This window comes from Lemur catta, chromosome 14 (genome assembly GCF_020740605.2).
Source record: "Lemur catta isolate mLemCat1 chromosome 14, mLemCat1.pri, whole genome shotgun sequence".
Lineage (NCBI taxonomy): Eukaryota > Metazoa > Chordata > Mammalia > Primates > Lemuridae > Lemur > Lemur catta.
The window spans coordinates 47,055,079-47,179,430 of record NC_059141.1 but is presented as its reverse complement, the minus strand read 5'-3'; the positions used below and the strand labels follow the sequence as shown (position 1 = coordinate 47,179,430).

The 124,352-nt window shown below is 38.3% G+C and overlaps 1 protein-coding gene and 1 long non-coding RNA gene across 2 annotated transcripts; one reads left to right on the top strand and one right to left on the bottom strand.

Moving 5' to 3' along the window:
• Positions 1-5,185: 5,185 nt before the first annotated feature.
• Positions 5,186-115,507, bottom strand: TET1 (tet methylcytosine dioxygenase 1). The gene is made up of 12 exons (XM_045569296.1): positions 115,278-115,507; positions 105,771-107,800; positions 81,661-81,714; positions 46,026-48,306; positions 41,905-41,995; positions 41,244-41,337; positions 28,654-28,865; positions 24,263-24,413; positions 18,245-18,334; positions 15,931-16,068; positions 12,400-12,754; positions 5,186-8,410 (listed from the first exon to the last, which is right to left on the bottom strand). Exons 2-12 carry the CDS (start codon positions 107,676-107,678, stop codon positions 7,398-7,400), a joined length of 6,387 nt encoding a protein of 2,128 aa, XP_045425252.1. The 5' UTR covers positions 107,679-107,800; positions 115,278-115,507; the 3' UTR covers positions 5,186-7,397.
• LOC123650421 lies at positions 38,463-77,922 on the top strand. The gene is made up of 3 exons (XR_006739340.1): positions 38,463-38,501; positions 76,541-76,656; positions 77,905-77,922. It is a non-coding gene; the product is annotated as an uncharacterized LOC123650421 (long non-coding RNA).
• Positions 115,508-124,352: the final 8,845 nt, after the last annotated feature.

The following is a 124,352-nucleotide window of genomic DNA, read 5'->3' as shown; positions in this document are numbered from 1 at the left end:
CTAATACATGAAACTTTGATTGTGATGTGCTGACCTTAGTCTTTTTAAAGCAATATTTTTAAAAAAGATATTATTTAGGAGATTTCCCCCATTTCAATCATGCAGGGATAATCTGTCTAAAAAGAGCTTTTTTTAAGGAGGAAAAAATATAAAACTTCATAAATCTAAACCCTAATGCAGAAATTAGGGAATTTGGGGAGACCTTCCTTAGCATGCATGAAAAGAATAGCTGGCTAAATTAATAATGGAAACAAAATACTTAAGCATGTTTTACAAATAATATTTTCCATCATGCTCAGATCAGGTCTGACAAATTTTCTACTCAGTCACACTCAGTCTTTGCTCATGGAAGAGAAATGCATCTAGCGGTCTGCAGATAGTAAATGTTTGTCTCAGATTGGTTGACTTGCTGTGTGACTTGGAGCAAGCCATTTGCTATTCTTGCCATTTACAGGTTCTTCGCCTGTAGGAATGATGTTCTCTGTCTAACCCTAGGTATTGGGGAGAAAAAGTTGCATCATAGTAAAGCAGCTTGATAACCTAAAACATCATAAAGTACAAAGATTATACTTTTTATTACTACCATATTTGCTTTCAAAATGGTTCCTCATTTTTTAGCAATTTTTCCAGATAAAATTATTGTGGAGTAGACAGAAGAAATATTAAAAGTATTTCTTGCTTTTGAGTTGGTAGAGTGACCCCTCAGATTACTGACAGGAGCACAATTCTCCCTCCTTTCTGCCCCTTAATTTCCCCTTATTATGCTCAAGACACAGCTTCTGATGGCTTTCTTATTCCCTCTTCCAATTACTCTCAGTTCATTTTTTAATCTTTCTCATCTAGATTATAGAATAGCTCCTATTATTGCCAACAACCAAAGAATTCCAAAGGGGTATATTTATTTACATTAGAAATAGCAAAGCCATACAGAAATAGACTTAGAATATTTAACTTCTTATACAATTTTTTATAAAACACTCAAACACTAATAAAAAGAGTTAAACATTATTGGGATTGGTAGAGGGAGAGCACTCAGATGATTAACCTGTGATCTTCTGACTACTTACCTACTCCTAAAAACTGAATTTGCCTATACCTGAAAAGAGTTGAATGAAAGCTCTTGATTCCTTATGGCATTATACCTAAAAGGACTTCTGAGACATTATTTTAAAAGACAGGAAAAGACAACTGGACCAAGATCACTGCTATTCTTAAAATGAACCATGTATATTCAGGTAGAGGATTGGGGTAATGGAGAACAGATGAGAGAAATGGGGAAGCAATAGATAATTTTAAAGAAAATCAGAGGAAAAAATTAAAACTTTAAAAAGAATGAAAGTGCACCTAGTGACACTGCAGCTTCAGTAAAATGAGAAAATAAAAATAACAAGTAGGCTGGGCACGGTGGCTTACGCCTGTAATCCTAGCACTCTGGGAGGCCGAGGCCTGTGGATTGTTTGAGCTCAGGAGTTCAAGACCAGCCTGAGCAAGAGTGAGACCCTGTCTCTACTAAAAATAGAAAGAAATTAGCTGGCCAACTAAAAATATATATAGAAAAAATTAGCCGGGCATGGTGGTGCACGCCTGTAGTCTCAGTTACTTGGGAGGCTAAGGCAGAAGGATTGCTTGAGCCCAGGAGTCTGAGGTTGCTGTGAGCTAGGCTGACGCCATGGCACTCTAGCCTAGGCAACAGAGCAAGCCTCTGTCTCAAAAAAAAAAAGAAAGAAAAGAAAAGAAGAGAAAAAAGAAAAAACATAACAAGCAGAGTTGCTGGTCAGGGATTATAAGGTTCATATTTCGCTAAATGAGGAAGAAACCAAATTACTTTCCAATATTGTTTCCCCTAAAAAGAAAATCTTTCTGACAGCTGCAAGATTTCTTTCTTAAGAACAAGATAAGAGAGAATGCCTTACATAACAGTTGCTAGGGACAAAATTTCTATTTTTAGGAAAACTAGGTTTATATTGTTAACCAAGTGTTTTCAAAGTTGTACTAAACATAAATGGGTTACATCAGCTAATGTTTTATACTTGATAATAGTATCCCTACCTCAGACGAAGTTTTGCTTTAACATAGGGGACATCTACAGCTGAACAAACCAGAAAACTTATGACCCAGGCAGGATCAGGGTTTTGCAGTAAGAGTGGGAAAGGAGTACAGCCATCAAGGAAAAGATTAATGATGGAATTTCAGAGCTAAAAATATTAAATATTATGAAAAAAGAAATATTAAATATTGCATATTACCAAAAGAGAAATTTGAACACACTACAAGGCCCTTAAAATAAGTGAAAATGAGGCATGGCAAAATAAGGAATACCTTTGGATTGCTTGAGGGAATAAAATTATGCCTTTTGAAGCAAACAGTGGTATTTGATCATGAGCCCAAAAGAAATAGGGATCAAAATAAAGTCATCCAGATACTGGAAGGCAGCGAATACAAGTTTGTAGAGTTCAACCAGGACAAAAATAGTGATGTCCTGCAGAAAAGCCAGCTCTAAAGTCTCAGAAATTAACAAAGGAATTCAGTTTCCATTTTACACACATAAGAGAAGCAAAAACATGCCAATGAATCTCAATACATTCAAAAATACACAAATGTCGCTTCCAATGAAAGACATACTGATTCTGAGTGCTGTGGCGTCAGCCTAGCTCACAGCAACCTCAAACTCCTGGGCTCAAGCAATCCTACTGCCTCAGCCTCCCGGGTAGCTGGGACTACAGGCATGTGCCACCATGCCCGACTAATTTTTTCTATATATATTTTAGTTGGCCAGATAATTTCTTTCTACTTTTTTAGTAGAGACAGGGTCTCGCTCTTGCTCAGGCTGGTCTCGAACTCCTGAGCTCAAACAATCCACCCGCCTCGGCCTCCCAGAGTGCTAGGATTACAGATGTGAGCCACCGCGCCTGGCCATGATTCTGACTTTCTGAATTGCATTCCAGAGGCATGGATGACATCATTTTCTAAAGCTGTTAGCAAAAAGCTCAACATGGAGCACAATTTAATTTGGATAAATCCAGACCCCGTCAGCAATCAGGTACTGATTACATCACTCAAGTGTGTCATATGACTGGTGTTACAAGTTCAGCACGCTTATTGGGGAAGTTTAGGAGCTATGCACAATAAAATAGTATTCCAATACATGTAGACAACCACATCAAAATAAACTATGTGGAGACTTACTTGTGAGGCCAACTAGGTAAGGGGTGTGAATGGACTGTACAATCATGGCTAGGTAGTATATACAGTGGAAATATGCTGTCCTTAATTGCTTCAAAAATCCAATCTTTATAACTCCTTATACGTGCTTAATACAAGTTCCAGGGGAATTGAAAGCTTATACTGTATAAGCATTTGGTATTTGTTTTTTCCCAGTGATAAAATACCCTCTGAGTGAGCGAATTGAGTTTTTCTTCAGTTCTCCTAAACACAAAGTGGCCTTCATCTGTTTAAAGTCTAATTACAATCATAATTACAAACTGACATTAACATCTGCTCTATGGACCCCAGTTATTGAACTATGAGACGTCTGAGATGGCTTTCACTGTTGGGAGAGGCCACTACCATATTACCTTATTTCACAATTCTTTTGTCATAAATTTCTACAAAAGATCAAAACTCACCGTTGTATTAGACTGAGACAAAAAAAGATTTTCATGCATTAAGGTGTGAAATTGAAGGTAACTATATCTTAAAAGTCGCATACAGCTACTGATTTAGTTGGCACGTGCAAACTAAATGCTGTGCCCAATGTTGGTGGAAGTTGTCATGCAATAATGTCATAACTTTGTCTCAGATAAAAAGTCAATATAATTTTTGTTTTAAAAAGAGTAGTTTAGGGTCATTCTCATACATGCTATTGTGAAATGATAATCAGTAGGAGTCCACTGGAGTAATAATGTTAGAAAGTAGGTTACTTCATGTAAATTAAGACAGTAGCTCATTTACACAAGGGTATGTATTCAATTAAGTATGTATTGGGGTTATGTCTTAAGTTTCTTATGGATTTCATCTAGTTGATGTTCTATATTTAAAAAAATTTTATCCACATGCAGATTGAATAACAAAGATGTTGGAAAGTTATATAAGAGATAAACATGTTGCAATAATTTACCTACAGCTATACATTTGCATACAGCTTCACTTTCCAATAATATATTTCAATTATGTTTATGACATGGAACATTTGGTACTTTGTGGATGAATTGGAAACAAGATGTAGGTGAAGCTGACAAATGCAAGAAAAAAATTTCAACAATGGCCTAAGAGTCATTAGAAATAGAATTTCAAGGGGCAGCATGGTATTTTGTAGGATTCTATAATAGGCAGGAGTTATTCTCTTATTATAGTCAGTAAGTTTGTAGCATATTATGAATTGGATGGGCTACCTTGGAGGTCATGTATCAATGAATTTAATGATCATACCATGGACAAAGGCATAAGATTTAAAACCCAATCTGAATGCTATACAAGAGATATAAGAGAAGGTGATTATCACAGTAAAACAAAATAGAGGGGAAGAAATAATGTTAGATGACCAGTTTTATGAGTGAAATTGTCATTTCAAACAAATTTATTTCCTTGTTTCAATAAGAAAGAGCATTCTAAAAGCAATGTAGCCAGCATACAATCACAATGTGGCAGAACATTGAAAAAGCATAAGCTGTTTTGAAATCAGAGAATGGGATGGTAAACTGTTAAAATTAGGAAATATAGTCCAACAAAGTAGGAATCCAATGTGGTTCCCACAAAGGGATAATCAGTTTAGGCAGTCCATTCAGGATGTTAATTACAACAAAGGAATGGAAACATTTTAGTTGAGACTAGATATTTTCATATACTTGTTTTGGCAAGCTGCAACAAGTTTGACAAATCCCAATAGTCCCAAAAATTAACATTGGTGTTTAAAGTTTAGATTATTGAGACATTTCTTTAGCGTTAGAGACAAATTTATTTGAATTATGGCAGATATATTACCACGGATTATTTTGAAGGTAATTTGCTATTTCTTTTAAAAATGTTTGTAAGGGCATCTTTTAGAATTTTAATTATTCAAGTTCACTATATCATAGGTGGTGATTCAAAGAAAAACAAAAGTGGCTGGTACGAGTGCAGTGGTGTTTACAACTCATTGATCATAAACAGAGATTTCTTTATTCCTTCCCCACTCCCACTGCTTTACTTGACTAGCCTTTAAAAACAAAACAAAACAAAACCAAAAAGAGCAAATAAAAAATGCAAGGAAAAACAAAAGTGATACTTCAAAATTTTCAGGTATTCAATAAGTATAGACTGGAAGAATGAACAGATGGGTGGATAGATAAAGGGCCATAAAACTTTATCCATTAAATCTGGTGAGGAAATAATTTCTAGTGGGCACTAAGGCCTAAAATCTAAAACATATCACAAGGGTGTATTCCTGATAGTCTAATACTAGTAAATATCTTATTGAAGTAGCTGAAGCAATAAACGATCACTTATTTATATACTTATATGTATAAGAAACCTTAGGCTCACAAAAATATACATGTTTTAAAACGGAAATCTAAGGCACACAAAATACTAAAACAAGTCAATGAATTACCCTATTTTACATATTCAAGAAGCAGAAATCTACTTGTACAAGATGATGGTCTATCAATGGACATTTTGTTATTTACAATCCCTTCATATTCCTTTACTTGGATTAGTCAAAAGCTTGAAACTGATACTTTGCACAATATATATTTTTTAAAATTAATAAGTTACAACATGTTTTTCTTTAGAGAACTTGCTGGAACTGTTTGCTTTTGCACCAAAATTGTGAGTGTTAGCGGTTGTCGGGTTCCTATGGCATTTCCAAGGGAGAAGCACCATTAGGTTTTCCATACTCCCAAGGAATCTGACACTTTGAATGTTATAGCACCTCTGCATTTTAACAGAATCAAGTATTTCATTGAACGTTCTCTTGTTCTAAACATGTTGTTTGGGTAATCCTTTTTGTTTTACCTTAATTGAGTCAATAAAGTAATGGGAAAAAATAATGGGCAGACTAAAATAAATAGAATGTCTATTTTCCTGTTACCTAGAACTTAGGCAATTATCAGAGAAGATGAGTAACGGTTTTTCCAAACATAATATGCTATAATAAGATAAACAAATGGATTAGCTCTTAATGGACAAAGCCATTTCTACTGTTTAACTGGAGTCTGGGTCGAGGATACGTGATAATAGGAAATTTGTTTTAAAAAGATTTCTACAGGAATTTTTTTCCTTATTCTATACCAGACTTTCAGAACAAATAAGGCAGTTTGGGATGGGTAAGGTTCTGGCTACTTAATTTTTACATTTTGTCACCTTGAAACATTAGAAGCATTTGATTCTTCTTAAACCTATTCTGTCCCATCATCTCCTTTTGTAAACACCTTTCATGGGTCGTACTGAGAAAGCTGGGATGAAAGTAAATTGAGGCCATTGTTGCTCAATAAGCCAGAAGAGACCCCCCCCTTTAGTTTCAAAGAAAATATTAATCAATATTGGCGATACGTTTCCTAATTCCAATTTTAGACGTAATTTACAATTTTTGCATTAGCTAACTATTTTATATACTGTAAGTTGCTCATATTTGAATGTGAAAGGACACAAACCATATATATGATTGGAATACATACTGCAGTTAACAAGATGGAACTCTACACAGCAAGGATAAATGATTTCTCTTGTATGCAAATATGCACAAACAATAGACAATAGGATTCTTATACTCTATTATTTCAAGTTACTTTTAAAAATAGAAAGTGCTTTTAAAATATATATTTACAATTTATGAACAGCCTCCAACCATTACTAACAATAATGAGTTATTTTATATAGGAGAAATATTTTAAGAGAGAAAACATTTCATACATTTATTTCAAAGGAATATGCCGATTTTCTAGCAATGATTGGAAGATGTTGGAACAATGGCACCATGAAATAATAATTCAGCTTATTTTTAACTGTGTCGATGTGGTTAAGCACCAGGAGCTGTGTAGAGTTAACACTGTTTGTCTTGATTTTACATCATAGAACATGAACCTGTTAAAATCCTCTAAAAATGACTCTTGTTTCATAGTAAACAGACTTAATTTAAAGCACCAAACTGAGTGATTCTATCAAGGTTAACACCTAACCAAAACATTTCTTTTATGTATTTAAAACTATAAAACATTTATTTTTGCTTAAAATGTGCACCTTCTACCAATTGTCAAAATATAGTCACAGTTAAGAATACCCACCCCATTTTTTTTTTTTTTTACCTCGGACTTGAAATGGGTGAGATGAAGATATAGTAAACCACAACATGACTTTCTTTCAAAAGCACCTTGTAAAAATACACTACATCAGCAAAGGCATTAAGAAGGGGAGAAAAGCTTTCAGACCCAATGGTTATAGGGCCCTGCAACATGTGTGAGAGCGTAGGGGGATACGGTGACGACATTGTCATGGGTTAATGTTAATGCTTTATGAGAAGGAATTTGGTTCAATTCATTTGCTTCAGAGGACAGTTCAGGGACCTCATTAGCTGCCTGGTGTTTTTGCTCTGAGGCTTTCATCTTCTTATTCTTAGCTTCTTTAGCCTCAAATTTAATCTTGTTCAGTTCAAAACCATGTTGGGGCTTATTCAAGTTTTTGTGCTGGTAAAAAACAAGGGAGAGGCGAGTAGGATGATTACGGTTTGGATGCTCAACAGGAGTTGTAGCATGAAGCTCCCGCCGGGCACACTCAATTAAAACTGAGCCATGCGCAGGGGCTATTGCCACCCCGCCAATATTGGCATCCAAGAAGATGTGCTCACTGTCTGACCAATACTCATCAATGTGGGGCAATTTCTCTTCAGCAGGCGACAGGAGGTCATCAGAGAGGGGCTCATCTGACAGGGGCTCATCTACTTCAGAATGCTGCTCATCTTCTTCTATCAGAGAGGAAGCAAGTTCATGAGGGGTGAGGAGGAATGAGGGCTGCTGGTTTGGCTGGTTAGAAGTTAGCTGCTCAGGTGGACCAGTGGGAGGCTCAGAATACACCAAGGAATCTGTCACAGGTGTAGATAGGGCGGGAAGAGGAGCCACTTCACCAGGCTGTGCAATTCCAGTGCATTCCCCAGCAGTTGCATTGGCACCGCTGTGGCTTCCATAAGGCGTTGTGTAGTGGGGTACGCTACTTCCTTCTGAAAACCCCTGCGAGGCTGTTGCTTCACTCTTCAATGGAGCTGTGGTGGCTGGAGCAGTCTTCGAGGAGCAGGAGAAACCTGGAGATAGGTTTGCCTCCTTTGCCGGGTGAGGAGTGGATGACATCAGGGAACAGGTTTTAGTGTTTTCTGAAACTTTAAAGATAAAATGGGGTTCCGTTTCACTTTTTATTTCAGGTTGCACCGTCTCGGTTTTATTCCCTAAACAGAGAAAAGGACACCCAATGTGAAGATAAATACAAACTTCTTTTGGTAGCTGTTGTCTTTAAAAGATATTTTTATAAAGAGAAGTACAGAGAAAATAATAAAACATTGATGTTGGCCAGTTTTGTTCTATTTGTTGGTAATCATACTCAAATGCACACAGAATTAAATATTATATGTAGTTTGGTATGCTTTTTCACCCAACAAATTTCCTTAAAGAATTCTTCTCTTGGCATGTAATCATAAGTACAAAGATTCAGCCAAAAGAATGGATATTCATTCTTTAAAATAGTAAAATATTAGAAATGACCTAATTGGCTATGAAATAAAAAATACAACTATACATTGGAATATTGTGCAGGTCTTATAATATTATGACACAGAAAAATATTTAACTATTTAAAGAGATGTTTAGATATATTTTAAGCATTGCATGACTTCATTTTCCAAAAAGTAAAAATAAGTAATAGTTTATAAATATTTCTGGGACAAAAGCATCATAATTGGCAAAGCCAATTATTAGGCAGAAGGAAGTCATACAAAAAATTTTTAGTTAAAATAAAACTCTGTGACCCTCAACAGCAAGAGCATTTCAGCTCCCTTTCTTTCTCACTAATTAGGTAGATCATTATTATCATACTGGCACATGTGAGTTATTTACTAAGATCCACACAAACCTCCTATCAAATGGCAACATTTTTCTTGGGGACATTCTCTCTGTCCTTAAAAAAAAATTGGCCATGAAAAAGAAGGAAATTTTGTCATTTGCAGAAACATGGATGGATCTGGAGGACATTATTTTAAGTGATGCAAATTTTAGGACCAAGAAAAAGAAAAAGTAAAGTAGCCATATTTTAAAATAACTAATAATATAATAATACTAAAGATTGACTAACTTCAAAGATCTGCAATTGTCCTCTCAGATGATACAACCTGGAGACATGACACTTCTCATTACTTAAAACCCAAGCAATGATACATCAGGAAACCTGTGCTACTATCTATGGTGGTCTCTAGAGGTTGTCAGTAGAAAGAAAATAATAGGAAGGAAAGATTAAAAATAGGGATGGGTAGAATTACAAAGGAACAGAAGGTTGTTGGCCATTGTACTTATGGCCATTAGTATCAGGAAATACATTGTAAGAAAATAGCCAAAAGATGACATACAAAAATGATTCACATTTTAACCAGCATCCTATTGGGGAATGACATAAAAGATGAAAATGATATGGTTGCTCTTTATAAGCAACATAGAACCACATGTGTGAATCATAAAATAAACCTAAATTAAATATCTGTAAAATGGAGCTATAAGGGAGAAGGAATAATAATTCTCCCCACTTTGCCTCTTTAGTATTTCTCTGTATTGAATCCTTTCCAGCATTATATAAATGCCTGTACTGTCATTTCTCTCATCTGACAAAAACAAACAACCTCTGTTATCAATGTAACAATAAAGGAAGCTAAGGAATATCCTGTAATTCTAAGTTTGAATATCAGTGTAAGTTCAGGATGTATTTTTTTCTGTAGCTCCTTAGAGAAATGGCTGATTTTAGATATAGGGCAGAACTATTTAAGATGAACCTGGCACATCTTGTTACAGAAGCAAAGAAAGCTATCAAAGACAACTAGGATTGTGACAAAAGAACTCAGAAGCCAGCTTAAGAGGTTTCTATAGACCAAAGATGAGACAAGTTGAACATTTTTCTTCCCTCCCTTCCTTCCCTCTTTCTCTCTCTTTCTTTTTATTTATTTGAGACAGAGTCTTGACCTGTTGCCCAGGCTAGAGTGCAGTGGCATCATCATAACTTAATGTAGCCTTTAACTCCTGGGCTCAAGTCATTCTCCTGCCTCAGTCCCTCATGTAGCCAGAACCATACATGCACACTGCCACACCCAGAGAATTTTTTCTATTTTTTGTAGAGACAGGGTCTCACTTTTGCTCAAGTTGGTTTTTTTTTTTTTTTTTCTTTCTTGATCTTGGAATTCAGATTGGTCTTGAGCTCCTGGCCACAAGTGATCCTCCTGCCTAGGCCTCCCCAAAGTGCTAGGATTACAGGCATGAGCCACTGTGCCTGGCCTACTTTTGTACATTTTTTAACATTTTCATTAAACTCTTCTCAACTCGATAACCTTCACTGCATTCCACTGATCCCCTTTGTAGCCAACCAAAAGAATTTCTCCGGTTCCTCTTCCTCTTCCATTTCCTCATAAATCCACTTTCATTCATTCTCTGTTCCACCATTCTACTGAATCTGCTCTCACAGGGCCTCTAATGGCCTTTGCATAGAATGGGGAAATTTTAGTCTCCACATCACTGGACAAAGGAGGAGCATTTGACAAGTCAGTCATTCCTTCTTTAAAATACTAGCCTTTGGTTTCACTCTTATCTCACCACACCTTCTAAATTTTCCATGCTGTTTCCTTCTCATCTCTGAATCCTCTAAAAATTGAGAATTCCCAGGTTTTGTTCTTGAGTTGCTTTTATCCTTCTTTCAGTTTCTTGGCTTTCATACTCTCCCTATGCTGCTGACCTGCCTGAACTTACATCTCCTGCCTGAACTTCTTCTCTGCCTACCTAACACAATCATTGGAATGCCTGATAAGTTCCTTGAAATTGATACATCCAAAAGTGAGCTTCGGATCTCTCACCATCTATCTTTCCGAACCTGTTCTTCTCTCCCTGTTCCTCTTGCTGACTGCATCCTTCCAGTTCCCTCAGGCCTCTAACATCAGGGTAACCCTTGACACTTCTTTTTGTCTTATACTCTATGTTTAATCTATCAAATTCTGTTGACTCTAACTTCAAAACATCATCAGAATCAAGACATTGCTCATGTCCTCCTCATTAGCTACTCTGGTCCATTCTCCATCCTCTCTCTCTTGAAGTGTTAGGATAGACTCTGTGATCTCCCTACTTTTCTGTCCTCTGCCCCCTTTTATTATAGTTTCAACCCACTAACTGCAGGGTTACGTTTGAGTCAGATCATAGCTCTGCTTTATTCTGATATCTGCAGTAACCTTCTCCTTACTCACAATAAAGGTCAGCGTCTTTACAGAAGTCTACAAAGCCTGGGGGGAGTTGCTCACACACCCCCCTCTTGGACTCTGATCTTAGCTGTTATTATTCTGCTCATTTCACACTCTGCGCTCCAGTCACGCTGGCCTCTATACACACCTCAAATAGTCAAGGTAAAGTCCTGCCTCTGAACCTGTGTACTTGCCATTTCCTCTGCCGAGAATATTATTTTCCAAATATTGACATTGCTGACCCTCTCATTTCCTTTTGGACTTTGCTCAAATGCCATATTCTCAGTGAATCCTTTTTTTAGCAGCCATATTTAAGTAGAAAATCTCTTACAGCAGTGTCTCCCTTCTCCCTCACTAGAACATTTCTAACACCTAAAGCAGTTCAAAGATGTTCATTGACAGTTTTCATAAGATACTAAAAAAAAAAAAAAAAAAATCAAAGGGCTTCAAAGTGGTGTTTAGTAATATCTGTTGACTGGATAACCAAAAACAAAAACAAAAACAAAAAACAAAAAACTGATGCTAAAGGTGATCAAGGAAGGCTTCCAGGAAGTCATGTCATTCATCAATACCAAGAAAAATGAGTAGGGCTTCAAATTATATGGGAAAGTCACAGGAACGATGATAAGAATATTAAAATATAAAAAAGGATAAGTAGAAAAAATTACCAAGAAATACTTAAGGGTCACTTTTTTATTGACTTTTAGTTCAGGCACATATGTAGAAATATATTCAGTGTCTGAGTTGTAACTCCTAACAAACTATAATAATGACAAATTAGATTCAAGAACAATGAGTTAATTAATATTTGCTCTAAAATTTCTCTTTTCACAATGTCTCATCACTAAGACAATAAGTAAGATAGAAGAGAGGAAAAATAACATGAAAGGGAAAGTCCAAACTCTTTTGTCAATGAAAGTTGTAGAGAGAAAATTAGCAGGTTGCATAGGACTCACCTAAGAGTGGCAGTGAGGAAGCCTTATTGTTGTTTGTTGTCGTGGTGCTGTTATTTTTCCGCTTGATTTTAGGAATGAGTTTCTTCTCAACTGCCCTTATCTTATGTGCCAGAACCTCTGTCATCATTGCAGCCCTCTTTTTCCCAGAACGAGGAACAGGCTGAGTGAAACGTGTTCTTTTTTTGCGGCGGGGTGCGAGGACCTCGATAGCCCCAGATTTGATCTTGGCATCCATTCCTTCCCTTGAGCCAAACTCATCTGTGTCTGAAAGTTTATAAAGAGGTAGCACATGGAGCTGCTCATCTTGAGGAATAACACCCAATGAGCGGTTATCTTCTCGTGTTAAAGTACAAACCTAATAGGAAGGAAACATGAAATGGGAAATATAGGTTGTGCACATTCAATATAGTTATTCCTACATTCCTTTTGTTGCCATTGAGAAAGTAATATGTATTCCCAATTTATTAATTGATTACTGATGGTCTATTAATTTTGGATAATTATCTTATATCAAGGAACCTAACTGTACTCGATTCTAGTAACTTATCATTTGTTTATAAGCAGATAAGTAATTTTGAGTTGATTTTATAAATAATATTATACTATTATACAATACTTTTTTTTTTATATTAAAGCTTCCTGTTACATCCATCTTACTGCATTGCCTAAGTTAAGCAATGGCTCTTAAATTGTGTTTACTGAGTTCATATTAAGTGTTAATTATTAAGATATGTCTGGAAGCAGACCTGGTGAAAAAAGAAAAACAACAGAAAAATAAAATAAGTAAATAAATGGTATGATTTTAGCTTATATAGGACCCTATTTCTGAATATTTCAATAATATCACATTCCTTGGGTAGAGGGGGCTTAATTATAATGAATTATCCTAATTTCCTGGGTTTTCCTTTAGGACTTTTCTCACTTTTGCTTAAAAGTGGGATTTATTTATAGATATGTTCTCTGTCTTCTTTGTCAGGATAATTTTTTTTTCTTCATGAAATTAATTGAGAATATCAGAAGCAAAAAAAAGAGGTATAAGAGGTTTCTCTTTCTTAAAAGGACTTACAGTTTCAGTTTCGAAAATTTAACTAAAATATTTAACATCAACAAATTTTCTCTTTCTGCTCCATTTTGATTCTATTCCAGTGAGAAGCCACAAAAAAAACCACTAGCCTATCTTTTGAATATAAAATACTATATCTTAGGCTGGGCACGGTGGCTCACGCCTGTAATCCTAGCACTTTGGGAGGCCGAGGCTGGAGGATAGCTCGAGGTCAGGAGTTGGAGACCAGCTTGAGCAAGAGCGAGACCCCGTCTCTACTAAAAATAGAAAGAAATTATATGGACAACTAAAAATATTTATAGAAAAAATTAGCCAGGCATGGTGGCACATGCCTGTAATCCCAGCTACTCGGGAGGCTGAGGCAGGAGGATTGCTTGAGCCCAGGAGTTTGAGGTTGCTGTGGGCTAGGCCGACGCCAGGGCACTCTAGCCTGGGCAACAGAGTGAGACTCTGTCTCCAAAAAAAAAAAACAACAAAAAACAAACAAAGATACTATTATCTTAAAAAAAATTTTCTTTTAAATGCAATCGATCTAAGCCTTCATTTTAAAAGTTGTACTTATTTTAGAGAAATGAAAATACAGAACTATATTAATAGATAAAAAGATTCCTGACCTTTGATAACTATTAATATTGTTTTATAAAGTAATATTTTAATTATAATTCCCCAGTGTTAATAGAAATCGAAGAGAAACATATAAAATCATTTCTTTATTTTTCAGTAAAAATATCTTTCCAGAGCTCAAAGCTGTTTCTAAGATAACAAAAACTGAAAATAGATTTGATTTTCAAAGGATTTTTGGTTTCATGATAGATATCTACAGTTACATTTATCAGCAAGGCCTGAAATATGCAGCTGTCAGGGTAGTAATATGTTAATAATTAAAAACAGTCATGTTGAAAATCAGAATCTTTCATTAATAAATGTTACTGCAACCAATTTAATTATCTACAGGAGACTAAGAAGGAGACTGGAGTAGACATGAGCATAATTAGAAAGACTGGGAAAACAGAAAGGATGAGAAGATAGGTAATGGCAGAATTTCAAGAGTTTAAGTTTTTGAAGATGGAGAAATTTGGAGAGTTGTCAAATTCCAGGTAAGAGCCACATTGCATGAGTAATCAGAGCAATGGAGGTCAAAGAACACAGAAAAGAAACGGTAACTTAATTTGATTCTGAACCTAATCCAGTCTGATCAGAGATATTCAGTAATTTAGGTAAGATGTACTGACCAAGTGATGATGAACCACTGCCTGGCTAATATTCACCAGGCTAGATTTACATAATTTCAACATTGCTAAACAACATTAGTCTCAAAGACTACACTCAACATTAGTGGAGAGGAATGATGTGCAAAAAAAAGTTATTTTGGCTTCTTAATCTATCACAGATACACATCTGTTGCCCAAGCAAGGATGGTGGCCTTTTGATAGATCTCGTTGTTACACTTCCAATCACACTGTAAGAGCCTGTAGCTTAAGTCTTAATGAAGGTTTCCAAATCACCAGGCAAACCTAACAAACTGGTGCAGTGGAAAAACAGAAGCAATCATTCTCTATTGATCTCTGTTTTACTAGGTGACAAGGAGACAATTAGTTGAAGCAAACAAAGGACTGTTGCATGATTTTGCACTGGGTCTTCTGCCTCTTGACTGAGATACTTAATGGGTATGTGATTATTTCCATGACTACAAACATAGTAGGCACATCTGAATGCATATATTGCTGATAACTTTGGAATATTTATTACTTTGTGCACACTGGTATTAAGAACCAATAAGCATTTAAATGATGGTGAGTTTGGCACAAATCCCTCACAAAAACCCTGAGATACAGATGGAAAAATGAAATATTAAGTAACCTGCTCAACTTCATACCTACAAGTTTTTGATAGCACAGAATGGACACTTTAAATAATCGTGTCTTACTATCTCCCAGCAAACATACCTGAATTTTTTTTTTTTTGTAGAGACAGCATCTGGTTCTGTCCCCCAGGCTGGAGTACAGTGGCACGATCATAGCCCACTGCTGCTTTGAAACTGATCCTCCACCTCAGCCTCTCAAGGAGCTGGGATTATAGACACCTGCCACCACAACTCACTAACTTTTTTATTTTTTGTACAGATGGGGTCTCACTATGTTGCCTAGGCTGGTCTCCAACTCCTGGGCTCAAAGATCCTCCCACTTGGGCCTCCAAAAATTGCTGGGATTACAGGGATTACAGGCATAAACCACCCGTGCCCAGCTCACAATTAACCTAAGCCTATCAACAAAAGTATTTGTTTAAGGTTGGTTCTGTAACTTTTCAAAGCACATTGATAATAAATTTAACAAATACTACCTATAAATATGCTTATATTTAACAGCACATAAAATGCGATTTGTAACAGTAACAATCGGAGTTTAAGGACTGCAGCCTAAGTATACAGTGATGGAGCCTTGAGAATTGAAAGCTACCCAGGTACATACCACAGTGCTTCCATTGTTCATGTTGTGAATGTCCCTGTGGGGATGGGCACAGAAGTCCAGGCAAGCAGTGACCCCAGAGAAAGGACGACCTTCCTTGCTGCCAAGCCGACATTCTCGGGCAACATTTTCATATTCTACCTGAAGAAGAAAGCGTGAAACACAGCTTTAAAAGACAGGAAAAAAAAAATCGCCTTTAGTAAAGTCTACAAATCATTTCCTGGCAAGTTCTCACGTTAATTACACTTTGTCATTTCTGAGACTACAGTGTATTATGGTTGTGAATGTGTAGTTTAGCAATACTGTGGATATAAAGTGCTTGAGAATACATGAAGAACAATGACAATGCCCAACTTTACATCTGAAGGCAGAGTGAGGATACTAATTGCTGCTAAAGGTGGGTAAACAAGTAAAGTAGCCTATATTATTCCATTAGAAAGACCAATAAACATACATATGCATAGTTTTCCATTTCTACAAAAAGTACATATCTATACAATTCCATGAACCATGACAGAAAGTGAATTTATAATTCCTTTTAAAATGAAAAGTTGGAACTTAACAGAGAGCATGTTATTAATGTTAATACAAATAAACTAAATGTTTTTAAAAATATGGACCTCTGCCTTGATGTGGTAGCTCACGCCTGTAATCTCACCATTTTGGAAGGCCACGGTGGGAGGGTCATTTGAGGCCAGGAGTTCCAGATCAGGTTGGGCAATAGCAAGACCCTACCTCTACAGAAAACTTTAAAAAATTAGCTGGGCCTGGTGGTGTGTAGTCCCAGCTACTCGAGAGGCTGGGGCAGGAAGATCACTTGAGCCCAGGAGTTTGAGGTTGCAGTGAGCTATGATGACACCATTGCAAAATATAGCCTGGGTGACAGAGAGAGACTCTGTCTCAAAAAAAAAAAAAAAAGATACAGACCTCTGGTCATGTTTTAAAAAAAAAAAGATTACACTTCTTTTCTAATTTGACATATGATTTAAAATTATTTTTCACAAAATGATTTATATTTTCACTTTCTTGATGGTGTCCTTTGAAGCACAAAAGTTTTAATTTTGATGAAGTCCAATTATCTATTTTTTCTTTTTATAAAGAAATTTTTTGTAGATATGGAGTCTCACTCGATATGTTGCCCAGGATGGTCTCAAACTCCTGGCCTCTAGTGATCCTCCCTCCTTGGGCTTCCAAAGTGCTGGAACTACAGGCATGAGCCACCACACTTGGCCCAATCATCAATTTTCTCTTACTTTCATTTTTGAATTGTTCATGCTAGTGTACAGAAATACCGTGGCTTTTACATTATTAATCTTCTGTCCCGAAACCTTGCTGAACTTGCCTATTACCTCTAATAGTTTTTATATGGATTCCTTACATTTTCTGTATACAGGATCATATAGAGTTTTACCTTTCCTTTTTCAATCTGGATTTCTTTTACTTGCCTAATTGCCATGGCTAGAACTTCCAATATAATGTTTAATATAAATGGTGAGGGTGGACATCTTTATCTAGTTCCAGATCTTAGGCAAAAAGCTTTTAGTCTTTTACCATTAATTATGATGTTAACTGTGTGTTTTGTGTAGTTAGTTGCCCTTGTTTAGGCAGGGGTAAGTCCTTTCTGTTCCTATTGATAGTTTATTAGAGTGTTTATTTTTTATCATGCAAGAATGTTGGTTTTATCAAATGCCTTTTCTGAATCTATAATGTATTACATTTATTGATTTTCATATGTTGAACCAACCACGCATTCCTGCTTCTATAATTTTTATTAATACAAATAATATACTTCTACCACCTTGGAGTTTTAATTCAACTGTCATAATTGGAAGATTATCAAAAAAGACTAATCATTTAAAACACAATTTTATATATTTATATAAATATATTATCTATGTATATATAAATATTATGTTCTAATTTGAAAAGTTTTCTATTAATAATGATTTTTTAATATATATAAAAAGTTTGAGGCTGAGTACAAAGCATGTAATCCTGGCACTTTAGGAGGCTGAAGTGGGAGGATCCCTTGAGCCCAGGAGTTCAAGACCAGCCTGAGCAACATAGTGAGCATAGTGAGAACTTCTCTCTACAAAAAAAAAAAAAAAAAAAAAATTAGCTGGGTGTGGTGGTGCACACCACCTGTAGTCCCAGCTACTCAGGAGGCTGAGGCAGGAGGACAGCTTGAGCTCAGAAATTTGAGATTGCAATGAGCTATGATGATGCCACTGAACTCTACCCAGAGAGAGTGAGACCTTGTCTCAAAAAAACAAGTACAACCATGCTTAAGAGCAGTGTATAAGGTTCCAAAACATACCTGATTTTGGTAAGCAACCGGAGCATACTGCTTATAAATAGGAGCTAATTGTGTAGCCAAACTCTGTAGGTTATCTTCAAGGTTTTTTTCCTACAGGAAAAGACAGTCTATATCAGTTATTTTATGATATAAAGTGAGTTTAAGGTATGAATTGAATCAATAATCATTGCTGATAGTCGTTGATGCACAATTCATACTTACCCTGATAAAAGAGATACCATAGAAAATATAACGTTTTCTTAATCTACACTATTAGAAATTGTTATGCTTTAAGTCTTTTGAAATGACTATTTTGTTATAAGTTAATTAGAAATTTAGTGTTAGAGGTAAGTTACAAAACTGTTCATATTGTTAAGAATGAGAATCATTATTTTATATTTATTCAATAGTACTCAGCACTTGGAATAAATGAAGACAAGTTTCCTGCTGCTAAGCGGAGATGCCAAGGTATACAATTCAGATTCAATTCGACAACTTTATGTAACAGAGAAGGGAGAGAACATATATAAAGCACATACTATGTATCAGATCCTATCTCATGTATAATCAGTATGTTCTTAAACTATCACAAGAAGAGTCTCTATTAAAAATGTCAGTGATGCCAAGTATGAGAAATGAAACAGAGAAGAGATACTTTGCAAATAAGAATAGTTGAAAGGCCACTGAAAGTTTTTCAGAAATGATTATATTCTATTAAAAGTTAGAGACTTGATAAATGAACAGTCAGATCTAAGAAGTCAATTGAAAGGAAATAGAGAGCAAGCATGGAGAAGGGACTAAAAAAAGATTGAGGCTTTCACCTCATGTGAGATTGAGTAGATGGAGATGTCATAAACACAGAAGGAAAACCTTCATGTAAATCAGTTCACATCTGGTATTCAAATTATTATGAAAGACAAAGCCACAAAAAATGCAGACATAGGAAGTTGGTTCTGTAGTGATTTTTGACAAGCCTCAATCTTGGCAACTATAAAGCATCACAGATAACGTTTTTGGTTTCCTGCTGGTTTACTATGCAAAAAAATTTCATAGAGTCAATTCCTAGATTAGTCTGTTCAAATGTCTACTTTTGTATCTGTTACTTACAGTAGCTAAAAAACATCAGGAAAACCATGATTCTACTTTAAAGGCATTTCCTAGATATACCTGCACATAAATTACTGCATTTATTGAGAACAAAATTTAGAATCATTTAAAGACCCATGAAAACTATTTTAATTGTGTTTTCTAACCCTGGAAATATTGTGTGGGGTGGATAATTGTGTTTTATTGCTAACAGAATTAAGCAGGGAAATATTAATCTATTTTATAGTTATATCTATTCTATCATGGGCCATCCAACATCACAAGTCAAACTGAGTGGTTTGTCGTCTTGCAATATCTCATTTATCGTGTGAGTGTTGAAATTAAGTAGGCAAACAGAAACAACTCAAATAAAGCTTGTATAGTTGACTACTGGCATCATTTTATTATTGTGAAGCTCATTATTCATATTGTAAAAACTCTGAATTTCTAATTGTTTCATTAGAATGAATGTGCACATCACGTATAGGGGCAGCTTTTTTTTTTTTTGTAGAGACGGGCTCCTGCTCTTGCTCAAGCTGTTCCCCAGGCTAGCCTCAAACTCCTGACCTCAAGTGATCCTCCCGCCTCGGCCTCCCAGAGTGCTAGGATTACAGGCGTGAGCACTGCGCCCGGCCTAGGGGCAGCTTCTTATCAGATCTTTACCTATTGGTGTTCAAGACTATATCCCATTGTGCTTCTCACTCTCTGCCTAATCTATAGGACCATGATGTCTACACCTATGGCTGTCATTACAACCTAGACCATGCTTTCAGCTCCAGTTCATATTATTATTAACCTGACAGCCCTACTTAGATTTCCTTTAGGAACCTTAAAACAAATATGTCCAAACTGAATTTATGATGTCCCCTCTGCAAATGTGGTCCCATTTCAGTGTGCCCCATGTCAATGGTGAGCACCACCACACAGTTTAAGCCACCATTATCCCTTAAGGGATTGTTCTCATAGATAGTTGGCTCATCTTGCCAAGTCCACTCTTGGCCAATCAATTATTCAAAGACCACCAGAGAGATCTCATCAAAGGACACATTTAATTATGTCACTTGTCTTAAAACCCTTCAATGATTTAATAAAATTCTTGATATGGCTCACAGGGCAGCTGCGTGTACCTCACTCTCCCTTGCCTGCTGAGCTTCAGTCAGATTGGCCTTCTGACAGCTCGTGGTATAAGCCATGCTTCTTCCTGTATTATAAGCACTTACAAATGTTACTCACTATTAATGCTAACCACAAGCAAAAACTGATCTCACATTCATTAATTGTATAACAGCATTATTGTAATAGCAAAGAATTGAATAGTCATTTCAGTATTACTAATACACAAGGGGACTTCAAAAAGTTTGTGGAAAAATACAACTAAAAGATAAAAATAAAAAAGATAGCTGGGTGAGGTGGCATGTGCCTAAAAGTCCCAGCTACTAGGGTGGCTGAAGCAGGAGGATTGCTTGAGGCCAGGAGTTCGAGGCTAGCCAGGGCAACATAGCCCTTTATAGATTTTAAGATTAGGAAACAAGGCTGGTCTGAGTGCAGTGGTGTTTACAACTAACTGATCACAACCAGTTACAGATTCCTTTGTTCCTTCTCCAATCCCACTGCTTCACTTGACTACCCTTTAAAAAAAGGTGAGGAAACAAAAAAGTCAGAAGGAGGCAAATCGGGACTGTAAAGTGGATGCCTAATGATTTCCCATGAAAGGTTTTGCAAAATTGCCCTTGTTTGATGAGAGGAAAGAGCAGGAGCACTGTTGTAGTGAAGAGGGACTCCCTGGTGAAGCTTTTCTGGACTTTTTTCTGGTAAAACTTTAGCTAACTTTCTCAAAGCATTCTCATGATTAGCAGATGTTATTGTTCTTTGTCTCTCCAGAAAGTCAACAAGCTGAATTCCATCAGCAAACCAAAACATTGTTGCCATGACCTTTGCTCTTCACTTAGTCCACTGGACCACTTCCACTTCTTGGTAGCCATTGCTTTGACTGTGCATTTCCTTCAGGATTCTACTAGCAAAGCCATGTTTCATTTCCTGGAATTCTTCAAAGAAATGCTTTAGAATCTTGATCCCACTTGTATAAAATTTCCATTTGCATCTGTAGCTAATCTGGGCGCAATGGTTTTGGTACCCATAAAATGGAAAATTTGCTCAACTTTAATTTCAGTCAGAATTGTGTAAAATGAACCATCTGAGATGTCTATGGTGTTGGCTATAATTTCTGCTCTTAATTGTCAGTCCTCAGCTAAGGCACAAACAAGATGAATTTTTTACTTGCAAATTAATGTAGATAGTCTGCTGCTGTGGGCTTCACATTCAACATCATGTTTTGCCCTCTTAAGACAAATTATCCATTTGTTTTAATGGATTTTACAAATAATCCATTTGTACATTGCTGATTTCTCTAGGGCATCGTACCCAAAAAGTTTTTTTTTTGTTTTTTTGTTTTTTTTTGAGACAGAGTCTCACTTTGTTGCCCAGACTAGAGTGAGTGCCATGGCATCAGCTTAGCTCACAGCAACCTCAAACTCCTGGGCTCAAGCAATCCTTCTGCCTCAGCCTCCCGAGTAGCTGGGACTACAGGTATGCGCCACCATGCCCAGCTAATTTTTTAATATATATTTTTAGCTGTCCAGATCATTTCTTTCTATTTTTAGTCGAGATGGAGTCTTGCTCTTGCTCAGGCTGGTCTCGAAATCCTGAGCTCAAACCATCCGCCCGCCTTGGCCTCCCAGAGTGCTAGGATTTTAGGCGTGAGCCACTGCGCCCAACCCCCATAAAGTTTTCATAAAGCATCAATGATCTCACCATTCTTCCACCCAAGCTTCACCACAAACTTGATCTTTGTTCTTGCTTCAATCTTAGCAGAATCCATGCTGCTCTGACAGAGGCTCTTTTTAAACTGATGTCTTATCTTTTCTAGTGCCTCAAACTAAATTTTGTTCAGATATGTTGTAACAAGTTAGCACAACTTTATTTTGGTGCAAATAAAGTATGAAATCCATGCATATTTTTTTCATAATACATATTTTCCATGAAACTTTTGAAGACCCCTTGTATTTGTATAGTAACAGATATTATACTTTCATCATATAATATTTAGAAAGAATACTTAGCTCGTTAATTTTAAGAAACATCTGACATCACATTATCAAGTGTCCTGATCCTTGAATATGGTATCTTCCAATTTCAAGTCCAATAGACTTCTTGTGAGGTATTTTATAGATTTTGTTGCTAACGTCAATGGGACTCTTTCTTAATGTCATGTTTCCTAATGGTTATGACTGGTAGACATGAAAGTTAATTGATTTTTAACAAGATAGCCTTGTATTTGCCATCTTGTTAAACTTATTAATAGTCATAATTTTCAGTAGGTTGATTATTTTGTTTTCTAGATAGAAAATCATATTATCTGCAAATAATACTTCCCTCTCTTTTGAGCCACTTCCTGGTTTTATTCCAATAGCTGGAAACTCTAGAAAATGCTAAATAATTGATTACATCTGTAATAGGAATATTATTTGTTAATTGTGAGCTTTTTTTGAAAGGTACTATATTAATTATATTACATACTTAGTTGGATTAATTCCTGCTGTTTAATTTGGTGTTTTCTATTTATCATGCATGCTAATGATTTAACTGCCTTCACTGACTTATAGAATACAAGACTAGAGTGCAGTGGTATCATCATAGCTCACTGCAACCTCAAACTCCTGGGCTCAAAAGAACCTCTTACCTCAGCCTCCCAAGAAGCTGGCACTATAGGTGTGCCCACCACCATGCCCAGCTAATTTTTCTATTTTTGTAGATACGGGGTCTCACTATGTTGTTCAGGCTGGTCTCAAATTATTGGCCTCAAGTGATCCTCCCCCCTAGACCTCCCAAAGTGCTAGGATTATAGGCAAGAGCCACCATGCCAGGCTCCTGATTGCTTTCTTTAAAAAAATTTCCCCACTAGTTCAAAAGATATAAATTCTATTGCTACTAATTAAAAAAAATTTAACATACACTTTGTCAAATGTATGTTTTCCAATCTTTGGCTCATGACTTGTTAGTGGGACATAAAATCAGCTTAGTAGGTCAAAACTAACAGTTCAAAAAGAAATGAAATCTAATTTAAAATATTATGATGCATCATACAGATTAGAAATTACTACATTGACATTAACTTTCTTTATATTTTAATGTTAGTACTGTTACACGGAAGAAGAGTATTGTTTTCCATTAGTCTTATTTTAATTGTTATCTTGTGTGTATGTATTTATACACTTGTTTGTTTTTTTCTGTTGTTCACTGCTCAGTGATTAAAACACACCAATTTTAGAGTTAATCAAAATGTAAATCTTCTCCACCCAAACAAAGCCAACAAACATTACCATACTTAGTTCCTATAGGTGCCCCAACCACTCCCCACTGCCTACCCACCCAAGAGTTGATAAAGTTATGGAATTATACGTATAGGTTCTACTCAACTTATTTAAACTTAAACTTAACACCAAATTTGACTAATTTCTTTGCTCACCATGGCCTCGTGTCCCGGACAGATTCGTTCCGGTTTCATATATCTTCTTTCTGGATTACGTCCTTTAGTAATTCTTTCATAGTAGGTCTGTGGGTAGTAAACTTTCTGAGTCTTTGAAATGTTGGCAAATGTCTTTTTCCTACTTTGGCTGGGTATACAATTCTAGACTCTTTTAACGAAGATTCCCTCTGGGGTAGGGGAGCAGAGCAGGAGGAGGAAGCCAAGGACAACTGGAATTTGGGTTGATTAGCTAAAGACTTCACCTAATTTATTTAGAATTTTAAATTATTTACTTATACATATATAAATAAATTCTTACTATTTTATTACTACTTTTTAATAGTTAAGTTTTTTACTGTTTAAAAAAACTTTTAAAGGTATGTACTTACATATTTATTGTGTAAATAAAAAATATAAAGGTCACTTACGTGCAAGGGAGAGCTTGGATCAATTCTAAATCTCCTGGGGCTTGGGCTTCTACCAAACTTACAACCATTGAAGTACATACTCCAGGAACAGCCGAAAGAGAATGAAGCTCCACAAGTCTCTGGATCAATTCCTTGACAGGCACAGGTACGACTGTAAGATGGTAAAATTGCAAAGGAGTGAACTGATGAAGCAGGATAATATCTCAGACACAGCATTTCACGTTTATATAACTTTAGAAGTATAGATGCCTAATGAGCTGGTTATAACACTTATCTATTTTATTACTTATTTAATCTAAAGTGGTTTTATGCCAACAATAAGCTAACTATACTTGATCATAACCAAATTTTTCCCTAAAACATTAAGATTGTAAACACAAAGAAATGGAAATACACAATACAGATCTAAAAATATCCACAAACTCAGGGCCAGGCCAGGTGTCTCATGCCTGTAATCCCAGCACTCTGAGGCCGAGGCGGGAGAAATGGTTGAGCATGTGTGTGGTGGTGTGCACCTCTAGTCGCAGCTACTTGGGAAGCTGAGGCAGGAGGATCACTTGAGCCCAGAAGTTGGAGGTTGTAGTGAGTATGATGACACCACTGTATACTAGCCAGGGCAAAAAAGCAAGACTCTGTCTCCAAAAAAATAAAAATGAAATAAAATATCCACAATTTCATTCAATTTGGAGATGTCTGAAATGGGGAAATAAAGAAACTGGATTTTAAAGCTTACATGTGTTTCCTGTCAGAAATGAAAATTAGAACAACTGATTAGCTCTTTGAAATTGTTTATGTCAAAAATGATGTAATTTTCTGAGGATTAAAAAAGGATAATATATTTATTACTTTCTCAATTTTAAACACTTTATAAGTGTGTATCAGAAAAAATGGAGGACAAGGCCTGTTACATTCAGTAACTTGGTAAGTGTATCACATTTAGGACATTTCCAAAGCTCTAAAGTAGACTCTACGGTAAGAGCGACAATGTTTAGAATATACATACCAAGATTTGAAACCAAGAAAATAGCATATACTCTTCTTGTGGTTCTAAATTTGCATATTGCTTAAAACTTCCAATAGTACATATGTAGTATTTATATAATGATGAAAATATACAGTCTAAAAACACAAATATTATATTTTAAAGGTGAAAATGATATAGACACTTAGCAATCAAAACTATTTTTTTTTTTTGAGACAGGGTCTCACTCTGTTGCCCATGCTGGGGTACAGTGGCACTATTATAGCTTACTGTAACCTCAAACTCCTGGTTCATGCAATTCTCTCACCTTAGCCTCCAAAGTAGCTGGGACAAAAGGACAGTCTCTTCCTGTATTCCCTAGGCTGGTCTCAAGCAATCCTCCTGCCTTTGCCTCCAAAAGTGCTGGATTATACGTGTTAGCCATCTATTTTTATTTTTTAATTGTGAAAGTCAGGAAAATGCCTGATATGTGACATAACATTGCTTGTAAGAAAGACTACTATAAGGATCAGTCAAGATGCTATGAGGGGGAAAAGAAAAAAAAAAAGAGTACTCCAAATATGCTAACTTCCCATAAAACTTCTTAGCAAGAAGATATACTTTTAAGGGGCAAAATGTTACAGTAGTTTGATAAGTAAAAAATTATATACAAATGAAATCAAAGAGGTTAAATTAAATTTGAAATTGAAGAAAATTAAAGTTACCAAACAAATAGAAAAATAAGAAATTATTTATATCAATGAAAAGATACATAGAAGAGAAAAATATACCTTAATTTACTATTGACTATTATATAAAAAACTAAACACAGAAGAAATGTGATAAATTGTGAGACTTAGAAGAGCATCCTTAAAATATTTTAAATAGACAACACCAGCACTAATGGGAGAAATTAACTTGGGATAGCTTGTATTATATTTACTTATTTATTTATTTGAGACAGTGTCTTGCTCTGTCGCCAGGGCTAGAGTGCTGTGGGGTCAGTGTAGCTCACAGAAACCTCAAACTCCTGGGCTCAAGCAATTCTCCTGCCTTAGCCTCCCGAGTAGCTGGGACTATACGCATGCGCCACCATGCCCGGCTAATTTTTTTCTATATATGTTTTTAGTTGTCCATATAATTTCTTTCTATTTTTAGTAGAGACAGGGTCTCGCTCTTGCTTAGGCTGGTCTAGAACTCCTGAGCTCAAATGATCTGCCCGCCTCGGCCTCCCAGAGTGTTAGGATTATAGGCATGAGCCACCGTGCCCGGCTGGATAGCTTGTATTATACTTACTGTAATATTCCTGCCAATAATTCATAACCTGACTTGATGCAAAAGGAAACAATCAACAAACCAAAGTTGACTAACAGTCTACAAAATTAGCCTTTTCCCTTCAAAAATTTCAATGTCATGGAAGACAAAGTCTGAAATAAAAGGACTAAGGAGGCAAAAGGACAAAATAACTAAATGCATAGAATTGTGAATGGGGGACAATTACTACACAGTACATTATTGGGAAATGGATGACATTTGAATATGAATTAAAAATTAGATAAAAGTATTTGATCAAAATTAAATTTCCTCATTTTGATCATTATGCTGGGGTTATATAAGAGAATATCCTCATTTTTATAGTCTGAAGTATTATTTGTGAGAAAAAAGACATATAGTCAGCATCTAGCTCTCAAATAGTCAAGAAAGAAAAAATAATCAATCAACAACAATATGTGTTTATATGTGTACATGTGTAAATAAACACATAACAATGTTCTCAACTGTGGAATTTAAGTAAGAGTGTATAAGAATTCCCTGATGTATTCTTGTGTCTTTCTGTAAATATAAAGTTGTTTTTTGTTTTTTTCTTTGAGATAGGATCTTGCTTTGCTGCCCAGGCTGGAGTGCAGTGGCACCATAATAGCTCACTGCAGCCTCAAACTCCTGGGGTCAAGGGATCCTCCTGCCTCAGCCTTCCGAGTAGCTGAGACTACAGATATGCACCACCAGCACCAGCTAATTTTTCTATTTTTTTGTAGAGACAGTGTCTTTATCTGTTGCCCAGGTTGGTCTCTGAAGTTCTTTTTAAATGGTATGCTAGATCTACATTAAATGAAATAGAATAATACTTATTTTATTTGATTACTAGGAATATTAAATAAGAATATATGCATAATTTTTGGAGCATTGACTTTACACAGGAGGTATTATTATTGTACATCCACATAGTAAAATAATTAGCAGGCTTTAAAAATTATATACACTGTGATCTTGGAAAGATAAGTAAATTATAAGGAAATGATATTATAAACATAAACAAAAACTATGGAATGTGTAAGAATTAATCTTGTATGGGGATTGGGAAGAGGATGACTTTTGTTCCTATTTTGCATTATGACTATTTTTTTCTTAAAAAGACTTGAGACAAACTATTAAATACTCTCAAAAGACAAAAGGAAATCGAACAAATGGAAATAAAAGTCATGTTATTGAATTAGAAGACTCAATATCATAAGGATTTCAGTTCACTACAAGTAAATTTGGTGCTAGTATCTGAAAAGACAGGACAAATTCCTGAGATACAGAATTCAAATCCGAGAGATGACTCGATTATATATGTAATTTTTGCATGCAGTAAAGGCAACGTTTCAAATCAAGGGGGAAAGATGTGCTCTTTAGTAAGCAGTGTTGGGATAAGTGGAAAAAAGGATGAAAACTGATCTCTTCTTCCCACAATTCATCAGCAAACACGTAAGATTCACATTTCAAAAATTTACATTTTAGGCCGGATGTGGTGGCTCACACCTGTAATCCTAGCCCTCTGGGAGGCCGAGGCCGGTGGATCGCTCGAGGTCGGGAGTTCGAGACCAGCCTGAGCGAGACCCTGTCTCTACTAAAAATAGAAATAAAAAAGTTATCTGGCCAACTAAAAATATATATAGAAAAAATTAGCCGGGCACGGTGGCGCATGCCTGTAGTCCCAGCTACTCGGGAGGCTGAGGCAGTAGGATCGCTTAAGCCCAGGAGTTTGAGGTTGCTGTGAGCTAGGCTGACGCCATGGCACTCACTCTAGCCCGGGCAACAAAGTGAGACTCTGTCTCAAAAAAAAAAAAAAAATTTACATTTTAAACAAGTACAGTAAATCCTTGCTTATCCTGGTCGATAGGTTCTTCAAACAAGATATATTTAAACTAATCTTTTTCTCATCAATGTTATAATTAAACAATGTTGAACGATACTCAAGGACCTGCTGTACATCATTTCTCTTAAAGTCACAGTTTCCAAGAACCTACGGAGGACGTTATATGAAGACTAAGTGTACCAAAAGAAAACATGATAATATGCTTAGTTGGTAGTTGCTTCACAATTGACCATGATACCATGACATAATGAAGATCTGAGTGGCAAAGCAGCACAAAACAGATTTAATTACTTTTCATTGAGGGTGCATCTTCGGTCTGTGGGATGACCGTTGTATGACTTTAGATTCTCAGTAAGCTCCGTGTACAATCTGTCAGCCATGGGAAGAGGAATGCCATCCCACACCATGATGAGCACCACCATCACAGCTGTTGGACAGTGGTGGCCAGTACGCTGCCGGACCAAACAAAGAACTTTTTCTTCATCACTGCTTCGTCTTAAAACCTGGAAAAATAGAATGCATTTATCTATGGAAAATGAGTATCCTAAATTCAAATGCAATGGATATTCCTTTTAAAGCTCTGTATGATTATGTTTTAGGGTTTTTTAAATTACTATTTCAAGGGATTCAAGCTTATAGGACCTTCCGTTGTCTCAATAGTTGCCTTCATGCGACTCATCACAAGAGTATCCCGGCTTACATGACTAACAACAGGCAGAACAGAAATCTGTGGTATGTGATTATTTTTTGTAAATGTAGTACAAAGCACTCTGTATTTTATTTCACTGTTGTTACAATTTGCACCAAGAGACAACAGAGGGCCCGGTGGAAAACTTTACTAACTGCTGTGCACCTCCGCAAGTGTCACAACAGGACAAACGTAGTTAGATGGAAATAACCAAGAGCTCCCCACGTTAAAAATAAACTTGAATAGTAAAATTTGGCCACCTGAGGACGGTTCCAAATTTTTCTTTTGGGTGACTCACTTTACTATATAGAAAAATGTACACAAAGTAATGTCCCTGCAATTTCTATGATTTTTCCATGCTAACAGAAGGATACAATATACTCATTTAAGACTAATGTGGTCCAGCTAACGTGGTGAATGCAAAACGCAACAATTAATTTTGAATTTTCATACATTTATCTTACACTGCATCATACCCTTAGGATGAGAAAAAGACTTCAGAAGTATATAAAATATTGCCCAGTGGTCCTAGTGTTTACTTTAAAAAATTCTATAGAAAAGTTGTTACCACATAAAACCATCCAATTGTTGAAAACCCCCTCCATATATCACAAATTTACAGAGCAGAGAAATTGACCACATTAATCAGTACATAATTCATGATGCAACTGCCCACCCATGTGACCAAAATGGAGCAACCAATAGCATAATCAATATTTTGTTGCTATAATATTACAAAGTTTGAGATGAAACTTCTTAAGACGTTAGTTACCCAATATCACTTTCTTCTGTCACTCCAGATGGTTAACAATCATTGCTACCAAGGCATTCCTTGAGTAGAGTTGGCTTTAGGACCTTCCCCCTAAACACAATTATTTATATTAAAATTTTTTCTATATTTATATGTCCTTTTACAGCCAAATAAGAACACATTGCTTGCAAAAACCTCAAATACAAAATGATATATATTGTATCAAACAAAATTATACCGATTAATTTTCAAGTTGTCAAATTAACAACAAATTTATATTAATCAAGCCTTTGTATTGGAAATGCTAAAATACTTTTTAGTGATGATGTTGGTGTTTTTTCTGCATTTTCTAAATTTCTTTCAGTGTACAGTGAAAAGTTACACATAGTGGTTAGGAGCTTTGCCTTTCAATTCAGACCTACATTCAATAAACTGCTTAAGTATTAAATCTGCTGGGTATATCTGCGCACACCTGTAATCTCAGCTACTCAGGAGGCTGAGGTGGGAGGATCGCTAGAGCCCAGGAGTTGTAGGCTGCACTGAGCTACAATCTCGCAACTGCACTCTAGCCAGGACAACAGAGCCAGACCAAGTCTCTTAAAACAAAACAAAACAAACAAACCCCAAAGCAAACTAACAAAAACCCTATCAGAGGTTATTTGGGGTGTGTGTGTGTGCGTGCGCGCGCGCGTGTGTGCGTTTGTGTGTGTGTGTGTGTGTGTGTGTGTGTGTATTTAAACTGACCAAATCATTCCAAAGTCTATGTGGAAATGCAAAGAACCAAGAAAAGGAACAAAGACAGAGAAAGTGACTTGCAGTGCAAAGAGTATAGCCCTTTCAATAAATGGCACTGTAGATACCCATATGGATAAAAGTGAATCTTGAGTCCTACCCTCACAGGACAAACTTGAGTTATGTTGTAGATCAACATATGAAAAAATAAATCAATAGTTTTTAGAAGAAAATATCTTCATGGCCTTGGAGCAGCAGGTAAATCATTCAAAAACAGATTACCAAATTTGCTAATTATGAATTAAAATACTATATTAAAATTAAGAACTTCTGTTCATCAAAACATTAACCAGCAGAAGATTATCAATGTATAAAGGCAAGCAAGACAGCATGATAAAAAATTTACAATACAGGGGCGAGGTGGCTCACGCCTGTAATCCTAGCACTCTGGGAGGCCGAGGCAGGTGGATCCCTCGAGGTCAGAAGTTCGAGACCAGCCTGAGCGAGACTCCGTCTCTACTAAAAATAGAAATAAATTATCTGGACAACTAAAAATATATATAGAAAAAATTAGCCAGGCATGGTGGTGCATGCCTGTAGTAAAAAAAAAAAAAAAAAATTTACAATACATATAACAAAATATTCATACCTAAAATATGTAAAGAATTTCCACAACAGAAAATTGGCCAAAAAAAAAATTGAGCCAGCACTTCACAAGAGAACATGCAGATGATAAGTATATGAAAATATGATCCACAACATCAGTCATCTAGCAAAGTAAAACATGATTTAAATGCACTACCAATGTTGGTGGAGAGAAAATAGACTGTTCTGCAAAAGTTACTGTTGTAATGTCCCAGGAGGCAAATGTAGGTGACGGTATTTTTATATTCTCAGGATATGGATAGAAGAAACTCAAAGCCCAAAAAACTTTTTTGCTAATGCAAGCAAATCTGGCTTCTAGTTAAAAGTATACATATATAGAAAACAGAAAATACAAGTATTTAAACAGCTTTATTTTGGGGGGGAGACAAAGTCTCACCCTGTCACCCTGGGTAGAGTGCAGTGGTGTCATCACAGCTCACTGCAACCTGAAACTCCTGGGCAGGAGGCTCAACTAATCCTCCTTCCTCAGCCTCCCGAGTAGCTGGAACTATAGGTACACGCCATCACACCCAGCTAATTTCTTCTATTTTTAGTAGAGATGAGGTCTCACTCTTGCTCAGGCTTGTCTCAAACTCCTGAGCTCAAGTGAGCCTCCTGCCTCAGACTCCCAGAGTGCTGAGATTACAGGTGTTAGACACTGCATCTGGCCCTTGAAATGTCAATGAATATAGTATGTGGACGTTTAATTATTTTTTCACTATATGTACTGACTTCCCTTACTGATATATAGACTTCATAATTGTTCTATAGTTCTATTTGAAACATAGACAATATTATAAAAATGGTATTAAAATGGTAAGACACAATTATTATAGACATAATAGTCTTTCTAGAATATTCAAGACATTCACAGAAAAATCTCTACTTTTAAAGATAGTAAAACAGGTGGATACTTACAAATATTAAAGACTGAATAACTTTAATATATACCAAGAAGAACCAAATAGAGGTTTGGATTAAAGCTTGAATTAAACATACCAGTAAAGATGTTCTTAAAGAATATGCATGTAAATGTTATCTAAGTAAAGTTGTTAAAAAACAGAAAGATGCAAAAGTGATAAGAATAAAACTTTAAACATGCAAACAGAAGATTATAAAAGAAAGCACGGTTGAAAGAACATAGTAATAGTATTCCTAGAAGGGAAAGTCAAAGACTAAAAGCCATTGCATCTAGCTACCAATCCCTTCCCCAATCAATAAAAATTTAGCTTGTTTGTATGTTCATATGGAAAAAGTAAATGAGCATCAAGTAAAAAAAATTTTTTTTCAGTTAACAGAAGGGAATTAACCTTCTAAATTTTGTGGGGTTTTTTGTGACAGGTTCTAGCTCTATCGCCAGGGCTGGAATGCAGTGGCACTATAATGGCTCACTACAACCTCAAACTCCTGGGCTCAAGTGCTTCTCCCACCTCAGCCTTCCCAGTAGCTAAGTAGTAAGACTATAGGTGCACACCACCAAACCCGACTAATTTTTAAATTTTTTATAGAGACAGGGTGTCTCACCATGTTGCCTAGGCTACAAAGTAGTTCCAGTGGTACCTTAGCCAAAAATAAGTTTAAGAAGAAAAACATGTTTTACAACCAAAAACAAAAAAACCTCAAAAAACAAAAAACTGAGACAGTGAAAAATGTAAGTCAGTTTAAGATTACTGACAGTTAACATCAATTACTACAGTTTAACATTACTAACCGTTAACATCAACTTCTTGCCCTCTACCTAAATTTTGAGAATAAAATGGTTATCTCACATTAGGAAGATATAAGAAGGTACCCAACAAGTAGCCTAGGACACCAACTACTCCCTTTATTTGGTGTCATGGTAATATTCAAAGAGGTGTCTGATTTTGGTACAGAAATAAGTAGCACCATGGTATAGCTCAAAGACAACCAAGGCAGAACCCAGGAACAAAGGAACAAAAAAGGAACATCTTTGAAGACTGGATAAATGTATAAATCCAAGTAAGATAGTTTGAACACTTTTGGATACTTCAGCTTGGTTTACACCTCGCCCCAAAACTCAGGTCACATCAGATGAGAGTAGTCAATGAAACTTGTATGCATTTCTATTATGTTTGTATAATTGTATATATTCACTGCCACACCTGTTCTATGTACTAATACCCAATCCTATAGAGGTGAACCTATGAACTGGTGCCTGGTATGAATCGCTCAGGCATTGGAGCCAAACAGGCAGCTCATTGTTTAAATTCTACTTTCTACTTCTGCCATCACCCCAGAGTCTTAAGAGGTCAAGTAGTATAAATAGTTAACAGAGCCTGGTGCATCCAAGAAACCGTATCACCCTTCATACCAAAGTCTACGGAATAACAAGACAATTGGTCTCAGATAAGAGCCAAAGTGACAGCAGAGAAAGAAAAAGTAAAAAATCTGGGCCAAAGGCTAATAATTATGTGGAAGTGTTAATGACCACACCTGGCAAGAAAACCTTTTAAGAAAAGAATAAGACAGTGTGGAGTGCAAAGACAAAACAATGTGAGAATGTCTCAGAAAACAGTGCTGCCCCGATTTTGCTGTTAGACTTTTTGTGTGTGACCATTCAACAGAGAAGCTATAAACCTGTCCTCCAAGAAAAGAAGGCAAGTGCAACACAATAAAAAAGTATAGGGCGGCCGGGCACGGTGGCTCACACCCGTAATCCTAGCACTCTGCGAGGCCGAGGCGGGTGCATCGTTTGAGCTCAGGAGTTCGAGACCAGCCTGAGCAAGAGCGAGACCCCGTCTCTACTAAAATAGAAAGAAATTATATGGACAACTAAAAATATATATAGAAAAAATTAGCCGGGCATGGTGGTGCATGCCTGTAGTCCCAGCTACTTGGGAGGCTGAGGCAGAAGGATTGCTTGAGCCCGGGAGTTTGAGGTTGCTGTGAGCTAGGCTGACGCCATGGCACTCACTCTAGCCTGGGCAACAGAGTGAGACTCTGTCTCAAAAAAAAAAAAAAAAAGGTGTAGGGCAGAATTCTACTGCTGTTGAAAAATCTAAGTAAGCCTACATATGAAGATTTTAAGAATGAAATCAATACATGAAATCAAACAGTACTTGATTTAGGTTAATGCTGAATAAAAAAATATGCAAAAAGTATACACTATCCAAGAAGAAAAGTAAATTTAGAGAAATGCAATTTGCTAGTTGAATGTTCATTAGACTCCTTAGTTCAAAATTATTATTTCCTTCCTGCCTCCCCATATACAAGTACTAAATTGCACTAGTGTCATTCAAACCAATCTACTGGTAAATTCCTAAAAACTATGCAGAGTATAATCTCTGTGGTTCATCTAACCTCCACCTAAAGTTCAAGTTTGGGTTGGACAACTTCAGCAGACTCCTGGCTCTAAAAATCAAAGTTTCCCAGGCCTTGGAAAATGGCTAATAATGAATACCACAGCAATAGTACTTCAAGATAGCAATTCAAATATGCAAATTCAAAATACTCAATTAATTTTTTGTTTTTCTTTCTTTCTTTTTTTTTTTTTGAAACAGGGTCTCACTCTGTTGCCGGGGCTAGAGTGTAGTGGTGTGTTCATAACTCACTGCAACCTCAAAACTCCTGGGCTCGGCCGGGCGCGGTGGCTCACGCCTGTAATCCTAGCACTCTGGGAGGCCGAGGCAGGTGGATCGTTGGAGGTCAGGAGTTCAAGACCAGCCTGAGCAAGAGGGAGACCCCCGTCTCTACTAAAAATAGAAAAGAAATTATCTGGCCAACTAAAATATATATATAGAAAAAAATTAGCCGGGCATGGTGGCGCATGCCTGTAGTCCCAGCTACTGGGGAGGCTGAGGCAGTAGGATCGCTTAAGCCCAGGAGTTTGAGGTTGCTGTGAGCTAGACTGATGCCATAGCACTCACTCTAGCCTGGGCAACACAGTGAGATTCTGTCTCAAAAAAAAAAAAAAAAAAAAAACTCCTGGGCTCAAGTGATTCTCTTGCCTCAGCCTTCTGAGAAGCTGAACTATAGGTGCATACCATCACACTCAAATAATTTTTCCTTTTTTTTGTAGATATGGGGTCTCACTAAGTTGCTCAGGCTGATTCTGAATTCCTGGTCTCAAGTGATCTTCCCACCCAGGACTCCCAAAGTGGTAGGATTATAGGTGTGAGCCACCATGCCTGGCCCATTGGCCTAGGCAAAAAATTTATGAAGGAGACCCCCAGAGCAATCACAGCAGCAACAAAAATAAATGGGACCTGATCAAATTAAAAAGCTTCTGCAATTTTCTAAAATATTCTTATTTGAGCTCCGTATGAATTCACTCCACACAACTGTATTGAGTGCTAACTATATGTTGGGCATTGCTCCAGGCAAAAGCAGTGAATAATATGAATATTTTAAATAAGATAACCAGAATGTTTGCAGATAATAAAGTCTGATTAACCTTATGTGGGTACGGTAGCTCACGCCTGTAATCCCAACACTTTGGGAGGCCAATGCAGGAGGATTGCTTGAGGCCAGGAGTTCAAGCTTCCCTGTCTGGGCAACATCGCAAGACCCTGTCTCCACAAAAAATTAAAAAACACTAGCATATATAATAATTTATAAAACCTATTTCTTTTTCACAGACATACAGTATTATCACTTGGTTTTATTATCAAGATTATATTTTTCAATTATCATTAGTAGATATAGAAATTTTCATTAAGATTCTCAGCAACAGTGCTTTCATTCCTTATCTCTGAGTTATTTGTGCATTTATAAAAAGTGCTAGATAACTATTCTGTATATATCAAGTATATTCTGAGATGTTCTACTTATTCTGAAAAAACTTATTGCACAAAAGAAAATAAGAAAGCAAGACTGTCTCTATAAAAAAAAAAGCAACTTTGGCATACCTAATTCATGGGAAATGTTAAACAAATGCTCTTCTTTGTATCTAATAAATAACCCTTGAAGAGGACCAAAACCAATAGGACTTAAATAGAATGTTGCTACTGAAATATATAAGCTATGGAGTTTCTATTTGCCCTTGTTAGGAAAAAAAAAAGTATACACCCCAACTCCCCAGCTCTATCAGTGTCATTATTATTACATTAGGAAAGATTTGAAAGGCAGGAAGGAGAAATCATCCAGAACCCCACCAGTTAACCCAGCTACCTTGCTCTCTTCTAGATCACTCTCTACAGGGGAAGCCAGTTGGCCTGTCACAGGATATTTTCACTTCTTGCTACTTAAGTAAACAATTCAGAAATACATAACAAATACAACTTAATACACACGGATCAACCATCAGTGACAGATATTGAGAATCATTCCCTGCCCTTTATTTCAGCAAATGTACAAAGCACTGTGTATGGGTAAGATACAAAAGAGCAAAACACAGAACTATACTGTTAAGAAAAACATTAAGCTGGGCGGGGCACTGTGGCTCACGCCTGTAATCCTAGCACTCTGGGAGGCTGAGGTGGGAGGGATGCTTGAGCTCAGGAGTTCGAGACCAGCCTGAGCAAGAGTGAGACACCGTCTCTCCTAAAAATAGAAAAATTAGCTGGGCGTCATGGTGTATCTGTAATCCCAGCTACTTGGGAGGCTGAGGCAGGAGGATCTCCCAAGAGTTTAAGGTTGCTGTGAGCTAGGTTGAAGCCACGGCCCTCTACTCTGGGCAAATGGCAAGTTTATGATTGGGGTTTTTGATAATCTAGTTATGGTCTTTTTATTTTTAGAGACAGGGTCTTACTATGCTCACAGACTGGAGTGCAGTGGCTAGACATTCACAGGCACGATCATAATGTACTTTGGCTTCGAACTCCTGGTGTCAAACTCCTCAGGTGATATTCTATTTTTGGCCTGGGTAGTTTTTTCATAAGAATTCACTTTATAGGCAAACTGTACATTTGTTATAAACTTTTCTGTTTATATATTCCATAATGAAGTGTTAATGTTTAATAGCATAATTTTGTGAATAAAAATTCACAAAACAAAACATTACTCCCTCAGAGAAAAATTGGCTAAGGTAGATAGATATACTTTACTATGCCAATGTAGTGTCCTTAACATTGATATTATTGCTACTAATTACTGAACGTATTGATGTTATTTTTGGTGAAGAATGGAGGTTGAATTTTGTTGTAGCCAGACTCTAAGATGTCCCCAATGATCACCATCTCCTGAACTTCATACCCTTACTCAGTCACCTCCTCCACAGCAAAGGGCTGACCCACGTAGCAATTTACAGGGTTAGGTCATAAAAGACGTAACTTCCTCCTTGCTCTCCTTTGATTCATTCACACTAAGGAAAACCAAACTGACATGCTACGAGAACATTTAAGATGAACAACTGAGGCCTCCAGTCAACAGTCATCAAAGGACTAGGGCCTCTGGTAGAAAAGGTTGGAAATGGCCACACACTGTCCTCCAGTCAAGTTTTCAAATGATTTCAACCTCATGAGACCCTATGCCAGAAGCATCCTGCTAAACTGCTCTTGGATTTCTAACCCGCAAAAACTACAAGGATAATGCCTGTTTCTTGTTCAAACCTGTTAAATTTTGGCCAGGCACAGTGGCTCGTGCCTGTAATCCCAGCGCTTTGGGAGGCCAAGGAGGGAGGATCACTTGAGGCCAGGAGGTCAAGACTAGTCTGAGCAACATAGTGAGATGCTGTCTCTACAAAAAATAGAAAAATTTAGCTGGGCGTGGTAGCGTGCACCTGTGGTCCCAGCAACTTGGGAGGCTGAAGCAGGAGGATCGCTTGAGCCCAGGAGTTTGAGGTTGCTATAAGCTTGGCTGTTGCCAGGGCACTCTAGCATGGGTGACAGGAGACTCTGTCTCAAAAAAGAAAAAAAAAGAAAAAGCTGCTAAATTGTGGGGAGATTTGTTAAGCAGCAACAGATAACCAACACAAATTTTATGAATTAATTCTTCAAATACTATTTATAAATCATAAACCAGACAACGTACCCCTATTTAAAATACTTCAAAGGCTTATTATGTTACTTAGGGAATAAAACTGCAACTCCTCACTACGGCCTGCAGAACCATTCCTAATCTGGTTTTTGCTTATCTCTTTATCCTTCCCTAGTTCCATTCCCTACCTCCTCAATTTGAATGGATTCTTCTTAGAGTGTTAAAAAAATAAAAGTATCCTCTTCCTTCACCCAAGACCTTTGTACTTGCTGTTTTCTCTGCTTAGGAATGCTATTTGCTGCATTCCTGGGGGTTTTTCCTTTGAATACTTGGTCCTTTTTGTCACTCAGTTCTCAGCTTAAATGTCCCCTCTCCCAAAAGGCCTTCCCTGAGGACCCATGTTTAATGGGAAAACCCTGGAAGGATTCCCACTGACAGAGATCCAAGGTAAGGAGACCATCATTACCAAAGCAATATGATATTAGAATAGTCTGGTGGACTAACTAACTGTATTAGAAGATACACAAGAGAAATAAATTGGAAAACAAGAAACATGTAACTTCTATAGGCACAAAACCTTAAAACAGCTCTCAAGGACAAAAGAAGGCATAAGCAAATGGAAAGGTATAATATTTGGAATAGGGAGACTAAATACCAAAAAGAAGTAAATTCTTCAAATTCTCCATGTGATATGAGTCCAATAAAAATACCAATAGGATTTTATTCTTGCAACTAGACAAGGGGATTGTAAACTCACGATATAATAAACAAGGCAGAATAGAAAATTTCTGAAAAAAGGAAGAATTAGCCTAACAGATATGGAAACATATTATAAAACCTAAATAATTACAGCAATCTGATGCTGATAAAGGAAAAGACATTGATGTAGCAATAGAAAATCAACAAATGTAAACAAATACATATTAGTAGGGAAAAGATGGACAATTAAAAAGGCGGTGTTGGATAACTAAGTAGCCATCTGAGAAAGTGTAAGTTGTTACTAATACTCCAAACCAGGATAAGTATAAAATGGATAAAATATTAAAGTGGAGAAAAAAATGAAATCATTAAAATACTACAAAAAGAAAATGAGAGAACTATTTATAGTGGGAAAATTTTTCTAATTAAGATATATTACCCTAAAGCTATAAAAGAAAAGATGAAAAAGTTGACTACATTTATAAAAAAAATCTAAAAAATGGTAAAAGCATAACAAACTGAGAAAATACATTTACAACTTTTATCACAAATGGCCAATTTTCCTAGAAAGCTACTATAAAATCAATCAAAAATAATACAATAGAAAAATGAACAGTCTGTATATTATTTCCTACTTTAAAAATGTTATAAGTCACACTTAAAAAGGTCATAAGTTACTTTTTCAAATGGGGGAATAAAATATGAAAATAAAAATAAAGATCACCCAGGCTACTGTTTGGATATATCTTCAAAGTCTCTTACACGTATAGATTGATTTAGATGAATGGTGCTTTGTGAAAATTAAGTAGTAACCATCATTGCTCAGTTGACACAGTGTGAAAAAATCAGTGCATAGCAGGACAAGAAGTTGATCCATGAACTGAGGAAGTAACAATTCACAATCACCAAACCCTGCCCTACTCCAGCCATTCACACTTTTAAAACTCTTAGGTAAAGTTTTAAACTACAAGGGAACAAAACTGAGGACTTTAAGAAATTTTATTTAGTTCTTAAGAGGCAAGGTGACACCAGCTAACATTTGCATTATCAGAAGATAAAGTAATGAACCTGCTGTCAGCAAGTCAAGTGTCAAATGTGTGTATAATGGCTGACGCCTCTGGGCCATACTGCCTTCACATCTGCAAATTGAAATGATTAATAGATCCTAATTTACATTTACATTCCCAGTATCTAGCCCAGGGCATGGCAATAGAAAGTACTCAATAAGCATGAGTTCCTTCACTTATCTTTCACATTTTGAATTTTTTTTTCTCCAAAATTCACTCAGATTATAACAAAGTGAAGGCAGATATCTCAGTCAGGACTCACTTCTATTGCAAAATAACATAGTTTAAACAAACTAATAAAAGAAAACTCATAGAACAATTCTCTCTCATGTTACAAAAATCAAGATTTAAGAAGGCCTGGGGGTAGTATAACAGCTCCATCGGTATCAACAGGGACTCAGGTTCCTATACTTCTTCCCACTATCCTACATGACTTCCACATCAGATCAATTCATGATTCCAGAAGGCTGTTGAGATTCAAGCCTTTAAATCCATGGCACATAAATGTTGGATGAAAGGAGGCAGACAAAAGAGTACATAATATAGGATTCTAATTGTATGAAGCTCAAAAAAGAAGCAACACTAATCTATGCTCAAAATAGTGGTTACCTTTAAAGGGAGTTATTGATTGGAAAGGGACTCCAAAGGAGGCTTTTGAGGTGCTATCAAAGGTAGCTATCACTGTCATCATTATTATTACCACAATCATCATCATTAATAGATTATAAACCATAAAATGCTATGGTCAAGAATTCCAAATAAACTGGTTAACATCTTTGCAAATGTGAATACCCTACTGAAAAGACACATTTGGCTATGAACATGGTTTTCAGTTTGAGAACTTCCTAGAGAAGGTGAATCCAGTTCTTTTAAATTATGCATTTGTGGAAAAATCAAAGTAGTCATAGGAACAATTTTGGGAATATGTTGTAGATGTGGTTTTGTTTTCGATACCATATAATCTTCATTAAGGTGGCTCTATGGATACTGAATTGGAAAGACTTTCAAAATACAGTTACTGACTAAAGTAAGATATAAAGCAGTGTGTATAATTCGGTACCATCTCTTTAAGCTGATTATGAATGTATTGAACTATCTCTAAAAATACACAAGAAACTGGTAAAAGTCATAACCCTGGGGGCAAAAAGAAGACCATTGCCCATAACAACTGGGCAGGGCTATTCCCCTCTATTATTTAACATAAAAACCACATCCAGGAGTGGAGACCCTGCAGCCTGGGGGCACATGTGGCCTTCTGACTGAATCCATATTTTACAGAACAAATCCTTAAAATATCTTCCTTGTTTTATCCCTGTGGGAGTGCCTATTTTTCTAGTCCATATTTTCATAGGTCAAAAAAATGTATTCATTTTATATGTAGAATAAATCGATTTTCAAAAATGTATAAATGAGAACTACTTACCCACTTAGCTATTGGACACCCATGAGAGCTTTTGCCTTCTTTCCCAGTATACACTACTATTTCTATCCTTATCGCATTTCCTTTTTGACCATACCTGAGTATAAAACACAGGAGAGAATGTACTAATTAATTGCAATCTACACTTGGAACCTTCAACTTTTAACATCTTAATATGTATAACAGATGGATGAACAGAAGTTCAAAAATCAAACACTTCTCATAATTTACTTTTGTAAAAAATTTGCATTTGTGCAGCAGATGTTTTTCTTTATTATCAGTTCTGTTTATTTATCCTTAAAAATGACTCTTTTAAAAAAGCCTGACTCCAAGACAAACAATGGGAATGTAAACTGTGCAGTGTCAAGGGGGTAATTTGACCTATTTCTACTCTTATACAATAATATAAAAATAAGTATTTCTGAATTTATCAAAGACAATTAAGCTTGCCTTGTGAGTGCCCAGTTATGTGCCCAACAGCCCATGCGATGAGGGACTCAGCAGGGACACCAGGGTACCCCTTTTTTCCTGGGCCCTAAAGAACATCCAACTCATACTGCTCAAAATTTTCTATTCATCTCATGTTTGGTCCCAGAGATAATTTATCTGGATTGAGTCAGGTCCACAATAAAAATGATTTTAACAGGGAAGCATATTTCCTCACCTATTCTCCATGATTTCCCTGACAGCAGCAACACTTGGTCCTGCCCCAAGGTGTGTATAATATGGGCCTTTGTCTTTTTGTATAACTCGATCTGTGGAAGGAATAAGATTATTAGACCCAAAGTTTTACAGATTTACATAGGGGCAAGGAGGAGCTATTTTTACTTTTTCTTTTCCCCCTCAATTCAGAACCATGAATCTTGACAAGGTTTTAATAATTAAAGTCAAGGACAATAGGCCATAGAATTTAACTTGTTAATGTTCTACTCTTCCTGCTCCTAATTCTTTCTCCCTCTAAGAATCAGATGGAAAAAAATATTTTAAGATGTGGGTCAGATTTATGATCCTATCTCCTGCTTTAAAAAAATCCGTAATAATTGAAGTGCAAAATTAAAAGCTATCCAAGAGTGATAAATCTAAAAAGCCTGGCCTCAGAATCCTATTAAAATTGAGCCAAGCAATTTTACTGCTAAGAATTTATTATACTATACACTAGTGCAATTATGTATTTATAAACATACAAAAGAATGTTCCTTGTTAATTATTTGTAATATGAAAGAGAGGAATATTCTTAACATCTGTCAATAAGATGTAGGTTAAATAAATTATGGGATACTTATATAGTGGAATGAACTAAAGCTATTGAAACAGTTTTTACAAACATTACAAAATCTACGATGAAATGAATTTAAAAAAAAGCAAGTTGGAAAAATAGTGTGTTCTAAAAGTCCTAAATTTTGTAAACATGGAAACAAAATCAAAATCAGTAACAATGTTAATTCCTATAGAAAACTGTGTAACAGGAACTTTTATCTTCAGAGAATGGAGACTATGAGAAGATGTTTGCATATTTCTGTACCCTTTGAATTTTTTTTTTTTTGAAACAGAGTCTTGCTCTGTCACCTGGCTAGAGTGCAATGGCATCATCACAGCTCACTGCAACCTCAAACTCTAGGGCTTGAGCGATTCTCCTGCCTCAGCCTCCCAAGTAGCTGGGACTACAGGCACGTGCTACCATGCCCAGCTAATTTTTCTTTCTTGTAGAGGCTGGGGTCTTGCTCTTGCTCAGAGATGGTCTTGAATTTCTTGCCTCAAGCAATCCTCCAGCCTTAGCTTACCAAAGTGCTAGGATTACAGGTGTGAGCCACTGCACCCAGCCCTGTTTGAATTTGAGAGCATAAATTATACATTTCTTGGGAAAACAATATTTTTAACTTGGTCTCTTAGCATTGTGTATAACCAGAATCACTGGTTCCAAACCTAGATGTACTGTTAAAAAAAAAAAAAAAAAAAGAAAGAAAACAGAGAAGAAAAGGAAAAGAATCACTGGGGGCAGGGCGCAGTGGCTCACCTCTGTAATCCTAGCACTCTGGGAGGCCAAGCTAGGAGGAAAACTTGAGGTCAGCAGTTGGAGACCAGCCTGAAAAAGAGCAAGACCCTTTCTCTTCTAAAAACAGAAAAAACTAGCCAGGCACGGTGGCACAGGCCTGTAGTCCCAGCCACTACAGAGGCTGAGGTGGAAGGATGGCTAGAGTCCAGGAGGTTGAGATTGCAGTGAGCTATGATGATGCCTGCCACTGCATTCTAGCCTGGTGACAGAGTGAGACTCTGTCTCAACAACAAAAAAAAATCACTGGAGAATTTCTGCATTTCATGAATTTCTACCTACACCAAAAAGTCATTATTTAATAATTTTGATCAGACATCAAATACAAAGAAGACTTACTTCTGTGGCTTATTAAGCATGATACATTGAATAGATTTTAATTTACTATTGGTGAGTAGAGCAGTGGTTCTGAACAAGGGGTAATTTTGCTGCTAAGGGGACATTTGGCACTATCTGGAGGGAATTTTTGTTGTGAAACTCAGCAGATATGTATGTGTACTACTATATAGTGGGTAGAGGTCAGGGATTCTGCTAAACATCCAACAATGCATAGAATAGCTCCCCTAGAACAAAGAACTATTAGGTACAAAATGCCAATAATGCTAAATTTGGAACCCTAATCTAGAGATCAATTTACTGTATTTTGCCAGAACATGGTACCACCATGGAAATTCCTTACCCTCTGATATGATGGTCTTACTTGGAATGTAAAGTCTTAAAGTTACCTTTTTTACACCATAAGCACAATAAACTAACATGTAATGATTAATGAAAGATACGTTAGTGACAGTGTATAAAACAGTTCTCAGTCCACTGCAGGTACTCAATCAACTTTGAATGCCTGGCTGTCCTTACTCTTATAAACTGTGACTGGTTATTTTGTATAAAGAAAGGGTCTCGAAACTAGACAAGCATCCTTTTAGAACCATGTACACAGTAAAACTACACTAGCTTAGGTATATAAACTTTACTGGTATTTACATTTGGAATTATAGGCCTTTTTCCCAATTTTGGTGATATTCAGATAAGTGTTCTCCCTTTTATACTTCAGATTTTTGAAGCAACAGAGGGTTAAAGTTATAAGCGTAGGCTCTGGAGTTGAGATTGCTGCATCTCTCTGAATCCCAGTTCAGTTACTTACTAGCTGTGAAGTTTTCTGTGTCTCAATTTCCTCATTTGCAAAATGGGGATAAAAAAGCCCTCCTTTTGTAGAGTTGCTACGAATATCACAAGTCAAGGCATGGCCCAATACGAGACTTGTAGTAAGAGCTCTAGAATAGGAGCCATTATCATTTTCTACTCTTGTCTCCTTGGTCCAAGAACCTCTTATTCTCCCAATTCAACCCCATTCAGGCAGCATTGTCACCCATTCCAGATTATGAGATTCTTCTCAGGAGACCCTATCCTTGGTGGCTGGCACATGGTAGCTTGTCAAAAACTGTGTGTTGGGCCGGGCACAGTGGCTCACGTCTGTAATCCTAGCACTCTGGGAGGCTGAAGCGGGTGAATCGTTTGAGCTCAGGAGTTCGAGACCAGCCTGAGCAAGAGTGAGACCCCGTCTCTACTAAAAATAGAAAGAAATTATCTGGACAACTAAAAATTTATAGAAAAAATTAGCCGGGCATGGTGGCGCATGCCTGTAGTCCCAGCTACTCGGGAGGCTGAAGCAGGAGGATTGCTTGAGCTCAGGAGTTTGAGGTTGCTGTGAGCTGATGCCACGGCACTGTAGCCCGGACAACAGAGTGAGACTCTGTCTCAAAAGAAAAAAAAAAAAACTAAAAGGCATCACTACACTACACTATTTTTTCTACTGTGGTTAAAAAATATCAAAATGAGTACTTATCCTTTCCAATAATCAACACAGGAGTCAACTTAAGTTTTCACATGTTTCGAATATTGAGTAAATTTCTCAAAACTCTTGCTGAGAATCTTTACCCCAGCTAGATTTTCTCAGTGCTTTTAACACACCGATAAAAAGAAAGTTAGTTTCCGAATGTTCTTTCAATGACTCCTAAGGCACAAAATGTATAAATACATTGGTTAGAAATCAGTTCATTAACTCAGCTATTAGCATAAACCTATTTGTTGTTTTTTTTAAAATAGGAAATCAATATTTATTGGACTAATTTATTAAAATGTTAAAACTCAAAAAGATTTATGAATTCTTCAAGTGACCAAGATTTTTATGGAATTTCTTTAGATATGAGTGTACCCTTTATATTGCATAGAGCACAAAAGCACAAGACACTTAAAAAGATATAAGCCAGTTTCAGTTCTAGACCAGGATGGCAATTGCCATCTATACTTTCTATACTTGTTTAAGTTGTATCCACGTTTTACATTCTCTGTATGCATGTTCTTTCTCACACACACAAAAACGTTAATTAAAGTCTGGTAGACTGAAATACTTTTGAATACGGGAAGAATAAACAAATTGTAATGAAGTAATAAGGGAATTCATTCTTATGCTATGCACAGTAAACAAGAGACATTTTGCCTTGAGAGAAATTAGTATATTTTCCACGTGAGAAAATTTACCTTTGTTTTCCAAATTATGAGTTGAATTTTCCATTTTCTTCTGAGCAGAATCAATAAAGATCCCACAGAAAAATGGGTATAGAATTACTAAGTCTATCTTAGCTAGAACAGCAATGGAGCAAAAATACCACACAAGCTTCTCTCAGGACTTGAGACAGTTTATGCAGGTGAAAGAACACATCCACACAAGTACTTACCAAGACAGTTGCAGGTGGGTGGTTCAGAATCTTTAGTTACAGACACCAGGTTTTTTGTTGGGTTAGTAAAGAAGTTCATAGCATAATCATTAAAACTTTTCTGTGTGCTGTCTACTGGGGAAAATTCTGATTCGGCAATGCTAGATGAACAGACTTCGTCTTCACTTTTGGTAGAAACCACTGTAATTCCACCTGAACACACTACATTTACATTCCTGAGAATTTGTGCTGGGTCCGATAAGGGTGTCTCTTGAGAGATACCTGGTAATGTTGGCAGTCTCTGATGCATGAGTGGCTCCTTAACATCTTGTTGCAACTTTATTTGGTCATCACCAGCCATCCCTTTAGCACACTGGTTAGGTGGAGAGGAGGGCTGGGTCGAAGGGTGAGCTTTCTGATTGACATTCACTGTTGACTGTACCTGAGAATTATAAGCTTTATCTGTAAACGCCTGCCCATTGGATTCCGTTTTAAAATGAAATAAGGTGAGAGAATCCAGTGGTTCAACTTTCACCATTTTTTCCTGTGCTAATTCTGTATACCTCTCGAATTTTATCTGAGTGACTGGAGGAAAGAATTTTTTGTCTTGTATCGTTAAACTTTTTGGAGCCAGTGGTTTGCACATTGTGGTTATGGGCGGAATTTCTCCCAAAAGGATAGGAAAAACATGTGGATAAAATTGCCCATACCTTTGAAATCTGGCTCCTATCCAAATGTCATGTAACTGACGGTACTGATATGACTTTTTCTGGTTTTGCTGATGCTTTTCTTGACAACTTACAACTATGGGCTTCTTTTTCCGCCTATCTCTTGATGGGGTGGATTTTGTCTTTTTCTGGGTTGTATTCTTTTGCTTTGTTAATGATGAACCATTATTTTGTACACTTGAAGGTGGTTTCTGTTGTATTAAGCCCTTTTCCTGACTATGTTTTTGCCGTGCATTATTATTACTTTCAAGTTTTTTGTCATCTGGATTTGTATTAGTTGATTTAATTATCGATGCAAGTTGTGTTAGTTGTGTTGCAACATCTTCCTCAATTTGAGTATGGGCTGCATCCTGACATAATACATCATCTGAGTCCAAATTTTTACTGTTGTCCAGTAACTCATTACAATACCCCAATTTATTACTTCTTGGTGGAAACTGATCCAGAATCTTGGAAGAACTGTCAAGAGTAATCCTACCTTTAGCAATATTTTTACTGGTATCAGTCTTGGATGAATTTGTTTTTGGTATAAGAGGTATTGAATTTGTGACTTTTGAATATTCATGTGATGTTGTGGATGCTTGGTTAGTAGCTGAGCTGATATGTGAGTTGGAAAGAGTATTTTGGCCATTGAATACCACTGTGTTGCATGAAGTTTGCTTTTCCAAAGGTGGACAGTGATGAAGGTTTGGTGGCTCTCCTTGTATGTTTGAGTCTTGAAGGTCTTTTTCTACATAACAGAAAGCTGTCTGGCTGCTGTTAAGCAATCTAGGTGTTCTAAGTTCTGAACTTTCATCTTTCTCTGACTTTGATGGTGAGGAATTCTCTGACGGGGCTTCTGAGAGTTGAGTCAGGGCCTCTATGGCTACCACTTGGTCCCGTGTTAATCTCCTAACTTTCATTAAGGATAAAATTCGTGCTTGAACTGGAGACCCATCTTTTGGTTCTTTACTTGGCATGTTGTCAGGAGTTTTTGGTTGATCACCTTCATTGTGTGTACTAGTGTGACTGTTTATATTGAGGTTTGAAGAATCTGGATTAGAATTACAGTTAAAGCCAGGCTTCTGGAAGACTAACACATTACTTCTCCCCTTGAGATGATCGCAACACACACTAGTAGCAATAGAGCTCATGGCATTGTTATGGTTTGCAGTGTCTTGTAGGAATTTATACGAATTGTTGTCAAATGCCTTGCCAAATTCTTCAATATTGAATTTTTTAAATGACACATTTGTTTCAGTTGGTAAATAGTGTACATTTTTAATGCCATTTCTTACAGTTTGTATAAACAGTTGTGGAGGTTTGTTTTGTTTCTTGTCAATTTCAGAGTTTTTTGATTTTTCAGCTTCTGTCACATTAGCACTGAAATCTCCTTTGACATGATCAATTAAGTGTGATTTCTTGTTTTGCGTCCATTTCTCCACTTCAACACCTGTCATACTTTCTTCATTTTTAGCTACATTTTCAAGGGGTTTTGGGTTCAATTCCAATCTTTGTTCGTTCCCATGACCACATTTACTGTAGTCCATGGATTCTGACTTGGGGCCATTTACTAGTTTGTTGTCAAAATCTGCCTGTAAAATAAATATAGAAATTACTCATAGCATCTATTTAAATATCTAAATAAGAGCTGTAAGAACTTTAAAATGTAATAGCAACTAAAGATGAAAGCCCGGTGGATACAGCCTAAAAGAGTATTATTTTTGCTTTTTACATGTTAAGAGAAGTCATAAAATACCAAAAAGGGAGGTGTAGGGAAAAAAGAAAGAACTAGAAGCTACCATAATCTCATCCTGTTAATATTTGGGTATGTTCATTTGTTTTTCCAAATAAATTTTTAAACTATTCTAACATTGCTACCATTCACTGGGAATATCTATTGTTTTAATGCAAACTGTATTCAAGAGGAACATACACACTGTAAAGTGTAAAAATCATATAGCTTATTGAACTTTCACAAAATGAACATATATGTAACCAGATCCCAGGCATGAACTCCTCTGTCTTGTCATCACTCACCGCCCAAAAGGTAACCATTGTCTTGATATTTAACATCATAAATTTCTCTTGCTTATTTTCAAACTTTATATAACTGACAGGTTTTTATTCAAAATTATACTTGTGAGATATATCCGTGCTATTAATTATACTTGTAGTCCACAGATTATCATTGCTGCATATAACAATGTAGTCATCTATTCTATTGGAGATGTACATCTGGGTTATTTTTGGGTTTTGGCTGTTTAAAGTATACTGCTATAACATTCTGATGTCATCTTTAGGTGAACATACATATGCACTGGGTGGAGGGAAAGTGCTGGGTGATAAGAGTGCGTGGGTATCTTCAGCTTTAGAAGACAGGCCAAAGAATTTTCTAAAGTGGTTATCAATATACACTCCCACCTGTAATTATGAGAGTTCCAATTGTTCCACAGTCTCATTAATAATTAGTATTTTCTGACTTTTCACTTTAGCCATTTTAGAGAGTGGAGAGGGATATAATTCCCCTTTTTTATTGAGATGAAATTTACATGACGTGAAGTACATCACTTTACAATTTAAAAGTGTACAATTCAGTGGTTTTAGTTCATTTGCAATGTTGTGCTACTATCTAATTCCAGAACATTTTCCTCATCCCAAAGAGAAACTCTGTATCCATTAAGCAGTCATTCCTCATGCCCTCCAACCTTCATATATTTATTTATAGAGACAGGGGTCTCCCCCAAGTTGGAGTGCAGTGCCTATTCACAGGTACAATCATAGCACACCACATCCTGGAACTCTTGGGCTCTAGAGATCCTCCCACTTTAGCCTCCTGAGTAGCTCGAACTACAGGCTAATCCTTATTTTGTTCTTTTGTTATTAATAACATTGAAACAGCTCATCAAACCTCATACCACAGGAATTAAGATAGTAGAGGTATTGTCATTGCTATTAGGAGTCAATAGAATGACAATTACCATTTCCCAGTGTATACATATTTCAAAACATCATGTTGTACATGATAAATCTATAAAATTTGTATTTTCCAATTAAAAAAAAGAAAAAGAACCTCTAGACCACTGACACTTAACATGACTGTGGAAATTCTAGTCAATATTTCAAGAAAAGAGAAATATATAAATATCAAAAATTAGAAGACTTGTTGTTTAATAAAGTAAATATAATTCATTGCATAGGCAATTCCTAGCACTCTGGGAGGCCAAGGCAGGAGGATCACTTGAGGTCAGGAGTTCCAGACGACAAGCCTCAGCAAGAGCAAGACCCCATCTCTACTAAAAATAGAAATAAATTATATTGACAACTAAAAATATATACAGAGAAAATTAGCCAGGCATGGTGGCTCATGCCTGTAGTCCCAGCTACTTGGGAGGCTGAGGCAGAAGGATGACTTGAGCTCAGGAATTTGAGGTTGCTGTGAGCTAGGCTGATGCCACAGCACTCTAGCCCAGGCAGCAGGAGACTCTGTCTCAAAAAAAAAAAAGACATGTACCAAAAGAATATTTTCATATGATATGCTCATTAATTAGTTAGCTTAATTAAGAACACCTAAGCTTTGTTAGTCAGTTATATTTCATGGCTTTTTTTTTTTTTTTTTTTTTCTGAGACAGTCTTGCTCTTTTGTCCTGGCTAGAGTGCCGTGGCATCAGCCTAGCTCACAGCAACCTCAGACTCCTGGGCTTAAGCAATCCTTCTGCCTCAGCCTCCCGAGTAGCTGGGACTACAGGCATGTACCACCATGCCCAGCTAATTTTTTTTCTATATATATTTTTAGCTGTCCAAATCATTTCTTTCTATTTTTAGTAGAGACGGGGCCTCACTCTTGCTCAGGCTGGTCTCGAACTCCTGACCTCGAGCGATCCACCCGCCTTAGCCTCCCAGAGTTCTAGGATATCACAGGCATGAGCCACCATGCCTGGCCTTATTTCATGGCTTTTAAAGAACATACTAAGACTGTAGGTGGCTCTGGGCTCCTCCTAACCACTCTGAACCAACAAGAAGATTGAACTTCTTAGATCAAGTCTAGGTCCGATACTTCCCAAGCCCCCTCCATTTTCTCATTTTTCCAGATTCCCATTGTCTTGATAATCTCATACTCACTCTTGAAGGAGCTCAGTGGCATTGAGCAAGGTGGTATTTTTTTCTGAAATGCCCGTGTCATTTGAACAGAATCGGATTATAACCCTCTCCCCCAACTCCATACATGCAGCATTTCCTGTATCAAGACACAGCTACTCAAATCAGATAGAAAAATAAGGCCTTTCAAAGTATGTTCATAGAAAGGGTCCAGTAAGACTATTAACTACAGGTAGATCAGTGTTGCTTAACTTTTTTTCATTTTCACCAATACCTCGCCTCCAAGCAAGCCTTTTTAGGCACTTTTTCCTAATAGCCTTCCCATGACATTTTAATACCACAGATATACTATTTATTTCCTTTGTACATTGTTATATTTAAGATTCCCTGACTCACCAACAATCAATTCTTATTTCCCTTGAGAAAGCATGAAGTAAATAAACCACATTGTTAAGGTACAAAACAATTTTTCATAAACTATTATGTAGAACACACAAGGGGCAGCCCACAAAGTATTTGTGTCTAACCAGAAGTGACATCCTCAGGACCTACATTCTCATCCTGAAAATTGAATGTTTGGGGAAAAAATTCACAGAGAACCACTAGTGCCTGTATAACATTGACTTTTTGGGGTTTTGTTTGTTTGTACAGAGTCTTGCTCTGTAGCCCCAGCTAGAGTGCAGTGGCTTCATGATAGATCCTCACAGCAACCTCAAACTCCAGGGCTCAGCAATCATCCCGCCTCAGGTTCCTGAGTAGCTGGGGATACAGGCACATGCCACAATGCCAGGTTAATTTTTCTATTTTTTTGTAGAGACAGGGTCTTGCTCTTGCTCAGGCTGGTCTTGAATTCCAGACCTCAAGGAATCGTCCCATCTGGGCCTCTTAGAGTGCTAGGCTAACTAACCGTCGTGAGTCACTGCACCGGCCTCACGCTGACTTTAAGGTACTATATTTCACTTCTTCCCACTGACCCTAAATAAGAAGCATGGAGTTCAGACCCTGTTCTACAACAAACCACCCTACAATGGTCACCACCACTGCTTGCTAATAAAACCAAATTTAAACTTAAAAAAAAGACGAACCAACTACCTACCAAAGATTCACCCAAGAAACATTCTAAAATGAACATTTAATACAAAAACAACAAAAATCTCTCTCAAAGGAGACCTAAACAACAGCTACCTTATCGTACCAGGGCAGTGAAATCGGCTAGTCCAGATTTCCAGCCACCAAATTCTCTTTTCCCTCTTGTAAGGATAAAAATAGGTCAGCTACTAAACTGAGTTTTGTAGTCCTAACATTCTTTGAGTTTTGCTTCAGCTCCGTTTCCCTACTCTGCCCACAACCATTAGTTGAGAGAGTCAAAGGCCACAAAAAGACAGGGCCAAAGAAAGTGCTGGCCCAAAACAGTAGGTCTAAAGGACCAGATGGTCCTCACCCCACTCACTCTACCTTGATGCTGTTTGGCCTCCTGGCTCTTCCACGCCTGGGCCGGATCGGAGCCATGGCAGAGACAGAAGTCTTCTCTAGAAGCGGGCTTCTTTTTTATTCCAATTTTTTCATTCCTACCCCCAACAAAAACTCCACCCTGATCTGGCCACAGGGTATTAGAACCCAAAGCAAATGCTTTTAACTCAGGGGTGGGGTGAAGGGAGGAGGGGAATTTGAGCAGGTTGTTGATAGAGGGTGGCTCCCACCCTTAATCCTAGCACTCTGGGAGCCTGAGGTGGGAGGATCGCTTGAGGTCAGGAGGTTGAGACCAGCCTGAACAAGAGCAAGACCCGATCTCTACTAAAAATAGAAAAAATTAGCTGGGTGTGGTGGTGTGTCTTAAAAAAAAAAAAAAAAAAAAAAAAGAACAAACCAAACCTCTATTTAACAAAAACAACATGTACACTGAAGATTGGTTCCAAATGTATAGATAATCACTACTGACCTAAGAGCGAAACCTCTCTAGTCACAGGTGTTCCTGGCCACAGTCCTCTTCCTTTGGGGCTACGAGTATTTCCAGTCAAAAAGAAGAAAAAGTACTCTAAGACCTCAAATCGGTCTCAAGCTATCATCTTACCAACTTCCCTCCTCATTAAAATACCTTAAACTTCTTCTTCCAAGGTTATAATTGAGTTCTCAAATGCCAATTTCAATCATTCCTTAAATACCATAGACTTAACTTGCTTAAGACCCCTTAAGGGTCTTGTTCGTAGACCCCCAGGAAGAATTTACACTGAAAACTCTCTGAAACCTAGCTCTCCCCTGGAGCTAGCCACACCTCTGGGTGACTTGACTGTAGCTGTGTCCTCCCTGAGCTTACTCCTGGGGGTTCTAAAGCCAAACCCACTGCCCTTTTATTCTTCACCGTTTCGTGAACAATGCCACACATGCTTAAGTTTAATAATCAACTCTGGTGTTCTGTGTATTATTCATTATACCCCTTCAGTATCTGAACAATTTCATATATTTTTAAGTACATAGATTAGGCTGGAATCAAACAAACTTTGGCTATTCTCTCAGCTCCATCAATCACTTATCAAACATTCTGAAAGGATGTTAACTTTGAATTGTAGCAGTATAGCACAGCTATTCAAAATAGTATCACCTAATGTTCAAAATCAATATATACTGCATACACTGGGTTCACACCAAGTTACTAAGTAAAGTGTGTGAATCTACAACTCAATTTAGAATCTAATCCTTGAGGATGTGGTCAAAGGTCACTATTTTTCCACCAAATGTTCCTTGGACTATAACCCTCATTTCTGGATAATTCTGATAAATTTTATCTTTTTACCTCAATTTTTTTTTCTTTCTTTTTTGAGACAGTCTCACTCTGTTGCCAGGGCTAGAGTGCCATGGTTTCAGCCTAGCTCACAGCAACCTCAGATTGCTGGGCTCAAGCAATCCTCCAGCCTCAGCCTCCAGAGTAGCTGGGACCACAGGCATGTGCCACCACACCCAGCTAATTTTTCTATTTTAATAGAGACAAGGTCTCACTCTTGCTCAAGCTGGTCTTGATCTCCTGACCTCAAGCGATCCTCCTGCCTCGGCCTCCCAGAGTGCTAAGATTACAGATGTGAGCCACCATGCCCAGCCTTTCCCTCAATTTTTTAAGTTCCACATAACTGGGAGACTAAGATCCAGTACAAACTTATTGGTATTAAATAATAGCCCCAAAACAAACTTAAAAACCATACAAGCCCCAGAGTTGGAGGCTGCAGTGAGCAGTGATCATGCCACTATACTCCAGCCTGGGTCACAGAGTGAGACCCTGTCTTAAGAAAAAGAAAAAGTTTATCTTTGCCAACTGTCAGAAAGAAATTAAAGTTAAAAAAAAATTAAAGAAAAAACATGAAGCCGAGTGCGGTGGCTCACACCTGTAATCCTAGCACTCTGGGAGGCCGAGGTGGGTGGATTGTTTGAGCTCAGGTGTTCGAGACCAGTCTGAGCAAGAGCGAGACCCCATCTCTACTAAAAATAGAAAGAAATAATATGGACAGCTAAAAATATATATACAAAAAATTAGCCATGCCTGTAGTCCCAGCTACTTGGGAAGCTGAGGCAGAAGGATTGCTTGAGCCCAGGAGTTTGAGGTTGCTGTGAGTTAGGCTGACCCCACGGCACTCTAGCCCCGGGCAACAGAGCGAGACTCTGTCTCAAAAAAAAAAAGAAAGAAAGAAAGAAAAGAAAAAGAAAAAACATGAGAAAGAAAGAAAAGAAAAAGAAAAAACATGAAAAAGAAAGAAAAAAAAGGTTTTTTTTAATTTAAAAAAATCATATAAGTTTAGATTACTTAATTCCATCAGACAAGATGCAATCACACTAGTTTTACAAATACAGTTTATCATCACGCATACTGTAAAGGCTCAAGATAGAAGGCAGGCTCCAAAAACCCTGTTTTTTCAAATAGCACTTAAATTTTCCTCAAGATTTCAAGAGATTTGTCCTATGACAACTGCTGTTTTCCACTGGGGTTTAGCCTCTATTAAGTCATCCTGCCTGGAATTCTCCCTCATGATCAAAGATAATATTCAGGGATCTTGCCCAACTCCACGAAGGAGGTCATCAGATAACTAGTTAATTTATGATCATACAAGGCCCCAGTAAAGGTTTGGCCTTTTATATTTTTCTATACTGCCCAGTGATCTTAGGTTTCTAGTCAGTTCCTCCAATGTTTTCCCTTAAAGAAAAAAACGTCTATTTCTGTCCCAGCTTTCTAAGAACAAATACTCCAAGAATAGTGAGTATTTACCGTTAGCACTCAGCTGGTGATGATATGCACAGAGATGTTTACACATTCCTAAGAGAAAAATCAGAGAGCTGTTTGGAGCCAAAGTTTGGAGATCTGTAAATCTTCCCCTCCAGACTTCTTCCCCACAGGCTATAACAAGCTGGAGTCTTTTCTATCTTAAGAAAACAAAACCTGCCAGGAGTATCAAGCTCCCATGGAATCTCACTGCATCATTTTACAACTGAAGTCCTTTAAATAATTGTCTGCAATCATTGTCTGTCTAACATGTACTCTTCAGCCCACTACAATTAGGTTTTTATAGCCACTGCTACACTGAAACTATTCAAGATTTACCATTGTAGTCTCAATTGCTAAATTCAATGAATTTGCAGAATATCTTTTGATACTATTGCTCGTTTCTTTAGGATCCACCCTTCAATTCTCCACTCATTATTTCTGTTACCTTTGCTGGCTTCTCTCCCTACTTAGAAATGATGGTGATCTCCTTTGTCCTCTCTCCAACCTCCCCACTTATCCACGTTCTGGGCTCCAGCCTACACATATTTGCTAATAACTCCCAAATCAACACAAGATCTCTCCCCTGAAGTCCAAGCTCAGTCAACCACCAAGTAGATATCTTCACCAGACAAAACCATATCTAAAAGTTATCGCATTACCTTTTCCCCATACCTCCTTCAACCTCATTACCCACCTAATAACTCAGGAATCTTCTCAGAAGCTTCCTGTGTTCGAGATCCAAATTCAACCACCAATTTCAGCAGACTCTATCTACTTAACACCTGTTTCATCCAACCCGTGTTCTCCATTCCTTCTCCATGTCTCAGTGTATTTTTTTTTTTTTTTTTGAGACAGTCTCACTCTGTTGCCCTGTCTACAGTGCCGTGGCATCAACCTAGCTCATAGCAACCTCAAACTCCTGGGCTCAAGTGATCCTCCTGCCTCAGCCTCCCCAGTAGCTGGGACTACAGGTAGGCACCACCATGCCCAGCTAATTTTTTCTCTATATATTTTTATTTGTCTAGCTAATTTCTTTCTATTTTTTTAGTAGAGACGGGGGTCTCACTCTTGCTCAGGCTGGTCTCAAACTCCTGAGCTCAAGCGATCTACCCACCTTGGCCTTCCAGAGTGCTAGGATTACAGGCGTGAGCCACCGTGCCCGGCCCATGTCTCAGTGTGTTAATTCAACAGGTAGTTATAGAGTACCTAGAACATGTTCTAGACATGGTTAAGAGGATAGAAATGATACCAGATTTATGGAGATTACATTTCAATGATTTTTAGGACAAACATTTTCAGAACCTAATCTTCTGTCATCTCACACTCTTGTAAGATTAGCCTCAGAACTGAGGCTGGCTTCTAGTATGTAATACTTCTAATCATATTGTTCTAAGGAAGTCCCGTGCAACAGAAATATAATATGAGACACTGACGTAATTGTAAAGTTTTTAGTAGTTTTTTTTTTTTTGAGGCAGAATGTCGCTTTGTTGCCCTGGCTAGAGTGAGTGCCGTGGCATCAGCCTAGCTCACAGCAACCTCACACTCCTGGGCTTAAGCAATCCTACTGCCTCAGCCTCCCGAGTAGCTGGGACTCCAGGCATGCGCCACCATGCCCGGCTAATTTATATATATATATACATATATATATATATATATTTTTTTTAGTTGGCCAGATAATTTCTTTCTATTTTTTAGTAGAGACAGGGTCTCGCTCTTGCTCAGGCTGGTCTCGAACTCCTGACCTCGAGCGATCCACCCACCTCGGCCTCCCAGAGTGCTAGGATTACAGGCGTGAGCCACCGCGCCCGGCTAGGAGTTATTTTTAAAACGTAAAAACAAACAGGTGAAATTTATCTTAATAATATGTTTTTATTTAAGGCAATATGTTTTTATTTAAGGCAATATATCAAAAATATTATTTCTACATGTAATCAATATGTAAAAATCAGATATCATGTTTTTAAAATATGAAGTCTATGAAATTCAGAGTATAATTTTCACTCAACAACACATCTCAATTTGGATGCTAAATTTTAAATGATTAAAGTAAAATGAAGTGGTATGGTACCAAAACAGTGAAGTTGTATGCCATGGAAAAATAATTTATATTGCTTCAGTTTTAAAATTAAATTAATTGAAATGAAATCTCAAAGTCAGTTTCTTACTTGTGCTGCCCAAATTTCAAGTATTAGACAATGCAATTGTAAGGGGTTCATTCTAAAATGTAAATCTCATTCCTTCAGGCTGCATTCTGCACCTGGCTGAACAACTACATCACCTAAGGGGATTTTAGAACACTGCAGATTCTAAATTAGCCCCTGCATGATTCAGATGGGTCTGGAGCTAAAAATCCCATAAATGTTCAATGAGAACCTTGGTAAAGGAATTTGGGAACCACTAATCCCAGAGCAAAATCCACATTTTTCAGTCTAGCAAGCAAGCCCTCTAGTTCCCTGACTGTGGCCAATTTTTGCACAATGTCTCTTGCCACCATTCTATCCCCACCCCCAGGTTTGCCAAATGCTATTTTAAGCAGTCTTGCTTGATGTCACAGCAACCTCAACCTAGAATGCCCTTTTGTCATTCAGCACCTCCCCCAGCCTGTCCAATTTAGCCCCCAAATCACCTATTCATCTATCAACAACTGGACCAAAGGTGAAGGTAGAAACAGGCATTCACAGGCATTTTTTTTTGCTCCTGAGATGGAGTCTCACTTTGTTGCCTGGGCTGGAGTACAGTGGTGCCATCATAGTTCACTGCATCCTCCAACTCCTGGGCTCAAAGTGATCCTCCCTTCTCAGCCTCCAAAATAGCTGCAACTACAGGCTTGAGCCACCACACCAGACTAGTTTTTTCTTAAATTTTTCATAGAGATGGGGTCTCACTGTTACCCAGGCTGGTCTCCATCTCCTGGCCTCAAGAGATCATCCTGTCTTGGCTTCCCAAAGCGTTGGGATTCCAGGAGTGAGCCACCAGTGCCTGGCCTAAAACCATGATTTCTTAACCAGCCTCAGCCAGATAAACCAACAATTCCTTGCTTTACTATCTGTGCACAGCTCTTTATCAAATCGATTGATTATACTTACTTATTTGTTTGCAAAGCTATCTCCGCATCCTGGACTTATCTTGGTGGTTGTCTCCTAGGTTCAAAATTGTTTCATTTGGAAAACAACTGGGGAAATCTAAGTATGGACTCGATATTAGATAATAGAAAGGAATTGTAATACTGACATGAAGACATAGAACACTCTTACTGTTAAGAGATTTAACCTTAAGGATGATAACTTCTACCTTGGAATGGTTCATACACACACAAAGATAATTGTTGAATTGAGATAATGGGTATACATCAGGTTCTATCCCTTCTTTTGGTGCATGTTTCAATCATGACAAGTCAGGAAGAAAAAACAGAATAGGCACTTACAAGTAGATGTATAAAGCTAAGAGATGCTACACACCAGTACAAATTGTCTTTGTACTTCAGTGGGCAAATTGGTACATTCAAACCTTGGGTTTAGTTATCGTCTTGGTTTTTTCCCTTCTTTTATTTCTACAAATAAATACAAAGATGAGAAATTTTTCCTTATTTTTCTATTTTTATTACAAGTAATAATTTAAGATATTTAGACATCTTATTAATAAGAAAAAGAATTAAAAATGTATACAAAGTGGGCAGGCATGTTGGCTTATGCCTGTAATCCCACCAGTTTGGGAGGCCAAGGTGGGAAGATCATTTGAGGCCAGGAGTTAGATACCAGCCTAGGCAATGTAGGGAGTCCCCAGCTCTAAAAGCAATTTTTAAAAAACAGCCTGGCATGGTGGCATGCACCTGTAGTCCCAGCTACTCAGGAGGCTGAGGTGGGAGGATCACTTGAGCCCAGGAATTCAGGGTTACAATGAGCTGTGATCAGGCCACAGTCCAGTCTATGTGATAGAGGCTACCGTGTCTCTTAGCTCATGAGTTTGAGACCAGCCTGAGCCAGAGCGAGACTCTGTCTCTACTAAAAATAGAAAGAAACTATACGGACAACTAAAAATATATATAGAAAAATTAGCCGGGCATGGTGGCACATGCCTGTAGTCCCAGCTACTCGGGAGGCTGAGGCAGTTGGATTGCTTGAGCCCAGGAGTTTGAGGTTGCTGTGAGCAAGGCTGACGCCACGGCACTCTAACCCGGGCAACAGAGTGAGACGCTGTCTCCAAAAAAAAAAAAAAGTATACAGGAATGTTTACTGAAGGTTTATTTAAGCTGCATAATAACAGGCATGTATACAAGACTGGATGAATAAAGTACAGTATGACATATCTATATAATGAAATTCTAAGCTGGGCATGGCAGCACATGCTCGTCAGTCATCCCCCTTACTCAGGAGGCTGAGGTGGGAGGAAAGCTTGAGACCAGTCTGCGCAACATGAGACTCTGTCTCTAAAAGAATTTTAAAAGGCTGAATGCAGCGGTTCATGTCCATAACCCTAGTACTTTGGGAGGCTGAGGCGGAAGAATCGCTTGAGGGCAGTTCAAGACCAGCTGAGGCAACATATGAAGACCCTGTCTCCACAAAAAAAAAAAGAAAGAAAAAGAAAAAAGAAATTTCCTGGGTGTGGTGGCTCATGCCTATAGTCCCAGATACTCCAGAGGCTGAGGTGAAGGATCACTTGAGACCAGCAGTTTGGGGTAAGCACAGTGGCTCACACCTGTAATCCTAGCACTCTGGGAGGCCGAGGCGGGCGGATCGCTTGAGCTCGGGAGTAAGAGACCAGCCTGAGCAAGAGTGAGACCCCATCTCTACCAAAAGAACAAAAAAAGAAGTGGGGAAAAAAAAAAACAAAAAAAAACCCAGCCCGGCCTTGCAGCTGGTGCCTGTAGTCCCAGCTACCTAGGAGGCTGAGGCAGAAGGATCGCTTAGAGCCCAGGATTGGAGGTTGCAGTGAATTACAATGACGCCACTGCACTCTACCCAGGGTGACAGAATGAGACTCTGTCTCAACAAAAACAAATAAGGCAACTGAGCCCAGGAGTTCAATACTACAGTGAACTATGATTGTACCAGTGCACTGTAGCCTGGGTGACATCTCTAATCAATCAATCAATCAATCAATCAATCACTAAACAAACTCCACCAGAACATTTGTGGCAATAATTCTTATATCTATTTCACAATGCAAATAAACACCACATATAAAATGAAAGCATTTCCAAAAAATATTACAATTATAAGTCCCACAGCCACACAGAAGACACTGCATTCCCTCCCCACCTTTTAAATATTTCTTTGACAGTTATAAACAATATTCTGAATTCCATAGTTCTCAAAATATTGGTGCTACACAATAAAAAAAAAGAACACTGAATTTTTAAATCATACAACTGAGGAACATTGTAAAGACCAACACAACTGAATATTAGGCTTTTAATGAAAATAAAAATAACACCAGAAAATGATGTGGCTTCCTAGTCTGGGAACACTGAAGGTTTTCTGTTACTGCTGAATTTTTCTCACCTCTTTTATGAATGACAAAGTCACAACCTGAAGTCAAAATACGTCTAATCTGTACCACTCCAGAATGTTGCCAAGTAGCCTTTTGTGGTCTGTTTTTGAACCATTTTGATGCCTGCTAACAAATAAGATGACAGCAGTAGAACTAATGGGACTTTTGAGAACACAAGGCTCCTGCATGATGCAGCCTCAGCAGATGTTATACATTTGGACATTAATAATGAAGCAAGTCCTACAAGGCCTCTTGGTATTTTACTTGCAAAATGGATTCAAACAAATCAGCTTGGAAAAGGGCAATCACAGGGACTAAAAACTGGATTAAATACAGCCAACAAAGGACCCTTGCCAGCAGTGAGCATACTGGGCTAACAGAGATTCAAATTAAATCTCAGACCTTCTAAACTTAATTATTTAAAAAGGAGCAAAAATCAAGTCTTGGACCAATAACAAATGGGACCAATACTCCAAGCTACTAAAAGGGAAGAAAATTTCAGTGGCATTGTAAAAGAATGTAAAATGAGAAAATAAAATATGTTTGTCATATTGTTTCATTAAAATATTTCAGACATGGGGGGCACGAGCAACATGTATAAAATTCAGCTGAAAGGCCTGGTGAGGTGGGCACAGGCCTGTGATCTTAGCACTTTGGGGGGCCGAGGAAGGAGGATCATTTGAGGCCAGGAGTTTGAGACCAGCCTGAGCAACATAGCAGGATCCAATTTCTACCAAAAAAAAATTTTTTTTTAATGAAATTAAAAAAAAGTTTTTTTAAGAAAAGAATTCAGCTGAAAAATATGAAAATGTCTGGGGCTTATAATTCCAGGCTGAAATTCAGAGGAAGAAATGCTGACAAAGGATTTGAGGCAGCAGCAGGCAACAAATCACACAGCACTGTACTTAGTATCAGAAAACACCACCAGAAAATGAAATAATCCTTTACACATTCCAAGAAAAGTCACCTTGAGCTACACTTATGCATCATTATGTTTTGCGTTAGAAGGGAGACCCCAACTACATGGATGTTGTAGAATCCATCACGTATGGCATATTTAGATTATTTACATTGAACTTCTACCACTTTATGTTTTGCTGGGGAGTCCTGCTGGATTCTACTAATTACATGACAGACACACCAGAGGCTAAACATGCTGCGATGCAAAACTCTGCCTACACAAGCTTAGTAGTTAAGTAAGTTATGAAGTGGCCATCTGTGTTTTCTGCTTAAGCTGCTCAGAGGATCTCAGAGTTAGAAGAGATCTTAAAGGGCACTGAGTCCACCTACCGATGCCAGGTGTGGATTCTCACTGCATTACCTTTACTAAATGATTCCTCAACCTTTGCTAAGTACCCAAGGTAACAGGAAACTAATTACCCCCAAACAGTATAGTGTGCTGTTTCCTCCACCCACCCACCCATCAGTCCTATTTTTATCTCTTAGAACCTGAGATGGCAAGTAAAAGACATTCGCTCTTCCTTAATCCTTCAAATATCTACCAGTAATGATTTACAGTCCATAGAATAAAATAAATAGTCATGAGTTCACACTGATATAATAAATAATTGAATGAATAAATGAGAGAAAAGGGACAGTGCTTTCTTGCAGTACAGTTTCCATTAATAAATGCAGAAGGAATGGTAGAAATAGAAAATGACCATTTGGTAAAACACCACATTAATAATTATTGGAGGCAAGAATTGTATATGGATGCTAAATATGAAAAATGGAGTATTTGCGTATTTTCCCAGTGTCTCCCTACAAGATATTTGTTGATTACAAAGGGAAACAGTAATTTTACAAAGAAGAAACTTAGCAGGCAGGTAAGCCAAGAGATCAAAGTTAAGCAAGATATGAGATCTTCTGATACAATACACAGAGATGGGCACATAACTTCTATGAGTTATTGCCAACAATGCATATCCTAAATCTAATCATGAGGAAGTAATGGGGCCGGGCGCGGTGGCTCATGCCTGTAATGCTAGCACTCTGGAAGGCTGAGGCAGGAGGATTGCCTCAGCTCTGGAGTTCAAGACCAGCCTCAGTAAGAGCGAGATCCCATCTCTACTAAAAAATAGCCTCTTCTCTACCAAAAATAGAAAAATTAACCAGGTATTGTGGCACATGCCTGTAGTCCCAGCTACTTGGGAGGCTAAGGCAGGAGAATCGCTTGAGCCCAGGAGTTTCAGGTTGCTGTGAACTAGGCTGATGCCAGGGCACTCTACCCAGGGCGACAGAGTGAGACACTGTCTCAAAACAAAAACAAACAAAAAAGGAAGTATCAAGCAAACTTAATTTGAGGGACATTTTACATAATAATTGACCAAGATTCCTCAAAAGTACCAATGTCATAAAACAGCAGTCCCCAACCTTTTTGGCACCAGGAACCAGTTTCATGGAAGACAATTTTTCCACAGATTGGTCGGGGCGGGGAGGGGTGAGAGTGGTTTCGGGATAATTCAAGTGCATTCATTACATTTATTGTGCAGTTAAACCTCTGTGCTAATGATAATCTGTATTTGCCACCACTCCCTAGCACTAGCACCACGGCTCAGCTCATCAGCCTCAGCTCCACCTCAGATCATCAGGCATTAGATTGTCATAAGGAGCGTGCAACCTAGATCCCTCACATGTGCAGTTTACATTAGGGTTCAGTTTACATTAGGGTTCCCACTCTCGCTCGCACACCCCTCACCTCCTTCTGTGTGGCCCAGTTCCTAGCAAGCCACTGGTCCTTGGCCCGGGGTCAGGACCCCAACATAAAAAGACAAAAGAAACACTGAGGAACTGTTACAGACTGGAGATTAAGGAGTAATGACAACTAAATGCAATGAGAGATCCTACATTGAATCCTGCACCCCGAAAAGAACATTAGTAGGGACTGGCCAAATTTGAATTAGGTCTTTAAAATAGTTAATAGTATTGTGTTAATATTAACATCCTGTTTTTGATCATGGTACTAAGGTTATGAAAGATGTTAACATTTGAGGATGTTGAGTAAAGTGTATAAGAGACATTTTTGTACTATTTTTGCAATAGTTTTATAAATTTCAAATAATATCCTAAAGTGCTCTTATTTCTAAGGACTGTTAGCATTATGGGATATCATCCATCTTAGAAATTTGAACTTTTTAAAGAAGAACTATGAGTTTTTGCATGCTATCATTAAACATTTTGAACTTTAATTTCTATTCTCTACCTTCTATCTATTCTTTAATCCAAACATTGAAGGCAAATGGCAAAACTGCAAGACAGGTTCTGTTCCTTTTTTTATCGCTACCCAAATTCACCCCCAGCTCTTAGAATAAAACAAAACAAGATGACCTGACTTCATCTTTTATTTTTATTTATTTATTTACTTATTTTTGTTGAGACTGGATCTTCCTCTGTTGCCCAGGCTAGAGTGCAGTGGTATGATCATAGCTCACTGCAGCCTTGGACTCCTGGACTCAGATAATTCCTCCTGCCTCAGTCTCCCAAGTAGCTAGGACTGTAGGCTCAAACAACCATGCCTGGCTAATTTTTTAATATTTTTTATTTTCATAGAGATGAGGTCTCCCTATTTTGCCCAGGCTGGTCTTCAACTCACTTCACCTCCCACCTCGGTCTCCCAAAGTGCTGGGATTCCAGGCATGAGCCAACTCATTTGGCTCACTTTTTAAACCTTATTGTTCCCCATGGTGTTATTACAAGCTTAATATTGTATAATATTTGCATAGAGTATATACTATATCCTAAAAATCTGTGTTCATTCAAGTTTGCTCACCTTAGTAGTGATTGTAATGGTGAAAAACTAAAAGCCAATTCATTCTCCCAGAGAATAGTGTTTTCTATAAATGTTATTGTAGTCTAATACATGCTACTATTTTGGGGTTAGAATATTATTCAAAAATAAGCAAGTATTATAGAGCCATATGATGTAACAATTAAAAAGAGTTGCTATCACTAGAATTACTATATGAAAAAATTGCTAAAACCAAATGTTTGAGAAGATGTGGAGCAACTGCACTCTCATAATTGCAGGTGGCAATGTAAAATGGTACATCAATTTTAGAAAATTGTTTGGCAGATTCTTTAAAAAATTTAACATCTACTCTGTGACTCAGCAATTCCACTTCCAGGTACTTATCCAAGAGAAATGAAAACGTATGGTATATCAAAGGAAAAAAACAAAACAAAACCATGTATAAGAATGTTCATAGTGGCTTTATTTGTAATAGCCCCAAACTGGAAACAATCCAAATGTCCATCAACAAGAGAATGAATAAACAAAGTCTGGTATATTCTTACAATGGAATACTTCTCCGTAATAAAAAGGATCAAATGACTGATACATGCAACATTAATGAATGTAAAAAATATTGTGCTGAACGCCAAGACAATTCAATGGGGAAAGAATAGTCTTTTCAACAAATTATATTGGGATGACTAAATATCCATAAGCAAAAGAAAGTTGGACCCCTACGTCACACCATATAAAAAATTAACTTAGAATGGATCTAAGATCTTAAAATAGCAGATAAACTATAAACCTCCTAGGAAAAAATATAGATATAAATGTTTGTAACTCTGGATTAGGCCAGTTTTTAAAATATGACACCAAAAGCACAAGCAACCAGACAAAAAGATAAACTGGACATAATCAAAATTAAAAACTTCAAAAGACATCACCAAGAAAGTGAACCAATAACCCACAGAATGGGAGAAAATATTTGTAAATCGGATATGTGATAAGAGATTTACATGCACAAAGTACTATGATAATTCAATAATAAAGACACAAAACTAGCTCAATTTAAAATGAATAGAAGAGATAAGTGTGATGGCTCAACCAATGATCTTGGCTTGGGAGGTTGAAGGAAGAGGATGGCATGAGGCTAGGAGTTCAAGGCCGCAGTCAGCTATGATTGTGCCACTGCACTCCAGCCTAGGTGACAGAGACCTGGTCTCAAAAAAAAAAAAAAGAAGAAGACAATTCTCCAAAGAAGACATACAAATGGGCCAAAGGGCACCTGAAAAAATGATAAATATCATTACCCATCCAAGATACCACTTTACCCACCCACTAAGAAGGCTAAAATTTTTACAACGGATATTAACAAGTGTCAGCCAGGATGTAGAGAAATTAGACTGCTCATACATTGCAAGTGGGAATGGAAAATGATGCAGCTGCTTTGCAAAAGTTCAACATAGAATTAACATATGACCCAGCAATTCCGCACCTTGTTAGATACACAAGAGAACTGAAAACATGTCCACACAAAAACTTGTATATGAATGACCATAACAGCATTTCGCCTAGTAGCCAAAAAGTGGGAAAAAAACAAAACAAAACAGGTGGCCATCAACTGGTGAAAAGAGAAATAAAATGAGCTATATACAGACAGTGGAACATTATTCAGAAAAAAAATAAAGTACTGATACATGCTACAACATGGTTGAACCTTGAAAACGTTATGCCAAATGAAAAAAAGCTAGTCATAAATTATCATGTATTATATGATTCCACTTATATGAAATGTCTGGAACAGGCAAATCCATACAGACAGAAAGTAGACTAGTGGTTGCCAATGGTTGGGGTGGATGGAGAGATTGGGGAGTGACAGCTAAGGAGAATACGGTTATTTTTTGGGGTAATGAAAACATTCTAAAATTGATTGTAGTGATGGATGCACATTTGTGAATGTACTAAAAGCCATTGAATTGTACATTTTAAATGGATGAATTATATGGTACATAAATTATATCTCAATAAGGCTGGACTTTTAAAATAAACATTTATTTCTCACAGTACTGCAAGCTGTGGAGATTGAAGCTGGGGTGTTTTCTGGGGGCATTTTTTTTAAAGACACTGCAACATGCCTCATCCTCCCTAGTAGCTGGGACTATAGGTGCGGTGCCACCATGTGCAGCTAATTTTTGTATTTTTTTGTAAAGACTTTCTGGCTCTTGCTCAGGCTGGTCTTGAATTCCTAGCCTCAAGCGATCCTGCTGACTCAGCCTCCCAGCGTGCTATAATTACAGGTGTAAGCCACCGCCCCAGCCATGCTGTTTTAAAAAAAAAACAAAGATATACAAATTGATCTATCTTTCTGCATATTTATCTAGTCCTGAGCGAAAGAAGCTAGACATAAAAAATATATATTCTATATAATTGCAAAAAGTATACAAAAGACAAAAGTAACCCATGGTGATAGCAATCAGATCAGCAGTTGCTTGGATTGAGAGGAGTAGACTGACTAGGAATAGGCACAAAGAAGTTTCCTTCAAAGAAATGTTGAAGTCTTGCTATATATTCATTAAAACTGGTTGAATAATATACTTAGGAGCTGAATATTTCACAGTATGTAAAATATACTTCAAATACAGCACAGCATGGTAAATATACCTAATAATAGTATATTGTATATTTCAAAATCACTGAAAGTAAATTTCAGATGTTCTCACCACAAAAAACAAGTATTTGAGGCAATGACTGTTAATTAGCTAGATTTAATTATTCTATATCAAGAATTCTATATCAAGAATCAGGCGTGGTGGCTCACGCCTGTAATCCTAGCACTCTGGGAGTCCGAGGCGGGTGGATCGCTCGAGGTCAGGAGTTCAAGACCAGCCTCAGCAAGAGCGAGACACCGTCTCTACTAAAAATAGAAAGAAATTATCTGGCCAACTAAAAATATATATAGAAAAAAATTAGCCGGGTATGGTGGCGCATGCCTGTAGTCCCAGCTACTTGGGAGGCTGAGGCAGGAGGATCGTTTAAGCCCAGGAGTTTGAGGTTGCTGTGAGCTAGGCTGACGCCACAGCACTCACTCTAGCCAGGCAACAGAGCGAGACTCTGCCTCAAAAAAAAAAAAAAAAAAGAATCATAATGTCACATTGTACTCCATAAACATATACCACTATTATTTGTAAAAGTAAATTTTAAAAATAATACTACCATTAAAAAAGAATGAGTTGATACATGTATACGTATACTACATATGTAACTATAGATATACCCAGATGTCTATAGATCATATCTTGAAGAATACTCACAAAACTATCAAGAGTATGTACTGAGATATGAGGCTAAGACTGAAAGAAGGGAGGATCAATGAGTATATAGGAAAACTTTTACTTTTTGTTTGTACATTTTTGTTTTAATTTCTTTCAAGAGTGTTTTTTATAACTTTAAACTATTTTTAAATGAGTTAATTGAATTTCCTTTTAAATCATACTGATTAATTTGCATTTTCCTCCTTAACTAATCTTTGACTCGTTACCTTTGTGTTTTTTTGTTTTTGTTTTTGTTTTTTGAGACGGAATCTTGCTCTGTTGCCCCGGCTACAGTGAGTGCCATGGCGTCAGCCTAGCTCACGGCAATCTCAAACTCCTGGGCTTAAACAATCCTACTGCCTCAGCCTCCCGAGTAGCTGGGACTACAGGCATGTGCCACCATGCCCAGCTAATTTTTTCTATATATATTTTAGTTGGCCAGATAATTTGTTTCTATTTTTAGTAGAGACGGGGGTCTCGCTCTTGCTGAGGCTGGTCTCGAACTCCTGACCTCGAGCGATCCACCCGCCTCGGCCTCCCAGAGTGCCAGGATTACAGGCGTGAGCCACCGTGCCCGGCCGACTCCTTACCTTTGGATCATCAGTTGTATATAGGATTGTAGGATACGATCCTACAATAGCAATAAAATTGCTATTATTATAAGCTATAAGTTTCACTCAGAGGTAATTTTTGTGGGGTTTATTGTATAGAGCCTAAAGGACATTTTATGCTATTTGTTTCCTATCTAGTTCATAAATAATTTTTTTTTCTTTTGTTAAAGCTACTTGATCCTAGATTGGAAGAGTAGGTTGTCACTGATTAATTGGTTCTCTTCTATTTTACTTTATCTCCATTGAGTTTGAGTTTGTCTTCTTTCTTTTGTATTAAGTTCCTGGTAAGATAAGATCATGTGGAAGATAACAGCAGGAAGGGCAAGATAAAGAAAGAATAAAGTCCATCTCACATTCCCTAGGAATTCCAAGCCTAGTTAGCCACATCCTTTAACACCAACCTTTTCTCAACATCCCAGTTGCTATCCCACATTTTGCTATACAGTAACCTGAGTCCAACTTTCTCAACCAAAATTAACCATTTGGTTACACTTTGCAATATGACATTAATCTAGTTTACCTGAGGGCATAAACCAGAATTCATGGGAGGACTACAATATAGCCATAGGCATTTTTTCATTATTACTTAAAGGTTTTGTTCATTTACTCTTTAAAAATTAAGATGTGCCCCAAAGAAATTCAAAATGCCTTAAAGGAAACACAGTCCAAGACAGAATGTTTAGGTTACAACAGAGTCCATCATATTAGTTCATCCAGTAAGGATCCTTAACGGATGCTGACAACCAGTGAGAATAACAGAATACTTACATAGTGGTAATGTATCTTCTCAAAAGATGACTTAATTACAAAGTGAAAAAGAGTAATTCAGTACTAGAGAAACCTGGCAGATACCACCTTAACCATTTGGCAGTTAAGTATTCAATGTTAAGGTCATAATTATGGGATGAATTGACATTATGTGCCCCCACATATGATGCAGTGAAAAGATCATAAACTCACTTCAGTAGTATTCTTGTGAAAAATATATACCTTTAATTGAATCACGAGCAAATGTCAAATTAACTCAAATTGAGGTACATTCTACAAAAATAACTGACCTGTACTCTTTGAACACATCAGATTGAGAAGGCAAAAGAGAGAGAGACACAGCAACTGAATGCAATGCCTGAGGAGACTGTCTTTTGAAGGAGAAGACATGAGGACAGGCCGAGTGCCTGTAATCTTAGCATTCTGGGAGGTCAAGGCAGGAGGATCCCTTGAGGTCAGGAGCTTGAGACCAGCCTGAGTAAGAGTGAGACCCCAGAACTACTAACAATAGAAAAATAAGCTGGGTGTGGTGGTGCCCACCTGTAGTCCCAGCTACTTGGAAGGCTGAGGTAGGAGGATAGCTTGAGCCCAGGAATTTGTTGAGGCTGCAGTGAGCTAAAAGGCCCCACTGCACTCTAGTTAGGGGGACAGAGCAAGACTCTCTCAAAAAAAAAAGACATTAGGACAATGGTGAAATCTGAACCAGGTTCTGATTGGTAGATTAGATAATAAGAGCATTGTATCAATGTTAATCTCCTTAGTTTGATCATTGTACTGTTAAGTTATGTAAGATGTTCTTATTTGTGAGACATACTCACTGTAGTATTTAGGGTTAAAGGGACATAATTTCTGAAATTTACTCTCAAAGAAAAAAAATCTATATATGTGGAGCAGGGGAGAGGAAAAGATAAAGCAAACTAGATAAAATATTAACATTTGGGAAACCAAGTGAAGATATATGTGAGTACTTTATACTATCATTACAGCTTTCTTTGTATTTAAAATTATGTAAACAATTTTTTTTTTAATTTCCTGAAATGCACAAGAAAGAAGTGGGAAGGCAGTATGTGTTCTCATTTCAGAGTTGAGCAAATTACATTTCTTGGGCAACATATTTTACTGAGTTTTCTAACTGAAAAGTCAAAATACAAAAATATGTTATTTAGATTGTCTTTTCTTTCTGACCATGAACACTACATAAATTGACTTCAGAATTTTCCCCTAGAAATTACACTGAGCAGAAATTACCCTATTAAGCCTTATATTATAATGGTATCATCTGTCATAATGCATAGTATCTTAGGAATATGGCCCAGTTAAGTGAGCATTCTGATCATCCTAACTTGTTTAGTGAAGTGATCAAATATCAGAGGCTTTAAATAAGCCTTGCACAGCTGGATTAAATTTGTGATAAAATGTTATAACCTGCAATGCAACTATTTTACACTGTCCATTAAGTGAGGACATAAACTAGATTTCACGGGTGGAGTGACAAAATTAACATTTTGAAGTAGATTCTAGTTATCTTAATCGGCAAATTTCTCAGATTTCTCAAATTTCTCAAATCTTCAGATTTTTCTAAGGTCCACCAAAGCCCTTACTGCAAGGCAATAATGTTTTTGTGTATGCTTCCCGATTGTTCTATAAATACCACTACTTCATTTTTTCCATTTTTCTTCAATGAGCCAATTATTAGGGCACCCCTTTATCTTCCATTCCCTGATACACCTGGAATGGATGCAGCAGATCACTTTAATCTCTAAGGTTACCTGACTACATTATTTTTTCCCAATCTGCTAATCTCTTCTAATTAGGAATTTAAAATCCTGGAAGTGTTGGACAGTTTCCAACAAAAACCCCAACAGCTAAACATAGATTGGACAATCTACATGAGACCTGAAATTTACTGTCAGTTACCCAGATAATCTGACCTTCAAATCAAAAGACTTTGTAAAAATGTTAACAAAAGATAACTAGTCTATAAAATCATTAGTCAAGAAAGACATACACACACACACACACACACACACACACATACACTCATACACAAAATGGAGGGAAAACCAGATTAAAGAAGACCAAGAAAACAATGACAGCCAAATGCAAGACTTGATCTAGGATTAGACGCTAGACCAGGAGGAAAAGGGTAAAAAAGATTTGCTGGGGGAACAAATTGAAAAGATTTTAAAATGCACAGGATATTACATGATATCAAATTGAATCAATATTAAACTTCTTCAGTGTAATAATTATATTGGGGTTATGTAGAAGATTATTCTTGTCGCCAGGCCGGGTGGCTCATGCCTGCAATCCTAGCACTTTGGGAAGATGATGTGGGGACTTTGAGGTCGGCCTGGGCAACATAGGGAGGCTCTGTTTCTACAAAAAACTTTTTAAAAATTAGCCCGGCATGGTGACACTGGCCTATAGCCCCAGCTCCTTGGAGGCTGAGGTGGGAGGATTGCTTGAGCCCAGGTGTTCAAGGCTGCAGTGAGCTATGACTGCACCACTGCACTCCAGCCTGTGTGACACAGTGAGTCTCTCTCTCTGAAAAGAAAAAAAAAAAAAGAATATTTTTGTTCTTAGGAGAGACATGGTTAAGTATTTCCAGGTAAAATATCAAACAGTTCAAGAGAAAAATGTATATAAAAAGAATACTAATATTTCACATATTCTATGTATTATTCTTTCAACTTTTCTGTAGCTTTGGGATTTTTCTTAAATGTTAGAGAAAAAATTAAGCACATTAAAATAAATGTATATTAAATATGTATCATAATTTCCATTGAAATTCATTACAGATATTATCAAGGCTGGCCCAATTTTGAGAAAGTAAGACCTGGCAAGGTGGCTCTTGCCTGTAATTCTAGCACTCTGGGAGGCCAACGTAGGAGGATCACTTGAGGTTAGGAGTTTGAGACCGGCCTGAGCAAGAGCGAAACCAATCTCTACTAAAAATAGAAAAAATTAGACCACTTGAGCCCAGGAGTTTGAGGTTGCAACGAGCTGTGATGATGCCAGTGCACTCTAGCTGGGGAAGCAGAGGGAGACTCTTTCTCAAGAACAAAAACTACAAAAAAAAATGAAAATAATTTTTGAGAAAGTAGTTTCTCCTATATATCCAGATGTCATTACAATAACCTCATACTTCACAGCTAACTGACTAAAGTTAGAACATAATATGCATCAATTCAATGATTCATTAAACTGACAAATTTATTGAGTTGCAGGCATAAGATATTCTGTTAGACACTATGGAGAATGCAAAGGTGAATACTGCTCTACCCTTAAAGGGCTCATAACCTAGTATAAAAAAGAAGAAAGGCAGCTCAAAATCTAAGCACATTAATATTACTATAAAGGTTTTTACTTTACATTAATAATCATAAAAGTAATAATGATGATGATAGATACTATTTGTTGTACATCCACTATGCACAGGATAAATTCAGCAAATTATAAACTGTATAATCTACCAAACAACTTGTAGATTAGTTATTGTTTCCATTTTACAGATGATGAAAATAGGACTCAGAGAATTCAATTAAATTTCCCTAGGTCACACAGTTAATAAATAGAAGAAGCAGGGCTTAAACCTAGGGCTGAGTGACATTAAAGGTCATATTCCTAGGCCAGAAAAAAAGAAAAGAAAAGAAAAGAAGGTCATATTCCTTCCTTTGGTGCTACTGAAACCACAAAGAGGCATAGTTAAAAAAAAAAAAAAATGGATACAGTTTAATGCTTCTTGCACAAAAAAGGCTAATATGTAAATGTAAAAAAATAAAATAAAAAAAGAAAAGTAATCAAAAGCACTAAATACATGGCCCTATCAAAATGTAAATGCTCAGTAAGTTTCAGGTGTATTTTCCTATTTTTAAGGGAAATTATGTCTAAATAACTTTAAAACCTATTTCAAGCACTGGAATATATATTTATTAGGTGAATAATAATTAAACACAAAAGATACTAGGTAAAAATGTTTCCTCTTTCTAAAATAGAACAAAAATCTTCAGACATTTAAAATACATTTTTGGGGCCAGATACAGTGGCTCATGTCTGTAATCCTACCACTCTGTGAGGCAGAGGCAGGAGCATGCTCGAGGTCAGGAGTTCGAGATCAGCCTGAGCAAGAGCGAGACCACATCCCTACTGAAAAAAACAGAAAGAAATTATCTGGACAACTAAAAATATATAGAAAAAATTAGCTGAGCATGGTGGCACATGCCTGTAGTCCCAGCTACTTGGGAGGCTGAGGAAAAAGGATTGCTTAAGGCCAGGAGTTTGAGGTTGCTGTGAGGTAGGCTGAAGCCATGGCACTCTAGCCAGGGCAAAAGAGACTCTGTCTCCAAAAAAAAATATATATATATATTTTTTTTAGTAGTTTACTGGAAACTTCCTTATGTGAAAGGAAAAAGAAATCAAAGTATATAACTTGCAAATATCACTGTTACTCATATCCAGTTTCAAATGTGTTCATCCCTGTCTAACTTTATCTTTGCAACTGAGTTCTATAATTCAAACTAATGATCAAATGTGAGATTATTTTTCATATTGATGATATTCTAGTTTTTATGATGAAATCCTTATTTCAGTAAAATATGCTTTATAAATAAAAGGGGAAAGAGAAATTTAGTATTTTCAAGATTTGAAATCTTATTTAAGATATTCCTTCCTTATTATAAATTAATAAAAACAGAAGTGATGTTTTTATTTTTATTTATTTATTTATTATTTATTTATTTTTTTGAGACAGAGTCTCGCTTTGTTGCCCAGGCTAGAGTGAGTGCCATGGCTTCAGCCTAGCTCACAGCAACCTCAAACTCCTGGCCTTAAGGGATCCTACTGCCTCAGCCCCCCAAGTAGCTGGGATTACAGGCAGGCACCATCATGCCCTGCTAATTTTTTCTATCTATATTTTTAGTTGGCCAGATAATTTCTTTCCATTTTTTTAGTAGAGATGGGATCTCGCTCTTGCTCAGGCTGGTCTCAAACTCCTGAGCTCAAACAATCCACCTGCCTCGGCCTCCCAGAGTGCTAGGATTACAGGTGTGAGCCACCGCGCCTGGCCAAAAGTGATGTTTTTAAAAGGAAAGAAAAGGCTCTTATATTTCTCAAACAAGGCATTTAAGTGATTATGCAGTGGTACAATCTTAGCTCACTGCAACCCAGAACTCCTGAGCTCAAGCGATCCTCCTGCCTCAGCCTCCTGAGTAGCTAGGACTACAGGCACACATCACCATGTCTGGCTAAGTTTTTTTTTTTTTTTGTCTGTAGAGACAGTCTTCTATTTTTTTCAGGACTAGTCTTGAACTCCTGGCCTTAAGCAGTCATCTGCCTTGGCCTCCAAAGGTGCTGGGATTACAGGCATGAGCCACTGGACCCAGCCCATTTTTCTCTTTTTAAGGAACACCTTAAATGCCCAGGCTGCATTACAGTGGCTATTTACAGGCAAAATCATGAACTCCTGGACTCAGATGATCCTCTTGCCTCAGCCTCCCAAGTAGCTGGGACTACAGGAGTGTGCCACCACACCTAGCTAAATACACATCTTTTGAAATGTTCACTTAATATTTTTATTTATTTATTATTTTTATTTTTTTGGAGACAGAGTCTCACTCTGTCACCTGGGCTAGAGTGCCGTGGCATCAGCCTAGCTCACAGCAACCTCAAACTCCTGCGCTCAAGGGATCCTCCTGCCTCAGCCTCCTGAGTAGCTGGGACTATAGGCGCATGCTACCATGCCTGTCTAATTTTTTCTATTTTTAGTAGAGACACGGTCAGGCTGGTCCTGAACTCCTGACCTTAAACGATCCTCCCGCCTTCGCCTCCCAGAGTGCTAGGATTACAGGTGTGAGCCTTCGCCTCCCAGAGTGCTAGGATTACAGGTGTGAGCCTTGGCCTCCCAGAGTGCTAGGATTACAGGTGTGAGCCACCGCACCCAGCCTTGGTTTCCTAGAATTATAAAAACAGCCTATGCTTTAATCAAATTCTTGCATTATTACTAAAATTTAAACATTGATGATAAAAGTTGTAGCATCTCTTCTTTTAAAAACTTTACATGTGGCCGGGCGCGGTGGCTCACGCCTATAATCCTAGCACTCTGGGAGGCTGAGGTGGGTGGATCGCTTGAAGTCAGGAGTTCGAGACCAGCCTGAGCAAGAGCGAGACACCATCTCTACTAAAAATAGAAAGAAATTATATGGACAACTAAAAAAAAAAAAATATATATATATATAAATTAGCTGGGCATGGTGGTGCATGCCCCTAGTCCCAGCTACTGGGGAGGCTGAGGCAGTAGGATCGCTTAAGCCCAAGAGTTTGAGGTTGCTGTGAGCTAGGCTGATGCCACGGCACTCTAGCCCAGGCAACAGAGCGAGACTCTGTCTCCAAAAAAAATAAAATAAAATAAGAATGTAAAATGTAAAAACTTTACATCTATAATGTGAATAATAGAGGAGAAAAAACCCCAAAACTTTACATGTGCAGATAAGGACTAGAAGAATTACTATTTAAAACTATGAAGCATCAGAGCAGGTTAAAAAAAGGACATTGTTACCTACATTCTCTTGCATACGCCATTGTGGTGGGTACCTCTTACCATCAAATCTTTGAAAAGACAAAAATAAATGACATGTTTCGGATCCTGAAAGACATTCCGTTATTAAAATAATCATAACTTGAAATGAATTAAGATCAGTACTGGCAAGATTTTAATAAAAATTAATTTTTTGTTACAGTTATTATTTGGCTGTTTTTATCTAACTCTTGAATATATCCTAGTCTGTATATAAAGAGGTATACAGTAAGGAAGGTAGACCTCAGAAACATGAATCCAGCACCATCAAAACACAATTAAGCCGGATGTGGTGGCGCACACGCCGTTAGTCCCAGTTACTTGGGCGGTGGAGGCAGGAGGATTATTTCATCCCAGGAGTTTGAGGTTGCAGTGAGCTATGTATGATGAGCCCACTGCATTCTAGCCTGGGCAACAGAGGGAGAACTCTGTCTCCAAAAAACAAACAAACAAACAAAACAAAAAACCAAGAAAAAGCCACACACAGTACCAGATGAGCATAAGTATTCAAGATGCAAAGCATATGTTCTTTTGGGGACTAGGAAGAATTCAACAGACTTTTTTTGTAGCCTGAATGAAATTTTCCTTAAGCCCATCCAACCCCATTTGGCTTCTATTCACTCTGATTCTCTGTCTGGGATCATTCCTAGAAATCAGACTGGACGTGAGTCTTGAGTCACTGGAAATATACATGCTCCAGTGATAAGTGAATGCCTGTGTGGGAGCTGGCTCAGTGAGAACCCAGCCCTGAAGTTGGTCTGATCATCTGTGGGCAAAAAGCTATATTACAGTTTCTGGGTATGCAAACCAGAAGCCCCATGTGTGTCTTTGATTGTGTGAATAAACACTGATGGAAAAACACACGTCTTTAACAGTTTTTGCCAGTTTGTGACAAAATGAGTAAAATAAAGATCATATGTTGTCATAAAACTAAATTATTAAATTTATATGACCCTTCTGTGTTCTGAGATTATCTTCTTCCAATTTTTTTTTTCTTTAAGCTGGGATCCCTTTGCGGATACTCTCACCAACCACTCTGAATTTTTTCTTCACTGTCCCATTACATTCACAAGTCTGGGATTAGTTGCCTGGGACCATGAAGAACTCTATCAAAATGGTACGTTTTTTTCCCCCTGAACAATGGTCAAGCTTAGTATTTGATCTAGCACTTAAATTTGCAACATGATGCTACAAGTAATGGAATGTTGCATTATAACCAAAGTTAAGAAACTTTAAAGAAATCATTTACCAATGGTTATTTTTACTAACTGAAACAAAGTTGCAGATTAAGTGTGCAGAAAAAAATCTTTAGCAACTCTGTTATTTTCCATTTCTTGTATTAATAGCTTAATGGATTTGAAAATTAAACAAGGTAACTCAATTGTATCTAATTGTATTTAATTTGAATTGACACTAGTATATATAATAACAATTTACAAATGAAGGGAATAGTTTTCAAAGATACCAAGTTTCCCTGATGTTTTCTACCACCTCAGCACTTTTTGTGTCCTTCAAAGCATTTACCGCAATTTGTAATTAATTCATTTGTCCATAATTTTTTATCTGCCTTTTCTCAGCAGTACTTAATCTCCTTGAGGTCAGGAATCACACTGGTCGTATGTATCATTGTAGTCCAGCATTTAGTATGGGCTCAAAAAATATTTATTCAATGTTAATAATAATGTTATTCAGAAAGAAAGACTTTTTGAACATTTAATATGTGCTAAGCAATGGTACAAAGCGTTAATATTTTGAGTGTCACTATGTCATGCAAATGAAGACCATGAACAAATGTGATTCACTTATGATTTAAAATGTTTCAAAAAGACATGTAAGTACAGCTATATGCAAGTGTCCTGTCCCTCTCTCCTACTGAGACACGGCCTCACACCCTCCCCCTCAGCCCCCCACCACTCGTTCTTCTCCTTTATCAGCATCATCAAGGAAGGAAGGAAACAGTGAAGAGCAGGGTGGCCAGAGCAGAAGCGAGCAGGAACATCACTTAGTTTTCATTTTTTCTTTTCTAAATCAGCCTCTGTAGACAGTTTCCTGGTTTAATAACCACTGACATTTCTTTGTATTTGTTCACCCAGTTTTTCTAAATACTATTTTGGTGATATTTTAGAACCAAATAGCTAGAAAATGTCCCTTACTAGCCAAGAATGAGTATCTAATTACAGAATGCATAAATGTGTCCCCTCTCAAGGGTGCTCACACTTTTTATTTGAGATGATTTTGGATTTACAGATGAGTTGCAAAATCAGTAGAGTTCTTATATACTCTTCACCTAGCCTTGCCTAACATTACTACCTTACGTAATCACAGCTCTGGAACTATTTTTGACCCTACCATTTTGCCCTTCCAGGTCCACACTCCACCTATATACCCTCTTATATGTCCCTGGAGGCTGAACAGAATGCTTTTTATCAGAGGGCTCCCTCTCTCTCATTTCCCATTGGGATCAACCAATCAAAGAAGAGGGGTCAGAAGGTAGGGTATGTATCACACCCACTCACCCTCATGACTCCTTGCAGAAGCATCCCTTTACCAAAGGCCACAGAAAAAGCACCTGCTCCCACTATTCAGTTACTACTGTATTACCTGGGTTGCTTCTCCTCATCCCCCTACCCCTTCCAGCCTAGTAGTGGTAACAGCTCTCTACCTTCATTAGTCGTGGGATCCTTTGCCCTCTCCAGTTCTTTACTTAACCCTGCCCACACCCTTTAAAATAATCTCTTCATTAAATTTTACTGAAACCCCCAATTGACTGTGCTATCTGATTTTCTCCAGGGACAGTGACTAATAATCTAATCAAATGATATTAATTTAAGGTCAGGCACGGTGGCTCAAGCCTGTAATCCTAGCACTTTGGGAGGCTGAAGCAGGAGGATTGCTTGAGCTCAGGAGTTCGAGACTAGCCTGAGCAAAAACAAGACCCCGTTTCAACTGAAAATAGAAAAATTAGCCAGGTGTCGGGCATTACTGTAGTGCACCTGTAGTCCCAACCACTCAGGAGGTTGAGGCAAGAGGATCCCTTGAGTCTAAGAGTTGGAGGTTGCAGTGAGCTATGATGACATCACTGCACTATATCCAGGGCGATAGAGCAGGACTCTGTCTCAAAAACAACAACAACAACAACAAAACCCTTAAAACTGACTTCCTCTAAGGGAATATATCTTCCTACACACCTCCTTCCACACACAAACTAGAGATTATTTACATAAATGTTTCTTCCAAGAGGAGTCCCAAACCACCTCACATTTAAGCCCAAGTTCATGAATCAAATACTGAAACTAGTCCACATCTCTACTTTATTCAAGAGTCAAGGAAACTCTTATGTTTCCAATGACAGTATTGAAACATACGATGACATATATAGCTGTCGTCTATATGTGAAAAAAATTCTAATGATCACCAATAGGGCTTAAACGGGAAGCTGATGCTAAGCTACTTCCCACCCACCTGGCCCATGAACATTTGATATCCATTCTGGCCATTAAGAGTGCTTTGGACAGAAACCATCATTTCAGCTAGAGGAAGACTCTCTACTCAGGAACGTGAGAATATTATTTATAGTTTTAAATTTTGAGGTACAATAGAATTAATATAGGTATCAATATATTAATAGATAAGATATTTTTTAGGAGGAGAGGTGTGAGAGGTTTCAGCCCCACAGCTGGATTCAGTAGTTACAGGGTACAGTGTAGAATGGAAGGAGTCTCCAATTCTACACTCACTTTCTTTAATCAGCCTCTTCATCTATCCAACTACGTTCTAATAGATGATGAAGATGAAAAGTCAGTCAGGATACCTGCAACATCCACCCTGACAAAGAGCAGGTGACCCAGGAATTTTGAAGATCTAAGAGGACAGAGTCAAAGGAAGCAGACTAGATCTCTGCTATGATGCCACATGCAAAGACAGAGAATTATGATAGGAGACCAAATTGCAACCTGCAGATTCCCATCATGGATCATCTGGGTAGCATACCGCTGGAGGGTTGAAGTCCTCACACATAAAACCTAAAACTGAAAGTTGTATTCTTCTCCCACTCTTCCTCCCAAAACACAGGTGTCATTTTCTTAACATCTCCATTAGGGTTATATAATATTCTACACTTGCTCTGGTTGAATTTCACACACATCAAGCTCAAATCTGAAAGTTTTTAGCATTTCTACTCTAGAAACAAAGCTTTCCTTGGAAAAGAAAAAAAAAATATGTCTAATAAAATTTCTTAAAAACATCCTAAAATGACAAATCAGAAAAAATGAATTTTTTCCCTTTTAAAACATTTCCCTACTCTTGTACAATAATCATTAACCATAGAAGAAAGTGAGTGACAATTCAGTTCTGCTTGCTGTGGCAGATGAAATTTGGCCACCCAAAGGCACTTTAAAAAAAAAAAAAATGTCAGAGTTCACTGCGATGATTCCAAAAAGCAACACATGGTATATTTACTTCTGAAATTTATTTCAGGTGACAGGACACCCACAGACTAACAAAATAAACATAGAATGAAATAGCATTCCCAAAGTCCAATTCTACTTCCTAGCAAAGGCGAGAGAAGAGTTAGCTACCAGTCTTGGTCTATATTAGTTTCTCCGCGTAGTCTGTCACTTCCTCCTGCCCCTCCTCACCAAATTTGAGAGCCATTTATAACAGTAGGACTGAAGCTATTTCTTACTTAAATTTAAGACAAAATTCCTGAGATGGATATACCCAATACAGAAAGTGTAGAAGGAGATTAGGAACTATAAGTAGAGCTTTTAATGATACACTTCTATAGTTGTTGGAGGAGTAGGTAATAAAATGGGATGGATGGATCAATATGAAGAAAACCAGAAAAGGGTTTTTATCTTAATATTTACCTTAAAAATTTTACCTTAAAAATAACCACTACTCTATTTGTCCAGGCCCAGTGAGAATTTGTGTCAAGCAATTTCATTCATTTCACAGTGCCTAGCACATTGCTGACTGTGTGGTAAATATTAAATAAATACTTGTTGGTTGATGAAAAATGTACGTGGAAATGCTGTGTATACACAGGAAACAGAAACTCAAGGTGGTCAGACAAATTTGAAAGCAATGCAAGGTTCGGTTCTCCGTGTCAATATTTTCAAGTTACACAACTGGGGGGAAAAATAAGATAAAATTCTGCCACATGTATAGTTCAACATGTTCCTCTTTGAGTGCTAAAACTTTATTTGCAAAAGAAAAACTACGATGAGGTTAAAATATTTTAAATTAAATGTAACACAATATAATTTTAAAGACCAGTCATTTTATTGCTTAATATTTTACCCTGCATTTAAAAGGTAGCTTGCAAATATTGCTTACATTTATAGTAGCAATATACCACTGGAAATTTTAAACACATAAGCACCTATGTGCTACCGTAAAGCTAGCTTTGAACTTTTAGTGATGCCATATGCTTTTAAATTAACCCTTCTAAATACTGTACAAATCTCATAACACAGATTGCTAGCTTATAACGGAATTAGGTTACTACTAAATACTCATAGGCACACTATAGAAAATAAAGAAAACATGCATATTCCTATAGCTCCATGAATGCCAAAATTAATGATGATATAATGGAAATCTGAGATCAAACAATTATAATTTGGCTGTGAAATCTCAACCACTTACACATTTTAAGTTAAACTAAAATGTAAGGGCTTTTTTTTTTTGAAGAAAAATCATACATTTCAAAAGAGTACTTAAAGGATAGTCTATTAAAATCACAATGGATCATAGCTGTCAACTTCAAATAGTGTCTTTCTCCTAAAGAGCTTAAGTTTACACACTGGTGCAACAACATCACAAATGCAGATGCTACAAGGAGAGCTCTAAAGAAAAACAAATTTTATTCACAACACTTTGCATATAAACTTTTCCTTCTGCAGACTTGTGTGGAGTTGAAAATAAAGGATGCTAATATGCACATTATGCAGCACATCAAAAAAAAGAGAAAACACTTTAGTTGAGGGAGAATTCATTTATCTACTGAAAATCTGGGAGAATGCACATCCACTGTACTGCAAATTTACCCCCAAGTGACAGAAAAATACTATATGAAATGGAAAAATAATTAAATATTATTTAATCAACAGCTGATTACCTTTAAAACTTTGGGCTTCTTTTCCCTCTGGGGCCTCTTGTTTTCCTTTATAACCTAAAAAAAAAAAAAAATCAAATTGCAAAATGAGCCTCTGTTTAAGAAATAAAATTAGCTCCCACCCCCAAAAAATTTTTGGCTATTTCTCTGTAAAACTATTTATACCATTTAAAATCATCAACATGTTTGCTAGGCAGAACCTAAAGAGTTTATGTAAAATGTATACTTTAAAAGTCACTGAAAAAAATTCTTGCATAAAGATGAAGTAGGGAAATACCCTTTTTTCCCCTTAAAGTCTGTCTTAATTAGCCTCTGCATTCTTCACAGCGAAGCCCACGAGGTAGCCATCTTGCTTGCTTCTGCAGAGGAAGCCTCTACAGTGGAACAGTTCTGCAAACTGCTTTTTGGTATTATTATCATGGTGTTTAAAGGCAGCCCTGGCCTGCCAGCACTGTAGACGTGCTGGGCATGCCTTTTGCAAAAACAGCCCCACAAAGAGTGCAGCCAATGGCAATGCAGAGCTTAGCAACTCCAAAGTGATCTTCTCAGCCTAGCCCTTCCTAGACAAAGGATCTCCTGTGCGGCTGGGCTCTCACCACAGGACACAGGCAGCCACAAGCTGCGACATGGAGTTCGCTGCAGAGGATCTGGTCGCGCTGAAATCACAGGAGGCTTCAGCAAAAACAATGCACACAAATCCCCCAGGTTGCCACCATCGGATCGATGGCGGAGTCTCCCTGATTAGTAACCTCTTGGTGGCTCTGAGGGCAGGTCTGCATGGGGTAGGGGTGCGCTGCTCTGCCTCCAATGTACAGGAGATATAACTGAGCCTAGGGGGGCATTTGGGCTTGCTGAAACTCTGGAAGGTATTGTGCATTTTTACTTTATAAGGCAAGGCTAAATATTGGCGATATTTAAGGCAGGGAGGTTATGTGAGGACAGTGTAGGCTCAGCTGTTGGGCTGCGTGTCTCATTCCTCAGGAACCACACCTCTTTGCAGCAGGCGCTTTGCCCAGAAACACAGCAATTTGATTTCTGTCAATAAATGTCCAATGACAACAACGGATTAAAAAATAACAATAAAGCCACTTAAAAGGAAAAGGACAGGAAGAGGACTAGGAGGGAGGAGGAGTTTTCAAAATACACTTGCCGCTCTGAGTGGCTAGAGAGAAAAGATTTTTCTCTCTTGCTCTGGGCATTTCTGATGACCTTCCCTTCTCAACGAAATCTCTGCCCTGCTAGAAGGAGAACTTGGACTCATACCTTTGGGGGGAAAAAGGGCACCTTTGGCTTCTGTCTCTCCCGAGATCATCAACTGTCACTGAGCATCTCTCTGCAGAGCTGCCAAGCAAGTCCCCACGTGGAGTCTGTCTGCGCACCAGGCTGGCGGTCAGACAGAGCCACCCACTTCTCAGAGATTGGGACCTGAGCCAGAGGTGGAACAAGCCACTATCTCCCCTGACACACCTGGAATGCCCCTATGCCCAGTGGGTGGTAAGCACTGGAAGAACTGGCAGCACAGTTGGCACCTGCCAGACACTGGGAAGGGCAGGACCAGAGGAGTCTCCCTCCCTTTAGCCTCCTGGCATTGCAAAAGTGGCAGCAGAGGACCAGGGCAGCTGCAGTGAGCTGGCTGGTCTCAAGGTCACTGCCAAAATGCAGTGTGGAGGCTGGTCACATCACAGCTACCTTGACAGCTGCACAGATCTTGGGAAGACAGCCCTAGCTCCAGCCTCGCAGGGCCAAAGTTTCAACAGCACATTTGGGGGATTGGCAGGAAGGCCTCCTTGGCTGCTCAGCCAAAGATGGGTTTTCCACTTGCAGTTGGATTCAGAACAGATTCCCACAACCAGAAATCAGGAACAGAGTGAGGGCCGGAAGGCCTGCATTTCATCACCCTTGATTCCTAGCTTTTCAGTTTGCCACAAAAGCATGCTTTCCTCGTTGGAATGGGAAGTCCAGCATGCGTTGTTTTCCCACTTTTAAACTACCTCCCCCTCCCCCTAATTTTTAGCAAATTCATGTAAGAAAAAAAACCTAATGGGTGTGGTGTTCTCAACTCTTCCTTAAACACTTGTAGCAAAACCAATGAATTCTGACCTAACCACATCCACCAGCACAACTCCAAACACACTGAGCCCACACTACCTCTAAGAAGCTCTCTGTGAGGAATGAAGCAGTCACGAAACAGGTAGAAAAACAGGACTACATACAGTAAGGTTTGAAAATGGGTACAAAACCTTTTAGCTTCACATCTTTTTTTTTCCTTTCTTTCTTTTTTCTTAATGATTTTTTATTGTGGTAAAATATCCATAACATAAAATTTATTCTTTAACTATATTTAAGTGTATAATTCAGTCACATTAAGTACTTTTACAACGTGCAACTATCACCACTCTCCATCTCCAGAACCTTCCCACCCTCCTAAACAGAAACTGTCTACCCATTAAACAGTATCTCCTCATTGGCCTTGACAGCCCCTACTAAATTCTATTCCACTTTCTGTTTATGAAATTGACTATTCGTGGTACCTCCTATAAACAGTTCACACAATATTTTTATCTTTTTGTGTCTGTTCACTTCACTTAGCATAATGTTTTCAAGTTTTATCCACGTTGTAGAATGTATCAGAATTTCACTCCTTTTAAAGGCTGAACAACATTACTTCATGTAGATATATATAATGCATTTTATTTTATTTTATTTTTTTTTTTGGAGACACAGTCTCAGTCTGTTGCCTGGGCTAGAGTGCTGTGGCATCAGCCTAGCTCACAGCAACCTCAAACTCCTGGGCTTAAGCGATCCTTCTGCCTCAGCCTCCCAAGTAGCTGAGACTACAGGCATGCACCACTGTGCCCAGCTAATTTTTTCTATTTTTAGTTGTTTGGCTAATTTCTTTATATTTTTTTTTCTAGTAGAGATGGGGTTTCACTCTTGCTCAGGCTGGTCTCAAACTCCTGACCTCGAGCGATCCTCCTGCCTCAGTCTCCCTGGGTGCTAGGATTACAGGCGTGACCCACCTTGCCCGACCTATATAATGCATTTTCTTTACCCATTCTTCTGTTGTAAGACATTTGAGTTGTTTCTACCTTTTGGTTGTTGTGAATAATGCTGTTATGAACATTGGTGTACCATATCTATTTGAATCACTGCTTTCGATTCTTTTGAGTATATACCTCAGAGTGAATTGTTGGATCACATAAGTCTGTTTAACTTTTTGAGGAACTACCAAACTGTTTTCCACAGCAGCTGCACCATTATACATTCTCATTAGCCATGCACACAGGGTAGCCCTACATTTCTTAAAATGCCTTGCATTTTAATTACATATAATATTACACCTCCTCCCTTGAATATTTGAATATAATTTTTAAAAACCATCAACATTTTTTCTAGGTTAATTATTCATTATTTAGTAAGGTGGCCATGATATATTATGACATAATTATGTGTGTGTATATATATTATGTATCTATACATATATGTGTGTATATATACATATGCATATATATGTATATATAATTTTTTTTTTTTTGAGATAGTCTTGCTCTGTCACCCTGGCTAGAGTGCAGTAGCATAATCACAGCTCACTGCAACCTCAAACACTTGTGCTTAAGCAGTTCTTCTGGCTCAGCCTCCTGGGTAACTGGGACTACAAGTACGTGCCACTATGCCTAGATAATTTTCTCTATTTTTTGTAGAGACAGGGTCTCACTCTTGCTCAGGCTGGTCTCAGACTCCTGGCCTCAAGCAATCCTCCTGCCTTGGCCTCCCAAAGTGTTAGGATTATAGGCAGGAGCCACTCCGCCCGGTAATAATTATTTTAAATCAATCCATTACCCATGAGATCCATACATCTGACTCAATAAAATAAAATAAAATTAGGCTCAGAGTATTAGGTGTACTGAAATCTACAATGGTGAGAAGTCCATGTTTTAAAGCCCTACGGACAGGCATTTCCACTGCACAGAATACTCATGAAACCATATGACATTATACTTGGCAATCTAAGAAACGGCAAAGGTCTGTGTGCACTGTTCTGTAAAATTAGTTAATAAATAAAGCCAAAGCTCATCCTAGCTAGATATTAAAGTTAATGAAAGTGACCAGAGCTAACATTAATTCCAAATATCAAACTGATACTACACTATGAAGATCTGTACTTGTTTGAACACAGAATAGATTGGTAACCTCTATCGGTTGTGACCATCTGTTTCAATTCCTTAGGCAACAGTGAGTTTTGATGGGAAAGAATAATCAGAAATTATGAGCAGAGAAATTAGAGGTCAGTCAAAAGAGCCATTCCCATTTTCTTGTTACTTAGGGTGAAGTACATACAACTAGATCCTGTTGAAAGAGCAGAAATTAAGAAACCTTGTGTGATAGTTCTAGTTATGCAGAACTTGTTTTTGTCACTTAAATCTATTTTTTTCCCACAAGGAATCATGACTGTTAGATTGCATGAATTGATATTTAATTTTGAAATAACTCAGGGGTATAAGGTTCTTTTATATATATTTTTTTATAGTTTTTTTCTTTTTTTATTTAGCTGCTAAGTTTTTTTTTTTTTCTTTTTGACAGAGTCTCACTCTGTTGCCCAAGCTAGAGTGCCATGCCATCAGCCTAGCTCACAGCAACCTCAAACTCCTGGGCTCAAGCGATCCTCCTGCCTCAGCCTACTGAGCAGCTGGGACTACAGGCATGTGCCATCACGCCCGGCTAATTTTTTCTATTTTTAGTTGTTTGGCTATTTTTTTTTTTTTTTTCAGTAGAGACGGGGTCTCGCTCTTGCACAGGCTGATCTCAAACTCCTGACCTCAAGTGATCCTCTCACTTTGGCCTCCCAGAGTGCTAGGATTACAGGAGTGAGCCACCATGCCTGGCCTAGCTGCTAAGTTTGTTATGGAGGTTCTTTTATATATTTACTAAATGAGATCTATCTCCTTTCTCTTGAAAATCGCAGGATTATAGAACTAAAGAAAATATATGAGAAAATTTGGCATAATAAATTTTAATAAATAAATAATAATAAAAATAAGAAATTACTTTACTTCACAGAGAAACTGAGGCTCAAGAAGGTAAAATAATTTAACTCAGGTTACACAGCAAGTTAGAACTTAACCTACTTCTAACCATCTATACTGCTTTCTCTACAGCTTTGCTTCAATTTTAATATCCAGCAATATATATTTGTAAAATTTCCTAAAATAACCTTAAAAGAAATGTCCTCTAAAATACATACCTTCATTTTTAGAATAGAAGATTAGCAGCTCATATTTCTAGAAGATTGGTGTTTTAAATCAACATTACATTAAGGAAGCTTTTAAAAAAAAGAAAACATGTTTTGTGCCCTCAGTGATAGAGTTATGAAGAGTTTCAAAACTCTACTTCTCTTTCTGGGTATAAGTGATTCTGCATTCGCAAAAAACTAGATGTACAAAGTCTTCCCAGGTTAAAACAACAGCAGCATTATGAGGAGGAGTCTTCTTGTAAATTAATTTCAGGGGTGATTCACCTTTCCAAGATTGAAGCACATCCTTCCAATATTTGGCGCACTCTCCTCTCCCATGAAATCCTTTGTTTTTCTTCTTACATTTCTTTTGGGGGCTACAACATTTGCAATGATAACTGAATAAAGATATTCCATGTACCATCTTCTGTAAATTTCCAATCAATAAGAAAACAATGTCTCATACCTTTTACGACAATTCTATGAGATTTTTACAGTTAGTTTTCTTTTATTTCCTGTGAGAGGGACCTGAAAGACTAAAACTGGAGAATCTTCCTGGGTGACTGGATTGAGCAATAGCCTGGGTGTCAGTGGCTGATCTCCTAGTACAGTCTTTCCCTGGCTCCCCTTCCCCACCCCTTTCCTTGAGGCTACTAGAGCTATTTTTCCCTCAAAGGGGCCAGGTCCAGTTGGTATCCAACCCCATTCCTTCCAGTTTACTGCACGTAAAAATATCTGTTCTTCAATGGCAGGAATTAAGGGAAAATATGGGCAAATAATCTTCAACGGTTACTGCCTGAGAATCATACAGAAAACGAGGTAAATCATAGACTGTCACACAAGTGAGGCTGAAATATCACCTTTCTGCAATTTCCCAACTCTTCCTTGTACTAACTAGAAATTGGCAAGCCTACACCCTCTCTTAGTGTCTAGATCCATTATTTGGACAGAAAAAAGCCAATAACAACATCTATAGGTTTTGGCAAAAAGAAAGAAATCAAGGAAGAAATTTCTATTTAGGACAATTTGCCCTTGAGTGAGTGATATATTAAAGCTTGCTTCCTATTGCTGGCCTGTCCTATTTATTTTGTAATCAGTAATACTCTTTCTTTTTCATAAAGGTATTCTGTACCTTCAGGCCCTTCCTTTTCTATGTCATTTACGCTAGACAGCTGACTCAAGGTAACATTTCACCTTCCATTTTTAGATAATCTAATTATATAGTCAAGCCTCATAGCAAAATCACAAAAATTTATTCTTTCACTTCGAAACTCAACACACACACAAGACTTTCTGAGAAAGTTAGAAATAGAGATTTCCCAAGTTAAGCAATTTTTTTTTTTTTTTTTTTTTGAGACAGAGTCTCACTCTGTTGCCTGGGCTAGAGTGCTGTGGCATCAGCCTAGCTCACAACAACCTCAAACTTCTGGGCTCAAGCGATCCTCCTGCCTCAGCCTCCCGAGTCGCTGGGACTACAGGCATGCACCACTATGCCTGGCTAATTTTTTATATATATATTTTTAGTTGTCCATATAATTTCTTTCTCTTTTTAGTAGAGATAGGGTCTTGAACTCCTGACCTTGAGCGATCCTCCCGCCTCGGCCTCCCAGAGTGCTAGGATTACAGACGTGAGCCACCGTGCCGAGCCAGCAAAATTAAACTTAAAATTATTGAACAACCTCAAAAGACCCCCAAGCCCAAAAATGTTTCCTTTAAAATTTATCAATTAGGACAGTTAGGGGGAGGGGAATAAGGTGGGATGGTTAATAGGTGCAAAAATATAGTTAGAATGAACAATATGTGACAGCACAACAAAGTGACTATAATCAACAATAAGTTAGGGTATATTTTAAAATATCTGATACAGCGGAATTGGAATGTTTCTAACAGAAAGAAATGATAAATGCCTGAGGTGATGAATACTCCAATTACCTTGATTTGAATAATTTACATTATATGGCTGTATCAAAACATCACATGGGCCCTATAAAGATATATAACCATTGTATACCCATAACAATTAAAAATTTTAAAAAAATAAATTCATTGGCAGAAATAAATAAGTCACAATGACTCATGCCTGTAATCCTAGCACTTTGGGAGGCCGAGGTGGGAGGATTGCTTGAGGCCAGGAGTTTGAGACCAGCTTGAGCAGCATATCAAGACTCTGTCTCTACAAAAAATAGAAAAATTAGCCAGGCATAGTGGCATGTGCTTGTAGTCCCAGCTACCTGGGAAACTGAGGCAGGAGGCTTGCTTAAGCCCAGGAGTTTGAGGTTGCAGTAAGCTATGATGATGCCACTGAACTCTAGCCCAAGCAACAGAGCGAAACCCTGTCACAAAAAAAAAAAAAAAATTATCAATTCATTTCTCACAATGACATACCCCATTTAATAACCAAAACCCAAGAATTTAATAAATGTCAGGCACCATGCTTATACAGACATGGTACTGAGCAGATAATTGGGGGAATATCATTGCTGATCCCTGGAACTTAGCATCTCATGAGAGACACAAATAAACAGACATTCATGATGTAGTGTAGAATGGACACGAGACCAGGAAGCTATACAGGACGAAGAGAAGGCTTTCCAGAGAAAGTGACATTTCCAATGAAATCTAAGGATAGGCAGGTAGGAGTTGGCAAGAAGGAAGAAAGATATGTGTCCCAGAGGGAGGTAATAGCATGCGCGAGAACACTGGGAGCATTGCGGTTGCTGAAAGTTACACTCCCGTACAAGTGTGAAGGGGCACTGAGGAAATATGCATATAAATTAATATGCCACCACTTGGGTAACAAGGCTAGTTATTGAGTATGCATGTGAAGAGATGCTGTCAGCCTTTAGTTCTCCGCCATTCCAGTTCATTGTATTTTCTTGTTCTTTTTGTTCCATCTTTCAGTTTTCCGTAAGTGGTTCTTTGAAAAGCCAAAAATAATGCTCCTACTGAGGTGATCATCACAAATATCAGCTACCTTTTCAAGGGAGGAACTAAAAGGGAAGTGATTGATTTGTCCTAGATCTGAAATCTTTGTCTTTCATCTAGAAAACACCCTTGTACAACTAAGACTCCTAATCAGAGAAAAGCAATTATTTTGAGAATGGATATATGTTAGATCTTTCTGTTGAGATGAGATCAGTTACTCAGGAAGAGTTAACATCTTTAGTTTCTGAACTCATTTACTAGAATCTCACACCATCTATGGAGAAGAAAGATTTGACTGCCTAGAAATGAGGTATTCTCTCAGCTGGACAGCCCTGTACTGCACAGATGCTTCCGATGTTTGGAGTGAGGGATGCTCTTCCTTTGTTCATGCCAGAGATGGAATATCGAACACCAACTATGTTCCAGGGCACTATGTAACATCTGTGGGCTCTCTGACTTAATGAACAACACTTTTCCATGGAGCTTAACTCAGAGAGCGGAGAAGAATTACAGTCCCCCACCCCCAGAGGGACTCAAAAAACAAAAAATAAAAAAATTATCATTGAACTCATAATATTTATAATAGAATTCCTAAAATTAAGTTTTTTCCAAAGTCTGTTTGATTTTCCTGACATCCAAATACTTATTGAATGGCACATTAGCTCTTATTGCTTAAATAAAATAAATAAATGGTCCTCGGTGTTCTTACCAGAGACCTATCTTTCTAACTTGCTACCATTTATGTGTCTGAAGGGGATTCTTTTGAGATTTTGCAATGTAAAGCCCTTGATTTAACAGGAAAAGAAGCAGGTTTACCTTAGCCCACTGTAAAAACCAATAGGTATCACGCTCAAGCTTACACTTGTGTTAACTGTGCAAAATTAAATGAAAAAAATTGCCTATCTTTATCAGGAATATTTTAGCACAAACAATTGTAACAGTGTTTCCACAGATACTGACTCTTAATGACTATTAAGAAAATGCAGCTTTGCACAGGCAATATCATAGCCAATGAGGTTTATCAAAGGCACGATTATTGTTAAAAGAAAAAAAGAAAGAAAATGCAATTTTCCCACAGAAGTCTGTTTGATCTACCTGACTTCCAAATGCTTATCCAAGAAGCACATTCACTCTTGTTGCTTAAAATAAATGGTTCTTGATATTCTTACTAAATATTTATAAACCATGAATTGATATTTTCCTTGTCTTGCCCAAAACTGATGTTCTTTTTAAGTACAACATTTAAGAATAAGTCAATAGGCCGGGTGCCATGGCTCACACCTGTAATCCTGGCACTCTGGGAGGCCGAGGTGGGAGGATCACTCGAGGTCAGGAGTTCAAGACCAGCCTGAGCAAGAGCGAGACCCTGTCTCTACTAAAAAATAGAAAGAAATTATCTGGACAACTAAAAATATATATAGAAAAAATTAGCCGGGCATGGTGGCACATGCCTGTAGTCCCAGCTACTCGGGAGGCTGAGGCAGGAGGATTGCTTGAGCCCAGGAGTTTGAGGTTGCTGTGAGCTAGGCTGATGCCACGGCACTCTAGCCAGGGCAAAAGAGCAAGACTCTGTCTCAAAAAAAAAAAAAAAAAAAAAAAGAATAAGTCAAATTCTATTCACTGATGCTGTGATTACATTTCTTATTTTATAAACATATACCCATATTTTCATAGGGCTACTTTTGCTAGTCATGATAACAAATGAAGTATAAGTGGATTTTGGGAGGGTGAAGGATCATCATACCCAATAATTCTCTTAGGCACTTACCATGTATGTGATAAGAGAAAAAGGCTTTAGATGTTTTGAAAAGAAAGTATTATTTTCTTTTGGCCTGTCCAACTTAGAATACTACCTTATACAAGTTCAGTATGTCCTTGAGGGGATCCAAATCCCAATGATTCTGTTAACTATGGGACCATGAGCAAGTGAACCTTCTGTTGACTCAGTGAGGGATAATGCCGACATTAGGGTTAGATGCAATAATGGACATGAGAAGCATGTGGTATGGTGCCTGACTTTCAGCTGGCAAGAGCAGCAATGCAGAATCATAGATGTCACTAACTGAGAAAACTATATACAAGTAAACAATGGAATGAGCGATTAAAACTCATTTAATATAAGAATGGGAGATATTCACAACACACAATATTTGGGACACTGGAACCTCTCCCAGATAAATCTAGTACTAAAAAAGATTGCTCCTGTAGTGGGGACATGCCAACACCATGCTAACTCCACCATAAAATCATAACATAACCTTACATTTATTAAGTTAAAAAGAATATGAAACTTACACTTCCAGTGATAATGGAATTGTTACTTTGGAATAACCCTCCTGCTGAAGACAATTAGAAAAGCTGAACAAAATACAAAGCCATCTGCCTGAAGGCATAGGAGAGTGAAAAACCACCGTGATAGTGAAGAATTACCAGACCATGATTCAGAGGAGAATGAGGTCCAAGGAAGGTAAAAATATTTTAAGTAAAGATTTAAAAATGGAGAGAAAGAGTTAAAGACAGTTAAAGGAATACGCTGAAATTAAAATATAGCAGCAGAGGAATTGGCAAACTCGAGTCTAAATATTTGACTCATATATTTTTTGAAGTTTATGTTTTTGTGAAATTAACCTGTTAAGATTCTATTAATAATACAACATCTCTTTCACAGTTTCACAAGTCTAAAAGACAGCAGCAATAACCTCAGCATGACTATTCCTCAACAGTCCACCTCTTGGTCTCACTCCTTTCCCACCTCTGGGCCCTTCATTTTGCTTGTTGCCCTGGTTCAGGGACATGGGGGTTAAAATGAGGACATGCCATGCAAGCCAATGGTTCTAATCTCAGGCCAACTGTGTGGTCTTAGGCAAGTTAGTTGGCCTCTCCAAACTTCAGTGTCTTACTTTAGAAATTAAACGCAGAATGTGTTGCTGGGCATGGTGGCTCACGCCTATAATCCTAGCACTCTGGAAGACCGAAGTGGGAAGATCACTTGAGGTCAGGAGTTGGAGACCATCCTGAGCAAGAGTGAGACCCTGTCTCTACTAAAAATAGAAAAATTAGCCAGGCATGGTGGTGCGCACCTGTAGTCCCAGCTATTTGGGAGGCTGAGGCAGGAGTGTAGCTTGAACCCAGGAATTTGAGGTTGCTGTGAGCTAGCCTGATGCCACTACACTCTAGCCTGGGCAACAGAGCCAAACTCTGTCCCAGGAAAAGAAAAAAAAAAAAAAGGCACAATGTGTATTTTATAGGATTGTTGTAAGATTAAATGAGACAGTGAGTATGTCAGTGCTTAATGCAGTGTTGGGCACTTAATAAATACTAAATACACATGATAGGTGTTATTAATGCCTTCAGATATCAATATTTACTACATACCAGTTCCACAGCTATGATCAATATCACTCAATTCAATCAACATTTATTCGTAGCCAGATGTGGTGGCACAAACCTGTAGTCCTAGCTACTCAAAAGGCTGAAGCAGGATAATCACTGGACCTCAGGAGTTTGTGGTTGCAGTGAGCTATGATGATGCCACTGCACTCCAGCCTGGATGACAGAGTGAGACCCTGTCTAAAAAAAAAGAAAGAAAACTCTGGGAGGCCAAGGTGGGAGGATTGCTTGAGGTCAGGAGTTTGAGACCAGCCTGAGCAAGAGCGAGACCTCGTCTCTACTAAAAAATAGAAAGAAATTATCTGGACAACTAAAAATATATATATAAAAAAAAAATTAGCCGGGCATGATGGTGCATGCCTGTAGTACCAGCTACTTCAGAGGCTGAGGCAGAAGGATCACTTAAGCCCTAGGAGTTTGAGGTTGCTGTGAGCTAGGCTGACACCACAGCACTCTAGTCCAGGCAGCAGAGCAAGACTCAGTCTCAAAAAAAAAAAGAAAGAAAGAAAGAGATAAAGGAAGAAAGAAAGGAAGGAAGGGAGGAAGGAAAGAAAGAAAGGAAAATTAGCTGGATGTGGTGGCACACATCTGTAGTCCCAGCTACTCAGGAGGCCAAGGCAGGAGGATCACTTGAGCCCAGGAGTTTGAGGTTGCAGTGAGCAACCTGACTGTGCTCTACTGGACTACTGTGCTCTAACCTGGGCAACAGAGTGAGACCCTGTCTCAAAAAAAAAAAAACAGGAAAAAAGAAAAAAAAATAGACAAAATGGAATTCATCAAAATTGAACACTTTTGTGTACCAAAGGACATCATCAAAAGAATGAAAAGACAACTTACAAAGAGAAAATATTTATAAATCATATATAGATAGGGGTCTAGTATCCAAAACATGTAAAGAACTTTTGCAATTCAACAGCAAAAAGATAAACAGCCCATTTAAAAAATCGGGCAAGACCTTGTATATCTTCCAAAGAAGATATGCAGATGGTCAGTAAGCATATGAAAAGGTGCTAAACAACATCAATTATTAGAGAAATGAAAAGCAGAACCACAGTGACATACCACTTCACACCCACTACGATAGCAATAATGAAAAAGTCAGATAATAGTAAGTGTTGAGGAGGATTTGGAAAAATTAGAAACCTGTACATTGCTTGTGAGAATGTAAAATGATAAGGCTGCTTTGGAAAAGTTTGGCAGTTTCTAAAAAAATTAAATGACCATTTGATCTAGTAATTCCACTCCTAGGTATATGTATATATATATATATATATATATATATATATATATATATATATATATATATATACACACACACACACACATATACATATATATATAAAATATAGATATAAATAATGAAAGACATACATCCACACAAATATCTGTACATTACTGTTCATAATATTCATATCCAGAAAGTAGAAACAATCCAAATATCCATCAACTGGTTAATGGATATATAAATTCTGGTTTTGTTCATACAATAAACTATTATTCAGCCATAAAATGGAATAAAGTCCTAATATATGGTATGAAACGGATAAATCTCAAATTCATTATGCTAAGTGAAAGAAGCAAGTCACAAAAAACAAAATGTTGTATGATTCCCTTGATGTGAAATCACCAGAATAGGCAAATCCATAGAGACAAAAAGCAGATTAGTGGTTACCAGAGGTTGGAGGAGAGAAGGTGGAATGGCTGCCTAATGGTACCGGGGGTTTTATTTCTGGGGAGGATGAAAATGTTCTAGAAGTAAATAGTGGTGATGGTCACATAGCCTTGTAAATATCTGAATTGTGTTCTTTAAAAGAGTAAATTTTATAATATGTGAATAATATAAATCTCAATTTTTTTTAAAAAGTAAGAGATTGATTATTGAATTCTCTTTTATTGTAGCAGAAAGAGTGGCTCTACCACTTTCTAAGCCATGGAAAATTAAACACATTTTTTAAAGTGTGTTTCTATTTCCTCGTTTGCAAAATGAGAATCCTAATACTTACACCTCATGGGTTACTGTCAGAATTGAATACGGTAATGGAAAGTCTTTTATCAGTTTCTGGCCCATGGTAGACCCTCCAAAAATGTTAGTTTCCTTCCTTCTTCCCTACTTTTGTCAGCTTCCTGTGTTTCAAGTCAAAGAAGTTTAAATTTCATTAAAATCTTATGTACCTAATTAGTAATGAAGTAATGTTAATTAGTAATGTGCCTAATTAACAAAGGTTGTTGATTCTTTAAGAAGGAAGAAAAAAGAGTTAAACACTATCTTGTTTTGATTTCTTTGTTTTGTTGTTTTTTGTTTGTTTTAACATCTCATCACCAGAAGGGCCTCTAGAAAATGGGGTTAGGAAAATAAAGAAAACAACTTAATTTCTATGTTGCCCAGTAGACAAATCTCTCTGCAATTCTGTATAAACTCCTGTAAAATTACTCCTGCAAGTGTAAGAGAAACTAACACACCCATGCACATGCTTCTCTCTAAATCTAACCTATATCCACTCCTTCCAAAATTCCATGGCTTGGAGCAACTGTGGCTTTCCACTGTCTTGTCCTCCCACTTCCTCTTCCCTTGATCCTGCTTTTGCTCTTTAACAGAAAACTCACCACAAAATAGTGTTGCGTATGAAACATGATATAAAAATAAGCTGTATAGTGTAAATGTCCCGAACACAGCAGAAACACCAAAACCCTCTCATTATACAAGGACAAGAAAATAACTGTGGCATAGTCGTCTCATTGGAAACCACAACTATAATTTTGCATCACATGGGAACAGTGAAACCAATTCATTCATAAAGTATCTTAATCCTCCAGCAGGAAAAATGCTTTTGCAGATATTGAGAAATGTTGTGTATGGGCTACTTGGGAGGACTTCGGTTATTTTCCTTTAAATAGTATGAATAAATGGTAAGAGGGAAAACAGGTGAGTGTAATGAAATAAATACACAAATCTCTTCAAGGATATAACAGTCCCCACCATGTCTGAGCACCAGCTATGTAGCAGGTACACTGGGAGACCCTTACAGACAACATCTCTGCTCCTCCCAGCATCACTGCCTCACAGTTTGACTATCTTGATGCTCCAAGTAGGTCCATTCTCACACTGATGACCATATGGGGAATAACTAAATTCTTAGTGCAACCGTGTTTTCCTTAACCGTAGGAACAGTGGTCAATTGCATTCCTTCAAAGCCCTAAAAGAGTGGTGTGATTCTTTTACTTGTTTTTATTTTGGGGGTGGGAGATGTGACTTAAATTTCTCTGAAATCTAATAAAAGCTATTGACAATCTCCCCAGAAAAATGAATATAAAAACAATATGCTGCATGTAATTTTGAGGAGGTGGGATCACAGACCCCTGAAGACCATCCAGATTAAGAACCTTTGATGTAGAAATTGTAATTTTTTGCTTTCTGAAGAATCCAAAAGACTGATGTTGGGGTCATTTAAACTAGGATTGAATTAATCTAAGAAATTCTTGTCCAGCAACCAAAAGACCTGTGGAAAGTTTAGCAGGACTAAAGCGCTAATAGAATAATACAGTTTAAAAATTCTGATTTTCCATGGTAGCTAAAAATACACAGAATACCTAATCTGATCTGGCTAGTATCCAGTCATTAGTTAGAGATTTGCTGAAATGCTGACTCAATTACCATCTATGAAAGGGCTTTAAGATGTGTTTACCAAAAAGAATTTAACAGAAACTACAGAGTTTCTCATTTAGGGAGAAGAAAATGGACCTGACATTCCAAAAAATACCTGGACCATAAACTTCAGGTTTCCAAAAGTGATTAGAAGTCATTAGACATTAACACGTCAGCAAAATACAAAATATTTTGGTTGGTAATACTTTCAGCTGGAATAAAGAATCTAATGATCCTAATGTCAGAAAATAAGCTGGAATGGGAGCCAAGATTTATGCAGAAAAAAGTTCACTACCATATGGAAAATTGTAAGACACTGAAGGATTCAGCCACAAAAAACAAACTTGTAAATTATGTTCATTTACCTAAAGGAATATTATGCAGGCATTAAAAAATCTTTACAAACTTCTAATTGTAAGAGAAAATACTGAGTGAAAAAAAATAGAAGAAAAAATTTACCTCATTTGACCTCAACTATGTTATTTTTTAAATGCAGTAAAAATACTGGAAGCAAATATGCCAATATATTCATGATGGCTGCTTCTAAGTGGTAGGATTATGGGTTTTTTTTTTCCTACTTCTAAATTTTCTACAATGCAAATTATATTATTTTGATTTAATACATTTTATTATTTTTTAAAGTAACACAAGCTCACTATGTAAAAATTCAAACCACATGGAAAAATTTAAGCAAAAAGTTAAAGTAACATATTTTCTAATATATGCCTCCTCCACCCAAAAAATCCAGTCCTCAGGTAAACACTTCCAACAGTTGGGTTTGGTAGGTATCCTTTTGGAGTTGTTTTCCTAAATTCCATTTACAATTAGAAAAATACATGACTTTGAGCTTGCATGCTCCTTTTCCCTTCTTGGTGTAACTCACAATCACAAATGCATGTGGTAATAATTTTAAACAACACAGGCAGACAGCTTTTATCATTTTCTTTTTTTTTCTTTTGTAATACAGGGTCTCACTCTGTTGTCCAGGCTAGAGTACAGTGGGGTCATCATAGCTCACTGCAACCTCAAACTCCTAGGCTCAAGCGAGCCTCTGGCCTCAGCCTCCTAAGTAGCTGGGACTACAGGCACGCACCACCACCACCACGCATGGCTAATTTTTAAATTTTTTATAGAGATGGGTTCTCTCTATTGACCAGGCTGATCTCAAACTCCTGGGGCTCAAGCAATCCTCTTGCCGTGGCCCTCCAAAGTGGTAGGATTATAGGTGTGAGCCACTGCACTTGGCCTATTATGTATTTTTAAAGCACTCCATACTCTCCTAAAAATCTTTTCCTTAAGCTTTCTACTTGAATTTCAGTTACAGATATCCCACGATCCTAATATTTTTGGTACTTGAAAATGATATGTGTAGAATAAACCCTAAAAATGTTCTTTTGGGGTAATAGCTGCTGAAATAATATATCCAGTACATATGGAGTAAAATGAACAATATACAGTATAGTTGTTTTGGGTTTTTTTTTAAAACATACATTGTTATATGAGAAATAGTCTGACTCTTATAATTTTATAAGATTTTATTAATTCACTAATTTAACCATTTGTATAGCAAATATTTGTTGAGCACCTATTATGTGCTGCTAAAATCTCCTAAATCCCGGCTTTGGGCTTTAGAAGTAACTTAAGCATCTCACTTAAGTATTTCATGGCCTTCTTTTAAAGACAGTGACTTGGTATTAATGGGGCATAATTAAATCAGAAAAACAAGATTTTTCTTTTGTTGTATTCATAACAAACATGAAGAGCTGATGATAATTAGCCAACACCTTCTGGGTACTCATGACTTGAGCACTGAGTCTCATTATCAAGGTAATGCCCTGACTTGCTTAGATTCATTTGATGTTTGATTGATTTGCTAGTTCTGTCTTATTTTAGTACGATAATAATGCAAAAAAAATAAGATCCTTTCTTCTATCCTTCCTGATAACACTTGTGCCACATCCATCATAATCCTACAATGGCTAGCTACTGGAAAAGGACTTTTTCAGCTTTGATATCATCAACTCTTGAAATATCACTCTGCAATAAAAAATCAAGAGCATGACCAACAAAAAGGGATCTGGAGTTAGGCTCTGTAGTGAAATAAACATGTAAAATACTGGGGTGCTCAATATTATATGATAGTATAACTTGGATTATGCTGACATTAGATGAAGGTGTGAGCCAGTTTCACACATTTTTCTTCCTGGATAAGATGATATACAGAAAATGGCAAGGGATTTGAACCATAGTGACAAGATTCCAGAAATTAACACCCAAGGGTCAGAATCAATCAAGATCAGCATGGTTTTGTTGACATACTTGGAGTTTACACACGTATGTACACTAAGCACCAAGGGTTTTTCTTTTTCTATGTCCAGTTCTGTGGTGCAGTGTGCTACTGAAGTCTCAGTAGTGATACAAAGAGATTCCTTAAAGGCATATTTAAGGACATATAACATCTGCCCTCAATTGAAGGAGCTGGTAGCAAAAATTTGTTCCATATGCCATATACAACATATGCCAAAATGAGATCCAGCTGTTTGAAAACTCTAAGAAAAGCAGTGGCCAAGAGAGGCTAGCCCCACCCCCACTACCACCAAAAAGGATAAAATAAAATAAAATGAGTATGTCAACTAATTCTAAAAGGGCAGCTCTAAAACTAGACTGTTAGCATATCCATAAGTATAGATAGTCAGTGGTTCAATTTTATATCATAACATTATTTACCTGTTAGCTTTTGAAACACAGCCTATGTAGGTATTACTATTTTTCCAGGTGGAATTTGTATTAGTTAAGAGGATAGTGTGGTAATAAACACAGCACACTTAGCATCTAATATGCTGCTATTTAATCTAACCAAGCACATAATAACCTTTTAATATTTTGGAAAAAAATCACCATTAAGCAGGGTAAATACAAGAGAGGTTATTTCACTTTGACTAAATCAACTTGCAAACTCCTTGTCTAGTCATTCAATTAATGTTAATTAAATGCATAATACCATACCAAAATCATCTGCCTAGACACATATAATGAAACTCAAGACCCCACCCTCAGAAGCATAGTCTACAAACAACTGTTCTGTTTCTTTTGCTTTTATACATACTAAAAATTACCTGTGAAAGTGTAGCCTACCCAAAGCACCTATTCTTTTTTTTTTTTTTTTTGAGACAGAATGTCGCTTTGTTGCCCTGGCTAGAGTGAATGCCATGGCATCAGCCTAGCTCACAGCAACCTCAAACTCCTGGGCTTAAGCGATCCTACTGCCTCAGCCTCCTGGGTAGCTGGGACTACAGGCATGAGCCACCATGCCCAGCTAATTTTTTTCTATATATATTTTAGTTGGCCAGATAATTTCTTTCTATTTTCAGTCGAGACAGGGTCTCACTCTTGCTCAGGCTGGTCTCGAACTCCCGACCTTGAGCGATCCACCAGCCTCGGCTGCCCAGAGTGCTAGGATTACAGGTGTGAGCCACCGCACCTGGCCCCAAAGCACCTATTCTAATGTCTGTAAAAAGCTCCTACTCATTCTTCTTTCCCCCGTTTTTTATTTTACTATCTTTCACTGTTCAATAAGTAGGGTAGTGCATAAATCTCAAAATGCTAAATTACAAATACACAGGAATACCATAAGCAAAAGCAAATTTCTAGGTAACTATAAGAATGACACAAGCCTGAGCAAGAGCGAGACCCCATCTCTACAAAAAAATTAAAAAATTAGCTGGGCATGGTGATGCATGCCTGTAGTCCCACATGCTTGGGAGGCTGAGGCAGGAGGATAACTTGAGCCGGGAGTTTGAGGTTTACCCAGGGCCACAGAGTGAGACTCTGTCTCAAAAAAAAAAAAAAAAAAAATTATCATTGAACGAAATTCCATGAGTCTTACATAAACAAAGACATACCATAGTCATGAACTGAAAGACACACATTGAAAAAAATGTCAATCTCTCCAAGTTAATCTATAAATTCAACATCTCACAAGCAAAATCTCAGCAGTGTTTTTTAGCAGAAATTTACAAGCCAATTCAAAATTTTTTATGAAAATGTAAAGAACCAAGAAAGAGCTCAAGTCAATATTGAAGAATAAAGCTGAAGGACTTATACTACTGGTTAGCAAGACCTGCTACAAAGCTACCATAATAAAGCGTTTAGATACAAGGAAAGACAAAATGTCAATGAACAGAGTCTAGAAACAGACTCAAAATGTATCACCTGATAAATGACAAAGTTGACATTTTATTAGGGGATGTATCTTATTTATTTTTTGAGACAGAATCTCAATATGTTGCCCATACTGATCTCAAAGTTTCGGGCTCAAGTGATTCTCTCACCCAGCCTGAGTGGCTGGGATTGCTGGCCCATGCCACCACTCTAGCAAAAGGTATCATTTCAATAACGGTTCTGGTCTACTAGATATCCATATGAAAAAGAACGAACCTCAGCTCCTATCTCACACCATACACAAATATCACTTCCATATATACATATAAAGATAATAAGAGATAATAATAATGATGATAAAGGATAACAAAATCATTGAATGTAATAAAAATCCATGAGTTCATACTGAAAGACGTAAATTAATAAAAAAAAAAAAGTAAGTAAATAATAAGGGAAAGCTCTTCCTTAGAGTTTAAAGAGCTAATTAATAGATTTATAAGAAATGATGGAAGCAGGACGTGGCCATGGAAGTCAGAATCCACTAAGGACTGTGTAATACTGTGGAGAAAGAAAGAAAGAAAAGAAAGAAAGAAAGGAAGGAAGGAAGGAAGGAAGGAAGGAAGGAAGGAAGGAAGGAAGGAAGGAAAGAAGGAAGGAAGGAAGGAAGAAAAAAAGAAATTATGGAAATAGAGACTCACTACCTGGCAACTATCAGGCAATAATTGTCAAGGGATGCTGAAACCAGGGAGTGAAAGTTTGAAGGGTAACAGGATATTTACAAAGTTCAACTTCCCAATCTCTACTAAGTACAAAGGGAAAAATGCCAACATTACAATGGAAAAGGCTGGAAGACACTACCTTAACCAAGGGATCAAAATAAAGATCATGACTACTGGGATGAATTGACATCACCTGTCTCCTGATATAATGGATCCCCATAAAAATGCATAACCCAAATCTAGTCAAGAGAAAACTTTAGATAAACCCAAATTTGATGGACAAAACAACTGATCTGTACTTTTCAAAAACAGCAATGCCATAAAAGACAAAAATTGAGAAATTTCTTCAATACTCCCCACCCGGAAAAGTGCATAGTTTGCAATTTCATTTATATAAAGCTCTAGACAATGCAAACTAATCTACTGTGACAGAAAAAAATAGAATTTACCTGCGGAGGAAAGATGCAGGAAGGTGGAGAGGGACTATGAAGGGGCACAAAAAAACTTTTGGGAGTGATAGATTTTGACTGTGGTAATGGTCACACAGTGTAAACACAGGTCATATTTACCAAATTTTGTATTGAAAATGTGTGCAGTTTATCGTGTGTTAATTACACCTCAATATAAAGTTGTTTAAAATTTTTGAGAAGCTGTTCTAGATCAAACGAGGCCAAAGGAACATTTTCTTATAGGATAACGTGTAACATAAATGAAGTCTGTGGATTAAATAATAATAATGGTTCAATGTTAATTCCCTAATTGTGATAATATAACTGAATATCCTTGTTTTTTTGGAAATATACTCTCTAGTATGTAGGGGTAAAAGAATATCATGTTTGTGAAACTTACTCTCAATTGGTTCAGAAAAAGAGAGAGATGCAGTAATGACACAATATGATAAAATGCTATCATTTGGGCAATCTGAATGAAACTATACCAAATTCTCTGTACTACTCTTGCAACTTTTCTATAAATTTAAATTATGTGAAAATGAAAGTTTTTTGAATCAAGAATGTGGTGCTTAGTATATTATGACCAACAGCCAGGGTATTCATTCATTTGTCAACAAATATTAGTTTTTTCCACACTGATAAAACTTGACAACAATGACTACACTTGCTTGCCAGAGACACCACATGCCAACACTTAAATTTATAAACTTGATTATTTGAGTTACAAATACATTTTCTCTTCATTTAACTAACAAGTATTTGTGCATAGCCCAGAGAAGTACCTATCACTGTGCCAAGATAGCCAGGTATAGAACCTGGAGAACACACACATACACAGTTATGTCACAGGAAGGGGTGAGTAAATGGGTGGGGTCAGATAGGGAAAGGAAGAAGGGCATGACGCAGGCATGGAGACTGGCAAGACAGGCACTGGGGAAATGTAAGTAGCCAGTAGCTGGAGACTGCTGCAACCTCAAGTATAATGTGAAGAGATATGAAGGGAAACAAGACAGAAGAAGTCAATTGTGCCAAGATCTTAAAGGCCCTTTATTCCATGCTGATGAATCTAGGCTTCATCTATGATTGGAAGGCACTGAACATTTTGCTGTATTTTCTTTTGTTTTATTTTGAGTAAAATATATTACATATACAGAGGAATACTAAATGTACTTAGGTAGGAGAAACAGATTTTCAGAAATAAAGCTTGAACTGCACTAAGGAGAGCTTATTATTCAACTTTGTTTTCTTTTCTTTTTTTTCTTTTCTGAGACAGAGTCTTGCTTTGTTGCCCGGGCTAGAGTACCATGGTGTCAGCCTAGCTCACAGCAACCTCAAACTCCTGGGCTCAAGCAATCCTTCTGCCTCAGCTTCCCTAGTAGCTGGGATTATAGGCACATGCTACCACGCCTGGCTAATTTTTCTATTTTCATTAGAGATAGGTCTCCTTGCTCAGTCTGGTCTCTAAATCCTGAGCTCAAGCGATCCTCCTGCCTTGGCCTCCCAGAGTGCTAGGATTACAGGCATGAGGCACCACACCCGGCCATTATTCAAATTTCTGACATCCTGCTAGCTGGTATGCTCATGATTATATCCCCAGTGCACAGCCCAGAGAAGTGCAATAAATACTTGTTGATATGGGTGTGGTGGCTCACACCTGTAATCCCAGTGACTCAGGAGGCTGAGGTGGGAAAATCCCTTGAGCTCAGGAGTTTGAGGCTGCAGTGAGCTACGATAGTGCCACTGCACTCCAGTCTAGTAGATAAAAGAAGACCTTATTTCTTAAAACAAAACAAAACAAGAAACTTGTTGATAATAAAGAGAACATTGAAAATATCTCAATAAGAGATAAAAGCCTCAACTATAGCAGTGGCCGAGAAAATGGAGAGGGTAGGAGTACTCAGATCTTGAACAAGAGAAAATAAATGGGTGAGACAGAGAGAAGAATCAAAGATGACCAAATGTTCTATTTTGGGTGACCATGTAGATGGTAAGCCATTGAACCAAACATGTAATGCAAGAGAAGGAACCGGTTTGGGAAAGAAGAAAACAAATGTTTATGCCCATTAGAGATACAGTGTTTCTGCCAAAGACCTTAGTTAGAAATGTTACAAATCAGTAGCTTATAAGGGAAGTCTCTCTGTTAGAGATATTGCTACAAAGTGTTTTAGATGTTACTTAGTAAACCATCAGTAACTGGCTACATTTGATCTACTACCATATGTATGAAATGACTTGAGTAAAGGAAAAGTATGCATTACAGTAAGGTTTTTAATAACAAAATATTTTAGAAACACCTTAAATGCCCATCAATACATGATTGGTTAAATGTCTAATCTTCTTGTTTGCAATGGCTCTGTCAAATACAAAATCAGCATTTTTTTTTTTTTTGAGACAGAGTCTCACTCTGTTGCCCAGGCTAGAGTGCCAAGGCGTCAGCCTAGCTCACAGCAACCTCAAATTCCTGGGCTCAAGCAATCCTCCTGCCTCAGCCTCCCGAGTAGCTGGGACTACAGGCATGCACCACCATGCCTGGCTAATTTTTTCTATATATTTTTAGTTGTCCAGCTAATTTCCTTCTATTTTTAGTAGAGATGGGATCCTGCTCTTGCTCAGGCTGGTCTCAAACCCACCTCAGCCTCCCAGAGTGCTAGGATTACAGGCCTGAGCCACTGCTACCAGCCAAAATCAGCATTTCTTAACTGATAATTTAAGTCAAGAATGCAATAGAAAAGGTTAACTGAATTAAAGTTCACAATACTTTTAAATCTATCTATTCTCTTATGCCTGCATTTATGGTAGACACAATAAACATAACTTTAAGTGGGTGATCTAAAAATGATGAAACATATTTGGCAGGTGTTCTAAAAGTCTATAAAGCAACAGTTTGAGTGTTAATCACGCTCCATAACATTTTTTAAATAAATTCTAAATCAATCAATACTTTTACTACCTTAGGTTCATAAAATGTAACAATAAGAACTAATGTTTGTATGTCACTTTAGAATTTCCAAATCATTTTCATTTAATCCTAACAACCCTATAAGATATGTAGAGTAGGTAGAAAGCATTAGCTATAAATTGATATGAAAGCTGTGTTATTGTTATGCCTCCAAGGCAAAGTTTCAAGATTAAGAATGTAGACAGTTTTATTCTTTCAAAAGGAAAGAAGTTTAGGTCCTCTGGTTTTTTGGGCTGCAAGGGAATTAATGAATTTGTTCCACTCTTAATTTTTAAATCTGTTAACTTCCAAAAAAGACATGCAACTAGCCAAAATGAGGCATAGTGGAAATCTTTGCAAAACCACATTTCATATAATTTCCCTATGTTTCCATCAAATCCTATAATGGAAAAACTGTATGTTCTAGTTTCTGGGACAAATTCTAAAAATAAGCTAAGGCATCACTGCATAAGACATACTTCAGGTAGGTCCACAAATTCCTGTTGATAACTCAAAGCAACATTTTACCGAAGTAAAAGGGCATAATACTGAAGTAAATCATCTACACAGATCTCTATACCAAGTGTCACAGGAGTCTCCCAGCCCCTTGGCTATATTTGCTTACCTCCAACCCAGTCCCTTGGCTATTTCTTACCTCTAAAGGCACGATGACCGATGGTTTCTTTTTCAGCTCCTCACATTTCCTCTTCTTACAGATCTGATGGCTGTTCTTTCTGTTCTTGCAGTAAGTACATTCACCACAGTTGGTTTTCTGCTGGCAGGGTTCACAGACCCCACATCGCTTTCGTTTCTTCTTTTCCAAAGTAGGTAGCAAAGTTGTGTAGGAAGAAGAGGAGGTACTAGAGAGTGACACTGGCATCGATACCACTGTGGTGTTGACAACATCAACCATGCTGGTCGTGCTGACCTGGGAGCTCCCTCCTTCTGATTTGCTGGGACTAGCCTGGGAGAGTTGGGCAACACCCAGTGAAGTGTGGTAGAGCCCTCTCTCAGGGGCTAATGTGAACCCCTGAGTGTTAGCTGGCAGAAAGCTTATATGAACCTGCTTCTCATTTTCTACATTGCTTATAGCCATTACTGGAGGTACCAAACTTATCTCTGAGTTTGATGATGATTGAGGAGTGTGTCCTGAGCCCAAAGGCAAAATATGCATAGCACCCTGGACCTCAAGCCCACATGAGACAGTGCTCTGGGGCTCAGGCCATTTGGGAGGAGCATTACAGGTAGCAATTGTGATTGGAGGAACAGGAAGGAAGATAGGCAGGTCTGGGACAGCACCTCCACCCATATCGAGGGTCTCTTGTTGGTTTAAAATAGTACCAAAGACCTCTCCTTGGACTGGAATAGCACCAGGAATCTCTGGTGGGTCTGGGGTCTCACCCAGGGCCTCACCATGAACTGGGTTAGCACCAGGAAATTCCCATTGATGTGGGATAGCACCAAAAGCCTGTCCTAGGACAGAGGTGGTATCAGGAACTTCCTGTTGATCTGCAGTAGCTTTGAAGGCCTCTTGATGATCTGGTTTAGCACCAAGGATTTCTTGTTCTGAGCCTGTCAAGAAGAATTTTATTATAGAGGTAGGATATGTAGACCCACCAATAGACAAGCAGTTTCTAAGGTTCGATTCAGGTATAACCTTATTAAAACTGGAGGTGGGGCAGCAATCATACTCACTTTTGATAGGATCCAGGTAAGAATCAGACAACTTAAGAGATTCTACTCGTGAACCCAAGTCTTCTAACTGAATGCCGGGGCTTCTTTGAGAGGTAACTTTGGGAGCTGCTCTTTGGGGTAAAGGAGCACACATAGTGTCCTGAGCAAACATTCTAGGGGAACCACTGGTATCATGCCATGTCTCTTCAGAGAATAGTCCTTCACAACATGTCCCTTCCAAGGGCCCAGAAAGGATCTCTGCTGCAGGGCCACTGTGAGTAGGGATATTGATTTTGGAATCCTCAACTCTTTGGGACCAAGACTGACTTGTCTCTTGGCTCTCACCTTTAATTAAAGATCTATTTTGTACACAGATTAGATTCTCTATAGTAGGAGAGATTAGAGTATCTTGCACTGGGACTGAATCATTTTCTGAGTGCTTTATTCCCATGTCAGTGAGTACCTTATAATCACAATCATGTTGCTTTTCTAAACCCTTAGAAGGTGGAACTTTCTTGGGTTTGGCTATGACCACTGGGGGTTGGGAGAGTCGCCTGCTAAGAGAGGTGCTTCGGAGAGCCATTGTGAACCCATTGCAAGTTAAGGACTCTGGGTTCTGAAAAAGAACCTCAGTCCTATCCAAATTCATGCGTGCTGCTCCAGCTCTTGTCAGAAGGCTTCTGACAGGCATAGGTGGCTTAGGATCTGTTTTCTTCTTAACATCTCTCTCTTGAATTAATTGCTTTAATTTTCCAGGGCTTAAAGTCTTGACTGATGCCACATGCTTGTTGACTGGCTTGGATGTCTTCTTCAGCTGGCTGTTTTTCTTTTTGTTTACATCTTCCTTCCTGACTAATCTGGAAGGCTTTGCATGGCGGGATCGAGACATAGCTACAGAGTAGGGAAAAATGAAAGGGCACGGGAAACAGAGTCATTGGTCCTTTGGAAAGTCTCACTTCTGAGGAGAATCTTGATATATTGCTGTTGAGTGCAGTCACACAAGGTTTTGGTCTGAAATAACAAGAAAAAACACTGTGGTGAGACTTTTTCCTATGCATTCTTCTATTTGAAATAGAACACTTAATATTAATTATTAATTAAAATTAGGGAACTGAGAATGTTTGCTGCAAAAAAAATATGTAATAGACCCCCAAAATACTAATGTCTCCTTTAAACCTTGGAGTCACTATATAAAGCTCCTTTAATTACTATGACAAAAGATTAAGTTGACAAAGTTCTTCAAATAAGGTAAGAATGGGGGTTTCTCTACATTAGAAACCACATCTGCTGTAGTTATATGTATTTTAAAGCTTAAATCCTAATCTTTACCAATTCAAACACTTTACAAATTAATCTTGCCCGGGCTCAGTGGCTCACGCCTGTAATCCTAGCACTCTGGGAGGCCGAAGTGGGAGGATTGATTGCTTGAGGTCAGGAGTTCGAGAAGAGTCTGAGCAAGGACAAGATCCTGTCTCTACTAAAAGTAGAAAAAAATATTAGCTAGGAGACTAAAAATAGAAAAAATTAGTTAGGCATGGTGTTGTTCACCTGTAGTCTCAGCTACTAGGGAGGCTGAGGCAGGATGATCGCCTGAGCCCAGGACTTTGAGGTTGATGTGAGGTAGGGTGACACTATGGCACTCTAGCCTGGGCAACAGAGCAAGACCCTGTCTCAAAAAAAAAAAAAAAAAAAGATCTCTTTGTTGTCTCTTTCCTGAGCACATCCCCACATAGGCAGAAGTATCATCTGTTTGAGAGTAAAGCTGGTAAAACCAGAGGAAGAGGCTAATATAATCCAAGAAACTCTACTCCCTGGAGATCCAACAATGATTAATACCACATTCCAATTAACAATTCACAAATTTTGAACTTTTCACATGCACAAAAATACCATAAAATCTCAAGAGTTAGTATTGACAACTAGATCACAAATAAGACTCACAGGTCCAATAAATATCTGTTGAGGGCTGACTCTGTATAAGGAAGCCATTGTGGTGGGCACTGCCCACACCCAGAAATGTTTTCTCTTTCACTTGACCTAATCCAAAGGCTGCTGTTTCTAAAATCCCTTCTACCAAGGGCCCCAACAGTCTTATTATGAATGCCTATGCAAGGAAATTGGAAATAAGAAGAAAATGAGATAATTAGAACAATAAAGCATACTAGGCAAGCAACTATTATTGTAAAGATAAGCAAGAAAAGAGGAGAAAATGAAAGAGGGTTGCCCTAGAGCTGTCACCAATTGCATCTGGGTCTCCTCATAGGTCTACTACCTAACTCAAAATAAGACCAAGTAATAAGCAAAAATGAAGCTCACCACTGTACTAACATATCAATAGTCTCTCTAAAGACTACAGAATCAAGAGTGTGGCAACAGAATAGCTGAAACTAGTTGACAAGTTGTTGAATTTGTGAGAAAGCATGGTGTAGGAGAATGGTTACCAACAACTGGTCTGTGACCATGATCAGTAGTCGTGACAAAATGAGAAAAAAAAAATGGGATGATTGATGTGAGGTTTTTCAAAAAGCTGTATTTATTCATTTTAAATAATAATCCTTTATTCTGATATTATACTTTGCTGTTTCCTCCCATTAAAATGTCCTTTCTTTAAAAAGCAACAAAAAGTTTTTCTTTTGAGAAAAGGTAAGGGTAGGTTTATTTTTTAATGTTACTACTTGGCAAAGTAAAATGTTGACAGCCTTCTATCATCTTCAAATTTTCTTTTCCTTTTTTTTTTTTTTGTTTGTTTGTTTTATTGAACTGATCCAGGCAATCCTGGGGACCTACTGGTTGATTTAGAGGCCAGAAATAATCTCACGTCAGAAAACCCTGAATTTGAATCTGTGATCACCCACTATGTGTCCTTCAGCAAACTGCTCAACTTAGTCCACATTCTTTGACTGAAATGAGGTTGTCATGAAGTTTCATTGGGCTTCTTCAAAGAAAACCTAGTTTCCTTGTTTCATCCTTGTGGTATCACATTGAGTGTGGGGGGAGGTGGAGGCAAGGTAAGAAGATGGACATTGGAAGTAGGCAGAACTGCGTTCAGTTCTCAGTTCAGAAACATTACTGGCCATGTGATTCTGACAGATTCCTTGGTCTCTTTATGCTCAGTTTCCTTATGTATAATAGAAGAGGAAGCATAGTATTATAGCATTGACCTGATTAGGTTATCATGAGAATAAAATGAGATGATATTTGTAAAGCCTTAGCACAGGGCTGGCACATAATAGGTGCTTCATAAATATGAGCTTGAAAAAAAGGCTGTTTACAACTCCAAGAGATACAAAAAATAATAAGAGAAAATAAAATAAGTGGTAGTTACCATTATTATGGAACCAGTGTAACCCACAGTTTGCCAAATCCTGCAGAAAAAAACCATATTCTTTTGTTTCCATTCCCACCTTACATACTGTAGGTCTCGCACACACAAGAGATCCTAAAGCACAAGAGTCAATGCATTGTGCCTTTAAGACTTTTTAAATAGACATGAGTGATAACATTAACTAAACAAAAAATAGCAATTTAATAAATCTGTACTAAATACAAACTAGGTCAGAGAATACTTCACTTGAATTCTTGGCACCTAAGCTTACTGCTTTCCCCTTTTCCTAAAAAAAAAATTGGCTTACAGTAACTCAGTCTTGGCTATAAAAACAAACAAACAAAAAAAAAACTGTAGGATATTTTGTCCAAAGACTGCTGCTTTTTGTACAAACATTTTTAGAAAACAAAAGACATTCCAATTCCCATCTGCAGAAAGTCAACAATACTTTTATAAGGATGTTTTTATTATAAAAAAGAATCCATTTCAATCTCTAGAAATTCAACAATATCAGTAAAAGCATGCTTTGTCTCCTCTATCAAGATTACACTTCTAAAAATTTATTAGAAGCATGTATCCAGGTATTGTAACCAGCCATAAAAATTAAAATTCATATCTGTAGGCAAGTAATCTGGCTATGCCAGAGGGTGTCATGGGATCTGCTTTTGAAAGTAGTGTATAACCTGATCTCTATCTCTTCTATATTCTTTTATATTTTTAAATTGAAATGCTTTAGAAATTCAGACTTGTAATTAAGATAATGTTTATCATTCACACCTTATCTCCTAAAAAAAAGAGTCCGTCAAGAAAATAAAAAAAGGTATGAACAACATGGATTGGGAAGATGTGGCCTCTTTAATTGGTAACAGCCTTTTTATGAGATCGTGAAAGAGGCCAATGACCCCTGAAAAACCCAACTGCAGGGGAGAAAACCTCTGGGTATCATCCAGCCAAAGAATCAGAGACAACAAGAAACAAAATAAGAGCTCCTGTAAAACCCTAATTTTGTCATCACTGGCTCCACTAATGAAATGTAACCTTCTTTTGTGGTAAACTAAGCTGTCCCTAGGGCTGAACTCTTGGAGTAGGGGCAGCAAGCTTACCTTTTTTTTTTTTAGCAAGCTTATTTTGAAATTTGTCGGGGGTGGGGAGGAGATGCAATGTAGTCCATTCTATTAAATAAGTCCATATTTAAATATGGAATTACCCCCAAAGATCTTCTGAAATTAATTTCCCTTTTTAGTTTATAAACATTATTAAGTGCTCTGCTTCCACTTTTAATGCTTTTATTGATCAGAGTATTCAACTCATATAAAAAGGTACATTTTCAAATGCATACTCAGATCCTACCACTCAGATGAACTAAACCATTTCCAAGAGTCAAATCTCCCTTCCCTAATTCCACTTCCACTTTTCATTTCTGATGAAAACTGATGTTTCAATATTTCTCCAAATCAGTTTTATTCTAATCCAGAATGTCTTCAAGCTACATGGTATCATGTTCTAAGCAGAAAATAAGACTGGTGACCCTGTTATTTTGTAGTGGGCTCAGGACAGGGAACCATGTGCAACTGACACCATCCTGAGTTCTTATTGTCTTGGAAGGGAAAAGCAAAAAACAAAACAAAACAAATAAACACCTAAAAGCCAATTCTGGGATGCAAAACATTACTCAGTTAACAGATCTTTTCACTAGAGGGCAAGACCCCCTAACCTGCAATAGAACTTTTTTTCCCTAAAATGTCTAGAGGACTAGAGTGTCTGAGATCCAAAACTATGGGGCCAGGAGATAAGACGCCGACTCATAACTTGAGACATAAAAAGGTATGATGCTAGCCCAAAGTAGACAATAAAAGGTTAAGGACAGAGTAGAGAAGCAGCAACTGCAGGTCCCTGAGTGAACACTGATAACCATGGCTTGTGTAAGGGGTCTGCTAATGGATCCTCCTGGATCCATGAGGGCGGCCTTTGGACTGAATCCAAATGTTACAGAACGAATCCTTTTAATAGAGGGATTTGTTCTGTGAGGTTTGGATTTGGTCAAGGGGCGGCACTTGGGGATCCCGAGGGCCACATGTGGCCTTGAGGCCACAAGATCCCCCACCCCTTGGTCAACAGACAGGATCAGAATTTTTGCCTCAATATTATTTGAACTTACTAAGTGATGAGGCTCTTTCCCTAAGGAAAGTGAAAAGTTGACTTCTTAAACTGTATTAGTTGTCTGTAAAGGACAACATGTCAGAAACCATGTCAGAAAATCTTCTCCCACCTCCATACCTCTCCTTTCTGGATCTCAAAGTAGTCCCCTGGGCAGGAAGTGGCTGAACTGATGTAACCATCCAGCCCGCATGTCAATTTAAAATTATATTGCAATCCTTCCCACTACCAGCAGTGGCCGAAAAAGTGGTATTTGCATATATAGAGCCAGTTGCAAAAAAGACTGCGATTTCATAGTCTCTCTATTCAGCTCCATAGAACTTAAAGCCTCTTGCACTTGGCTAAGAAAAACAAGACAAAATATTTCTTTTAAAAAGACACCACCTAGCTCTGTCTCCTCCAGCAACTAAGTTCTACATCTGAAGGAAGAGGAGGCAGCAGTGGATTGCTTGCTGTTCCTAGATAGTTTTCTATCACAGGAAGTGTGAGAGCCCTCGGCAGAGGGAAAAGCTGTTCAGGGAACCTCACTAGAATGCCAGCAGATTTAGTGAAAGCCTCCTTCCATATGTAAAACACCCCTGCTGCCCTGCATAGAGCTAGGGGGGGAAAAAGCCCAAACAGACCCCAGAAAAGGGAAGGGAGAAGTGAAAATGGAGATAGAATGGCCCTTCTGATGATAAGAAAGGCATAAAACACATTAGAAGGAAGCAGAGGAAAAAGTATAAGAAGGAGGAAAATGCTTTAAAAAAAAAAAAGAAAAAGCCCAAAAACTGGGGAAGGGGAAGAAATCTATAGTAATAAAGTCAGAATATAAAAAGACAATTGGAATCAAAAGACTTTAAAGTAGGAAGACCTTAAAAGATGGTGGTGGGGGAATTAAATGTGCAGGAAAGGGAAGATACAAACCCACTGAAGAAGGTGGGGGAGGGGAGGGACACATCAGATTGGAGAAGGAAGAGAAACAAAGAGCAAGGGACAGTGGAGATCCAAACCTCCCACCCATAGGTTCTGGAAGACCAGCATAGAGATGGAAAGTCAACTCTCATAAAATGGTTAAGTGGCGGTCCCAGAGTTGTAAGTCTGGGCTACTAATCTTTGGAAAGAAAAAGGGACACTGTTTGCCATTTCCCACATATCTTGTTTCTGAAATTTAACTGAAACCATAGCTTGGCTTTAAAGACAGAGAGGTTGACAACCTAATTAAGATCTCTTAATTGGGGAAGGAGAGGACCTGAGTTTTAACCTGTATAACCTACACCGGTAAAATCTGGAAACACACCACAAATCGCCTAAGTCTTTTAGTTCTTGGAAATAATACGGACTAATCTCCAAACATCTCCTTATTTACATACCTATCTACCTATCCCCCCTTGTTTAATTGTAGTCATAAATTCCTAATATGCTCTAACCCTTGCCCCAACTGGTTAAGAAGCGCCTTTTCCACATTTTTTTCCTAATATCTGGAGGCCAAATTAAGCCAAAGCTTTTATTTTACTTTATATGAGGGAGGGTGAGGAGGACGAGCACATTTCGGTCTAGGGGGACCTGGGGTTGCTGCCCTATAGCGCAGCCCTTCAACCCATCCGGGTGAACCGCGCAGCTCACCCTGCAGACCCAAGGCTGTGCACCTAATCCTTTACTCGCTCGAAGGTCTTGAAGCACTTCTCAAACGTTTCTTCATAAACCGGTCATTCCTATGGTGCATTACGCAGCTCGTATAGCGCCGGAGAGCGGAACCCGGGAGGAGGGGAACAGGCATCGTAAGAAACCTAGGCATCCAGGTTGGTTAATTTGGGAGGAGGACGAGTGAGGGACTAGCTCAATATTCATCAGTCCTCTTGGAGACACATTAATTTTTACTGGATCAGCAATGTCCAATGTAGGTCCCCCGTTCCTGTGGAAAGGTTACTAGCACCGGCCAGTTCTTTCCTACTTCTTGCAGAATGTATTTTATATGTGTGTATATATGTATAAGTGGGCTGCACAACCTTATGCAAGGTGAAATCAGGCGGGGTTGGTGGGGGGGCCAGGAGCAGGGGGAGACGGAGGGAGCGGGGAGAAGGGTGGGGGTGGGAGAGAGAGTGAGAGGGAGTGAGAATGGGAACGTTCTCTCTGGGGGCGGTAGGTTGCCTCTGCCACCTCCTCGCCCTCGGGCGGGGACCCGGCCACTCACGTGCGCCTCGGCCAGTCCCGGGCACGCGACTCTGCGCACCTCTCCCCCTCGGGGCCCGCTCCGGGATCCCGCCGGAGTGGGACTGAGGGGACCGTAACGCCAACGCATTCAAGGTCCGGGTGTTGCTCATGAGAGTTCCTTAAAAGCCATTTTGACAGACCGCTCATTCTATTCCCTCTTCTCTTCCTCCCCGATCCACACCACTCCAAGTCAACCCCAGCAAGACTCGCCAACTGCCTTCATTCCAAAGATTCGCCCCTGAAGCCTGAAGTCGCCTCTCCAAAACGCTCTGGGAGACAGGAGCCAAAGTGTCTTCCCTACCATCCAGTCCCCTATATAATTATGGGGGGCGGGAGAAAACTTGTTTAAGGGGTACGCTTGAGCGCGGGACGGCCCGGGCTCCCCACCTCTCCGCACCCTGATGCGCCCCGACCTCCGATTCTCCTAAGAGGCCCGGCAATCGCCGGCACGTTCAGGAATCTCCCCCAGGCCACACTTGCCCTCCCCCAGCTCCGTTTCCAGCTGAGCCCCGGGTCAGAACCCCAGGCGCCCCGCTGCGCCCACCCAGTGCCTCGGCGGGGCCTCCAAGGCAGGCGGGCGAGACCTCCGGCCGGGGGCATTGTTTACCACCCGCAACAAAAGCGCCCCGAGCGTCCCGGGGTGGGGGGGTCGCGGAGGGGAGAGGGCCCACCCCGGCGGCCGCGGGAGAGCCCCGGCCGCAGAGCCCCCGCCAAGTCCATCCCACACCGAGCGCCGCCCCCCGCACCCCCTCCGGCTTCGGCGTCCCAGTCCCCCTTCCCGCACCCCTGCCCTCTGCCCTGGCCCCCACTCACCACTGGCCGGCTCCGGCTCCCAGGGCAGCGCGGGTCCTCCAGCTCCACGCCCGCACCAGCCCTCAGGCAAACTTTCCAACTCGCGCTCGTACCCACAACTTTGGAGCTTGGGGACCCGGCGGGCGCGAGGGGCTCAGGCGAGTCCCGGGCGGACACCTACCCGCTCCCGGCACGGTCAGGGCCCGAGCCCCCGGCGTGGGCAGCTGCTTCCCAAAGGTCCACAGCGGAGAGGCAGGTAGAACTGCATGACTTGGGCGGGGCAGGGGGGTGTCCCGGGGGGCAGACCCGGGAGTAGAGGGGCCAGTGGCTGCGCGCACAAAGCGGCGCCGGAGCGGACTGTGCGGCCACTCCCCGCCAGGTCAGCCCCCCGGAGCAGCAGTGTCTCCCCAGGACAAACCTCTGGGAGTGAAGCTGGGGCTCTGCCTTCGCTGGACCCTGCACTGCTGAGCGAGAGGCAAAACACGAGCTGGATTTCCCCAAACTGGAGCTGGACTGCCCTGTCGACCCCTCCCTCTCCCCCTCCGCCCCTTCCTCTTCTCTCCCAACATCTTTTTTTTTTTTGGAGGTCAATGGAGAGTACTGGAGATGTAGAGAGGTGTCAAGATTTTGTCATTACCTTTTTTCGGAGGGGGCATTAGGGTTGAGAGAAAAAAGATTTTAGGATCTCTAAGTTGCATGTTTATAGACACATGAAGGGGTTGCCAGGTCAGAGATGACACCATTGAGCAGTATCTGGGTCGCGAGCAGTGGAAAACCGCCCTGAACACCAAAGAGAGAAACCAGATGAGGGTTGTATTCCTTGACTCTGCTCTTGATGTCTGCACAGGTCATCATAATATTTTTGTTAGTTATATGGCCCTGGACCTGGGCAGTGGTGGTATCAATTTATGGATGAAGAAATAAAGGCTCCAGAAGAGGTGAGTTTTCAGCATTACGAGGAATAATCAGTGGCATTATGCCAGAATTAACACTGACTAGAGCATCTGAATTTCTCCCTGAATGTTTGATGGCTGTTGCTCCTTCCAGCAGTCAGTCATCACACAGACAAAGGAATCTAGGACTTTAATGGGGTCATGGTGGTAAGGAAATTGCTGTTGATGCAGCTATCATTCCTTCAGGTCAAATTTAAACGAAACAGAAAAGATTCAGTCTCTCATTGTTTCATACACCATTCTACCCCCATTCAGCACTTAAACTTTACTCTTTGTTATACATATTTTGTAAGCATCACCAGGATGTCCTTTTGAGAAAGATTCCTTCCTCTTTAGTGTAGTGGTAAGTAAAAAAAATAAAAGACAAAATTATTAAATTTTAAATATAAATAATGAAAAAAGAGAAAGAACCCTAAACTTTCAACCTTCCCCACTAAGTCACTCAAAGTTATTCTTCAGCTAGGATCTAGGCATACAAAGATGAATAAAATTTGTCTTCTCCTCGGAAAGAACACAGATTCCAGGATGGCAAGCAAAGCAAACTGATTACTGAGTTACAGTGTTTTCAGTGCTACAATGAGATAAAGTATCTTAGTTGAACAAAGTCAGAAATGAGGCATTTGAAATAAATCTTTTTTTTTTTTTTTTTTTTTGTGAGACAGAGTCTCACTCTGTTGCCCAGGCTACAGTGCTGTGGCATCAGCCTAGCTCACAGCAACCTCAAACTCCTGGGCTCAAGCAATCCTCCTGCCTCAGCCTCCCAAGTAACTGAGACTACAGGAATGTGTCACCATGCCCAACTAATTTTTCTATATATATGTTTAGTTGTCTGTATAATTTCTTTCTATTTTTAGTAGAGATGGAGTCTTGCTCCTGCTCAGGTTGGTCTTGAACTCCTGAGCTCAGAAGATCCACCCGCCTCGGCCTTCCAGAGTGCTAGGATTATATGCGTGAGCCACCGCGCCTGGCCCTGAAATAAATCTTACAGCCAAAAATTGACTCTTCTTAGTCAATGCTTTGAAAAGCCTAATTGTTAATATCTTGTTAGAAACATTCTCCTGGGACTTAGATAAAAAGAAAGGAATATTGGGAGAATTTGACTCAAAACTTGATTTTCAGCTAGGTGCAGTGGCCAGTTCCTCTAGTCCCAGCTACTCCAGAGGCTGAGGCAGGAGGATCACTTGAGCCCAGGAGTTTGAGGCCAGTCTAATCAACATAATGAAATCCATCTTAAAACAGAACAACCACCACAAAAACAAACATACTTGGTTTTCATGAAGAACAAAAAGAAAAAGACTATCATGAAATAGCAATATCAGCTTCTTGTCAATTAGTTGAACTGATTCACTTTAAAATGTATTGAAATAGGAAAATCATACAATGATGCAGAAAGAGGCCGGGCGCAGTGGCTCACGCCTGTAATCCTAGCCCTCTGGGAGGCCGAGGCGGGTGGATCGCTCAAGGTCAGGAGTTTGAGACCAGCTTGAGCAAGAGCGAGACCCCGTCTCTACTAAAAATAGAAACAAATTGGCTGGCCAACTAAAATATATATAGAAAAAATTAGCTGGGCATGGTGGCACATGTCTGTAGTCCCAGCTACTCGGGAGGCTGAGGCAGTAGGATCGCTTAAGCCCAGGAGTTTGAGGTTGCTGTGAGCAAGGCTGACGCCACGGCACTCACTCTAGTCCGGGCAACAAAGTGAGACTTTCTCAAAAAAAAAAAAAAAATAGAAAGAAGTTATATGGACATCTAAAAACATATATAGAAAAAAAAATTAGCTGGGCATGGTGGCACATGCCTGTAGTCCCAGCTACTCGGGAGGCTGAGGCAGGATTGCTTGAGCCCAGGAGTTTGAGGTTGCTGTGAGCTAGGCTGATGCCATGGCACTCTGGCCAGGGTGACAGAGTGAGACTCTGTCTCAAAAAAAAAAAAAAAAAAAACAATGATGCAGAAAGATGTCCATGGTAACACTCATTCTCTTCATTCATTCCACAAATGTTCATTGAGTCCTTACTTAGTGCCAGGAACAGTTCTGAATTCTGAGAAAACCAGCAGTAAGCAAAATGAAACCTCAGCCCTTGTGGATTTGTCATTCCAGCATGGGGTAGAGGTAGGGGTGTAGAAAATAAATGAAATAAATGAGCAGAATATATACTGTGTCAGATGACAATAAGTTCAAGGAAGGAAAAAAAGCAGAGGAGACTGGGAGTCCCGGGGAGGACTGCAATTTTAGATTCAGCAATCAAGGAAGATCTCATTGAGTAGCTCTGAAAAAGGTAAGGGAAGAAGCTGGGGGAACATTGCATGCTTAGGAAAAAGTATGTGCAAAGGCCCTGAAGGCTGGATTGTGTCTGTGTCAATAGAACAGTTTCACTGTGTTCCACAACAGTAAAAAATTGGAAACCATCTAAACGCCCATCAAAAAGTATATATGTCCCTCCTAATGGCCAAGTCTGGGGTGATTTTGAGTTTGGAAAAGATAGTTATCTAGGAGAAGCAAATTTGGGAGTCATCAGCTTGTAGATGACATTTAAAGCCACCTTGATATCTGCTTCTCAGACATAGTGCCTAGCAACATCAGGTCTATCTGAACCTGTCAGAAAAGGGGTTGCATATTTATAATAGAAACTAAAAGGTTGAACAAGTCATGGGAAACTGAACAATAACATGAAGTGTCTACCCAAGGAGAAGAAAAAAAAGTGTCATTCTTTCCAGACCTCAATATCAAATACTAAATGTTTATGAAATTTCCCCCTATCCTTACAATTATAATAACTTACCCCATTTTTCTTGAATAACAAAGCAAGAATTCATGTCTTATTTCCAGTCACCTCTTTAGAAAAGAGATGTGAAGATATAATATGGGTATTGGAACTGCACTTATCTAACTCCTAAAAACATAACTCTAGTTCCTTCTGAAATTCTTTCTCATCTTACTGTTGCTCTATCTCTAAATCATCTTAGCTGCCCTGCTTATTAATTAACTTGGGTAGTGCCCTAGGAAAAACATATAGTCTACTCTCCTCAAACTCATATACCTATACATACACACAGGGCTTTTTTCCTAAAGAATGTAATCTACATTGGCCAAAATTTAAAAGTTTGGCAATACTAAGTGTGGTTGAATTCCTGGTGGTATAAATGGTATAGCAACTAAGAAAGACAGACTCATTATTTCCTATAAGGAGATCAGGGTCAGATATAGATAGATAGATAGATAGATAGATGATGTAATATTAGGTAGAAAAGGGTTAGTTCTCTCTTGGTGACCTGGGACAGCACAATCTTCAAGGACTTGTGGGTGATCAGGGAAAAAACTAGGCAAGATAAATCTGCAACAGCAGAAGCCAGCAGTAGCTAAACATTACAAAAGATCTAGTGCTGTCAATTCTGCTAGGAATCCAAGGGAGCAAGAAAAATTTAGAGTAGAAAAGACCCAAGGGAATTATCAGAGAATTTGCAATGAGCAGGTTTTCAAGAATTGGCATTTACTGGTAGACTGAGGAAAAAATGGTTTTTTCTCTCTACTTATACTCAACAGCACAGAACACTTCTGTGATTAGATGTGTGAGGGTTTTCCCACACACACCAAACAATTCTCAAACTGAGTGTCCTGTAATTCAATTCAATTCTGAAACTATCTCACAGGTTAAGGGCTTAGTCAAGACACCAATTACAAGTTCCAGGTTGTGACTCGTGCTTCTGACCAACTAGAAATCACAGTTCCCACAACCCTTCTCCTTGGGTTTGATAATTTTCTAGGATAGCTCACAGAACTCAGGGAAAATGCTTTAAAAGGCTACAAATGATCACCCAGATGAAGAGATGCATGGGGCAAGATTGTGAGAGGGAGAGCTCACAGAGCTTCGGAGCCCTCTCTTGGCCGCCATCCTCCCAGCAGCTCCGTGTTCAGTAACTCAAAAACTCAACAAATTGCATTGTCCAATAGTTTGTACAGTGTGTCATTTCCAGCCCACCCACGCTCTCTTTCCCAGAAATCTGTGGATGGGGCTAAAAGTTCCAATCCTGAGGCCAGGGAGCGGTGGCTCACGCCTATAATTCTAGCACTCTGGGAGGCTGAGGCGAGAGGATCGCTTGAGCTCAGGAGTTTGAAACCAGCTTGAGCAAAAGCCAGAACCTATCTCGAAAAAATTTGCTGGGCGTGGTGGCACGTGCCTGTATTTCCAGTCCCAGCTACTTGGGAGCCTCAAGCAGGAGGACTGCTTGAGCCCAGGAGTTTGAGGTTGCTGTGATCTAGGCTGACGCCAAGGCACTCTAGCCCAGGCGAAAAAGTGAGATTCTGCCTCAAAAAAAAAAAAAAAAAAAAAAAAAAGTTCCAATCCTGGAATCACTTGGTGGCTAAACTTAGGCTAAGGCTACCTAGACTACCTGGCAACTCCACCATAAGTCACCTCATTAGCATAAACCCTGCTGTGATAAAGGGGCTTGTTATGAATAACTAAAGACATTTCTTCCACTCAGGAAATACCCAGAGTTTTAGGAGCTCTGTGACAGGAGCTGGGGACAAAGATAAAACATAGTTCGTATTGCAGTAGTCCCTGCCCTTACCCTGGGTCAATGTGGTCTGAAAATATTCAGTGGAAAATTCCAGAAATTAACAATTTATAACTGTAACCATGCTGTGTACACTACCCACCCATTAGTCACTTAGTAGCTGTCTTAGTGGTTGTCAGATCAACTGTCTCAGATCAAAAAAAAAAAAAAAAAAGTCCCAAACTCAACCTGGAAGTACTTCCACCTCACCTCTACATACTCATCATCCATTTTTTATACTCCTGCTTGCAAGTGGTAGAATTCTGTTGGAGCTCTAACCAGCTCCAGAATCTTAAGAGGTGGCCTGGTGTGGTGGCTCACAGTTGTAGTCCTCGCTACTTGGAAGGCTGGGGTGGGAGGATTGTTTGAGCACAGGAGTTTGAGACCAGCCTAGACAACATAACGAGACCCCTGTCTTTATTGAAAGAAGAGAAGAAAAAACAAAGAAAATTGGAAAAAAAACCTCTTTTTTTCTTTTGAGACGGAGTCTTGCTCTGTCACCTGGGCTAGAGTGTCATGCTATCAGCCTAGCTCACAGCAACCTCAAACTCCTGGGCTCAAGTGATTCTCCTGCCTTAGCCTCCCAAGTAGCTGGGATTATAGGCATGCACCAGCACACTTGGCTAATTTTTCTGTTTTTAATACAGATGGGGTCTAGCTCTTGCTCAGGCTGGTCTTGAACTTCTAACCTCAAGTGATTCTCCTACCTCGGCCTCCCAGAGTGCTAGGATTATAGGGATGAGCCACTTTACTGGGCCAAAAAAAAAAAAAGAAAAAAAAAATCTTAAGAGCTAAATTTTCCTGAGGCCTTTTGCTTCTCAGCAATCCCTATTTTGGTGGCTTCTCACCATTTCCTCCCATGGGACCAGCTCTAAACCTTCATTCTCTTCAATCCCATAGCTGTTCACAGCCCACCATCTCAGGAAAGGCCCTCAAGCAATAGATTTCTTTCTTTCTTTTTTGAGACAGAGTCTCGCTCTGTTGCCCGGGCTAGAGTGCCATGGCATCAGCCTAGCTCACAGCAACCTCAAACTCCTGGGCTCAAGCAATCCTCCTGCCTCAGCCTCCTGAGTAGCCGGGAATACAGGCATGTGCCACCATGCCCAGCTAATTTTTTTTCTATATATATCTTTAGGTGTCTAAATCATTTCTTTCTATTTTTAGTAGAGACGGGGGTCTTGCTCTTGCTCAGGCTGGTCTCGAACTCCTGACCTCGAGCAATCCTCCCGCCTTGGCCTCCCAGAGTGCTAGGATTACAGGCGTGAGGCACCACGCCTGGCCAATAGATTTCTTATTTACCTTTTCTTCCCTTCCTCAACAGTACTATTTCCTTCCTTACCTGAAGTTTCTTCCCTATGTTGTATGGCTGACCATTAACTTGTGTCCTTCAGTCCATAGTTTCCATGTTGCTTTATTTAAGCAGCTCTTATTCCATTAATGAGCCCCTCTTTCTAGCATCTTCAGTCTCTTCTTTATTAATTCCTTCTCAGCTGTGTATAGGTCTTTTATGTTTACTAAAACTTGACCTTGCTCAACAGGGAGAACTATGAAACACAGAGGAAGGAAATTGCAGAGGATCTCAACAAATGGAAAAACATCTCATGCTCATGGATTGGCAGAATCAACATTGTTAAAATGTCTATACTACCCAAAGTGATTTACAGATTTAGTGCAACCCACATTAAAATAGCAATGTCATTTTTTGCAGATCTAGAAAAAATAATTCTATGCTTTGTATGGAAGCAGAAAAGAGCCCAAATAGCCAAGGCAACCTTAGCCAAAAAGAACAAATTGGGAGGCATCAATTTACCAGACTTCAAGCTACACTACAAGGCTATAGTAACCAAAACAGCATCATGCTGGCAGAAGAATGGAGATATAGACCTATGGATCAGAACAGAGAACCCAGATGTAAAACCATCCTCGTATTGCCATCTGATCTTTGACAAAGTAGACAAAAACATACACTGGGGAATAGAATCCCTATTCAATAAATGGTGCTGGGAAAACTCTACATGTAGAAGACTAAAACAAGATCCACACCTCTCACCACTCACAAAAACTAATTCACAATGGATAACAAACTTAAACTTAAGGCATGAAACTATAAGAATTCTAGAAGAAAATATTGGAAAAACTCTTATAGACATCATCCTAGGCAAAGAATTTATGAAGAAGACCCCCAAAGCTACAATAGCAACAACAAAAATAAATAAATGGGACCTGATCAAATTAAAAAGCTTCTGCACAACCAAGGAAACAATCAACAGAGCAAATAGACAACCTATAGAATGGGAGAAAACATTTGCACGCTATACCTCAGATAAAGGGCTGATAACAAGAATTTACAGAGAACTCAAGCAAATCAGCAAGGAAACATCAAACAACTCCATGAAAAGTAGGCAAAAGATATGAACAGAAACTTTTCAAAAGAAGATAGACTAGACTCATGGCCAACAAACATGAAAAAATTCTCAATGTCTCTAATCGTCAGGGAAATGCAAATTAAAACCATAAACTCCAGTGAGAATGGCTTTTATCAAAAAATCCCAAAACAACAAATGCTGGCATGGATGGGGAGAAATAGGAACACTTATGTACACTGTTTGTGGGACTGCAAACTAGTACAACCTCTATGGAAAGTAGTATGGAGATACCTCAAAGAACTAAAAGTAGACCTACCATTGGATCCAGCAGTCCCACTACTGGCATTTACCCAAAGGAAAAAAGAATATTTTATAAAAAAGACATCTACACCTGAATGTTTATGGCAGCACAATTCACAATTGCAAAGATGTGGAAACAATCCAACTGCCCATCAATACATGAGTGGATAATAAAATGTGGTATACGTATACCATGGAATACTACTCAGCCATAAAAAAATGGTGAACTAATACCTCTTGTATTAACCTGGATGGAACTTAAGTGAAGTATCACAAGAATGGAAAAACAAACACCACATGTACTTGCTATTAAGTTGGAACTAATCGATCAACATTTATGTACACATATGGAAATAAAACTCATTGGAAATCAAGCAGGTGGGAGGGGGGAGGAAGGGATGAGTAAATTTACTCCTAACAGGTCCAGTGCTCACAACCTGGGTGATGGGCACATTTATAACTTTGACTTAAACTGTACAAAAGCAATTTATGTAACCAAAATATTTGTACCTCCATAATACTCTAAAATAAAAAAACAACAAACTTGACCTTATTGCGTTATTTATTTCCTGGACAATTTCTATTTGCTGTTTCTTGTTCCTTCAATATCATTTATTTTTGAGTCCATTTACCCACTCTTCTAGAGCTACATTTACAACACATCTTCATTCTCCTTTGTCTTAAAATGCCTCCTTCTTGGAATTCTGTGACAGCTATATGGGCCACCTACATGTCCAACCACATTGCTTTACCTTCTTCTCTCTCTACCTGCTCCCTTCTTCAGAAGCCTCTTGGTACTGGAAGCACTTCAGGACTCCTGGTCTCAGTATAAGACTTGCAAAATTGAATTGCCAGCCCTGACTGTTTGGTTTATAACTCTAGTTTGTCATCTCTAGCCTCCAAACCCATGTGCTGTGTTCCTG

Bases quoted from the DNA above. Each gene is read 5' to 3' on its own strand.
- TET1 (XM_045569296.1), bottom strand. From the start codon at position 107,678: ATGTCTCGATCCCGCCATGCAAAGCCTTCCAGATTAGTCAGGAAGGAA. The intron at 48,307-81,660 runs GTAATCAGCTGT...TTTATTTTACAG, and splicing joins AGAAGCCCAAAGTTTTAAAG to GCAGATTTTGACAACAAACT. The intron at 12,755-15,930 runs GTATGTACCTGG...CCTTCCTATTAG, and splicing joins TGAACAATGGAAGCACTGTG to GTTTGTACTTTAACACGAGA.